Raw genomic sequence first — 144,179 nt, forward strand, 5'->3', positions numbered from 1 at the left:
GAATTCAACAAAGCTAACAGTCTTTCTCGGCACTAGCAAATGGCAGAGGGGAGGCCAGCAGGAGCAGTTGGCCCATTCATACTACATTTTCCAATGTGTACATTTTTCCTTTAGATATAGCATGAAAATGATATTCGAATCTCTATATTCTAAAAAATTAAATTTGTCCATGCGTTTCATTTTCTGATTTCTCGGACTAATAGAATCGAGCCATTTGTAAACAGAAATTTACAAATCTTGCAGTAGCAAGGGTAGGATAACTACCTTTGGAATGATCTGTGCAGTAACTACATCGAAGAAAGAAGCCTCCCTAGCATTCTTGGCAAATGCGACACCAACGTTGGACTTGAGACCAGAAAATTCTGCCACTTCCAGCTTCTAAATAACCACAAAAAGTTTAAACCAATTCACATCTACTCCACATACTAAATAGTATCAAACAAAACCAACCAAATTTTATCCATATTTTTCAACCAAGAACATGCATCAAACATCAAATTTACCAAAGGGAAGGAAACGTGACCTTAGAGAAGCATTGAGCAGGGAAAGAATGGGGGGCCTCAGAGTGAAGCCTGGAGCTTGATGGTATTCTTGATGGAGCCAAATTTGAGTGGCAAGCCATGGCTGCAACTTGTTAAAAATTGGATAAAATAATTTACTTATAATATGGTTTCAAAACATAAATTTTTAGAAATTATTGATTTATTTGTCGAAATTTTCTCTCACAACTTATGTTTGGAATTGGGTCAGGAGTATATGAATGGCGAGGATGGCGTTTGAAGATTGATATCAGATAAGATGATGTTTTTTCTTGTTCGGAGACAAAATATGAGCCACGTATTGAGATTGCTCTTCAATTATTCAATGGTTTATATTACTTCTCGTGACATCATATATATTAGTAGCATAACATTACACGTCATAACGAATTTGAGTGCAATATTCGTTATAAATTTTCAAATCAATGTCGACGTATAATTTTTCCACATAATTTGAGTGCATAATGAATATTAGTTATAAATTTTCAAATCAATGTCGACGTATAATTTTTCCACATAATTTGAGTGCATTATGAATATTAGTTATACATTTTCAAATCAATGTAGACATATAATTTTTTCACAAATTATTCAATAACAAATATTATCCTCATATCTGATTTTCATGTTTTTTAATCATCGAATTTGATTTTATTACGCTGAGTGCACTATAAATATTGATTGTAAATTTCCTTATCATCAGCGAACGTAGGTAACGAACCTGAGTGCACTATGAATATTGATCGTAAATTTTTAAATGAATTTTAGAAACATAATTTTTTCACAAATTATTCAATAAAAATATTATTTCACAACCTATCTATCAAACAACCATGATTTAGTTTCTATGTCCTTTTTTGTTTGATAATATATTTATTTTACATTATAAATATAATTAAGTGTATGAATTAATTGTTAATGAAAAAAATATACGCCTGAATTTTGCAGTATAATGAATAGAAAATATGAGAAAAAATGAAGTGATTAAAAATTTATATATTAATTTCAAAATTATTGATATTATTACTTGATATAAAAATTAGGAAAAACTACATGAAATTCAAGAGCGGATAATAGATTAGAAAAAAATCTCTCGAGCTAAGGGGTGTAAATATATATTTTATTGGGGGAGACAAAAAATTCAAAATAATTCATTATCGGAAAAGTCCAAAATAATAATGTATTTTCTTCCTTTACAAAAAAAAAAAAAAAAAAAACAGACACCTCCTAATCTTTAAGTATAAATATTAATATTTCAAAACTTACTAAAATTTCTTTTTAGATTTAAGTCATAACAACATAAAAACATGATAAAAATATGCATATATTAACGTAATTCAAAAACTAATTTAGAATATATACACACAAGATATGTAATGATTAAAAAATAATATATAGTGAAACAATATTTTGAATAATATCAAATATTACAAAACAATTAAGTTGTTATCACTATATTTTTAATTAATTAAAAGTCCATACAATAGTTAAAATTATCCGAAGATATATAAAAACACTTTTAAAATAGTTAATAATGTTAGATATCACAAAAACAATTAAGAGTTTACAGAGAAAAATGACAAGATATTTCGAATTTTTCAATTATAATTCAGAATTTATGATTCATGATTTAAAAAAAATTAAAAACAAAATAAAATGATTTATTTTGTTTAATGAATCAATTTGTCAATGAAAGTTTTCAAGAAAGAATTTTTTTCTTAAATAATTTCTATCAATTGTTTGACTTAATTTATTTAAAGAAATTTTCATATTCAAACTTTATTCATTTAGTTAAATTAATGTAATATCAATTGATTCATGATAGAAACAAATATTGTAGAATATAGCGTTTGTTATTTTACCAAAAATTATAGCTTGTGGTAACAGTGTTTAAATGTTAACTCAAAGCTTTCAAAATCGTAAAATAACTCAAGCTTCATGTTTCTATTGCTCTATCCAACATTGACAATTATTGTAACTCAACAATCTTTCTCTCAACAATTGCACTCTTTGTAATCAATAAAAAATTGAACTGATGATCTTGGTTCTGATACCAATTGTAGAACTAAACATTTGTCGCTTACTACAAGTTATATATGATGGTAACTCTGCATATCAAGTATTTATAGTAGAATAGTCCATTCGTCATGGTTCGATCGATGTATCATGCATGGACAATTATTGCACTCCAACAATCTCACTCTCAATAATTACACTCATTGCAATCTAATGAAATCAAACTCGTGATTTTGGCTCTGATATATACCAATTGTAGGATCATGCGCTTGCTAATTTACCGAAAGTTATAGACGGTGGTAACGACGAAACGTTAACAAAAATCTTTTAAAACAATTGAGTAAATTAGATAGAGCTTTACATCCATACATGACACTATGTTGTCTATCCCGCGCAATGAGAGGTACAAGTAGCAAAATCACAATTAAAGAATAATTGAATAAAAATCAATTTGTGGAAATTATTGCAAAACCGCAATCACTGAACAATTCAATTAATATTTTACGTTAAAAATTCTTATAAATAATCTTTAATATATTTCAAAATCTACACCATGTATGATACTTTTTAGTTCATATTTAAAAATCAATTTGTTAAAAAATTAAATAATAAATGTAAATAAATAAATAAATATTTATGCATAAAATTTAGAAAAGAAAAATTAAAAGCAATCGTTTGGTTGAAGACTCTTATCAATAACTTGTTGCTTTAAATAGATAAGAGTATACAGAAAAATCACAAATAAAAGTGATGTATTTATATGTAAATAAAAGATAAGATAAGATAGAAACATTAAATAGTCATCAGCAACTATAAAATGAAGAAATCCACTCATTTTAGTGATCAATTTTAATAGTAACAATGAAAAATCATTGGTAAATTGATGAATTCATTGTGTTAATATTTAGAGTCCGATTAAAAAAAACTATTGACTTAATTTGCTAGCTTACATGAACAAAAATATATTAGAAAATTCACGATTAGAAGTCATATATGAAATCAATGAGAACTCCGCCTCAAGGCATTTTCCTAGATATATAGGGCCTAATTTTTTTATTATACATATTGAGTTGGCAGTGCACTGAATTTTTTTCCTTCTAAAACGAGGTCCGATATTAAATGAAAAGTTGGTTGTTTATAATTGATTAAATTTGATCAATCTTCTATTTAAGTGGGTTTGAATAATTTAAACAATATCATGTGACTTTTGACCATTTATTGAGTTTGAATAAATTAAAAAATGAACATTTAACTAGTTTGACGAAGTCTTGTATCAAATTTAAATCATTTTTTAGTTATGATGGACATTTAGACTTTAATGGTTATGAGTTGTGTCCGAAGTAGATGAACGAGAGATGCTATTTAACAAATGAAAAAGAATAATTGATAGGCTAGCCTATAAGATTTTGTTAACCATACAAGTAAAAGTTATAAAGGAAAAAAAAACATATTGAAATTGAAGTTAATAAAAACTTATTTTCGATCAACAATGTCACAATATATACTAAATAGGCTAGCTATATTTTCGATTGACAAAAAAATTGTCCGAAAACTGAATTATGTTAATTTGATAAATATTTTCGACTCTAACACAACTAGACAAGTAGTGTTTATGTAATTATTTTAAGTATTTGTTGACTTACTGGTAATACAATATATTGTTTTATTGTATTTATGTATTGTTTATTGTACGTCTCATGTCGAATACGGATACAACTATACTCATATATATAAAGCTGCTATGAATAGACATGTCAAAACGGGTTGGCGGGGCGGGCAACCGCCGCAACCCGCCATTAGGCGGGGCGGGGCGGGGCGGGCCTCTAAATGGTCAACCCAACCCAATCCACCTTGGACCGCGGGTTAGACGAGCCGACCTGCTTATTTTCCGCCTAACTCGCTTATTTTTTTTTAAGAAAAAAAATGCTAAACAATATCACAGTAAACATAGAAAAAATATATATTTCAGTCAAATAATTTCATAAAATACTTAAAAATATTGAAATAAGAAATTAAGAAAGCATACAACATAATCCATAAAAAATAAAGTGTTTTTTAAACCAAACATGAAGATTGAGACATGGAAGAGAACATAAACTCGAGGAAAAATACGGTTGTAAATTTTAAAAAATATTATGTTTTCAACAATACACATAATTAGTAAACCTCCGCCGGGTCCACAAAATTTCACTGCAACTCGTCGGACTTCAAACGAAACAGCTCTCGGGTTAACAAACAACTGCTATGCTTAAAAATTATTTTAAGATTCATGAATAAAATTTTCAGGAATTTCTTCCCTTTTGTTATCTTTATGTATATTTGTAAATTTCTCTTTTTTTTTTCTTTATGTATATTTATTTTAAAAGTAAATTATCAATATATTTGTTCTAAGATATGAAGGCTCATGAAACTTATTATCATTTTTATATAAAACTTAAAAATATAAAATTTTATCCTAATTTGGCGGGCCAACCCGCCTGTTTGGGCCAGACCCGTCTTGGCCCGCAGCCCAAACGGGCTCAGCCCATTTGGCCCGCCTCCAATCGCGCTGCTATTTTATCAACTCAATCCGTTCAATTTTTATAGCGGGACGGGTCGGCCCGACGGACCTAACCCAATTTAACAAGTCTAGCTATGAAGCAGGAACAATAGTAAAGCATCAAGGTAAATAAACATTACAAGTTTAAACATATTTGCTTAGATTTAAGTATATGGAAATGTTTGTAATTTTCTTTGATAATCCTAAGCTAACAATAGATAAATTAATATATAAATTTGAGATTAAATGCATAAAATTACTTCTCAAAAACCCAAAAATCTCATATTCAAAAATCACGATAATTCATTAATGGCGAAGTCTGACAAAGTATTTGCATGATAAAAAAAAATTAAAAAATGTATTTAGAACCAAGAAGCCCGTACGAAATTTTTAATATTTTATTTTACTAAATAATATATTAAAATAAATAATCTCAATACGGTAACTAAAAAGTGTAATTGCTGACAGGCTAAATGCGGTTAATACTTAATAACAAGCTAAACATTTTTTTTTCTCGTTGCATTTTATTTTTACCCACACTTTAATCCTGCTTACACGTGGCCCAAACTTATTGTTTAAACATTGGTTGAGAGATCCTAGTGCGCCATATCATGTCACTAGCGACTTGTCTGATGTATATTAGTTCATTAGGCGTTACGAATTTGTACAATTTTTTTATAATTAATTTTAAATAAGGATAATATCCTAAATAGTAAAAATTAATGAAAAATTATAATGTAATTTGAAATAAGTATATTCCAATAAGAATCATGTCTAATGGTAAATATTAATGAGGGATTACATTGAAATTTGAATGTGAAAAAAAATTGACCCAACAAGTTACAGCTAACTTTATTTTATAAGCTCATGTTCTGAAAACAAGATGGAATCTATTAGAGGTTGAATGAAGTGGGTCAACCTCTTTTTGGCTTATGCGCGAATTTCTTGAAAAATGATGTCATAGACATGTAGGGTTATTTTTTCGCATGAACCCAAGAAAAACGAAGTCATAGACATGTAAGATTATTTTTTCGCATGACCTCTCATGTAATATCAGGACTGTGATTCCGGCTTCATGCAGTCGAGTTGCAACCAGGAAAGTTACTGATATTGTTTCTTTTGAAATGTCTTCATTATTCATTTCCGACACACATAAAGGTGACACTATCGCTGAGTTATATCTCGTTGTGGATTTTTAGATCCACCATCTTATTTTCGATTTATCGAGGAAATACATAAATCTAAGAAATACCCAGACGTACACCTTTTGCCTCTCAAACTGCAGCAACGAGGAGAGAGGAATTAAGGCCTGATAAAAGTTAAGCAGCTCTTTTAAATGTTAGGAGAAGGTATGGATTCGATTGATAGGTATATCGTGTGTGTGTGAGAGAGAGAGAGAGAGAGAGAGTCAAATTCGAGTGCGACATGCATGGCCAGGGATAAGGGCATCCACAATGGTGGATATAATACATGCTACGTCATCCAAATATCCTCTCCATCTAAATATTCACCACTGCACACCATTGATTTTTGTGTCACAGCAATACCCGGTTACAATTTTGTAACCGGGTATTGCAATTTTTTTTTCATTTCCTCAAGCCAGCGTGAGTTTCACGCTGATTTGAGACACGTGCGTGCATTGCACTCGCGCATCAAAACCTATAGTGGACAATTAAATGGAATCTGGGATCGACCAATCTTGGGTCGACGAAAACATTGGTCGACCAAAACAAAACAATGTTTTTGGTTGACCAACAATTGGTCGATCCAATTGGTCCAACAGTTGGTCGACCAATTGTTAAACCAATTGTTTTAACAATTGGTCGACCAATTGTTTTGGTCGACCATTTAAAACATTGGTCGATTATTTGGTCAATTGTTTTTTCTGCACAACTTTATTTTCTCTGATCAATTAAGAACGTTAGGTTTTGAACGTTGGGTAACGTTCAAATTTTAGTCCATAAATACATAAGTTTTTAAGAAATTAAAATTCATATTTTCAATATCCTACATACATATTTCTCTCACAAAAAAATTTTGGAATGGATAATAGTTCCAATAATTTTTTTAGTGATCTTTTGAACTCTCCAAATATCGATGAAAATTTAAGTGGAGAAAATTCTCGAGTTCGTCCGAGTGTCCAACATCCTCCATTTCCATTTCTTACACAACAACCACAGAATTTGCAACATATTTCATATCCACCACCATATTTTTTTAACGTCCCTCTACCTCTGTGGAATACATGCCCCCCAGAATATTGGCAGAGTAGCCAATATTTTGTGCAAGCTCCATCCCATGGAATTAATCCTGTTCAATCATCGGGGCTTCAATCAACTGAATCGAGAAAGGCTAGTGTTGATGCAAGTGATAGTGATAAAGGGGTAGAAGCACCTTACGAATTTCGAAATTCACAATTTTCTCCTTTCTCGTCTCAAATAGGACTTGAAAATATTACTCTCAATCAGGCAAGCGAGACGGGCCAAGATTCAGATGGAGATCATGGCAAGCGGACAGCGTGGACAATAGCAGATGATAAGCTCCTTGCAGCAGCATACACAATGATGAGCGAAGACCCAACCGTTGGTAATGCCCAGAAGAGTGAGTCTTTTTGGAAACGGGTTGTAGAATACTATAATACCAATCGAGAGAAGAAAGCTAAAAAAAGGACCGCAGAGAAAGCCAAAGCACATTGGGCTGCGATGAAAAGGATCGTGAATAGATATAATGGAATTTACAAAAAATGGTACACTGATCGACCAAGTGGATGCAGTGACGAGGATTTGATGATGCGAGCTCATGAAGAATACAAGAGTACCTTCAAATCTACTTTTCAATATGAACACGTGTGGAGGATTGTTAAAGATAGTCCTATGTATGCTCCTCAATCTTCAGGACACCGGTCTGCAAAGAAGGCAAGGACATTTAAATCATTGGGTGCACATACTGACTCATCTAATGCTACACAAAGTGTTGATACAGAGTACAATGAAGCCCGATCTCGTCCTATGGGACATAAGGCCGCAAAAAAGAAAGGCAAAGAAAGAGTGACCCATGTTGATCAAATTACCGAGGCTATGCAACAATCAGTAACACAGATGGAGGAATATAATAACAACAAAAAAGTGGATCAACTCATTCAAGCTCATAAACTACTCGTAATGGACACACGAGGTATGACAGATGAACAACTTCATAACCATCTAGCGATATGTGAGCAGCTCAAAAAAAGATTGAACATGTAATGTGGTTTGTAATTTGTATTTGATGTCATGTTTTTATTATGTGTGTGGTTTGCAATTTAGGTTTTAAAATCATGTATTTTAGTGTGATTTTATTTTGTGTGTGGTTTACAATTTATGTTTTTAAAAAGATTGAACATGTAATGTGGTTTGAAATTTATATGTTTAAATCATGTATTAATTTGTGACAATGATCTATAATATATATTAGCCGTTACAAAATAGCCGTTACGAAAATGTATATAAGTAGGAAATGAAGCATTAATTATTCTTCACAATACATCCAGTCTACATTCTCTCTTATACTCAACTATTCATTTGTTCCAAAATGTCTCAAGATCCTACTCAAAATAACAGAGAAAACATTCCAGAAGATACAACATCTGATCCCGGTGAAGAATTATTCATGACGATGGTGCACAATCAACATAAAACGGCTGAATTTATTCAAACTTCTTATGGAAATGCACAAAGAAGACGATCAATGAACAGAAAGCGTGTAGCTGGGCACATTCAACTTGTTAATGATTATTTCTCTACTGAGCCGGTTTATAGCGATGACATGTTCCGACGGAGATTCCGAATGAGAAAGGAGCTGTTTTTGCGCATAGTCACTGATTTGCAAAATCATCCAGATGGATATTTTAAATGGAGAGAAGATGCTGCGAGAAGAAAAGGCTTATGGAGAGAAGATGCTGCGAGAAGAAAAGGCTTATCCCCACTTCAGAAATGCACGGCAGCTATCCGCCAACTAGTTTACGGAGGCCCAGCCGACCAATTGGACGAGTATCTAAGGATGGGTGAAACAACCGCACTTGAATGCTTGTCCAAATTTTTTCAATGTGTTATGCAAATATATGGGCGTGTCTACTTAAGAAAACCCCATGCAACCGACATCGCTCGTTTGCTTGAAATGCATGAGCAAAGACATGGTTTTCCTGGCATGTTAGGAAGCCTTGATTGCATGCATTGGGCTTGGAAAAATTGTTCGGTCGCGTGGAGAGCCCAGTACACTCGAGGCGATCATGGCTACCCAACAATTGTGCTTGAGGCAGTTGCATCAGCCCACTAGTGGATATGACACGTCTTTTTTGGAGTGGCTGGGTCTCGTAATGACATCAATGTCCTTAACGAGTCATCTCTTTTTAATGACGTCTTGAAAGGAAATGCATCAGATGTTAATTTTCTTGTGAATGGTACACAGTATACTAAAGGATACTACTTAACAGATGGTATATACCCGGAATGGGCCACTTTCGTGTAGAGTTTCTCATGCCCACAGGATCCCAAAAGAATGAAATTCAAAGAAAGACAATAGGCTGCAAGAAAAGATGTTGAACGAGAATTTGGAGTTCTCCAAGCTCGTTGGGCAATTATAAGAGGCCCAGGGAGACATTGGTTTATGGATAAATGCAAAGAAATCATCTATACATGCATTATCTTACACAACATGATTGTTGAGGACGAGGGTCATGCAATATCAATGTGGGATTTTGAAGAACGAGATAATTTCATAGCCAATCAAGGTTCAACCACAGAATTTGGCGAATACCTTCGAAGAAATACAGAGTTACGTGATAGTCATATGCATCATCAGCTTCATCACGATTTGGTTGAACACATTTGGGAGACATGCCGTCGTGATGAGTGAACGACTGGTGTATTTGACTATATGTGTGATTTGTAATTTCTGTTTTCATGTATTTTTTTTAGTATCTTCGTGAATTACTAATTTTCAATTATTATTATTATAAATGTTGTTTTATGGTTTGTAATTTTTTATTATTAATGTTATAAATATTGTTTTGTGGTAAATTAGTCTGGTATAATACGTTATAAATGTTTTAATTTTATTAATATTTATTTTATTACAAATTAATTATTCAAAAATAATCGTTATAAACTTTTTAGTTTTATATTTCAATAAAAATATAATACTAAATAATATATGAAAGTAATTAAAGTGATTAAATGATTTTATTTAAATGAAAATAAAATATTAGATCCATAAATATTTATTTGTGGAATATTTGATTGTGAAATATAAAATATTTGAGTAGAGAAATATTTGATTAATGATGTGGATTATGAGGTCCACGAATATTTGAAGGAAATATTTTTCTTATTGTGGATGGCCTAACAAAACATGAAGGAAAAAAACATAAAAATGCGACACCATATGGCCAACATAACGTATTATTTCTGTAAATTGTATCAACTTTGACACGAAGCGTTACATGGGAAAAAGAAATCAAAGTATCGGCATTTATCAATGGAATGGATAGCAAGTAGAAAGTTGCAAACAGTGGCATCTCCAGGTAAAACAGTCGCCCTCCAAAGAAAAGGTGCGTTTAGGTAACAGCATGAAAAACATAGCCTTAGATAATAGCTTCGATGTCATCTGAACTCACTACGGATCCATTCGGCGGTTCGTCAGATCGTAACTGATTGGATACATTATCTATAGCAGAATTGAGCTGTTCGATCTTCTCAGCCAGTTTCTTGCGTTGTTTCTGTGGAGAGGAATAGCGCGTGAGTCAATGGTGGAATAATACAAGTAAGCATCTTCACACAATCAATTGGTAAATCAGTGTTACGGCTTATATATGACTCAGAAGCAGTTTAGTGACATAATATCGAGCTCTAGAAAGAAAACAAAAATGAAATTCTCATTTCTATCCAACAGTTTTTTCTCGATATCTCTTCCAGGCTGCACGCATACTGGCAGGTAACAAGAATAAATGATACATCAATCTCAGTAATTACAAAAGGTTTTATTAGAATGCAGTTAGTCATGTTCATCGCTCAACTCTTTCTTGTTTAGGGGTTTGAAGAGCAATCACTTTTGAATGATACTACTACAGGATTATGTTATAAGATTTGAACGAGATATTACACCTCCAAACAACACATTTTTGGGTCAAAATGTCCGATCGAAGTATATGGTCAGCATGGTTACTGGCAACATATAATTGATATAGAAGCTATGTGATTCATTTGCATTCATAACGAAGCATTTCAGGAAACTTGCTTTCTGCAAACCTCATAAAATCAAGTTATGAAGAAGTGAACAGAAAAAAAATTGTTTCTAGAACTTTTTTAACCAAAAAATTTCTACACAAACAGGGTTTACTCTGGAGATAAGAAAGCTGCTCACCTCCAAAGCTTTTTCTTCGTCATATATAAATTTGGGCAACTTTTTCATGAGATCCTTTTTATCAGTACCAGTAAAAGCCTTGCTGATCTGTGAAAGGGAAAAGGGCCAGTTGCATCAAAACGTAGTTATGTTACACCTTCAAGTTGGAACAATCATGCATTTACGTAACAAAGTCTCAATGCAACAACAAAGAACATAGCTTCTAAGGTCATGATCGTTATGAATAATAAAATGAACATGAATGGCTCATAGAGAAAGCAGCTGGATGTAAAATAATAGTCATTACTGTTTGAGAATCATCACCTGAGGTGCGTAGACACAAACCAAGAGTGCCAACAATTAATCCCCCTAAAACAAATCCACCAACAAAGGCGCTTGCACCACTTTGCCTTCCACCATCACTGAGTCGAAAAAATCCGACAAACTGTTAGAAACATCTCTTGAAATATAATAAAAATGTTTAGTATTATTCTTGCTACTCATTAGCATTTTGACTTAAACCCCTGAATCAGTTTGAGACTGATCATCTCGTTAAAAATAAGTGTGGTCCTTCATCATTCATTGATAAGAACCTCATAAAGACAACAGTGTATACATTTACATTATCAACACTCTTGGCTTCCCTGGAGTGCTCCAGGGTCCAAAACATGTCAAATAAGAGATGCTCCACATTAAACTCAAAACAAATTGAGAGGTGAATATTAAAATAGCTGAAACTTTAGGACAAATTAGGGCAGTCCCAAGTGCTAACAAATATGCACAAAATTTATTTATCCATATAAATAACTGTAAAGCTAGTTTGTGAGAAGAGGACAATCTCAACTAACAACCACAATTAGAAGTTTAAATCAACTTTAATTCAGCCAGAGGCTAACAGCAATAACCATCGAAACTTAAGACAATACCCATAACTTGCTTGAACAGTGAGCATCCTTTTCTGGGATAATGATTTGCTAATGCCCTTCAAACTAAAAGCCAAGTAGTTGTGGCCTGCACATTGGTCTCGTGACTTCAGAGAAGAACCTAACAAGGCAAACAATGTTGCATATACTTAATGATCATATAGTTATCATGTCAGCCAACATACTGCAGAGACTTTCAAGGTAAATGGTCAGCAAAAAAATGAAAAATTGACATTATTTGATGGAACTATATTTTTCTGCATTTGTACTGTCATCAACTATTTTGTTCTCAAGCATCTCCACATGAAAAATTGGAAGGGCCTGGCAGAGAAGATAATTCAGACTCAAGCTTTTTGCAAGTAAGCAGTTTAGCACAAAAGAAGTGATCGAATTTCAACTCATACAACTCAAGCCATGTCCTCATACTTTGCTTTCAACGACATTATTACCCAAGATACAGTGTAATATTTCTTAAGCGTGAACAAAAGATAATAATAATGTGATGAGGTTCCCAGTGGAGCTTATATAATGGTTTCCTGGTCATAGTATCCAACCATTAGGCAAATTTAATGAAGTAATGCTTCGCTTCCTCCAAAACAAGCCATTAAGGCATGCCCAAGGAGAGGAAAAAAAATACAATATTGACAAAAGCTTTTTCGAGCAGTTAACAAAAGGATGTACAAACAAGATGATTTATGATTTACACAATCTTTATCTAAAACATTCTTGAGTTATACTACTTTAATACATCATAATGAGGTGTAAATTTTGGTTATTCGTCTACTGGAAACTCATACATCTGCTAAAAGATGAAAGAAATATTTGTGAACCACCATAATTTGAAGAATTTTATGTGGTATTACATAATGAAATCAGATTTCTTGGAAACCATTCCCAGAAGATTCACCTTGTTCTCGTGGCACTTCCCCTTTCACACACACACCGCTAGTGAGGGATTAGAAATCCAAGCAATTACGGTATCATCCAATATTTTTTACAACATCCAGAGCAACGAAACACATGTACAAGCTCAACCTTACAAGATGCATAAATGAGCTCGAAAAGGGAAACAGTTTTAAACGTGACAAAAAACTGACTGCACCTATCTTGCTAGCAGCACTCTTGACACTTCAGAAGCTAACACTAAACCATCCACTATACTGTTCGAATTCTGCACTCACGCCACATAGAGAGATCTAAGTCATACAACTCCACTCATTACCTCTCACTTACTTCACCGGGACGCCCTTCGAATAATTTTATCGATGTAATTAATCTTTCAGATAAAAGATTGTGAAAACGGTACCTTAATCAGTTGCAATTCTGAAACAAGTCGACCAATTTTGGCCCATGCTATAAAACATTTAATGCCAATACAACTCAACATTTCATCTTTAACCAGCTCAACAACCACCAATAAACTCTCTTCAAATATATAATATGACTGACGAACGTCAAAACAATAACCAGGGGAAAAACGCAAGCATAAAAAAAATTGAAGTTAATTCACTTCCAAAAAAAAATTCACCAATCAAAAGCATCGAAGAACACAACCAAGCCTAAAAATGAAAGGAATCAGTAGATTTACCGGACGATAAACGCAGAGCATCACGAGTATTAGAAATCACGAACGGGTTGGACAGAGCAGCCATTGTTGCAGCAAAAATCTCAGCGAAGAAACCGTCCGAATGTAAGCGAATAAATCGTAGTGAAGAAAAATAGGGAGCGGAGCTCGACGGTTAGTGAAATGGCGTAATCCTCTTGTCCTTTTATCCGTCGGTGAAATCGAAGCTGCATCGTAAATGCAACGTGGCATGAAAATGGAGTCTGTATCCGACCCCGGAAACCCAGACCCAAATATAGTATTTGGATCGGATCCGATTATCCAAATTGATTCGTCTAGGATTTTCGCTTTTTGAATATCATATATTTTGATCCATTTAAAATGTAATGCAAAAAATTTGATCTAATGATTATTAAAAAAAATTAATTTAATCATAGATATTAAAATATATGTGGTGTATATAATATTCTAAGTTTATCGTTTAAAAAGATAAATTTTCGACTCTTTTTCTACTACTATATTTTTTAACGATCGATTCGATTTGGTTTCGATTTTTATATAAACCTTAAGTTGAATAGATATTTTTTCTAATTCGATTGATTTTTAAAACATATTCAAATCATGATCGAGTAAAAAATACATTACTTATTGCCTAAAAAACAAAAAATAATCAATTGTTTTAAAAATAAAAATATATTATATATATGCATATAATATTCATATATATACATATATATTAGTCCAGCTTCCTTTAATAATCGTTTGGTATAATTATAGAATTACAGATTTACTTAATATACCTTTAAGTAAAATGTATTTGGTTAATTTATTAAATTAACACTGTTTTTCATTAATGAGATTATATTTTGATTCTGTATTGTCACACAATTTGTGACAAAAATATAATATTTTAAAAATATCTATATTTTTATAATGGAACCAAAAATTTAATTGTTCCCTCGATTTTTTTTATTAATTAGCAGTTTAGATTTTGCCAAATTTATCATAGATCTTTACCATGATTAATGAGATAAAACTTATGGTAAAAAGCCATGTCTTTATCAAACTGAATTATATTTTTCGAGATGTCAAAACGAATTAACAAGATGGATCGACTTACAATACATCGCAACCCGTTATTAGACGAGAAGGGACAGATCGACCTGTCTATTTGGCAGGTTGTGAAAATATCAACTAACTAGTATGTGTGGGCGTCGAGTCAGGTACCCGAAAAATCGGGTAGCATTTTCGTTGCTCGAATCTGGCCCTCGAAATACACACAACTTTCGGGTATCCAAAAAAAAACCGGGTAGTATCGGGCTTGTCTATTGGTTGCATACTCCCACCATGAAATCATATTTAAATTTCACAATAAAATTATAATGCCTAAAGTAAATATCAAAATACGTTGATTTAGTAACGTGATATTACTAAATAACCAATGGTTTTTAAAGAGTTAAATATGACATATCTTGGTTATAAGAAGACCAAATGATTTGAAATTTGGAGATGACGTAGAAAACCCAAAGATATAGAAGTTTGGTGTTTTGAGTTTTGAAAAATTTGATCGTTTGACTGGTCCAAATGATATATCAGTGTTAAAAATGTTAAATATTATATATTATTTTATTTTATTTTATTAATATAATATAATATTTAAAAAAAATACGAAAAATTACCGAATGAATCAGAATTTATTCGAAAGGGTTTATAACAGAGGAGAGAAAAGAAGAAAATAAGAACAGAGCTTTGAATTTCTTTTCGATCTTGCGACTTATCAATTTATCTAATCTACTTTAGTTTTGGGATCGTTGACACGAGGTTTTCGATTTGAAATATAAATTTTATATTTTTAGTGATGTTTGAAATTCGTCGATTTCTTGAATAAATCCGATAAATTGTTAAATCATACAGAAATTGAATATTGTTGAATTTTATACGATTTTAACGAAGTAGAAAAGATTATAAATGTGTTATTTTGAATTATTCTCAATTTATTATAATTAGAGATTTTAATCGTTGAATTGAAACTGATGAGTTGTTTGTCAGTTGTTATTAATTCTGATTATATATTCGGGATCTACGAAGTATATGTTATCTGTTGATATGAAACTTTTGTAGTTTAGCGGGTGTTTTTATATAGCCTATTAATTGAAGTTAATTTATTATGGTGTATTTGATGTTAGTATTGGTAACTAAATACACCAGAATATTAATTGTTGAACGATGAAGATGTATAATCGAGTTTTATATTTTGTTGAAATAATTGTTGTTGGGCTATTTAACGTTAAATATTGAGGCTGTTTGATTTTGTTGATACAGTGAAAATAATCTGATAATTGTTGTTGAATTATTTAGATATGCTACAAGCTTCGGGATCAAAGAAATAACCAGATTATATATATACTCAATTATCATGTACGTTGTAAGGACCGTGTATCGTATTATCGTAAATCCTATATGATTATCGATAATTCATGAATTTGATATGTGATTATACATTTGATGTATATTATGACAATGAAATTGAGAAATGAATATTGAATATGAATTGACGTTGTAAGAGCTCGAGTGGAGAGGCCGGACGCCAATATAGTACAAAAAATAAATTTTTGTACAGAATGTGTGGCGCCCGGGCGGTAGAAAATGACCGCCCGGGCGCCAGGGTATCTTAAATGAGTATGCGGGCAGAACATGCCGCGCCCGAGCGGTAGTTTGTGACCGCCCGAGCGCGGTACAAGTGAAAGCCGGGGGCAGAATGTCTTGCGCTCGGGCGCGAGAATTCTACCGCCCGAGCGCGAGAGGGATGAGGATAAGAATGAGAATTTTGTTCTTTCTTTCTTCATTTCTTATACGATAACTTCGAGGGAATTCGAGAGATTTCGAAATTCTTTCTTCCAAATCGACTTCGAAACGCTGTCTAAACGCGAAACAAATTATATATTTGTAATCGTCGCGTCGAGAGCTTCTGACTGAGGTAAATTTCTTCTAGTTCCAGCAGCTCGAAATATCAAAGTGCTGGAATAGCATGTATTTGAAGTTGAATTTATGATATGTGATAGAATAACTGACAAGAAACTCATATTCGAAGTCGGAATTGAATTATGATATGAATTTGATTTGATATGAATTTTTGAAGTTTCAAATGATATTTGAAACTCATATCAATGATTTTGGAGTATGTTATTGATTGGAATGAGTATGTTATTGATGTAGATAAAGTGTAATATCAATATCTTCAGGCTACATCAACTGGAAACGAAGAATTGAGGTATGTTGCGACCGGATAACATACGACAGGTATCTGTATTATATGATATATGTCGGATTGATTTGATTGATTGGAATGAGATTATGTGTCTATATGCCTTATTTGTTGATTTATGTGGCATACATGACATTGAGATTGAGATATCGATGTATAAAATAAATATTTTGTTAACACACATCATTTTATGCATACATCGATACATGACATGCACGTTGAGCTATGATCCTTGGATACCCTGATATGATTTGATTGGATTCCAGGGTTTGTGAACACAATCGCTATGCCGGTATTATATGACCCGTAAAGCATAGACAATTGTGGCCCCATATGATTGGATATGAGATTTGGGACTTGATGGCGCTTTGCCGACGCTATCATACGAGTATCCCATATTGGCCGGTGTGCCAGCTCGAGCATTGATTTGATAGCGATTCGATTGATTCTTACATGTGCTCAGTGGATGGGCATTTGACCCGATATCTCCACGACATACATGCATTGCATACCATATATCATTGCTTAGATATCTGTGGTATATATGATTGGTTGTTCCATACGGAGCTTTGCTCACCCCCAAGGGAGGGCTGTTGTTGTCTTTGTGTGTGGACAATGGCAGGTACTCCAGGATATCAGGAGACCGGAGAGGATACTTCTGGAGGGAGCCACAGCTTGGGCTGAGGTTTTATGTTTTGTCTTGTTCCCAGTATATATGTATATGTATCTATATACCGGGGCATGTCCCGAGAATGTGAGTTGTTTGTATATGATAGATTTTGATTTCGTGTGGGCATGTTTATGATGTGAGATTAAATACTATTTTTAGTATTCAAATAAAATGATTTGGGCTCATTGTAAAGAAAATTTAAACTCGTTTTCCGCTGTAATTAATTAACCCTAATCAGATTGCATTGTAATAACGATTAGGAGCTAAGGACCCCACACATAGTGGTATCAGAGCATAGCTGGGAATGCTCGATTGAGTTTTGTGTACACTTGAATAGGCACAAATGAATTGTGCGCTTGTGTTTGAATTATTTGTATTACTTGCTCCTACTTGATTTGATTTGAGTAAGTATCTGATGAGATTGATGATATGAGATGATGAGATTATGAAATTGATATGATATTGTGATATTCATCTTTTGATTTGTAGATGGATCACACAAATGAAACTGCGAGTAGCAGTACTGAGAGGATTGTTGGGAAATTTGAAGGATTGTCCATGGATGTAGTGATGGCTCGATTCCAGGATCTGAAACCACCGAGGTTCTTTGGCACTGAGAGTGCTGAAAGAGCTGAGGCCTGGCTAAAGGATATCGAGCACCTGTTTAATATTGTTGAGTATTCTAAGGCTCGGAGACTGAAACTTGCTTTGTATCAGCTGAAAGACCGAGCTAAATCTTGGTGGAAAGCCGCTGAGATTGGACTGAAGGAAGCCGGGATTGAAGTCACATGGGATGTCTTCAAGGCCCAATTTTTGGAGCAGTATTCTCCTCCATCTTATTATACTGCACAGGAGAATGAATTTAATAATCTGCAGCAGGGAACGATGTCTGTTACAGAGTATGCTTCGAAGTTTTCTACTTTACTGAAGTATGCACCTCACGTAGCTGGGAATGCGAGGGCAAAATATAACAGGTTTGTAAATGGTTTACATCCTGATTTGTATACATATGTTGTTTCTGGATTGCCTACCAGCTACGCAGAGGCAGTTGAACGAGCTAAGGCAGCCGAGGCTGGACTTAGGCGGGGAGGTCCACAGTATACTCCTCCACCACCGGTGTCAGCTCAGCAGCCTACTTTGCGACCGAGAGGTAAGAAGTTCAAGAAGACGGGTTCTGGTTCTTCGTCTTCTTCGAGCTCGAGTGGATCACAGAGAGGGAGTCCTGTGATTGCTCCCTATTGTAGCCATTGTGGAGGCAAACATACTATCGAGCAGTGTCGAGGTATGTTTGGTACTTGTTATCAGTGTGGACAGGAAGGCCATTTCTCTCGAGTATGTCCGAACAGGGGTACGACTTCTGCTCAACCCCAGCCAGGATTTAGAGGTGGCCCTGGTATGACGAGACCTACTGTTCCTGTTCCATCATTTCAGCAGTCGAGTGTCCCACGATATCGAGGACCGGGTGGTCAGAGTACCCAAGTTCCTCCTCAAGTGAGAGTGTATGCCATGACTGAGGATCAGGCGAGAGAAGCTCCTGGAGGCGTGATTGCAGGTATTTGCACGCTTTGCGATTATCCTGCACGTGTTTTATTTGATACAGGAGCATCTCATTCATTCATATCTCATGCATTTGTTGCATCTCACGATATTGAGTGTACCCCGTTGTATGACACTTTGTCGATAGCCACGCCAGCAGGGAAGATTATTTTGTCTGAAAAAGTTGTGCATAATTGTGTATTAATATATGAGGATAATGTGATGTTCTTGAATTTGATTGTCCTCTCAATGCACGACTTTGATTGTATTGTTGGCATGGATATCTTGATGACGAATCGAGCTACTGTTGATTGTTGTCATGGAGTGGTTCGATTTCGACCGATTGATGGACCCAAGTGGAATTTTTATGGCAAGGGTTCCCAAGCCAAAATTCCATTGGTATCTTCCTTGAAAATGTCCCGATTGTTGACTAGCGGAGATGAAGAATATCTTATCTACGCTATTGATATTTCGAAGAAGGAGTCTTCTTTATCTGAGATTCCTGTTGCGAAAGAATTCCCAGATGTATTTCCCGATGAGATTCCTGATTTTCCTCCTCATCGAGAAGTTGAGTTTAGTATTGATCTTGTGCCGGGGACTGCGCCTATTTCTAAAGCTCCTTATCGCATGGCATCATTGGAATTGAAAGAATTGAAAGAACAATTACATGATCTTCTCGATAAGGGATATATTCGACCGAGTGTATCACCTTGGGGAGCTCCAGTTTTATTTGTTCGAAAGAAAGATGGTACGATGCGAATGTGTATTGATTATAGGCAATTGAATCGGGCTACTGTGAAAAACAAGTACCCACTTCCTCGTATTGATGATTTGTTTGATCAGCTTCAAGGTACTTCTGTATACTCGAAGATTGATCTTCGTTCTGGGTATCATCAAGTACGAGTTCGAGACGAAGATGTGCCCAAAACTGCTTTTCGTACGAGGTATGGCCACTATGAATTTCTGGTTATGCCTTTTGGTCTTACGAATGCTCCTGCTATTTTTATGGACTTAATGAATCGTGTCTTCCGAGATTATCTGGACCGATTCGTTATTGTATTTATCGATGATATTCTTGTATATTCGAAATCGAAAAAGGAGCATGCTGAACATTTGAGACTGGTACTTCAAACTCTTCGTACTAGTCATTTATATGCCAAATTGTCCAAATGTGAATTTTGGATGGACAGGGTTGTATTTTTGGGCCACGTCATTTCAAGACATGGCATATCTGTTGATCCTGCTAAGGTCGAAGCTGTATTGAATTGGCCGAGACCTACGAATGTTCCTGAGATCCGTAGCTTCATGGGTTTGGCTGGATATTATCGTCGTTTTATTGAAGGATTTTCGAAAATAGCTAAACCTATTACTCAACTGACACAGAAGAATCAGCGATTCATTTGGTCAGATGAATGTGAAGCTAGTTTTCTTGAATTGAAGACGAGATTGACCACAGCACCTGTGCTTACTATTCCCTCAGGTACCGGAGGATTTGTGATATGTACAGATGCGTCTGGTAAAGGTTTGGGATGTGTTTTGATGCAACATGGAAAAGTGGTTGCTTATGCATCTCGTCAATTGAAATCTCATGAAACACGTTATCCTGTTCATGATCTCGAATTGGCCGCCATTGTGTTTGCTCTGAAAATTTGGCGTCATTATTTGTACGGAGAAAAGTTTGTTATATATTCGGACCATAAGAGTCTGATATATCTATTTTCTCAATCTGATTTGAATATGAGGCAACGCAGGTGGATGGATCTCTTGAAGGACTTTGATTGTGAGATTCAATATCACCCTGGATCGGTGAATGTTACTGCGGATGCCCTTAGTCGGAAAGTTTATGATTCTGTTTTAACTTCTGTTTGTGTCGCCAAGGTACATGAGGATATTTGTACTTCTGGCTGGACTTTTCACTCGAATTGGAATTTTGTTACTGTCTCAGCATTGCAAATTGAGCCGAATTTGATATCGAAGATACGAAAGGCCCAACGAAGCGATGCTCAGATCCAAAAGTCGAAAGAACTGGTATCGGCAGGACATCAATCTGGATTCCAGATTTCTTCTGATGGTTCTTTACGACTTAATGGTCGGCTGTTAGTTCCTGATGATTCTGATTTGAAATCTGCCCTTCTTCGTGAAGTACATTGTAGCAAATACAGTATTCACCCTGGAGGTCGGAAGATGTATTTGACATTGAGACCTCAATTCTGGTGGAAACGTATGAAGAAGGACATTGCTGAGTTTATTTCGAAATGTCTTGTCTGCCAGCAAGTAAAAGCCGAGAGAATGAAACCTGGAGGATTACTCCATAGTCTTGAAATCCCGAAATGGAATTGGGAACATATTGCTATGGATTTTGTGACTTATTTACCTCGTTCGCCCAAGGGCTGTGATGCTATTTGGGTGATTATTGATTGGCTTTCGAAATCTGCGCATTTTATTCCGTATGAACGGACTTATCCTTATAAGAGAATGGCCCGTTTATACATTGAGAATGTTGTGAGACTGCACGGTGTGCCAGTCTCGATTGTATCTGATCGTGATCCCAGATTTGCTTCTAAATTCTGGGGTAGTTTTCAGGAAGCGATGGGTACGCGTTTGGCTATGAGTACTGCTTATCATCCTCAAACTGATGGCCAGACCGAGCGTACGATTCAGACTCTAGAGGATATGTTGCGTGCGATTGTGATGGACTTCAGAATGGGATGGCAAGATGCCTTACCATTGGTCGAATTTTCTTATAATAATAGCTTTCAGACGAGTATCGGTATGGCACCGTTTGAAGCTCTATATGGGAGACGATGTAGATCACCATTATTCTGGGATGAGATTGGTGAGAGACAATTGACTGGACCTGAAATGATACAGGAAATGAACGATAAGGTTCAGTTGATTCGGCAGCGGATGAAAGCTGCTCAGGATCGTCAAACGAGTTATGCGAATAAACGAAGACGACCCTTGGAATTCCAGAAAGGTGACAGAGTATTTTTGAAAATATCTCCCTTTAGAGGCACTGTTCGATTTGGCATGCGAGGGAAATTATCTCCTCGTTATGTTGGTCCATACGAGATTCTGGATCGAGTTGGTGATCTTGCGTATTGATTGGCATTGCCACCAGCTCTATCTACTATTCATGATGTGTTTCATGTTTCTATGCTGAGGAAATATGAACCCGATCCATCACATGTACTTGCACCTGATGAGGTGGAACTTGATCCTTCTCTTTCCTATGTCGAACAACCTGTTCGTATTATGGATCGAAAGGAAAAGATATTGAGAAATAAATCGATTCCCCTAGTACGAGTGCAATGGACACGACATGGTGTTGAAGAGTCGACGTGGGAATTGGAGAGCAAAATGCGAGATTCATATCCGCATTTATTTGATGCTAATCCATCTGTTCCATTGTATTCGATGTATTCTGATCCTTTTACTGATTTTAGTTTTGATATGTACTATAACTGGTGACATATGTATGTTTGCCAATGTTATGTATATAGAGATGTTTGAAATTTCGAGGACGAAATCTTTTAAGATGGGGAGAAATGTAAGGACCGTGTATCGTATTATCGTAAATCCTATATGATTATCGATAATTCATGAATTTGATATGTGATTATACATTTGATGTATATTATGACAATGAAATTGAGAAATGAATATTGAATATGAATTGACGTTGTAAGAGCTCGAGTAGAGAGGCCGAACGCCAATATAGTACAAAAAATAAATATTTGTACAGAATGTGTGGCGCCCGGGCGGTAGAAAATGACCGCCCGAGCGCCAGGGTATGTTAAATGAGTATGCGGGCAGAACATGCCGCGCCCGAGCGGTAGTTTGTGACCGCCCGAGCGCGGTACAAGTGAAAGCCGGGGGCAGAATGTCTTGCGCTCGGGCGCGAGAATTCTACCGCCCGAGCGCGAGAGGGATGAGGATAAGAATGAGAATTTTGTTCTTTCTTTCTTCATTTCTTATACGATAACTTCGAGGGAATTCGAGAGATTTCGAAATTCTTTCTTCCAAATCGACTTTGAAACGCTGTCTAAACGCGAAACAAATTATATATTTGTAATCGTCGCGTCGAGAGCTTCTGACTGAGGTAAATTTCTTCTAGTTCCAGCAGCTCGAAATATCAAAGTGCTGGAATAGCATGTATTTGAAGTTGAATTTATGATATGTGATAGAATAATCGACAAGAAACTCATATTCGAAGTCGGAATTGAATTATGATATGAATTTGATTTGATATGAATTTTTGAAGTTTCAAATGATATTTGAAACTCATATCAATGATTTTGGAGTATGTTATTGATTGGAATGAGTATGTTATTGATGTAGATAAAGTGTAATATCAATATCTTCAGGCTACATCAACTGGAAACGAAGAATTGAGGTATGTTGCGACCGGGTAACATACGACATGTATCTGTATTATATGATATATGTCGGATTGATTTGATTGATTGGAATGAGATTATGTGTCTATATGCCTTATTTGTTGATTTATGTGGCATACATGACATTGAGATTGAGATATCGATGTATAAAATAAATGTTTTGTTAACACACATCATTTTATGCATACATCGATACATGACATGCACGTTGAGCTATGATCCTTGGATACCCTGATATGATTTGATTGGATTCCCGGGTTTGTGAACACAATCGCTATGCCGGTATTATATGACCCGTAAAGCATAGACAATTGTGGCCCCATATGATTGGATATGAGATTTGGGACTTGATGGCGCTTTGCCGACGCTATCATACGAGTATCCCATATTGGCCGGTGTGCCAGCTCGAGCATTGATTTGATAGCGATTCGATTGATTCTGACATGTGCTCAGTGGATGGGCATTTGACCCGATATCTCCACGACATACATGCATTGCATACCATATATCATTGCTTAGATATCTGTGGTATATATGATTGGTTGTTCCATACGGAGCTTTGCTCACCCCCAAGGGGGGGCTGTTGTTGTCTTTGTGTGTGGACAATGGCAGGTACTCCAGGATATCAGGAGACCGGAGAGGGTACTTCTGGAGGGAGCCACAGCTTGGGCTGAGGTTTTATGTTTTGTCTTGTTCCCAGTATATATGTATATGTATCTATATACCGGGGCATGTCCCGAGAATGTGAGTTGTTTGTATATGATAGATTTTGATTTCGTGTGGGCATGTTTATGACGTGAGATTAAATACTATTTTTAGTATTCAAATAAAATGATTTGGGCTCATTGTAAAGAAAATTTAAACTCGTTTTCCGCTGTAATTAATTAACCCTAATCAGATTGCATTGTAATAACTATTAGGAGCTAAGGGCCCCACATACGTGTTGACGTATGAGCATACGTTGTTATTATTTAGTATTGATGAATATTATTGTGTTGAACGATGGTAAATCATCGGAAATGAGTGATTTGATATTATATCTGTTGTTTATTATTGTTGATGGTGTTGGCTGTCGTTATCAGGAGACGTATCATTGTTATTGTTCGATCGACGATATTGTTGTCGTCGGAGTAGGGGTGCGACGTATCATTGATGTTGTTCGATCGACGATATTGCTGTCACCGGAGTAGAGATGCGACGTATCGTTGATGTTGTTGTTGTAGTAGTATGGTAGTGATGTTGATATTGTTGGTGGTTTAATTGTCCAGAAACAACAAATAGAGTATTTATGTTATTATTTCAGTTATATTTTATGTTGTTGTTAATATAATTGTTATGTATTACGATGATGACTGTTGTGTATGCTCAACATTCGGAGGCTATTTCCGTTGGACATGTTACATGACTATGTCGTGAGACATGAGAGAGGTGAATGACTAGATGTGTCTAGTCAAACAGTCATACAGTTGATAATGTATAGAGACAGTATAGCTCATTGTCATATTTGAGTTATATGTGTGTATTTATTATACTATTTCTGCTACACTGATGTTGATAGTGTGATGATTGAACTATTTTGTCGTATATGCATTATATTATTACGTCGCTGAAATGAAATATTTTTATGCATATGACGTCACATGTTGTATGATTATATGATGGGGTCTAGGGTGCCACAAAAATTATTCCATTGTATAAAAACAACAAAAAATAAAAAGAAAATACTCTCACTTCCCATAGTGGAACAAAATAAACCAATGGGATGAAGTAAACAAGGAAACACATCGCAAATTTGACAAGAAAAAGGGAGGCGGCGAGAGTCGAGAGAACCAGTGTTCGAAGAAGCCCAGTCTTCCTCTAGTGGACTCAAAGTCGAGAAAGATAAAGCTGAGAGTGATGGATTGTGTAAGGGAATGGCCAAGAGTCAAGGTCCAGCCGTGGAATGGGATGTTTGAAACCCTAGCCACCATAAAAATGATTGAAGAGTTCAGAAAATAGAAATTTGGGTTCAGGTAAAAACCCAAACCCGACATTTTGGAAAATTAACCAGGCCGATCGGGTCAATTCGGGTTCGGTACCCAAAACCAAATGCCCACCCCTATCAATCAGGCATGTTACCGGACCGGTTTCGAATAAGATTAAATCGGTTCTGGATTTTCGAGTATGAAACCAAACAAAACATGTATGATATCGGATTGAAAGTGTAACTCAATCCAAATCAAAATCAAATTAATCCGGATTGAAATCAAATTTGCCTTTTAAAAAACAATCAGTTGGATTGTGACAAAATTTAACTCACTCGTTTAGGTGGTAGGACGATCCTAGTAAAATCTTTGTATCATTTAGTAGGTTGAGGTGGGTCAGGCCGCAATCCGTCTCAACCCCATTAGTAGACATGGTGGATGTCTACCGGAAGAGATGTGGCACCTCGAAGTTCCAAACAGAACAAGAGCTTTCATATGGTTTGTGAAACATGACAAGATAATATGTAATTAAGAGCGAGTTTGCGGGGACTTCTCGACTAATGAAGATTGCTTTTGTTGCGTGGATACTGAAAAAAATAATCTTTTTAAAAATAATGGTTGATCGGAGTTATATAACAAAATATCACGTTTATATTCGGGATAGACTCGATCTATTTGATCAACAAAAGTAGCCATCAATTAAATTAATATGAAAATCTAAGATGTTCATTTATTAAATTTATGACCAACATTTATTGGGATGGTTGTAATGGTTTATTGCGAAACATTAGGTCAAATGACCATAATGATTTTTGAGTCAATTTATGATGATATTTTTTAAAAAAAAAAAAAATAATCAGAAATGTATCTAATTACAATCATTTGACATTGTTATCTAACTAATTAGCATAATTTACTTCTGAATTTGCAATCAATCGTGATGACTTTGCATTACTATTTTGACCGAATTGAAAGTGAAATAATATCCATATGTTTGAAACACTATATTAAATTATGAGTAGGTCTTTCGTGAGACGGTCTCACTAATTTTTATATGTGATAACGGTCAATCCTACCGATATTCACAATAAAAAATAATATTCTTAGCATAAAAAATAATATTTTTTCATGGATGACCTAAATAAGATATATGTATCACAAAATACGATCCGTGAAACCGTCTCACACAAGTTATTGACTTAAGTTATAGATTATATGAAATGTTTCCAAATCAGTGTGATGTTTTAGAGAAGGAAAATTTTGTGTTAATCTTACAATTTTCATGATAAATTACAAAATTATTATTAAATTTAATGAGATTTCTTTTATTTTATTTCATTTCTCTATTTTTTTTAAAAAAAGAAATGTCATATTGTGTCAATTTAAATGTGCATCTATGAAGTCTTGTAACAAAAAACGATAACCTTTGGAAAAATTTTATTATTATTATTATTTTTTTTAGAATAAACATGATATAATTTATTTATTATATGTAAACGGATTCGAAGGAGTTCGATGCTTTTGCGAGAAAGAGAATGGTAGGTCAAACAATAGAATGTAAATAAGAAAACAAAAAATCGGAATTTCGAAATTAATTTTTCAAAAATTTATATTTAATTTAAATTATTAAAGTGGAGAATACAACTATATATATTTTACTTTGGGAAAAAAAATTCTACATGAATAACTAATGATAAAAACTTGTGTGAGACGGTTTCACTGGTCGTATTTTGTGAGACGGATCTCTTATTTGGGTCATCCATAAAAAAATATTACTTTTTATGCTAAGAGTGTTACTTTTTATTGTGAATATCGATAGAATTGACCCGTTTCACAGATAAAAATTAATGAAACCATATAACAAGAGGGCGGTTCATATATAATTGTGCCAATATCATCGTAAATATTTCAAAATTTGAAATGACAATGCACTGATTTTCGTGAAAATAATATGTAAGCATGGAGTAATATAATAATAATATAATAATAATTCTAAAAGGCCAAAAGTTAAATTTAAAAAAATCGGTACATTAACAAAATTTCCTAATATTTTTATTATTTTAATATGAATTAATTAAATAATTGATAATGATTATATTTATAAATTATTAATTAAACAATAAATGCAGGAGCACTCAAAGGCTACGGATTCACTAAGTCAGCAGCTTCACTGTAACCCTGAAAACAAGTTCCGTCTACTCTTTTCTTCTTCTTCAACTCAGCTCGTTTTGATCGGCAAATCGAAATGTAGGAACCCTAAAACCAAGAACATTTGTTGGGTCTTCACAGATTTGGTTCTTAGCGTCTGGGTCAGCGTTGGATTCTCTAGAACTACTCCATTATCCTTTGTAGGTTCGGTAGTCGTGCGTATGATGGAGACAAAAATCGAGAACTCTGTTATTTTTACGTGAATAGTTCCCCGCTTGTTCATTTTGAAGACATTTTCATGTTTTTCTGCTGGAGATTGGCCAGATTTTGTGTTTTGAAGTGTGAATGGTGTTGACTTGTTCTGGGTTTTACATTAATCGATGGCTAGGCGACATGGATGGCAGCTGCCTGCTCACTCGTTTCAGGTTTGAATTATTTCATCATGTTTTCTGCTGTGATATGTTAAATTTCTTACAATGTATGCATCTTGATTGTTGTTTGGCTCATGAAATTTGGTTTCTTCTCATGGACGACCCGGGTGTCACCGGAGGTCAGAGACATTTGATTATTTATTAGCAAAACTTACGTAAAATTTGGATTTTAAAGGCGAAACTTACATAGAACTTGAATTTTTTAGGACAGGTGAGGGCCGATGCTCGCTCAATGGGTCGCCCTTGTCTTGTGGACTTTTATTCTGATAGCCAGTGATAGACGCTCCGTCGTTTGTTTGTCCCTAATCTTTAATGTCTGTCTTTTGCGACAGCGATCGTTTAATAATAGATTTTCGTGAATACAACGAACAAATAAAAGAATCCTGCGAAGATAGATACCTTCTTTTTGAATTTATTATATCTTCATATGGAATGTACATATTTATTAATTATTTTTAATTTGAGCTGGGGCTGGGGTTTTATATGGACATGTTTTCGGATTGTGTGATAAGTACAAGAAAAGCTGCATCACTTTCGTCTTCGATATTTTTGCTTTACAGTCTCCTTAAGTCAATACATAGGCACATATAGACTTAGATTGGATTTTTCCCATTGGTTATATTTCTCAATAAGTAATAATTTGTTGCTTTCGTATCTGGATTCTAGAGCACAGTTTCTTCGGTTTGTAAAACTTTATAACATTTTACTATTTACTTTTTATTGACATTGTGAGACTGTTCAGTATAAAGATAATATATCATTTTTTATTTAAAATTTTCACCCATTTCTTCACGATTTTCCTTTTCAATTCAGGTTGTGGCTATAACAGTATTTTTCCTGTTATCTGTTGCATTCTTTGCATTCTTTGCTCCTTTTTTAGGAAAGGACATCTACGAGTACTTAGCCGCAGGAATTTATTCCTTCCTGGTAAGTGTATTGGAGCTCTTATGTTGTTCGTTGATTAAAATCTGACACTAAATGCTTCTTATCATGCTTAATTGTTATTCGTAGGCACTTTGTGTATTTACACTTTATGCAAGGTGCACGGCTATTGATCCTGCTGATCCTGGAATTCTTATCGATGGCGACGATACATCAGCTTATGGATCACATAATGGAACAGAGTTGACTGGTAAGTGATTACTGCTGAAGTCATCTTAGTGGAACTTATCCTGAGACGTGTCAAAACCCACCATCAAAACATGTGATCAAAGTCCGATGAATGCACCATCCATTGGCTCATTTGATCTTATTTAATTAGTCTATGGCCCTTGAAGGATGACTTATTTACGACACACTTTTTCTTGACAAAGTAATTTTGGGTCTACCTCATTTCTCAACATTTGCTCTCTTCTCAACCACCAGGTTGTTATTATGTGTGTATGTCCTGCTACAAGATCAACAATTCCATAAGCTTGGGCTTCTGTTTGGTGATGGTTTTATATTGATTAGGTAATTTTTCTACGACTGAGGATCTGGGTAAAGTAGGACATAAGAATGAAGGAAAATCTTACACAAAAGATAAAGGTTGCTGTTCAATACTTGGAGGTTGCCTCTGTGGTTGTCTTGTGAAGGAGGACTGTCGCAAGGATGAAGGTTATCTACAGGAAGAAAACGATGACGAGGATGCTTTGTTCTGCACGTTGTGCAATGCTGAGGTCTCTATACATTTTAAAAAAAGATTACCTGTATGCAGAAGTTCATTCTGGAGCCCAATGTAGAAATCAATTTCCGACCTGTGTTAAGATTTTGCAATACAATTGGATAGTGTGACCCCTGTGCATGCCCATGGAGGAAACCAATCACCCCCTGTTTAACACTTAAGGACAACATGAAATTGTCAGTTACTCCCCAGTTCCCCCTAATACCTGAACCCTCACTCCACAATCTTTTCTTTGGCTTTACAAGTAACACTAAAATAATCCATTGCATTAAAATATTTGCTTCAATTTCTTTGATAGATTTTAGTAGATAGCTGCTGCACACACGAAATGGTGCAACACTTAACATCCATTTAAAATATCATTTAGTTTGGGTTAGATTATCAATGTTATATTTAACCAACCTGTAATAAACGTTTAATCTGTTTCAATGTTACTCCATCTGAATTCACCTTTGCTTTTGCATTTATGCTCAGATAGCCTGGCTGTATGCTCAAAATTTTCAACACTGGTATCCACAAAGTGAACACACAAAAATAAAAATAAAATCAGAGGAAGGGAACTTGTTTGTTTTACATGAATATGTTATGTGATAAAAGCTTACTATCCAAAGTATGAAGTTTTAAGAGTAAGGAATCCTCAGCTTTTATAATGATATCTTTATAGATTAAAAGATGGACGGCCAGATTATCGAGTTGCATGTTTTTATGTCCTACTATAATCCTCAACAAGATGGTTCATATTACTTAACTGTAACTAGTGGAGTTCTGGAGATTTTAATGTACAATTTCGAATATTTTTGAACATATTCTGAGTTGTAGTAGTCACCGTTGTCTATCTTCCGCTCTTAAAAAAATAATTGTGTATTCCGAGCAATATTATGTGTGGCAATAATACCTTCTGGGTGAAACTAAATTGAACTCAAACTCTCAGTGACTCAGGACACCCACTAGACCTTCACTTTGACCTCCAATCTTTCCATTTTCCTTAAAGATGTTCTGAAGCAGTTAAAAAATTTTAGTGGACAATTTTTCCAATCCTGTTATCACCGTTTATCTAGTTGTTCTTTGTTTGCCATTTCCCTCCATGTATGTTGTTTTTATCTGTAGTTTGAATGAAATAATGAAATGCTTAACTAGTTGACGGATCTGATAGCTTTCGGTTTCTTTTCATTCCTAGGTGCGCAAGTTCAGCAAACACTGCAGAAGCTGTGACAAATGTGTTGATGGATTTGATCATCATTGCCGTGTAAGTCTGAACTTCAATCGAAAATTAGACATTAATGAACACAGATACATGTGCAGTTGTGCACCAGGTAAATTCGGACATCAGAGAAATCTTCCTATCATGGAAGATTTTTTGCTTGAATGGGCATTATTTTCTTGCGCCAATTTATAGTAACTGTCACCTTGGCATTTGGCATGGTTGATTGATTTTAGGATATTCTTTTTCTTGCAGTGGATGAATAATTGCGTGGGTAGAAAGAACTATTTCACATTTGTATGTCTGATGGCTGCAAGCCTTGTCTGGGTAAGCTTTTTACTGGATTCTAGTTGGTTGACTTGCTTAGGCATCAGTGTGCTGACTGACCCTTCTCTATGTCTTGTCTGATGGTCGCGTACTTTTGGTCCAGCTTGTGTTTGAATGTGCTGTGGGCGTCACTGTCCTTGTCCGCTGTTTTGTTAATCAGAAAGCTACTGAAAATCAAATTATCAACAGGCTTGGGGATGGATTTTCTCGCCCACCATTTGCTACTGTAGTGGTATACCATTTTACTTTTGTGGCCTCTGTAGGTAGAATGTTTACCTAGAATGGTTGTAACATGATCTTGAAGATAGAAATTCATGTTTGAAAATTAATAATAATTGGATTTATGTATTGAATTAAATTAGGAAATATGTTAATCTTAGAATTTTATAAAAGTGTCGGTTGTCTAGGAATATGTATCTAATGCGCTTCCTAGACTCACTGTTTCTCATATTTTTGCTTTCAGGAGAAGGCTCATTGTGTGGTTTCAAAATTATGACATCTCTTCTTCAAAACCAAAAAAAAATCACGATATCGCTAGTTTACGGTGTTTTTATTTTCTGTGCCCGATAAAATGCATTTCATTCCAACTGGATTTTGTTTGACATTTAACTAATAGATTTATATTTTTCTGCTTCAGGCTATATGTACAACTCTTTCTTTTCTTGCCACTGTGCCTTTGGGAGAATTATTTTTTTTCCACGTCATTCTTATTCGAAAGGTGTGCTTTTAAGTTTACTCGCTTTTTTTCTCCTTTTGTTTTCCCATGATTGTCTTCTTCTATGAGTGTGTTTACGTATAGATACAATCATTTGTGAAACCAAAACAGAAATTTCTAGAGCTATAACCATATTTGTGCTTCAGGGCCTCACGACATATGAGTATGTCGTTGCTATGAGGACGCAAAGTGAACCTCCTGAACCTTCCCAAGATGGAGGAGATCAACAAAGTCTTCCTTCTTCACCAACTAGTTCTGCCGTGACTGCTATTAGTGGAAGAAGCTCGGTTGGAAAGGGCTTGCAGTATAGAGGTGCTTGGTGTACACCACCTAGAATATTTATGGATCATCAGGTATTGATGGCTATTCCTTCCTTTTAACTGCATGCTTATTATGTCTTGTCTATAAAGAAGTTTAATTTGAAATTTACGGTGTATTCATATGGTATTTTAATCGAAGGCATTCGGTCCAGGTCATGTTCAGTAAGCATGAAATTCAACCATTGCCGACTGAAAAATATTTATTTTGTACCATTGGTTGCCATAGTTTCAGCTTTTTGAATCGAACTGTTTGTTCAAGCTCGGTAAGTGTGTATTTGAACATTAATGTCTCAAAAACCTATGCATGGATTGATAAAATACACTTCTCCATTTGCATCAATATTAAAACACTCGCTGAGATATTGTACTTTTTATCTTGTACTTTAGAATACTTGTTTTCTGACAAATTGTTTAACAATTTAAAAGCATGTTAGTCCTGATAAAAAAAGGTGGTTGTCGAAATGATCTGTATTTTAAACTCACAAGTTAATTGGGTAATGCTAATGATAGGAATTGGTAATGAGGAATCTGGCATTGATGCGTCTTATATTAAATTTCTTGCCTCTAGTTCTTGTTCTCCACTCGATGTTACGCCTGAGATTTCTGTTAGCTCGTTGCCTTCGAAATTTCAACATCATATTTCTTGGATTCTACTTTCCAGGATGAAATTATTCATCATCTTGAGCCTGGACGGTTACCTTCCACAGTTGATCCTGATGCTCCACTGTCAGACAGGGGTAAAAGAAGTTTGCATCGTCCCATCAGAATCAGTGCATGGAAACTAGCAAAACTGGACTCGAACGAGGCGCTTAAAGCCGGTGCTAAGGCCAGAGCTTCATCATCTATTTTACGCCCAGTAAACTCAAAACATCATCGGTATGATGCTGATCATTTATCTAGTGCCACGGTGAGTGGTAAAAGCAGCCCAACTAGCACAAGGCAAGGATATTACGAGGCAAGTAGTAAAGCCGGGATGTCTAGGTTATCATCATCCAAGGGCTCTTATCCCCCAAGTCGAGCCAGCAGGGATGATATGGATACATATGGTCCTAGTGTCAGTAACTTGAGCAGCCCCCTTGCCTCGAATCTTACTCCATCTCCACTGGTCGAGCGTGCTTCAAACCTAGACCGTTTTAACCCGATCTATCAATCTTCCACTGCTCAGTCCCCTCTGTCAGCTACAACTATTCAAGAAAACGTACCACGAGCTCCTCTGAGGAAAAGCAACACAAATCTTGCGGAAAACTCGAAATCCTCAGTATACTGGGATCCAGAAGTGGGGCGTTTCGTCTCTGCTGCAACACGTAATGTTGGTTCTTCCTCCCAAGGTCCCACGACAGAGCTTACATACACAGGTCAGTCTATATTCTTTGGTGGTCCGCTGGTGAATGAAGCATTGAATCGAGGGACGAGGACAGAAAATTCAGCTTCGACTTCTGCCCCACAAAGAGGTACTATGTCGAGTTACTATCAGCAGGGTAGATCTCAGCGGGGAGGCCAGCTTCCTGTATTTGTCCCGAGTGATTCTCAGCAAAACAAATTTTCTTCTTGATTTGGTTTCCATGAGTTTTTTGAGATAGATTTTCAATAACAATCTCTCTTTTTTTTTTTTTTGACCTTTACTTTTCTTTGTGTTAAATTGCTTCACCTTGTGCTGTCTGAATATTTCACTCTTTAAAAAATAAAAATTAACCAACATTTAACGTCATGGGACCTAGTCGAATTTGTTGCTTTCCAAAAAATCCGAACATTATTCATAATATCTATAATACTAGGCAAGATCACCTCAATTCTTGAGGTGTTTACCCGGTTTGTGGTTCAACTTATGATTGTTTCTATTTTTTTTAAAGAAATTAAACATGTGTTTATATTTGCATGTCTTATTTTATACTTTAATTTATTACCGTATAAAAAATATTTAAATCTAAACTAAAATAAAACAATATTGAGTCCTACCTAATTAATTGGTATGGTTAACAATACATACTTCGAGTTTTTAAGATATTAATAAAAAATAATTTGTTCGAGTTCAAATGTTAAGAAAATGAAAAATATGAAATAACTTTTGTCAATGTTAAATATGGGGGAAATAGAAGAAGTTAGTATTGTAATCTATAAAAAAATGGAGTAAATGAGTTTGCACGTGTTAACATGATTGGGTGTAAGATGATATGTTGTTAAATATAGAAATTTATAAATTTAAGAATTCCTAAGCTTTCGAAGTTTAATCTTGTTAGAGTAGTATATTATAATTTGCAAAAAGCTTATTGATCATCTTATTTAAAAACTTATTTAGCTAACCAGATTGAATGATTTGAATCCTTATCTTTTGGTTGAAGCCATATGTGTTTTGATTACATTGGTTTTTATTTTCTTTTATATTTGTAGTTACATAATTATTATTTCATGTTAGAATTGTGCTTAAAAAATTAAGAATTGTGAAAGTGGAAGAAGCGTATAGAATCGGAAATAACAAGGAAAAAGTTGAGTAGGGGTTAAAGTAGAAGAAGTTCAACTAGTTAATTTTAAAACCTAAGTAGAAGACAACTCTATAAACAAGTTATTAGACATTTGAAAATAGAGTACCCATATTGAATGCATGGCAACGACTCTAAGGTCTTTATGCTTAATAACATTACTGATGTTGATTGATTTATGAACTTGGTAACATCAATTTATATATTAACTGTAATTTGATCCGTTAAACAATCACTAAGAACACCAAAGCTCGAGATTAATAAAATAAATTTGAAAACCTATTAATATGGAAATGATAGCAACGGCTATAATGTTATTAGATTTAAGAATCAAATTGATAGATTTATGAAATTGGAAACTTTATTTTTTTAAGAGATGAAAAAATTAACTTTAATTTAATTCGTAAATGAGGGACTAATAAAAGAAATTAAAGTATATGAAGAGAGTTTATTCGAACTTCGTGATGAGAAGAAAGTAAAGTCCAATATAATATAAGTAGAAAAAACTTACAGAAAAATGGTTGATGTACCAGAAGAAAAAAGAAGCAAATACATAGAATTAAATGAAAAGCAATTTTCATATACGTAGGTTTGATATAGTACAATCTAAAGCTCTTAATAGATTTATATATATGTTTTACAACTAAGCATGTTCTATACTACAAGATAACTGGTTGTTTATTATTCATTTAAGGTATATATTGGTTTTAATGAATATCAATTATATCTAATTCTGTTTCAATAACAGTTGCACGGTCTAGTAGGAGAGAAAGCTTGGATTCCATCTTAAATATTTTTAGTAAGATGACGGCTCATACTAGATTAGAGCAAAATCTTCTTATTATGTGTTCGACCTCTTTCTGAAATAGACAGGTGTAGCGACATTGCCCGCAGTCGATACAAGTACAATAAAGATTGTTCTCCATTGGATTTGATTTACAAACTGAACTTGTAGTTAGCAAAGGAAAATTAGTAAGTTGTTTGCAAATTCAGAAAAATTAGTTCAGTTCAGATTAGCCTACTAAAAAATTACTGAAGCTGTGGCTTACTCTAGTGCAAAGGTCCTTGCACTCATAAAGAATGTTTGCTTCACTAAAGTAGCTCTTGTTTGTTGTCGCCGGGGATAAAAGAATGTAAACACGCCGAAACACCGACCTCAAAAAATTAGATCCACCTCATGTACTGATTTGTGCACTGAATGAAATTTATTGTGAACAAGACACACTAAAGAAAAAACAGTTCTTATGATGATTATTTTTAGTGAACTGTATGTTTCTTTCATTTGGCCATGTTTAAATTCCTATTTTCTTGTATAATTCAATCGCAAAGTACCTTCGCAATCATATTGGTATCCTGATAACAAATTGTCATATTCTGTTTCATCATTATTGCTTAAAAGTAAATTAAAAAACATTTTTGGAAAAACCAAGATAGATCATATTTTACAAGGAAAAATCCATGTAAGCTAGGGGTATAAGGTAATTAGACAACAAGAAGTACCAGGAAATGCTGACCCATTAGCTTACACAACTGCTCAGAAGCCTAGAAACACAAATAATCATAAATCAAAATATGGCAGAAAATTAATATTTGGGAAAAAATACCATCATGACTGGTTTCAGTTATCAGGGTCAAGATTATTTGGTTGGAATTGCCTTGAAGTATATAAATGAAAACCTAACAAATAAAGGAAAATGTGAATCACTATTTTTATCTATTTCAGTAAGGCCCGAGAAACATAGAAAGTTACTGTAATTCTTACCGCTCTGCTTTCGTTGCCAACAGCTAAGGTCAAGGTGATAGAAGAAAAGACCAATGATGATACTGCTGAACTTGCACCAGAAACTTGAATTCCTTCTAGCTGCTAGTAAATGGTGTGGTTGTTGTTAACAAGTATAATACTGTAAACTCGATCAATGAATTTTCTATCAATATATAATGATGATAGATGCTGAGCCAATACCATTTAGAAAGCATTGCGCTAACCTTCAATCGTAAAACATAAACAAGTGAAAGAACTGGAGAAGTGGCATCCCATGTTCGAACATATCCATCTTGATATCCTCCTATATACATCCTCTGAAGCTTATTTGCAGCAGTAGACAGATGACAAGGAAACGCCACCAGTAAGAGGCCACCGCGAATCCCTCCCGGTCAACATGTCACCCTCTTGTAGCATGGCAGGGGGAAACTGTCTAATGGAACAATAAATGGTCATTTAAACGAAATGAATAAATAAATCGAATGTACAACATAAGATGGATTTCAGTACCTCTGAAAGTTCACAGAAGAAACTCCTATCTCTACCCATCAAATAAAGCTTTCCCACAGTCATATGGTTCCAAAGTGGGCATTGCTGAATGATACTGAGATGCATGGACTGAATGATTATGTCCTGTCCCAGGCTTGAAGATAGACAAAGAAGCAAAATCGTACAAATGCAGTTGTCCTAGATTGGTCAATATAAATAATGAAGTTGAGCTATAGTTGTCAGGTTCATGGGCCTTTGGTGTTATAATTACATCAGCAAATGATCCATGGGGAGTAAAGTCAGCACGTTCCACACACTTCAGTTGTGCTAACCCAGCAGACCATTCAATATTGAGGATCTGCATAACGAGAAAGTTTCATAAAAAAGACATTATGTGACTACGAAGCTTCGACACTCAACGAGAAAGCACCAAGATATTAATAATAAATTTAACCCATATAAAAATAAGTTTCTGGCTTTAAGTTGAAGTCAAAACCAGTGTGAAATTATTTTTCAGAAACACTGGCAAACATCTCTATTAGAACCAGTATGAGTTGTGCCGTTTCTTGAACCTCTTCAATTATGTGAGATATTTCATAATCTTAAAACAGAGCATCGAATCCAAATTAAGTATAAATGTACTTATTATTGATATATACTAAAATCAGGATTATTATTGATATACAATCTCACACGGTCATCAAATGAATCCAAATTAAGTATAAATGTACAACACCCCTATTGCATTGATATGTGTAACAGATGCGAGTGAAAAAAAAAAGGTCAAACTGTGCAACTCATGACTCATTCTAGTGACAACCCCTCCTAACTTGAAGAAGGAAACAAGATGCAGCTATAGTATTGCAAACATAGATTAGCTGGTCGATACCAAGTACCCTTTTCCTTCGTATAAAAAGAATAAGCAATTACGCTCGCAAAAGAAGCCAAATATCGGTACAAATGAACAACATACAGTCAAGGATTCTTCAGATCCTATGTCTTCACCACCATATGCAAAAGGTAGGCCGATCAAACTGAAGATAAAACACCGAGAATGTAACAAAGTAAATAAAAAAACGAAACAAAAGCAAGAGAAGAAAAATAACCAGACGAAGCTTTCCAATCCCAAGAAGAGGGAACACCGCGAAGAAGGATCGAAGCCAAAGAAATCACAAACAGGTGGAAAAGGTGCAAGGAATGAGAAGAAAAAAGTAGACCGATCAAACTGAAGAGAAAACACCGAGAATGTAACAAAGTAAATAAAAAAACGAAACAAAAACAAGAGAAGAAAAATAACCAGTCGAAGCTTTCCAATCCCAAGAAGAGGGGACCACCGCGAAGAAGGATCGAAGCCGAAGAAATTGCAAGCAGGCGGAAAAGGTGCGAGGAACGAGAAGAAAAGAAGAACGGAAGAGAAGGTAATGCTACATCAGTCCCGTTTTGATGTCCTTACTGTTGTAGCGGTGGAGAGAAAAGCTTACTACACGTGTGATGTTGTTTACCGGCAACCGCACAAAAACAGGCCCTTCTAAACTTTTTCATATACGTAGATTTATATTATATTATAAAGTTTGAGATATTAAAATAATTAATTTTTGATGTCATGGTTTATTTTATTGTATACGGAGCCTCCGGTGTATAGTAAGTTACAAGTTCAAATGCTTGAGTCTTTAATTTCTTTCCTTTTTTCTATTTATTTTTTAAATTTATATATCAAAATTAGAGTGCTGTCTGTCACTATTTTTTTTAATTACATTTGATTTTCTTTTAAATATAAATCAAATGAATTATAAAAAATATTGTACAAACACGTAATGTATGTGTTGGTGTAATAGTATTTATTAAATGTATGCGGTAAGACAGTTATAAATGTCATTTTTTTCATTATTCTTGTAAAATTATATATATTAATGTATACTATTTAAAAATGATATAATATTGCATCGGATGAAAGGATTTTATTTTAAGAAACTTGAACGAGTGAATTTAAAATAATATAATCATATATGTAAAAATTATCACAATTATTATCACATCTATATAATAAACAGAATGGTGGATTTGAAATTAAGTCGATATATATTCATTTATTACTAATGTACAAATAAGTAATGTGCGAATTTAAAATTTGATATATTGTATCATTATAAACATTAAAACTATAATCGAAATACATGGATTTCGATTCATCTCCCCGAGTATAACCTTATATAATCAATCTGATTTATCTCGATCGAAAGGTACTTTGAGATTATATTTGGATCCGAGAATTTGGATTTGAATTAAGAATTTGAAAAAATGGATTTAAATTCAACTGCAATGACTCAAAATGTCTTAAATTAATAAAGGATTTCAAATTCAAGGTAAAATGAGTTTGTCCAAATAAATAAGTGGTTTCAAATTCTTAACTTTAGGGGTCTATTTGAAGTGAGAGATAAGTTAACAACACGGTAATGAATAATTTATTTAATAAAAAATAAACAAATAGTGTTAGTTGATTTAATTTTTAATTTGATTGATTAAATTTTAGATAAAATAATATTATCATTTTTTTTAAAATATTAATAAAATATTAATAATATTATTTATTAAGGATACTATTATAATTTAAATTCAATAATTTGATTGATATAAGATAAATAATTAATGATTTGATTGATGTGTGATAAATAATTAGTAGATGGATAAATAATATGACAAACCAAACGTGAGATTGAATAAGACAATAATATGGAAATAAATTATACATCAATCCAAATGTTACCTAAATATATTAACTCAAACATAGATTAAGCCCGATTTTTTGTCCAAGTATATTAGTTAAAGATGATCTTTATGTTAAATTTAAAGTTTTATTTTAAAGTTATGCATCATCTATTTTATTAATTAGCTCCATTCCATATTATCGAAAGAAAAAAATAAATCATATTATAAATTATTTAACTATCTTTATTACAAATATTTAGTATTTATATAAATTACAATTTATAATATGGTACTAACTAGCATATAACAACCAGTGATGTGTATGTGTATACTAATATACATATACATCTATTATTATATTGTTCAATTTTTTTAATAATTCAAAATTACCTTTTAATAACATACTTTTATATTTCTCAATACATTTTATATTTTCTCCCGCTATTTTAATTTTAAAATTTGAAGACTTTCATTTTAAATAAGTAAATTACTATTTTCTTTATTTTTCACGGACCACACACATCGTGTATGTCATGATATACTAGTATTAAGAATGAGCACGCCTTGCCCTCCAAGGAGTGTACGATTTGGTGAAGTGTGTGAGCGTTTGACTATTAATCAGGAGTTTGATTCTCAGTTCTCACTGTTAACACATTATGTCGCACAAGACTTTCAAGTACGATTTACTTGAGTAGCTTGGTTTGCAAACCATAGCATTTAGTCTAGGGATTTATCTAACATACATTGAAAAGTAACAATTACGGGTTCTCTTGATATAAAAAAATTGATCATGCCTCAATTGTCCATTTTGGCTTGGTTTTAAATATTTTTTTTTAATCATGCTCTTTATATTTTAAAATAATTATAAATTAATAACATAAACTTATGAAATATCAATATAAAATTTACAACTTAATTTCTATATATTTAAAATAGTTTATAAAGTTAAAAAAAAATGATTGCATGCATATCGGGAGTTCATTAAAATATATATGACTCTCCATCATTTTAATTGAATTAAAAAAAAAAACGACTTTTTTAATTGAGTCAAATATAGTGGACTTAAAAACATTTTAGTCATTTTCACTCTTAATTTTGTTTTAAAAAAAATTGACATCAACTTGTTTGAAATGGATGAGATCAAACTCATACACAATTTTACGTAAACTCATCTTACCACAAAGTCAATCTATCAATATTTAATCTTTTATGCGATAAATATATAAAACCATGAGAATTTTTGGGTTGAGTTTGAGTTTAGTTTTTTCATTGAGTCGAGTTTGAGTCTAATTTTTCATCACCGAGTCGATATTCGGGGTCGAGTTTTTATCACTGAATCGAGTTCGACTCTAATTTTTCATCACTGGTCGAGTTTGAGTTGAATATTTCATTTGAGTGAAGTTTGGGTGGAGTTTTTATACTTGCTTCGAGTTTTTCATTTGGGTAGAGTTTGAGTTGAGTTTTTATATTTGAATTGGGGTCGAGTTTGTCATCGTCGGATCAAGTTAGAGTTGAGTTTTCCATTTAGATAGAGTTAGAGTTGAGTTTTTTTATTTAGGTAGAGTTTAGATTAAGTTTTTTGTATTAGGATTGAATTTTTTATTTGATGGAGTATGAGTTGAATTTTTATATTTAAATTGAATTTTTATTTTAAGTTGAATTTTAAGAAAGACAAAATTATCTTTTTCCCTTTTATTAAATTAGAACAAACACCTCTCTCATTATGCCTGGGAAATGTAAAATGGCAACTGTATTTAAAACTTAAAAACCCTTCCCTCCCCCGTTCACCCCAAAATCTAGGGTTTCTTAAACCCACTCCAATTCACATAATTCCGGGGCGTCAACAATCACCATGTACCTGTACAGCCTAACACTTCAACAAGCCACAGGCATCATCTGTGCCATCAATGGAAGCTTCTCTGGCGGGAAATCGCAGGAAATTGTGGTGGCGCGTGGGAAAGTACTCGACCTCCTGCGACCCGACGACAATGGTAAGCTACAGTCTCTTCTATCTGTCGAAATTTTTGGCGCTATTCGCTCTTTATCTCAATTTCGCCTCACTGGAGCGCAAAAAGATTACATTGTTGTTGGCTCTGATTCTGGGCGCATCGTAATCCTTGAATACAACAAAGAGAAGAACGCATTTGATAAAATTCATCAGGAAACTTTTGGGAAATCTGGGTGCCGTAGAATTGTCCCTGGTCAGTATTCGGCCATTGACCCTAAGGGTAGAGCTGTGATGATTGGTGCTTGCGAGAAGCAGAAGCTTGTTTATGTTTTGAATAGGGATACAGTAGCTAGATTGACTATTTCATCACCTCTAGAGGCGCATAAGAGCCACACTATTTGTTATTCCATTTGCGGGGTGGATTGTGGGTTTGAAAACCCAGTCTTTGCAGCTATAGAATTGGATTATGCTGAGGCTGACCAGGACCCCACTGGTCAAGCGGCCAACGAGGCGCAGAAGCATTTGACTTTTTATGAGTTGGATTTGGGTCTTAACCATGTTTCAAGGAAATGGTCCGAACAGGTCGATAATGGTGCTAATATGCTTGTCACAGTGCCTGGTGGTGGGGATGGTCCAAGTGGTGTTCTTGTGTGTGCAGAGAATTTTGTCATATATAAGAATCAAGGGCATCCAGATGTCAGAGCGGTGATTCCGAGGCGTGAGGACTTACCAGCTGAGCGTGGGGTTTTGATCGTCTCAGCTGCTATGCATAAGCAGAAATCCATGTTTTTCTTCCTGTTGCAAACTGAGTATGGAGATATGTTTAAAGTGACGTTGGACCATGAGAATGACAGAGTAAAAGAGTTGAAGATAAAATATTTTGATACTATTCCTGTCACATCATCTTTGTGCGTCTTGAAGTCAGGGTTTCTATTTGCTGCATCTGAGTTTGGGAACCATGCTTTGTATCAATTTCAGGCGATAGGAGATGATCCTGATGTGGAGGCATCATCAGCTACACTGATGGAAACAGAAGAAGGTTTTCAGCCTGTGTTTTTCCAGCCTAGAAAACTGAAGAATCTACTTAGGATAGACCAAATTGAGAGTCTGATGCCAATGATGGATATGAAAGTCACTAATCTATTTGAGGAAGAAACTCCTCAGATATTCTCACTTTGTGGGCGGGGTCCTCGTTCATCACTCCGTGTTTTGAGACCTGGTTTGGCTATTAGTGAAATGGCAGTATCACAGTTGCCTGGTGTTCCAAGTGCTGTGTGGACTGTCAAAAAGAATGTCAATGATGAATTTGATGCCTATATTGTTGTTTCTTTTGCAAACGCCACTCTCGTGCTTTCCATTGGTGAGACTGTTGAAGAAGTAAGCGACAGTGGGTTTCTAGATACTACACCTTCTCTTGCTGTTTCTTTGATTGGCGACGATTCTTTGATGCAAGTGCATCCCAGTGGTATTAGGCATATCAGGGAAGATGGGCGTATTAATGAGTGGAGAACTCCAGGAAAGAGAACAATTGTTAAGGTTGGGTCTAACAGACTTCAAGTTGTCATTGCATTGAGTGGAGGGGAAATTATATATTTTGAAGTTGACATGACTGGTCAGTTGATGGAGGTTGAGAAGCATGAAATGTCAGGAGATGTTGCCTGTTTGGATATTTCTCCTATCCCTGAAGGAAGACAGAGATCACGGTTTCTTGCTGTTGGATCTTATGATAACACCATTCGCATTTTGTCTTTGGATCCTGACGACTGTATGCAGATACTAAGTTTGCAAAGTGTTTCATCACCTCCGGAATCTCTCCTATTTCTTGAAGTTCAGGCTTCTACTGGAGGTGATGATGGGGCTGACCACCCTGCAAGCCTCTTTTTGAATGCTGGTCTACAAAATGGAGTTTTATTCAGGACAGTAGTTGATATGGTGACTGGACAGCTGTCAGATGCCCGATCTCGTTTCTTAGGACTTAGAGCACCAAAGCTGTTTTCTATAATTGTGAGAGGACGGAGAGCTATGCTTTGCTTGTCAAGTAGACCTTGGCTAGGTTATATACACCAAGGACATTTCCTTCTCACACCATTGTCATATGAGACTCTCGAATATTCTGCTTCATTTTCATCGGATCAGTGTGCAGAAGGTGTTGTTGCTGTCGCTGGGGATGCATTAAGGATTTTTACTATTGAAAGACTTGGAGAATCTTTTAATGAAACAGCCATACCTTTGAGGTATACTCCTAGGAAATTTTTAGTTCAACCCAAAAGGAAGCTGTTGGTAATAATTGAGAGCGATCAGGGAGCATTCACTGCAGAAGAGCGTGAAGCTGCAAAAAAGGAGTCCTTCGAGTCTTCTGGAGTGGGGGAAAACGGAAACATAGAGCAGATGGAGAATGGTGATGATGAGGAAAACAATGATCCACTTTCTGATGAGCAGTATGGATATCCGAAGGCGGAAGCCGGAAAGTGGGTTTCTTGCATTAGAGTTCTGGATCCTAGGTCAGCTTTGACAACCTGTCTGCTAGAGCTTCAGGATAATGAAGCTGCGTTCAGCATGTGCTCTGTGAATTTCCACGATAAGGAATATGGAACACTTTTGGCTGTTGGAACGGCAAAAGGTCTTCAGTTTTGGCCCAAAAGATCCTTCGAGGCTGGATATATTCATGTATATAGGCTTAAAGAAGATGGAAAAGTCCTTGAGCTTTTGCACAAGACACAAGTGGACGGTATACCTCTCGCATTATGCCAATTCCAAGGAAGATTGCTCGCTGGGATTGGTCCTGTACTTAGATTGTATGATTTGGGGAAAAGGAGGTTGCTTAGAAAGTGTGAGAATAAATTATTCCCCAACACAATCACTTCCATCCAAACCTATCGCGACCGAATTTATGTGGGGGACATGCAAGAGGTATTTTCCTTGATTGCATAACTTCAAGCTAACATTTTGAATGCCACGAATGATCTTCTGATGCTGAATCTATTGTTTCTTCGTTTTGAGTAGTGACTGTATTTATATATGAGCTTGTAGTCTTTTTATTTTTTTGAGAAGTTCAATGACAGATGAACAGTTATTAGCTTAGGATGAAAAGAACTCTAGAACTTGCCGGTTAACAAAATATATTAACACAATTCAAATTTCTTGCAACTGCTCTGTTTTTAGTAAGATCTTCTCATATGAAATTTGGTGACTAATTGTTAATGTGGCATCATCCGCTGAATTATAGTTGAAACAGAATTTTTTGAAAGACGTTAATAAATGATAATATGATGCAGATACAATTCTGAAAACGAACATTTTGGTTTACCTTATCATTTGGTTAGTTTTTGGTTGGAGGGTTAGAGATGCTCTAGTACAAATAATTTATATATTTAGTATTTTAAAGATGAATCAAAGAACTGTAAAGGTAAATCCAATTCTATCATTACAAAACGATATCTTGCCTTATATTGTCAAATCGAGATTCAATACTAATCAAGTTGAATAAAAGAACCGATGGAAAGCAAAGAATTCTGATAGTTCATGGAATAAGAATCCACTGTACAAGTGTTATACTGTTCTTTTCTTTATTTTGTGGGCATTGATGTATAGTGCACTAATTTCCTACATAATTTATTTATCTTACCAATTTTTTTAAGATCACCCAGTAGCTTAAACCTTTTTTCACCAAATAGAAGCTCTTTGTGTGGGTCTGCGTTCGAGGTTGGGGGTGGAAGGTATAGTTTTCATTTTGATCTTTTGAGTTGTTCAACTGAGAATACCTATTAATGAGAAACTGTTTTAAGAAATGCTGTCCTAAATTTTTTCACTGTGTAGTTTGTGACAATGTCTACCCTCATGTCGGGCATGATTTTGAGCCTTTACATCTGGTAACCTGGTTCTGATTCCAAATCTAATAGTTCACAATATGCTAAGTTTGATCAGTGTCATCAATGTTATTTTTTTCCAACCTCTTATTCTAATTTCTAAGTGTTTATGATCTGATCCGGTTCAATTGTTTCAGTCGTTTCACTACTGCAAGTACAGACGTGATGAGAATCAGTTATATATATTTGCTGATGACTCTGTTCCAAGATGGCTTACTGCTGCTCAGCATATCGACTTCGACACCGTGGCTGGTGCAGACAAATTTGGAAATATCTACTTTGTCCGATTGCCACAGGATGTGTCTGATGAGATTGAAGAAGACCCCACTGGTGGTAAGATAAAGTGGGAACAGGGGAAGTTGAATGGAGCACCGAATAAAGTAGAGGAAATAGTTCAATTTCACATTGGTGATGTGGTAACTTGCTTGCAGAAAGCATCTCTGATTCCCGGAGGTGGAGAGTGCATCATATATGGGACTGTAATGGGTGGTTTGGGGGCATTCCTTCCATTTACATCACGTGATGATGTTGACTTCTTCTCTCATCTGGAGATGCACATGCGGCAGGAGCACCCACCTTTGTGTGGCAGAGACCATATTGCTTACAGATCATCCTATTTTCCCGTGAAGGTGGGGGTTCTTAATAGTGATTATCCATGAAAATGTGCTATGACTATACCCATGTTTCCAATTATTCTAATTTTCATTGATTTCTTTCCAATCCACACAAAATGTACCCAAATGTTTTTTGTTTCTGGGAAATGGTTGGTGGTCTGAGGGAAATTGGTATTAGGCACATGTGTATGCGGAGATGAACTGTTTGATCTTAGAGCTATAGATGGAGCTGATCGACTAGAATAGGGCCATACTGAGGAAGTTATAATTCGAAGTCTGGAGTCCTCGATTTCGGTTTTTAGGGCTCATTTATGAAATGAGTCGCACTAGGCTATGAGCTATGCAGTTAGTTATCCACATCAGTGACATGCATTTAGCTATATGACTGTTTGTCGAGTAACGAAACGTATCTGAAGTTGCATTCCAATCATTTAGCTAGTTGCAGTATCTGAAGTGTTTTGTTCTTTACTTCGTCTGCATTTGTTTTTTTCCTATTATATCTCCGCCAGTTGATAAGAGGAACATACGCCGCTCCACAGGGTTGCATAATTGCATTTTTTTTCAATATTATGTCTCAGTTGTTGACAGAATAAAGATGTGCAATTGCAGGATGTTATAGACGGAGATTTGTGTGAACAATTCCCAACCTTGCCCATGGATATGCAACGTAAAATTGCTGATGAGCTGGATAGAACTCCGGGGGAGATTTTAAAGAAACTGGAAGAAATAAGAAATAAGATCATTTAAGACGGTGCATTTCAGCAGTAAAATTCTGGATCCCTTTTGATACAATTATTGCCTTGATAATATTTTACACGTATGTTTTGCGAAACCCTGTATCTTTCCTGGTTCATTTACTCAGTTTTAACAGGATTATGGCCATCTCTTGTTCGTGTTCTGGTTCGTTGATTCGAAATGTTTTAATGACACGGTTTTGTTGATAAGTGATTTGATTTTAATGTACACAGGTCAATGTCTGTCTCTTCACTCGAATGCAACGGTTGGATGCAATCACTAGTCGCACTTCTCATCACGAGGCAACATGAGAGCAGTTGACCACCATTAAAATGGTCTCTCGTGGCTCAAATGTATGGTTAAAGTTTATCAGATGAAACAAACATGAATTTTGTGCTTCAGATTTCCAATTCCTGCCCCGTAAATTCTGAGAATCTGTTGTAGTTATCATGTAGGTGAAATAGTGGGTTCTATAATTATACTTATATCTATTGAATTTAGTTTGTCAAAAGTGTAGCTTGAAATTTTCTGTTTATCATGGATTATATCTTTTAGTTTTTCTCTCTTTTTTTCTTGGAATCTTGCTTCATTTTACAGCATACCTCATTTGGTAATCCGCTTGTTATGTAGTAATTTCAACAGATACGAAAATTCTATACCATTTAAATAGAAAGCATATCCGAGTATACATATTTTTACAGACAAAGAGGTATAACATCCAGGGAATGTATATTAGTTTTGCTTATCATATGTCAACGAGCTAATACATCCGCAACTCGATTTATTTTATGTACTCGATTTGTAATATCCTGGGAATTTATTGAAATCACAGTGGTAGTATTTTTCCTTCGTATAAGATAATTCATTTAATAGGACATCCGTATTCGTTATCGTTATAACACTCACTAACTCATAAAAATCATGGGATCTATATGTCACATACACATTATATTAAAACATCTATTCTCTCACATTTATTTTAACATTAATGTTCATTATTTGTAAGTTTCGATATACACTCATTCATCTTATTCTTATTTTATATTAAATAAATGCAAATCAAATTATTTACAAAATTTATATAACCGTTAAAATAATTTTCTAATTTTTTTTATTTTAGTATTTTTAAAAATAAATAATCTTTATTTTAATTATTTAAATAAATTACTAAATTAAATAATATACAAATATATAATATATGTAATTAATGGGGTGCACCAGCTTTTAATAAAAAAATAAAGAAGTATTTGAACGACCAAATTACGTGGCACAAGTGGATGGATGATTAACCACTCACATTGGTATTAACACAATACCAATGTAGGTGCCCTTATACATTTTTATATAGTAGTAAGATATGACACAATTTGATTATATACTGCTCTAATTTTCTAACCCATGTACAAACATTTGGATAACTTATAAAATCTATTATGAAACTTTTGTTTAATAAATTACATGTAAGCCGATATGAAGAAGTTTCATTCCCAAGCTTTTGGAAGTGAAAAATTCCAAGCGTCTTTCGACTATAACGTTATGCATGTTCTTGATTATTGATATCTCATAATTGGGCCCATCATGATTAGCCCAAACTAGATTTTGGACCCATATGCATGACCCATCCCTAGCCAAGGTGGAAGGCTCATGACAGACCATGTATCTTCCTATAAATACAAAGTTTGAGCGTCCAATTCAGGCATTCACTATATTGATTTTAACAGTACCCTTAGCTGCTCTTTCACTCTATTCGCAATATCCGACTTGAGCATCGGATGCCTACGCTGGGACACCCTCCCGGCCCCTTTATAGCGGTCTTTCGTGATTTCAGGCTTATAGCAATTCCCGAGGCCTGCATTCGGACTAGTATCATATGCTGGAATCGAGCCTTAAATTTTCAGTGAGCATCACTTGGCGCCGTCTGTGGGAAGTTTGAGTTGAGACGTAGAGATGGTTGGCCAGATAGGAAGCAGAAGAACTAACTCAGTATCGTCACGTCCTATGATGAGACCCGAACAATTTTGTCCTGAGACGAGACATGAACAACTTCCTCCTGAGATGAGAGCTGAACAACCTCGTTGTAATGCCCGAGAATTTTATCCTAGTAATCCGTAATTATTGATTTATAATTTGATGTGATTATGAGAGGATTAACCGAGACACGATTTGAGGTAACGTGTGATAATTTATGCTGCGAGGACAGTGCCTCTCGCGCACGTGCGCGACGTGATGCGCGCCCATGCGCCAAATGGGTAGAAGACCCCGCGCATATGCGCGACATGAGGGCACGCATATGCGCGAGCTGCACAGGTCGAGTCCAGAGAGCCTCGCGCATATGTGCGGAATTGAAGGCGCGCATATGCGCGAGCGGCTGGGAAGACACGCGCCGAGACATACTGTCTCGCGTATATGCGCGAGACGTGTTGCATGTAGGATGAGCCATTTGCTTTACATGCGTGAATGTATATATATATATATATATATATACATACACACAAAACGTACGAAAATCCTTCAGAATCAGAAAAGAATCGAGAAAAAATCTCTGTGAAGTTATAGAAAATCCTTACGCCTTTTGTGAGAAATTCGTCCGTCCGATTTTGAATCCGACTTCGATACTGTGTTCCTATCGACGCAGGCTACAACTGGACGTAAGTTTTACTACGTTTTGATATGTTTCGAAATTATGCTATTGTCAGAATTGAATGGAATTCATATATGATGTTCTTGACATGTTAGACATCATAGAGTCGAAGTCAGATTAAGAAACAGACTGATTATTGAATTTTTATGATTTTCTGAGTATATTGATTTGAAATCGGACAAATTTAGATTATGAATGAATTACAGATTATATCGGATATGAGTTATGATTTGTAATTGATGTCTATTGATATGGTATCGATGGGGATACTGAGATTATGCCGTTATGCCGTTGATTTGAATTAAATCCAGATTAATCAGATTCGGTGTGGAATTAAGAATATAACATTGATATTATGATTCTCGATATGTCGTTTCAGATTTACAGAGACAGTCTTGAGTTCAGAACTGATATTGCTGCAGACCGAGACTACAAACGAAAGGTATAAGTCAATGTGGTATTGGGAGATCGACTTGAGTCGGTCCAGACTTGAGTTTCCCTAAATCACATACTTTACTTTATTGCATTGATATTTGCATTGATTTGATTGATGTACTTGTTCTCTTGAATTATAGATAGCAGGTATTAGACGAGTAATCTTGTAACAGACGTGCCTGATAGTGGCGGGATCGCCACGGGCACATTGCACGATGTCACAAGATAGTATAAAAATCTTGGGACAGATGTACCTGACAGTGGCGGGATCGCCACGGGCACATTGCACGATGTCACAAGATAGGATATTGGCGATAAGGCCACAGTCCATGACGGTTAGGTCAGGACACTGGATGTTTGGTTATATCGACGTGGATAGAACTGTAGTCTTTCTATTACTGTTGGTCGATATAGGAATACCCACATCTGGAAAACGGGATCCCTAGACTAGATTGAGTCTAGTCTGAGTCGTGGAGTCACGAGCATTGTCGACAGTTTGATATTGATTATGTTTCAGCTTTTGATATATATATTGCTGTTATCTATCCATGCTTTTATGTTTATCATATGATTGCATGTTTCGTTGATTTATACTGGGATTATATTCTCACCGGAATTATCCGGCTGTTGTCTTGTTTGTATGTGTACATGACAACAGGTGGGACAAGATCAGGGTCCAGGAGATGAGGAGAGATCGTGATAGAGTGGAGACTTCGGACTTTGATGTATATAGGGTTTTGGCACTTGATAATTAGATGTTGAACCTTAGTCTTTACTGATTTGTAGACAGTACAGGACTTGTAATTTATTTTATATTGAGTTGTATATTAGTTTGATCTCACTACTTTCCCCATTAATAAGGAAAAAAATTTTATGACCCTAATTACTTGATTAGTAAATTGATCCTGATGACGATTAAGAAGTGATTCGCGTCCGGGTCCCCACACTCGTCCTGAGACGAGAGCCGAGCAACCTCGTCCCAATGAGAATGTGGGGAAACTGACCTTTGAACAGTTAGGCCAATTATTAACAAGACATTAGACGAGGCCATGAAGAGGAATCAAGAGTCTATGTTTGCCGAAGAATAGGCCACTCGTCAGGAATGAGAGGAGAATGCTGAGGGTCATCAAAGCAGGGTCGAAGAGACGCGATCCCCTCTCAAGTGGGGAGAATCCGGAGATGGAGGAGATGGAGAGAGATAAGAATGTTGAGGCAAATATTGGGAAACAGAACTCCAGCACCCAAGAAAGAGAGTCATTTTTCCCCCGTCATTTTGGAGGAAGAACTCCCTCCAAGTTTTTGACAGTCAAGCGCGGGAGACTATGATGGACGTACTGACCCAAAAGAACACTTGAGAAGATTTGAGAATGCGGTTTTGTTACATCAATACTCAGATGTTGTTAGGTACAGGGTGTTTCTGGGCACGTTGGTGAAATCAGCCCAACAATGGTTCAATACGCAACAGCCCAACTGTATACGGTCTTTCGAGGATTTTTCCACTGCTTTCTTGCATCGATTTGCTAGCAGCAAAATGCAGCAGAAAATTTATCTGAGCATGTTCGTGATTAGGGGTGGGTACGATACGGTATACCGTACCGAACTACGGTACCATATACCGTACCGAAAATATCGGTATTGAATTTTTCCATACCGATACCGATATCGGAAATTCGGTATACCACACATTCGGTATGAAAAAAGTTCATACCGGTACCTTACCGACACCGAAAATTTTGTCGGTATACCGAAAAATTGTCGGTATATACCGAACTTAAATTTAAAAAAAATAATAATAATAAAATTATTTTCGGTATATACCGAAATACCGAAAAAAAAAATATTATGTACCGATACCGATACCGAAAATTTCGGTACGATATGATACCGAAAATTTCGTACCGTACCGAAATTTTCGGTATACCAATTTTTTCGGTAAGTTCGGTATTTTTTCGGTACGGTTTTTCGGTATTTCGGTATTTTTTCCCACCCCTATTCGTGATGAAGCAGCAATAAACTGAAACTTTGCAAGAATTCATCCAACACTTAAACCATGCCGCGCTATAGATAACAGTGGCTGCCCCTGACATCATGATAACTGCCTTTACCCAAGGGCTGAGAGGAGGGGAATTCTTCAAATCGCTAGTCAAGAAACCTCTATTGAGCTATGATGATCTGTTAGCTCGGGCGAAAAAGTATGTAAATCTAGAAGATGCCCAATGGTACAAGAGGATGGAGGGGAAGTAGAGTCGAGGGAACAGAAAGAGGAGGTAGAAAGAGAGGCGCGAGTGAGAGAGAGAAGGATAAATATAGAGGTAGAGGAAAATTCTCATCCCATATTCCTCTGAATAGGAATTGTGACAAGGTGATGGGAGTGAGAGATCAGATGGGAGGTGGGAGAAGTCGCAGATGGTTGAGAGCGGATCTAGATTGCCTCCACTGGACAAACAAGAAAGATCCTATTCGGGAGTCGACCAAGGCCTCGCCCAAATCCTAAGCGAGGTCGAGGCTCTCCATGGATCAATAAGAGGTTTGGAGAGCAGAGAAGAGAAGAGCGGGGTCAAGATGTCTCTCGGGAGCCTGTCGATCCGAGGATGAGAATGATTGAGGACAACCTTCCTACGAGAGTAATGATTCATATGATCTCGGGGGAGGGGGGTGCTACTGATAGAGACTCCAGGCGAGCTCGAAAGGCGCACGACAGAAGGCTGTAGAACTTTGAGATATCTAGGGGTGCGGACTTACCCTAAGATCCTCTCATTAGCTTCGGGCCGGAAGACCTCTGAGGCGTTGTGGCTCCACATAATGATGCATTGGTTGTGACAACCACCATTGCTAATTACGATGTGGCAATGATCTTTAATGATAATGGAAGCTCTGTGAATATCTTGTTCAAAAGCACGTTGGATCAAATGAAGGTGGAAAGATTTGAGTTTGAGCCGGTCTCTACCCCCTGTATGGGTTTGTAGGACATGTCATCCTGCCGTTAGGTCAGATTGTTCTTGCCCTATCATTGGGGAGTGATCCTCGATGGGTAACGAAGATGATAACCTTCACCATGGTGGACATCCCATCATCGTATAATGAAATTCTGGGACGGTCAGCCCTAAAGGATTTTAGAGTTGTACCTTCCACTTATCATCAGAAGCTTAAGTTTCATGTGAGAAAAGAATTGGGATCTTGTGTGGGTACCAGAAAGTTGTGTGTCAGTGTTATGAAGGGGTAGTGAAGGAAGAAGGAAAGAGAGTGTGGGTGGAGGTTAACATGAACAGGAGAGGAAGAAGCGAGTTACCCATAGTGAAGAAGGAGGTTCAAAAGGTGGTGGATGAAGAGCCTGAGATTATAGCGTTGGGGTTCGAGAAGAAGACACGCAGAATAGCCTCTGATCTTGACCCAAGGGTTAAGGAAGAACTCATTACTTATTTGCAGGCTAATTTCAACGTCTTATCCTTGTCAGCTCAAGAGCTTACAGGGACGACCCCGAATGTTGAAGAGCATCAGTTGATTATCTTGCTGAATGCTCGCCTGGTGAAACAGAAGAAGAGACACTTCGGGCCCGATAAAGATAAAGTTATAAAAAAAAGTGGGAGAGTTGCTTAGTGCTGGGCATATTTCAGAAGTGCAATTTCCTGCTTGGCTATCGAATGTCGTCCTAGTGCCGAAGAGTTCGAGAAAGTGGAGGATGTGTGTGGACTTCAGAGATCTTAATAAGGCGTGCCCTTAAGATTTTTATCCTTTGGCCACTGATAGATCAGTTGATAGATTCCATGGATGGTCATCAATATTCGTGTATGTTAGATGCTTATCACGGGTACCACCAAATCCCTTGACCGTGGATGATCAAGATAAATTGAGTTTTATTATCTCTGAAGGAACCTTCTGTTACGTGGTCATGCCTTTCGGACTCAAAAATATCGGAGCCACGTATCAGCGATTAATGTATAAAGTATTTTTTTGAGCAGGTGGGGAGGAATGTCGAAGTATACGTGGATGATATCATGGTGAAATCAAGGGACTCAACCCAGCTCATACCTGACTTATTGAAGACGTTTTCCACCCTCAGGTCCTATGGGTTGAAGTTGAACTCTCAGAAGTGTATCTTTGGGGTTAGGAGTGGGAAGTTTCTAGGTTATATCATGACAGAGAGGGGGATTGAGGCTAACCCGAGAAGGTCCGAGATATCCAAGATATGGTTTCCCACCAAGGATGTTCAATAGCTGACAGGAAGGTTTGCCGCGCTGGCGTGGTTTATCTTGAGGTTCGGTCATCAAAGCTTACCATTCTTCCGAGTTTTACGTATGGCGAAAAAATTTGAATGGGTCCGGATTGTGAGAAGACTTTTGAAGAGTTGAAAAAGTACTTGTTGAGCTCCCTGTCCTGGCCAAATCGGTAGCGGATGAGCCTTTGTGGATATATTTATCCGCGACCGAAAGAGCTGTGAGTTCGGTTCTTGTCAAACAAGAGGGATCAACTCAACAGCATGTCTATTATGTTTCACATGCACTCAAAAGGGCAGAGACAAGGTAATCAGGGTTGGAGAAGTTGGCTTTGACTTTGGTAATGACGGTGAGACGCTTGAAACCATATTTTCTATCTCATCCAATTGTGGTGCTCACCAACAGTCCATTAGGTAGGATCCTAACTCATTCAGATATGTCTGATCATTTGGTTAAATGGACTACTGAGCTGATAGAGTATGATATCCAGTATGAACTAAGAACAGCTATCAAAACAAAAGCCTTAGCCGATTTCCTGGCGGAAACTGTACATCACGAGGATGAGCACCCTTGGAAGGTGTACGCGGACGGTTCCTCTTCAAAGGATGGAAGTGGGGTGGGGTTGGTACTGATTTCGCCAGCTGGAGATAAAGTGAAGTTGATTGTAAGGTTGGATTTTCGGGCATCTAATAATGAGGCAGAGTATGAGGCTGTGTTGGCATGGCTCCGGGCAGCCAGGAACATAGGAGCTACCCAGATGCTTGTTTTTTTTGACTCACAACTGTTATCGCAGCAGATGAAGAGAGTATATGATGTGAAATATGAAAAAATTATCGAGTATGCTCGAGAGGTGGACATGGTTAGAGAGAAGTTCATAGGGGTCATGTTTGGGCAGATTTCCAGGAAAGAAAACAAAAACGTGGACACTCTAGCCAAAATGGCCGGGACAATGAGAAGTTGGAATACTAGGGATGTGGTATTTCAGGTCGAACTCACACCCCACACGAGTTCACCTACAGTCGAATAAGAAGAAGAGGATTGGAGAACTGTCATAACTAGTTATTTGAAGGTGACAAAGCTTCTCGATGACTCTAGGGAAGCTCGTAAATTTAAGATAAAGTGTCCGCTCCTTCGATGCTTGAGTTATCAAGAAGCTGATTATGTGCTCCGATAAGTTCACGACGTATGTTATGGAAATCATTTGGGAGTTTATGCTTTGGCAAGAAAAGTGCAACTCAGAGGTTATTGTTGCTCCTTAGTGCTGCATGATGCCCAGGAGTTAGTGATGTTCTGTGATAGTTGTCAACGTCATGCTCGGTTGCATCACCAGCCGACCACGCTGATGAAAACTATCACTAGCTGCTTGTCCTTTTGACCAGTGAGAAATTGAAGAGTATAGTGTGCAAATATGGGGTGCATAGAAGACTGATATCAGATAAGAGAAGACAGTTCCAGGGAGCTAAGATCCAAGCATGGTGTAAAGAGACGAAGATCCAACAAGTCTTTACCTCCGTAGCTTACCTGCAGAGTAATGGGCAGGTCGAGGTGACTAATCGAACACTAGTGCAAAGTTTAAAGGTTCGGCTTGGCAACGCTAAGGGCAATTAGGTGGATGAACTACCAAGTGTCTTGTGGGCATATCGAACCACTCAGTTTAGTCTATGCTAATGAGGCATTGCTCCCAGTCGAAATTGGATTGGAATCTGCAAGGGTGATGTTCTATGACGAATATAATGGTATGAGATGGGCCACCGACCTTGATCTGTTGGAAGAGAAGAAAGAGGCCACAAGCATTCGCATGGAAGCTTATAAAAATCGTGTAGCTCAGTCCTACAATCGTAAGGTCATTCAGATAAGCTTCCAAGTGGGTGACTTGGTCTTGAGGAAGATACAAGAAGAGCACATAGGAAAGTTGGACCCCAAGTGAGAGGGTCATTTCAAAGTGATCGAGAAACTTAGTTCTGGGGTGTATTAATTGGAGAGTGCGCAAAGCATGGCTTTGAAGAGGCCCTAGAATTCTTATTACCTTAGAAAATACCACTCTTGATTTAAGCATTGATGTATTTCGTTTTTGAATTTTTCATATGTAATCAGTTGAAATTCATTAAAACCAAATTATTCTTTTCAATTCATGGACGTTGTTTTAGGAGGATGACATGAATTAAATTTAACCTACTTGAGCTGCGCCTAATAGTGGAGAAGAGTCGGGGAGAGAAAAAAATTAAATTTTACCTACTTGGGTTGCGCCTAGTAGAGGAGAAGAGTTGGGGAGAGCACAAATTAAATTTTACCTACTTAGGCTGCGCCTAGTAGAGGAGAAGAGTCGAGGGAAAAAAATTAAATTTTACCGACTTCGGCTGCCTAGTAGAGGAGACTAAAAAATAATTTTACCTACTGAGGCTGAGTCTAGTAGAGGAGAAGATCTGAGGAGACTGAAAATTAAATTTTACCTACTAAGGTTGAGCCTAGTAAAGGAGAAGAGATGGGGAGAAGAAAAATTAAATCTTACCTACTTGGGTTGCGCCTAGTAGAAGAGAAAAGTTGGGGAGAGGAAAAATTAAATTTTACCTACTTGAGCTGCGCCTAGTAGAGGAGAAGAGTTGAGGATAGAAAAAATTAATGGTAGATGAGATTGGAAGATGGAAAATTAAATTTTACATACTTAGGTTGCGCTTGGTAGAATAGAAGAGTTGAGGGGAAGTAAAATTAAATTTTACATACTTCGGCTGTGCTTGGTAGAATAGAAGAGTTGAGGAGACTGAAAATTAAATTTTACCTATTGAGGCTGAGCCTAATAGAGGAGAAGAGGTGAGGAGATTGAAAATTTTATTTTCCTGTTAATGCATCGCCTAGTAGATGAGTCAGAGGGTGAAGAGGTGAAACTTTTATTTTCCTGTCAAAGCATCGCCTTGAGTTAGTGTGAGGAAGTAAACATTTTGTTTTTTGTTAAGACATCGCCAAGTACATGAGTCAGAGGGTGAGGAGGTGAAACTTTTATTTTCCTGCTAAGACATCGCCTAGAAGAGAAGTCATATGTGAGGATGTGAAACTTTTATTATATGGGCTGCGTCTAGTAGATGAGAAGTGGTGAGAGATTGAAAATTATATTTTACCTACTTAGCATATGTCGCTTTCGCCTCGTCAATAGTCGTCTGGAGCTGGTCGCGAAGAGCCTTACCCTCGCGTAAATCGTAGCAGGCGTTAGACCTGATAATGTCGGCGAGCTCAACCAACTCCCTTAGATACATGATGCCCTAAATAAAGAAGACGAAAATGAGAGAACGAGAAGAAAATCAATCATATTGAACTTTGAGTTAATTTTTAAAGGGAGAAATATACCCCAGTGGGCAAGATCAAATCATCCCAGTGAACTCAAGAAAGCTGCATTTGCATGGGAAAGAAGCTGATATAATAGCTTTTGAGCTATGTGAATGGGAACTCGTCCAACAATAACTGATTCCGGGGTATACAAAGGATATAACCTCGGCCCAGAAGAATGTTCATCATCTGATCCGGACACCTCTTGAGAAGAAGCCGATGTGATTGGAGATCTCATAAATTTTCGCTTACCCTTCTGTTGGACTCATAGGCAGGATCAGTGGATGTCTTCTTTTTGCCAGACTGCGGAGGGGACTCGGCCTGAGGAGGTGGGGAGGAGGCTCGCTTTTGGGTGGAGGAGGATGAGCCTGCCTTTTTCTTCGCGGCGTCAGGTGAGCTAGTAGGTTTCTTCGCAGCCAGCCTTCCCATTCTTCGCAAGCTCTCGGAGAAATATGGCATTCGTGACTCTAGCACCTGCGATTAAAAACAATGAATCAGATGAGGATGTTATCAAAGATCATAATAAGTAGTGTTGGGAAAAAGTATACCAATCTTTGAGGGCTCGATAGGGCCGGTCTTCGGGGTATTAATGATGATTTTGTGGGAAGAGAGAATGTGTCACGAAGCCCTAAGTTTTGATTCGCTAGTAGGAGGGATGTGGGACGATAGGTGGCCATACCATAGATTATCGGCGTTGGATATGTTCATCTGTTGGCTCACATGACAAATTTCCTTACCAGGACGACTATGGGTGACGACTTCCTCCTAATGGAAATCGAGGGTAAATTCAGGATCCTCTAATGAAGTCCTACTCTCGTCAGACTATCTAGACTTCTCGGAATCACTCGAGGAATTAAACTCGGAATCAGATGAAGACATGTGTGCTAAGGATAATTAAACAAATAAGGGAGAAAACTTACCCGAAAAAAGTGTGGGAAAATAATCGAGGAATAAAACCAAGGGAACGAGCAGGTGGTGGGAGGAGCGATTGGACGTTCGAGGCTGTTGATTCAGGGTGAGCATGCGAGGCGTGCAGGCAAGCGCTCGAGGTGGCAGGGTATAGTGTGTGGCGAGCGCGTGGGGCGTGTGGGCGCTGGGCGAGGGCAAGTGGCGCGCGGGCAGGGAGATGCAAGGATGGGCGAGGAGCTCAAGGCACGGCGAGCGCTCAAAGGGAGAAGGGCTGTCACGAGGTTGTAGGCGAAGATGAGAGGCGAGGCGGAGGAGGCATGGGCGAGGACGTGGAGAGGGCGAGGATGTGCGGTGATGGGCGAGATTCAGCAGTGATGTGCTAGGATCTCTAGCAAGGGTCGGTGGCAAGGCTGTGCGCTGCGCAGGCTGGCAAGGGGCAGATAAGAGGGAGATGATGGGCGAGGGTCAGCTATGAGGCGGTGCGTTGCGTAGCATGGCGAGAAAAGGGCGTGCTTGGGCAGGGAGGTGCTATCGTGGGCGAGGACGAGGTGGTGGCTGAGGCGGGGCGAGGGCTAGCGCTTGCGCCCGAGGATGGGGCGACGCGGGCATGGGCTAACAGGCGATGGTGAAGACTCGAGTATAAACGTGAGCGGGAGCGTGGGTGAGGTGCTGAGGGGAGGAAGGAAATATTGTGGGTTGAGAGAAATTAAGTGGGAAGCATAGAATGAATTGCAGAAACAGGCACCTATTTATAGGAGATCCTCACACAGATCTGACCTTCAAGATGGGAATGTTGTTTCATTTGTTTCCAAATTTCTGGAGATTAATGAGCAGCATGGGAAGAATGCACAACTCACATATTGTAAACCAAGAACAACACAAATAATCGAACTTCGAACCTGCGATTTAGTTCGATTTGGGAGGGGGAGATTGGTGATACCCCATGATTGGGCCCTTCAAAATTAGGCACAAACCAGATTTTGGACCCCTGGCCCAAATCAGCCAAGGTGAAAGGCCCATGTCAGGCCCATGTATCTATCCTCCTATAAATAACAGGTATGAGCGTCCAATTTAGACATTCACTATATTGATTTCAGCAGCACCCTTAGCTGCTCTTTCACTCTATTCGCAGTATCTGACTTGAGCGTCGGAGGGGCTACGCCGGGACACTCTCCCGGCCCTCTTCCAACGGTTTCCTTCGTGAGTTCAGGTTTAGAGCAAATTCGAGGCCTGCATTCGGGACTAGTATCACTTGCTGGAACCGAACCCTAAATTTTCAGTGAATATCAATTATATTCTAGCTATTCTTATACGAGGCTTTCAATTTTTAGCACTAGGTCGGATGATGTTTTGGCATTAATCTTATAATCTCCAAAAAAATATATATAATTATCATGAAAAACTGTCCCAATGAAAAAAGTCTCTAACAAGTCTTAGATGTTTGACTCACGTCCCGATCACTCGTAAATATAATTTCTGCATCGAGATGGGAATGACAACTTTTGATTCCAGCCTAAAATTTCATATTTTTCGGGGGAGTTGGTTGTTGTTGAAATTGACATTTAATTCACGTGATTTAACATTAATTTTAACTCAAAAAACTGAGGGTACTAAATTGAGACATTCAAAACATTTAGATACATGAGTCAAACCACTTAATTGAGACTTAACTTTATGAATATCAAATTATTTGGAACTTCCAGCTGGGCTAAGCAGCAAAATCATTCTTGAATATGTTGCTAAAACAATTTTAAATGAAGCATAAATGAAATATTTGGGAAAAATGAAGAAGATTCAAAATCAAGTTGGTTTTGCTCAGGAAATCTTGTTCTAATTGATTTGAAATTGTCAATATATTTAGCCAAAATCTGCTCATCTTTTATCTGAATTTTGAAGAATATTAGGAGTATTCCAAATTTGGAAAATAATCTTCTATTTCAAAATGTGGATATTTTGAGACTGAATATTTTTTGGGAAAACAAATTAAAGGTGGATAAACACAATCATTCATTAGAATTTTGCCCAAAACACGCGTAACTCGCGAAGTCGTGTTTATTTCTGCAGCGACCTATCGAGCTGCAATGTGACATGCATCCTAAAACCTCACCAAAGTCATCAGTCCCAGATCTCCTCCGTTCGCTACTTGCTCGTGACTGAAATTATTTCTGCGGCCGACCCAAAAATGAAGCGATTTCGATTTGATCTGTCGTTGTTCATACTTCTTGGATTCTGCCTTCTTTTCTCACCTGCCGTCTCCAGCCTTGTCATCTCCCAGCTCGATCGCAAGGTAAAAATCTGATTCTAAAGATTTGTTTTTGGGATTTTTGTCGGGTTTTTAGATTGGGATACATTTGTGTTCATTTGCGTTGCTTGTTATCCTTTTCTCTTTAATTATATTTTCCGTGTTGAATCGTGTGTATTTATGTGAAAGTTTTCCTGTTGAAGCCCATATATGAACAAGCCTCAGAATATGATCATTTTGTCTGTGGCCTGGATGGTGAATCAACTTTGTGGTTTTTGTTTAAAACTGAAAATTCTATGTTCATTTTTTTTTTCTGAGGTCATTTAGATTTTTAGCGTTATGATATACTGTAACGTGGTTTTCGAATTTTGTCCATGCTGTATGGCTAACTTTGAGTGATCTTCTGGTGCAGATTGATTTATCATCACATATTGTAAGGAGCACTATATCGCTGAAGGTTGTTTTTTCACCTCAAGTTTCTGTATTGTGAGATAGGTTGTTGGTTTTAGTGATCAATTGAAGCTGCATTTAGCTCATTTAAGCACCTATCAATGTTTATTTTGTTGGCTTGCTGTTATATTGTCTGCAGGTAGAAAATAAGGGTGATGACTCAGTATCAGAGGTTTTATTACCTTTCACTGAAAAACAAGCAAAAAGCTTGGCATTTTTGACAGCGTCCATTGGTGAAGGGAAAGGAAAAGCAAAAGCCTCTTTTGATAGCGTTCCTCTTAAACCTGTAAATCCTGAGGGAATGAATCCAAAATTGACTTGGTACTCTGTCTCATTACCCAAGGAACTGCTGAAGGGAGGAAGCTTAACTTTGGAGGTCAAAGCTGTATATACTCAAATACTGAGACCATTTCCTGAAAAAATAACACAGGCTGATGTTCAGCTTGTTTCCTTTGAGGAGAGTGCATGTTACCTCTCTCCTTATGCGGTTGATGTTCAGTTACTTACTGTTAAATTACCAGAACCAAAAGTTGAATCTTATACTAAGTTGGATATTTCCAAGTTTTCTGGTTCAGAAATAAAATATGGTCCTTATGAGAATATTGCTCCTTTCTCAAGCATACCAATAACCGTTCACTATGTCAACAACCACCCATTTTCTGTTGCTCGAGAGTTGGTACGTGAGATAGAGATTTCCCATTGGGGAAATGTACAAGTCACTGAAAGCTATAACCTTGTTCATGCTGGTGCTGAGATCACTGGGGAGTTTTCAAGGTAGAACTATCTCACTTTTCGGAACAATCCTGTTTCTTCTATTTTAATTGACACCAAGTTTTTATTCTATGGTTCCTTAAATTGCAGACTCGACTATCAGGCCAGGCCCCATGTAAGAGGTGCATCAGCGTTCCGAAATCTTGTTGCCAAGTTACCGCCAAGAGCCCATTCCATTTACTTTAGGGATGAGATAGGAAATATTTCCACATCTAATGTATGGAGTGATTCAACAAAGGTGCGTCTTGATTCTCTTGGTATAAGCTTTTGCATTTTATTTCCTTCTATGGTTAGTCGTTTTTTCAACGATTGCAGACACTATTGGAAATTGAACCTAGGTATCCGATGTTTGGTGGTTGGAGATCTTCTTTCACTGTTGGATATGGCTTGCCGCTTCAAGATTTCTTGTTTCTGTCTGAGGGAAAACGCGTCCTTGACATCTCCTTTGGTTGTCCGATGAATGAAGTGGTTATTGAAAATCTCACTGTAAAGGTAAAGTTTCTATGGGTACTCTCAATTTGTATTAAAACTTTTGGATATGGCTCAGTTACCTAGGCTTTGTATTGTCTTGGAAATGAAGAAGTCCAAATTTTTTCACCGATTAGAGTGTCATGTTGTTTATCATGTCTTCTGGTTGTCCTGATTTTGGTGCAAGTGCATATTCATTTGTTTGTGCTTGTCCAACTTTATTTGGATGAAGAGCGATGGTGGATTAGGTACTGTATCTCCATTTTGAGTTGTCAAAATGGGTGGTCGGGCCAGCCAGCCCCGCTCCGCCATGAAAAATAGGCAGGATGGGTTATGGTTTTAATGGCCCATCTGGGTGCGGGTTGTGGCGGGCCAGCCCCGCTAGCTTTTAAAAAAAATAAATTTTCTAATTTTCCATTATTTTTTTGTGAATTGTTGCATCAAGACACTTATTTTTAGAGATGTATTTTGGAATTTAAAACTAGCATTTGATGTGTTTTTAATGTCTTGCATTTTTTTTATAACTAAGTTTCTATTTATGTTATTCATATTGTTTGAATATGTGACTTTTTTATTTAAAATATAATCAGACATTGAAATCTTATATGATTTGTTTGTCATGACATCTAATACTTGTTATTGTGTAACATTGCTAATATTTTTGTTTTAAAGCTCAAATATTAGTGTTGCTTTCATATTTTTTATTGATTTCTGGTGGGTTTGAGGCTTTTCTGCCCCGCCCCATTTGATGGCGGGCCGGTCCGTTTGACAGCTCTATTTCCATTTAACTGTTATCATATATCCATTCTTTAATTTCAGATTGTTTTGCCAGAGGGGTCAAATGATATTTCTGCATCTGTTCCGTTTCCAATCGAACAACAGTCTCAAGAGGTGACAGAACTGTGGTTATGTTCTTAACATATTGTCCTCTAAGTGGGTAGTTACGTCCCTAATGCTATTTATTATTTTGTGAGGTGGTGCAGACAAAGTTCTCCCATCTGGATATGGTTGGCAGACCAGTTGTTGTATTAGAAAAGAAAAATGTCGTGCCTGAGCACAATCAACATTTTCAGGTATGTTGCAGTTATATGTCATTTTTCAATTTTGTTCGTAAAATGATTTTTTTTGGGAAAATGATTTTTTGATCCTTTATGTTTTGCCTCTTGCGATTTTGATCTTTTATGTTGTCTGATTTCAGTTTTAATCCGCTATCTTTGTTTTTTAGTTGTTATTTTAATCTTTTTCCCGAAGTGACACTGGTGTGACACCAATGTAGTGTTGATGTGACGTTGAGGTGTGTAGTGTCACATCAGCTCTCCAGATGAAAAATGACTAAAATCGCCAACAATTAGAAGATGTAGGACTAAAACTGAAATTTGAAAATCACAAAAAGACTGACATATATGACCAAAAAAGTAATTTTCCCTATTTTTTTACTGTTATTAATTTGCTTTAATTACAAGAAAACAAGGCACAACTAGAATTCTTGAAACTGTTGTTATGAAGAAAAGATATCAAATGGTAAAGAAATGTTATTTTCATCTTATGGATTGTACTCTTTGCGTATTACGGCAACACTTGGTTCGTAGGATGTGTTTATTGAATGATTAGTAATTTGGGTGATAACAAAATTATAAGTAAAAATATATAACATATTGGGATAAAATATATTTTGTTTGGTATGATTTTTGTGAAAATGATAATATTTATTTAATGTGTTAATAACAAGACACCCACTTACACTACTTACTGACGATTTCTGTTGGGAATTCTAGCAAGTGTATTGGGTCAAGTTATAATAAATTAGATGAAGTCCAAGTCGTTCACACATAGATTATTATCTAATTACTATGATTTAAATTATTTAATCTAATCAAGATTAAATCAATGAAATGATTATTATGATTATTTAAACTAATTGAAAAGCACTGAATTATTCTAAAGTGAAATTGCAACTAAACTAATTGACGGTCGGATTGAGATTAGGTAGATTCAAATTTTAAATAAATGACCGAGAAGACACAACGGTACCAAACTATCAATTATCGCCACATATTGGATTTAATCAAATAAGAATTATTCAAAGTCACGGTGAAATTCTTTTTGGCAATTATTAATTTATTTGTAGAATTAATAATCTTATTTTTATTTAACAGTTCAATTATTTCTAACTGAATCTAATTAAACAAAAACGCATTCAACAATTATGTAATCTCTGCTTTTGCTTAATATCGCACATTGAAATCGAATATTATTTCTAGTCAGCTTAATCATGTGTTAATCGATATTTGTGAAGATATTTTAAATCTATTCACTTTCAATTCAAGGTCAAACAACACACATGAAGAAATAATTGGCTAGATTAAATGCAAGAAATTTAAGTGAATATCAATCAATTACGTAAAATAAATCAAAATATAAATCAATCCAACACGCAACCGAATGCCCACTGCAGAAAACCATATTAATACAAATAAGAAACACAAACTTTCGTGTGCCTAAAAACCCTATACAAGGAAAATAAAAATGAAAAAAGAAGACCTCCTGGAAGAAAGACAAGAAATGAGTTCAACACACAACCGATAATTACTGAATGTTGCTCTCTAAATCTCAAAATCTCCATTTCCCCTTTGATATTGAGTCTCCATACTTCAATGGGAGATGATTCTTTCCATGTGAAGCTATCGGCAGGGTATGAAAGAGGGGATGAAGTGATTTGATTAGGTAAGGGAAATGAGCATTTTTGTAATTTCCATGTGTTATCACAGGTACTGTTCAATAATTGTTGCCCTATCAATGGAAATGGGGTGAGAAGGGATTTGTTTTCTGGCCACTAAGGTTTTATTATCACTAGTTGAAGGATTGATGGGCCAGGAAATAAACGAGACAAACGTAGGTTAAGGAGCTAATCCTAAGCCTATCGCCCGTACCAAACATATTCTAAGAGTTTTTATCGTTAATGAAATACACGTAGGCTGAGGGGGTACTTTTGCAATTCGTGATTATTAGATTAACCTTGTTAGCTATGGATAGTAAAAGAACAATTTATGAAATCTAGTGGCAAGAGCCCGCCAACAAAAGGAAGGCAATGATTATTCTATTGGTGATGCTCAACTCATTCCAGGCTTGTAAAATCAATTGTCCCTGTTGTTTTTTAGAAATCATTATCATGCTATTTCTCATTTTTCTTGCATCAGGTTGTTGCATATCCTAATTTATGCATCCTAATTTATGCTTAGAAGTTAATAATTGAAGATAACTTTCACAGATTGAATTATATTACGAACAGAGCATGAAGCACCAGAAATGGAAAAGAATTCTTCTCTGTTGTATATCACGGAAGTGGTCAATCATACATATATACACATGAGTTGCATACAGCTGTCAACAACTACCTAAACCAACTTAAACTAACTCAATGCACTTAAAGCTTAGCTAAGCTAACAAATAGAAGAAATAAGTACACGAGTTTAAAACTCCCCCTCAAGGTGGCTTGTAAAGGTCCTTTAGAGCCATCTTGGACAGTAGCGGTGCTAAGCGAGCAATGGGTAAGGGCTTAGTAAAGATGTCCGCTAGCTGATGTTGTGAGCGTATCGGCAAAAGTTTAATAATCCCTTCATGTACTTTGTCTCGAACGAAATGACAATCGATTTCAATGTGTTTGGTGCGTTCATGGAAAGTTGGAATGGAAGCTATATGCACAGCAGCTTGATTATCACAGTAAATGGTTGCGGAATCATTCATAGTAATAGAAAAATCTGAGAGTAAGTGAGTCATCCAAACAATCTCACTTGCTGTTGTAGCAAGGGCGCGATATTTTCTGCCTCTGCTGATGAGCGAGAGACGGTTGTTTGCTTCTTGGCTTTCCATGACACAAGGGAATGACCAAGAAGATACAAAAACCGGTAACCGATTTCGAGATTCCGCACATGCAGCCCAATCAGCGTCACAGAATGCTTTCAGCTGTAGGGGAGATGATGCTGAGAAGAAAAGTCCCTGTCTTGGATTCCCTTTGATGTATCGAAGGAGATGATGAACAGCTTGTAAATGGGATGTGCGGGATTGAGACACAAACTGACTGAGTTTGTGAACAGCAAATGAAAGATCTGGCCTTGAAAGAGTGAGATATAATAAGCGACCCACAATGCGCCTGTACTAAGTGATATCCTCGAGGGGATCGCCATCATTGGAATTCAGGCGAACCTTAGGATCCATGGGTGTCATAACTGGCTTGCTGGCCAGAAAACCTGTGTCAGCAAGAAGTTGCAAAGCATATTGGCGTTGAGATAATACAATACCCGTGGAAGATCGAGCAATTTCAACTCCCAAGAAGTATTTCAGGCAGCCCAGATCACGAAGCTTGAAATGGCAATGTAAGAACTACTTTAAGGATGCAATGAGCACAGGAGACGGCCCAGTGATAATAATGTCATCCACATATACTAAGAGAGCTACAAATGAGGAACCCGATCCCTTAGTGAATAAAGAATAATCAGATTTGGATTGAGCAAGACCAAACTCGAGCACAACTTGAGAAAACTTGGAGTTCCATTGTCTCGAGGCTTGACGCAGTCCATATATAGACTTGTGAAGCTTGCACACCATATGGTTCTTGGAATTAACCGGCTCCCCCTGAAACCGATACCCCTGTGGAATGTCCATATATACCTCTTCACATAGATCCCCATTTAAGAATGCATTACTAACATCTAACTGAACCAAATGCCAATTCTGACATGCTGCCAAAGCAAGAAGGACTTTGACAGTGACTAATTTTGCCACAGGAAAAAATGTGTCTAAGAAATCAATCCCTTCTTGTTGGTTAAAGCCTTTAGCAACAAGCCTAGCTTTATGTCTTTCAATCGAGCCATCAGCATGAAGTTTGAGTTTATATACCCACTTGCAACCAATCGAATGTTTGCCAACTGGAGGAGGAACAATCGACTAAGTGTTATTACTCTCCAAAGCAGCTAATTCAGCAGTCATTGCTTGCTGCCACTCGGGTATTTATTAGCTTGATGATAGGATTTGGGTTCAAATGCAGAGGACACATTAAGGACAAAGGCTTCGTATGCATGTGTTAATTGATCATAAGAGATGTAGTTGGATGATGGATATGGGGTATCATGCATTGAGGGAGAAATGGGATCAGAGCATGAAGCACCAGAAATGGAAGAGAATTCTTCTCTGTTGTATATCACGGAAGTGGTCAATCATACATATATACACATGAGTTGCATACAGTTGTCAATAACTACCTAAACCAACTTAAACTAACTCAATGCACTTAAAGCTTACTAAGCTAACAAATAGAAAGAAATAAGTACACGAGTTTAAAAAATTATGACCTTTTCCACTAAATGGTATTTAGCATCAAAGATGCCTAAAATAGGTATAAAATGTAATGATTACTTCACTAGTTTTTGTATAGGATCGTTAAATGCTATATCATTGTCAAACCTAGCTCTAGTATTAAATTAGATGGGGCCAATACTATGAATTTCAAAGGATAACTTAAATGCATAGTAGAAAAAACTTTGTTATTATATATTCCATATTGAAATTTCTGAACCAAGTCTAGTCGCAATTCGCAAATTAGAAGGGGATGAATTTGAAATCCATGAGGTTTGGATAAAGTATTTTTGAAGTTTTGCTTTTTGTCTTTTGGAAAATTTTCAATCGCATTATTTCATATTTCAAAATTCAAATTATCGTATTATAAATAATGAAACAGTTTTCTTTTTTAAGCAATCATTTTGTTATTTCACTTTTCTCTCCATTATCGTTTCAAATCAACTATCAAAGACAATTATGTCACATATGTTCTCCATTTTTAGTTGGTCGTTGTATTATTTCACCTTTTTACGTTTACTTCACATCATTTGTAACTTATCACATAGTAATAAAAATATGCAAGATGCATTAAAACGCTCAGGTGTCCTTGGGCTTAAAGCTCAAGCGCAAACCGAAGCGCGCACTTACAGAAATATAGCACAGTAAATAAAATATTCTAAAAAGTAAAAATACAATCTATTTATTTCAAAAAATATGAAACATGAGATATCAAATATTAATTCATTATCATTTTCATCTTCCAAGTATCAAATATTAAAATGTCTGGGTAGAGGGCAGAGAGCCTGATATCATGGTTTCCTTTGCTCTATTTTTTAATAAATAGTGGAGAAATCACACTTATAATGGGCGATTTCTCCTTTGTTAGATATTTTAACAAAAAGCTGTTTCTTCTCCTAAGCGCGCTTAAAGTGCAAAAAGCGCGTGCTTCGTACGTATTTGACAACTATGACCTATCACATATGTTTTCAGACCTATTTCTGGAAAACTTTCAATACCTGAGTGCGATGAGCCACGAGGCAATGCAAGAACTAAATTAATGGTTTTAAGTTTATTTATTTATTTATGTGTTTTATCGTTTATTTTTGCATTTTATTTGTTTATTAATGAATGTATTATATAAACATAGGATGAGGATAGATCAGAGAAGTAGAGAAGTAATTTTTTATCTTTAAGATTTAAGTTTATCTTAGACTAAAGTAGTAGTGTTGGAAAAAGACTCCTGTACAGGGTGTTCTTGGAAAAGGACAATCTAAATGCCATTTCAAAATCATCATCCACCTCACTCAAGCATGTTTTAGAAATATATATCAAGTAATGTGTGGAACAACTATAACCTAGATTTTCAGTAGTTCTTTTTTTAAGTGTATGCAATACCTTAATTGATAAGCATTAAATAACTCATAAAGGTCATCTTTCATCTATTCTTTTGTAACCACATTTTTTCCAATATTGTTATACATTATGTCAAACAAAAACTCTATAAACTCTTTGTCAATACAAAAAACTCTATGACTCCAATTTATGACGCAGATCAAGTATCACGACATAATACAAAATCATAATTAGTTTTTCATTTGACCCCCATTCTTAGCATATTAATACTTTTCAATTGACCCACAATACTTGAAAAATGAATACGATTTTATATTATGTTATATCCTTGATTGATGCCTTAATGATGGAGTTCATAGAATTTCTTTTGATAAAATGTGTGCCGATATTGGAAAAAATGAGGTTATGAAATAAAAAATGAAAGTTATTTAATGATTATAACTTAAGAATTAAGATATTGTCATACACTTCAAAGAACTTCCGAAAGTTTATGTTCTTTGTAAGTTGTTCCAGAATTTACTTAAAAGATACTTCTTAGAAATGTTTGAGTGAGTGGTTGATGATTTTGAAATGGTTCTAAGATTGTAGCTAAAATAAGAGTTCAATATGTGCAAGAGTGGGGGATGAAGTAATAAAATTTGAGTTAGAAATATGTAGTAGGTGAGGAGGGGAAAGAGAATTTTGATACATTAAGTTGGTGGAAATAAATTTCACCAAGTTTCCAATTCTTTCTCGAATTATCTAGATATATTGGTAGTTTCAATCTCCACCGTTGTTTCAGAGGCTGCATTTAGTATGGGAGGACATGTATTTGATGCATTTAGGAGTTCTTTATCTCCAAGATAGTTCAGTCTTATTTGTTCTCAACATTGGCTTTGATCCAAAACAAATTAACTTGGAGGAAGATTTGTGTGACATTGAAGTGATTGAGAAAATTACTTTTAATTTAAGCTTTTTTTACTTTAATTCAAATGATTGTGTGACATGTACTTGAGGAAGATTTGTGTGACATTGAAATGATTGAGAAATACTAACACCAATCTTAATTTATTTTTTAAAATTGACGATTCAAGACTGGGAATCGGAAAAATATGTAATCACCGTGCTGATTCAAGATGTTGAGTCATGTGGACGTCGTGTTATGGATTTTGTTTGATTATTTACTGGAAAACAAGAAATTGACACACACTCTTTTAATATGTTATCAACTTGTCATGGAAAACTTTTGCATTTTTGGTTTATTTATTTGGGCTTGTTATTTTACTTACTTTGAAGAAGAATAATTCAATTTATAGTTTGTTAATGATGCTCTAGGATTGAAATTCAAACCACAGTAAATAAACGTGGTAAAGACTAGAGAGTGTTGGTAAATATTCAGGTACCTGACTTGGTCGGGTATGGATGTTAAAAAATTTTACTATCCAAACAATCTGATCCGAAGAACCAGAATTGTCAAAAAAAAAAAAACCAGCCCGTGCCCACCCTTATCCCTAGGAGAAAAAAAACTCAATTTGTGAAGAAATTGAGCAACTCAGAAATGTAAGAACGAAGGATAAAATGGCTGTGCTACAATTGCAATGGGTCTGCAGGCCAAGGCATCGGCGCAAGGAACTATTTTGGTTGGAGGGATTGGAGAAATAACACCAGTCGATGGAAGGGAGGATGTGACCGTGGTGGCATAACATTACCCGTCATTCGTATTTGAGGACAAACGCGAGTCTCAAGGGGTTGATGATGTGATGAGTAACGACACTATGCAAGCACAAGATAAACGGACTTTAGTTTATTTATTTATTTGCGGTTTATTATTTATTTCTAATTTACCTTGTACTTTATAAACATGGGATAAGGATAGAAGTAAGGCTTACTTCTACTCCTGTCTTGTTGTGGACTTAGTGGGTGAAGCTTTGCTGCGGAGGCAGCGGCAGGCCACCAGGAAGCTTTGCTTCTAGAAAGTGAATAATTTTTATCTTTATGATTTAAGTGTATTTTAGTTGGAAAGGGACTCTTGTATAAGACGTGCATGGAGAATAAAAGAAGTAATCTGAAATTGCCCCCCCAAAAAAATTGTGCCTCATACATCGATAGCTTCTTTCATAATGAGCCTCAAATCCAATTATCAAAATGGATTGAAAAGACCGTAAATCTAACGATGTGTATAGCATTATGCATCTCAATGATTATTCATTTAATAGTCTCATAACGCAATACTGACTTAAAAGTTGCAGCTATTTTTCTTCTGGAGCAAGCTAATATGTATAATTTTTTGCCTCAGGTCTCTTACCAATTCAGCAATCTTTCCTTGCTTAGGGAGCCAATGATGCTGGTTTTTGGGTTTTTCCTCTTCTTTGTGGCGTGTATAGCATATGCACATGCAGACTTGACAATCTCTAAGTCATCTTCATCTTATCTTTCAAAGCTGCAGTGGGATGAGGTATGTCATCGCTATTTCCTTTTCTGTCTCTGGTTGGATGGAAAAATATTGAATTATATCAATCATATAAAAGAAGAGCATTAGTTAATCTGAAAAGTTGTACAGGTCCAAACTGCAATTCAGCAGTTCCAGAATGTTATGAACAGATGTCTGATTATTCATGACAAGCTAGAAGCATCATTGCGTGATCTTTCGAGGACTGGCGATGTTCAGACTTGCAAAGCAGCACGCAAAGCAGCTGATAGTACACTTAAGGAGCTATCGAAGGAGTTGAAACCATTGTTGTCGTTTTTGCAGTCTTCTTCGCAGGCTACTCAGATACTTCCAAAGGTTCTTCCTTTCACTTCATTTACTTGAATTTACTGATTAGTTCTTGTCTTCTTGAAACTTAAGAAAACAAAAACCCAAATTGTAGGAGGGAAATCCAAGTATATAATTGTTGTTTATGTTGAATAACAAAAGAAACGAGACCACCAGTAGTCATGTATAGGCTTAAGCAGATCTACGTGGCTGCTTGTATTCTTCTCACTGAAGGGTTCCATAAATATTGCCACCTGTGGTTGCAGGTTAATAAAAGTGCCATATCGGTAATTTTTCCTTTTATTTGCTTGCCAAATTATTTCTTATTTGGAGAAAAACCAAGTTCCTGCAATTCTGTGGGGTAAAAAGAAAAAGTAACAGTCCTTTTCACGAGTTCAAAAAATTATGTTTTCACAACCTTCTGCTCAATAGTGAGCATGGCGTTCCTCAATCGGGAAGTAAGCTTATAGTAGCTTCGGAGATTATAGATTAGTGGGTGACTCGTGTTTTCAGGTTTCACCAATTACTGCCATCTTGACTTATCATCCAAATATCTGGTTGGAAAGTGTTACGAGCAAGGTGTTTCTGGTTTCAAAGTCTCATATTTTACCTGTTAATATATAAGGTGGACGAGCTTGTGTCCAAAGAGAAGGAATTGCAAGAGAAGCTGATGTTGAAACACTCCACCGTAACAGACTCTTACGAGAAAAAATCTGGGGGCCGAGAAATCGAAAACCGTGTCGCCTCGATCCAGCAGAAGATTTCAGTCTTCAGACAGGAAGTCGATGATCTTCTTGAAGTTATGGATATATAGCAGAGGTCGGAAAAAGATTTACCTTATTAGAATTTCACTCTGTGACCACTTTGTATCTGCTGGGCTAAAAAAATTTGTTAGACAAAGCAACTTTATTTTTAATTTAATGTGTTAGACTTGGTAAACTATCATTAGGCACCGTATTCTTTTTCATTCCTTCATCCAACATCAACTTAAGTTATATAAAGAATTGAAATTATAAATGATCATTGTATCTATATACACATATATATGTAGGCTGTGTTTGGTTGGTGTGATTAAATAATAAAATGATTAAGATAGAAATGATAAAAAGAATGATTGAAGTAAATAAGGATAAAAAAATATTATGTTTGGTATGATTTTTAAAGATGAGATAAATAAAAATCTTATGATGAATTGACAAAATTGCCCTTCAAGTTATGTGGCGGCGGTCGTCGATGGTGGCTGGCCGGAAGCGGCGGCCGGCCTACAGTCGACGGGGGTGGGCGATGGCGGTGGCTGCGGTGGTCGGCGATGGCGACGACGGCGGTCGATGGGCGTCGGTGGGCCGGCGGCGGTCGGTGTAGGGAAGTGGTGGTGAGATTGGAATTATGAGAAGGTAAAATTGGAAAAATATGATGGATTAAGAGTGAGATAAATAATCCTATGGGTGAGGAATGATTATTTTATCATACTTAATATAACCTAATCATTCATAGGAGGGATAGACTTGATTAAATAATCACCCCTACCAAACATGTGATTAGATTGGTTAAAAAAAATAAATCCACTTAATCACCCGTACCAAACGCTCCCATAGTGTATAATTTATCATTCGATCTTATTCCAAAAGTCAAACAATATCATGGTGCATTTACATTAACATTGATAATTTTTTATTGTTTTTGTATTTTTTTAATAATTTTTCTATATCAGATTTTAAAATCAGAACAGTGGGCGTTGCTTAACGCCTAAACGTCGCTTTGGCAGTCCTACACTGCATTTTTTAGAATACTGCATAATACTACAGTTTTATATAATAACATTTGAACATAATTTTAAAATTCTAAATTTGATTTTCTAAATTATCAAATCTACCATCAAATATTATAATCAGTATTCGAAAGAGCGGTTTAGGGACGATGAAGCTTGAAGCGTAGGGAAAAAGCTTCGCTTCGCATAAAAGCTTGAAAAACTCCTTTTAATTGACTATATTAAGTGTGGAAAACCGGAAAAAGTGAAACAATTTTAAAGTAAGATCTAACTATTTAATTTTATTTTAAATAATAAATATTTAATAATACAATTTTTTTTAAAAAAAATAAACTTTTAAAGACATCAGAATAAAAAAATTTGTCCCATACAATTTTTTCTTTGCTAATTATATATAATCAAGTTTAGAACATTGGATTGCAACGAAAACCCTTTGCTTAGAACTACAAATTTAATTTAATATATTAAAACTTCGATAAAATAGGAATTATATAAATTTTTTATTTTATTTTTATTTTTTTGATTTCAGGAATTATATAATTTGAAACCATGCTAATGAAATTTGAACCCTCTACTGTATATGTTCTAGGGTTTCTAATCAGAACTCATTTGGTGGATTGAGGATTTGGATAAGTTGGAAGAAGATGGAGACGTCGTTTAGGTATGGCGGAGATTCCAAATCACTCAGATTCCACGCCAAGGAAAAGTTCCCCATCGCCTCCAACATTTACTGCCAAGTATTATCCAATTCTTTTCCTTTTTGTATGTGTGCGTGTGTCGGGTTTTTTTTTTTTTTTTTTGGTTTTTTTTTTGGGCTACTTTTATTTAGTTTATGTTTGATATCTCTGTTTATTTCTCGTTGAGTGAAATTAGGATGTCAGAATAATTTCAGCTTTCATCTGTGTTGTATACATTGAGAAATTCTCATGTTTCAGCATCGATTTTTCTATTTCTTGCTTTGCATATTTGGTGGGATTCTTCTTGTATTGATTTATTCTCCACTGACATTATTTGAACTTCCAATGCATGGGGGGGATTTCGAATTGAAAGCTTAATGGGGAGCTAGACACGAGGATTGGAACTCCTACTTACCTACGTACAATGATTAGACATTTCTCTCCTGATGTACGTCTTCTTCTTTTTCGTGTGATTTGAATAACTCCAAGTCGTAACTCCTCCTCCACATCTCAAGAACCCCGGAAATGAATTGGAGAAGTGGTATTGAATGTTTTCTTGTGGAAGAGTTGCAGATTGACATATCGCTGACTTGTGTAGTTATCAGCCAGCCTTGGTGTGGGAGTTCAATACAATAGGAATAAGAAGCTATACTTTAATTTACGTGGAAAGAAGGAATATCCCGTAACTGCTAATGGGTTGCTGACCTTTATTATTAAGGCTCGATGTGATACTGACGAGGAGTTTAGAGAGGTCAGTCGTTTTGCTCTCCCAACTCGTGATGATACAGCGTCTTAACAATTATTTGTGTGATGCCGTGATGGAATTTAATTTCCAAATTTCAAACAGATAAATTCCAGTGGAGCAGCTGAATTTTGTTGGAATATCTTCAATATTAAAAAAGACCAAGATTTGCGACTCAAGTTTGGATGTGATGCTGTTGACAAGGTATGTTTAGATTTACATTGAAGTCCCCTAGCCAATCGACCTGCCATTTCTTGATGAAGTGGAGCGAACTGAATCTTCTAACTTAGAGTTGGTCCGAATGACACTTTGCCATTTTTGAGTTTTATGCATGCAACTGAGATTCTGTTTGCTCGAGGGGTTGATTTAGTTGGAGCCAAATATTCCTGAGGAAAATCTCTCTCTCACACAAACACACACCCTGCTCCCCCTGCCCCCACAAAAATCAGTCCTCTCCCAAAAAAATAAGCATTTAAAAGTCCAAATTTTCCAACTTCGATGCATTGTACTTGCAAATTGCAATATGATTTCTGGGTACCTAAACCTCATTCAAGTTCTCGGAGATTTCTCTAATTTTTCAAGTAATTTGGTTATATGTGCTCTTAACAATGCTCATTGTTTCTTGTGCAGTTAGATTTATTGATTGACCCCCACCCTCTCTGCATTATTTCAATTTCAAGTATCGCGATAGCTTTAGATGAGAGTTGAAAGTTGACTATTGATAGAACATTGCTCTTTCGTGCATTGATAGTGATGATAAACTTTGAGTTTAGGTCAGATGACTACATATAATGATACTTTGGGAAAGTTAATTCTGATATGGTAATGGAGCATGTTTTGGATTTTTGTTGTGGGCAGAATGAGGAATTTACTTTCTTCCTTCCCGTGAACTGAAGATGTATTATGTGCAATGTTTACTTTCAGCTCTTGAAATTGTTGTCTATTTGCATTTCTTGACTGATTTGGTCTTTCTCAGATTCCATACTTGCAGATTAGAGAAAATAATTGGACCTTCAATGCTGATGGGAACGGAAAATGGAATGTGAGATATGACTTGTGAGAGACAGAGAGTCAGATTTTCCAATCATATGATGGTAATGCTTGGTAGCTCCGATTAGGATCGTGTAGTTCACCTTTTACGTGGTCGAAGTATGTAACTGCAAGTTATATATGAAGTCATTTTTTTACGACAAAACACGCTGACCTGAATTTAATGATATCATATTTGTTGCATGCTTCACTAATCATGTTATTCCTTTGTCACATTTTCTCAACCGATGCTGCTATTGTTCTAAGGTTTTAGTCCAACTTTTGTTTATGTTAGATTAGCATTTACACGAAAATTATAGAAATATTTTCAACATCAACCTTAATGGGGTTTCAAAAGGAAGGCTAAATTCCTAGCCCCTTTCTATATAAGCTTGTTTTAAGAGTGTTCTCTTATTCTCTTGCGTCCGCTCGTACAAGCCAAGGTCATTCGATTGGAAGAACTGATATTTCGAGGTACTGTGCTTTTTCATTTGTAGGCCATGTCGGTATTTCTTGGGAAAAATTGTACTATTTTATGTTCACGACTTGTTTCGGCTGCTATATTCTTACATTGTTTCCTATATCTTTAATGATCAACAAAAGAAGTAGTGAAGTAATTAACCTCTTATAATCTCCTCTTTTTAATTCATTTTACCCATTTAAAACAACTTTTCTTTAAACACATATCTACAAATGATATTAATTATTCACTTTAATTTGTCTCTTGTATCTGAATTCTTAAATACATGCATCATCGTTTATAAACATTTAATCTATATTACATGCGATTAATGAATAATTAATAATTTTCTTGGCCGGAAAAATAGATTGTCAAAAACAATAAATAGTAGAGACAGAAAATAGAAAAAAAGATGAACATGAATCAAAGAGAGGAAGGATTTTGACTGATTATTCGTTCCTCAGAGTTTTGAAGTCGATCTTATATTGACCAAACGAGAATGCACGCTCATATGATCTTGATCTTGATCTTTGGGCTCTCTTTCCCTTCCTTTTACGCCTATGGTTCTTGCACGAACTAGGATTAGGTCTCTGACGGTCTCACGAATCTTTATCTGTGAGACGGGTCAATCTTACCAAAATTCACAATAAAAAGTAATGATCTTAGCATAAAAAGCAATATTTATTAATGGATGACCCAAATAAGATATTTGTCTCACAAAATACGATCAGTGAAATCGTCTCACACAAAGTTTTGTCACGAACTAGTCTGATGATTGGGACATGTGACAGATACTAGCAATACGAGGAGAAGACTTTGATAAATGAGAGAATCAAGGAGAATGATTAAATAATTTTAATACAAAGGATAAGATAGAATAGTTGGAAGAAAAGAAAGCAGGGTTAGTGGACTGAAGATTAAGGTAAATAGGGTCAAAAATCAAAAGAAACTGGGAAAGAAGGTTGAGTGGGTATTTGATACACTCCCTTTCGGCGGGTTGAACCTGATATAAAATATATTCATGAGAATAGGCATATCGAAAAGCCAATTATTTGCCGAGGAGTTGAGAGACGAACGTATGGTTGTTGGAAAATATGTAATTTTAAATACTTTTACACAGCAAAATCGAGAGATATACACGAGTAGTTAGGTGTCAACGAGTCGAGCTGTTGTTATGCCTTAGAACTGTTAGTTTCTTTGCTCAAATATTCCAAACAAATTTATGGGCATAAGTTGTAATTACGGAAATAGATCGAGTAATCTGTTATTTTATGTAATTAGAAGTGAAAAATTCCATTAATTAATATTTCTTTTTAAATTACACAAATTATTATTTTCTCAAACCAGAAGATTGTGGGTAAATTAGTTAAAAAAAAAAAACCTGACAGAGACTAAGATACATGTGTGCGTCGAATCGCATTGTATAAAAGACACGTATACTGTAATGATATATACGGCTTGAAATTTTGGCTTTAAGACTATTTAATAATTTTGCATGTATTTTATTGTAATATTTTATTTCTTTCGGCATTTATTTTTGTTAACTTTATTACAACTAAAATGTGCAAAAAGGTTGTCGGTTAAATCCTGAAAATAGAAAAGGAAGAACTACTTCCCACCGTCTAATGGATAAACATGAAATAGATAAGCTTCACTTGCTGATTGATTTTATTTTTGAATCATCAGCCAAACAAGAATATTTAAATTTTAGTGTATATTTCAAGAATTTGTTTTCTTGTTTTCAGAAGAAGAAAAAATATTTATACAAAAGCACATTCGAGTTTCTTTTATAAAAAAAATTTAAAAACTCGAGATAGTCTCGTAGGTTAATTTTGTGAGACGAATATCTAATTCTACTCAACTCATGAAAAATATTATTTTTATGACAAAAATATTATTTTTTATGTTATGTATGAGTCGGACTCGTGAGGTTATCTCACAAATTGCATACAAAAAATACACACATAAGAAATCGGAGCAATCTCTCTGAAAAGCTCGAGTTAGGTATTGAAATTTTTGGAGAGATTCTATAGTTTACTAAGTAGAAACAATTAAACTCGAACTCGATTCCAATCAAGAGTCGAGCTACACGACCTCGACTCGAGTTTGATCGAATTAAACTCGAATCGAATTTTATTTGAGCCGTTCATAAATAGCTTGATTCGCTTGCACTCATGCTTCCAATATTCCTTGCAGAGATGGATCCAGAGGGGGGCGGAGCCACCTCTCCTTCTCTCCATCCCCTCAACTTTTTTAAAAAATGTGAGAATGTAATTATATTATTTTCATTTTTCTCTCTAAAATTTATTTTTTCTTTTCTCTGATATTTTTAATATATTTTTTTCGTCTTCCAACTTTATTTTTCTTGTTCCGTCCCTAAATTAATTCCTTGAGTATGTTAAACATGAAAAATTTGGTCCTAACCTCAGGTATCAGCGGGCTACATATATTTGGCATGTTATCCGTTGAATTTGAGCATGAGGAATTATCCATAAAATACCAAATCGAGACATCATGTCTTTGTTAAATTGATCTGTGAAAACAGTCGAGAGTTGGACGCAAATAGTTTTTTGCTGATGTATACCAATTGAAGGGACATTGTGGATATCCAATGTACCAAACTTAAAGAGTGGTCCAGTGTACGAAAATTACGGTACAAGAAAATTCATATCGATACCGTACCGAAAATTTCGATACATGTAACTAGCTTATCAATTATATCAAAATTGTAGGGTATACCGAAATTTCGGTACGTTATCAGTATATATCGTTTTATACCGAAAAAAACTTTACATTTTAATTTTTTTATAAATTTATTGTTTTAAAATATTATACATTTTAAAAATTTTGTATATTTTTTTGTATTTCGGTATATACCAAAATTTTCAAATTGCATACCGTTATCATACAGAAAAATTCGGTATTGTTACCGTACCATACCAAAATCTTCTATATACCGAAAATTCGATAAATTCGGCATTTTTTTGGTACGATAATCTTTGTATATCGAAAATTCGGTATTTTTTCTCACCCCTAACCAAACTTTTGTTTAAAATATATATTGAATTTGGTATACATATATATTTTTTTATCTATATTTATAATAAAAAATAATATTTTTATGAATTAAATCGAGTTAAAAATTTGTCGTATTAAAATTTTTGTTAATATAAATTGTGAAATTAATCTCCAATCAATCAATGTAACTATGTAAGTTGCTTCGTTTCTTTCTCAATCTAGATGCAACCAAAAAAATTATATATTGTTTTTTTTAAATAATTTTTATTCTCTGATTTATTCGATCAGCTCCGACTAAAACATCTCGAATTTGCGGATAAAATGGTGTTTATTAGTTTTAGCCTTTAGGATATATTTGAAACATGTTGTGGATACATCAATACCATAATTTTGGGATAAAATATCAGATTCAAGATTGATGTGTAAAGAAACTCCAATTTTTTAAAAAGACATATTGCAAATAATTTTGCTCTTACCGGAAATTATACTTATAATCTCCAATGCTTTTTTCCCCAATACTTTAAACTGGCTAAATTGATTTTTGCACATAAGATTGCAAGATAAAAATGTACTCAAATGAGTTCTCACGGTGATACACCAGTTCATCATACTTTATAATAATTTTTAAATCAATTTTATATTTTTTTTCTGGTCCAATTATTGGTGGATCAATTAAAGTTTCGATATTAAACAAATTTTAAGGTTAAACTGAAATAAACAAATCCACGAACTAACCTGAATTAATTAGACTCGACTAAGTCAAGACTAAACTAAAATTTATCGGTTTACAAAATTCGTCGGTTGAGGAAATGTTCATACATTCTCAAAGACGTCAGTTTATGTCTAGGAGAGCTAAATTGATGTTTAGATAAGTTTTTCTGTACGAAACTGACTGTAGCAGTGTACGATTGTCAGATTATATTGATGTGGACAAAAGACAAGCCAACGTATATTTTTTAAAACGGATCTTTTTTCAAAATCGAGACCGCGTGATTCAGACTAAATTAAATGTGGACATGCAATTTATATCTAGTGTTTATTCAATCGATTTCCAAACATTAGAACAGATCATATCGTTAGAATAAAGAATGATAAATTTTAATACAATATAAAGTAATTTTAATTAGTTTGTCTAGAAATTAAAAAGAAATAAATAAAAATTGATGTTTTTTTTAAAAAAAATTAAACAAATAAAATTAGTAAATAAATTTTTTTTGATTAAAAATTAGTAAATAATTGATACTGAAAATACATCTCCACCTCCACAGTTGAAGCTCAGCAGAAGACATCCATACCACACATTCCCTTTTCTCTCTCTTCTCCTCCTCTCTCCCGACATGACTGCCCGTTCACGTCTCCTCAGCGGCGTGAATTCTCCGCCGCCGCCGTCGTCTCAAGACACATCTCCGTCGTCCGAACCGCTCGACGCCGACTTCGTGGTGATACTCGCCGCTCTCCTCTGCGCGCTCATCTGCGTGTTAGGCTTGGTCGCCGTCGCTCGCTGCACCTGGATCCGGCGCCTCTCCGGCGGAGACTCCTCAGCTCCTGCATCGGCTTCTCCAGCACCTGCGGCGGCTAACAAAGGCTTGAAGAAGAAGGTTCTGAAGGCGTTGCCGAAGCACACCTACGGCGAGGACGAGGAGCAGTCGGAGAAGCTCTCCGACTGCGCCATTTGCCTCGCGGAGTTCGCGGCGGGGGAGGAGATCCGCGTGCTGCCGCAGTGTGGCCACGGATTCCACGTCGCGTGCATTGACACGTGGCTTGGATCTCATTCGTCGTGTCCGTCTTGCCGCCAGATACTGTTGTCCTCACGGTGTCAGAAGTGCGGTGGCGTGCCGGCCGCCTCATTCTCCGGCGGCGGAGCTCAATCTGAACCCAGGGAATGCCGTGCGAATAGGTATTTACCTTAATATCAATTTGAATTTGATCCAAAAAATGGAAAAAAACTGTGAGGTTAGAAAAATCAAAGGCTGTATAAGTTCTGTAATATATATTATATACTACCGTGTAGCATCCAAGAATCCAAGCCATTCAAATTATTTATTTATTTTATTGCTGCAAATCGGAAGAAATTGGTCTTTTTTATTCTTTTGTTAATTTAAAATATTAATAGTTTTAATTAAATTTATGTGAGATGTCTTACATGTCGTATTTTGTGAGACATGTCTCTTATTTGAGTCATCAATGAAAAAGTATTATTTTTTATACTAAGAGTGGTACTTTTTATTCTAAATATCGGTAGTATTGACCTGTCTTTCAGATAAAAATGTGTGAAATCGTCTCACAATAGATCTAATCAATAGCTAAAATGTCAAATTTTTACGATACCCCACAAAATTATGTCAATAACCTGTACAAAATTAAGCCATAACATATAGTTCATATGATATCAAATTCCAAAACTCGATATCCTTATATTTTAACTAATTAAAAATATTTATATTATAACTACATACAAATATTCTTCTTTATTTTAATATAACTTTTGAATGATTTAATTCCAAATAATATTTATATAAAATGATCATAGATTAAGAAGTGCGTTTTTTAAAGAGTAAAGCCTTGAAATTCATGTGTTGAAAATGAGATTTGTGTTGTGTGTAGAATTCACGCGACATAGGGCAAAACTTGTGTTAAAATTGATTCGTCATTTTAGTCGAACATGACCTCAAGCATAAACGTTCGATATATATGTAGTATTCTTACAAGTCGTGTAGCATACATCGGACGGTCTTCACTGGCTATGTCTACGTTCTCTTTGGGTAATTGCAAAAACTAGTGCTCTGGTACAAAGGAAGACCAAGGGATCCTTTCATTTTCCCTTTGATTTTTTTATAAGTGATATCTTATGATTGGGATTCCAATTTATATGCTTATGCTTTCAGCTCTCTTTTACCTTTAGCCACAAAAAAATATCATAATTCGGTCAAAATCTATTAATTTTTTAATTCTTAATTTATTACCATTGATTAATATGCCCGGAAATGACCCATTTTTTTTAAAAATAATGTTGATAAGATTAAATCATCTTTTGATTTATATTTTATCATAAAAATACTGTGAAGATGTTTTCATATAATTTATAAACCTAATTGATTATCATCATTAGTTTGTAATTTAAATTAATTATTTCTTTAAATTTTCATTAAAATTAATTAATTTAAAGAGGTTGATGCACTCTTGTATGTTGTTTGAAGTAATTTACGGAATTTTCTCCCATCATCCGAAAAATTACGTGGTGGTGACATTTCTCGTACCCTAATTCTAGACTCGTAATTTATCACATGAGACGGATCAATCATGTTCTAGACTCGTAATTTATCACATGAGACGGATCAATCATGTCGTAATATATAAACTTTCAAATGCAGCAGCACGGAGTTTTTTTAAATTAGATTATTGTACTTCTTAAAAAAACTTTTACCAAAATATGGTAGTTTCTCAAGATTTATCAAATTATTTTAAAAATAAAATGAAAATTTTCAAAAAAATTGTGTCACGCGACACAACATCTGCAAGAGACAGAGCAGTATATATAATTTATATATATATTAGGCGCATATATTTAATAACTTTAATATATGGACACATATATAATTTTTATATTTTTTTATAATATATAGATACATGCGTATTTATAAATAGGTATTTGAATTTAAAGAATTTCAATAGTATGTCAACATAAAAGAAGTGTTTAAAAAAAAAAACCATAAAATAAAAAATCAAACATCTCTTTATAAATAGATGACTTCAAATTAAGGCAGATAAAAATTATTTATTTTCAAATATGAATTTAAATTTAACTTTATCAAAAAAATTAAATTCAAACTCAATCATTAAAGTAAAATAAAAACTTAATCTATTAAATTTATTTGAATTTTATATAACATGATCATAAAATATTTAATATAATAATATTAGATGGACAATCGATCATGTATTCATGTGTTTTTCATTAATTAAGATGATTATATAAATTTAATATTTTCAATTAAAATTTGAAAATTTAAAAAAAATTAATAAAAGTGTGATTTTTTTTTTTCCTTTGAATGAAGTCTAATTAAACAAACGAAATATAATAATAAATTGTTGATCAATGATTTAAATTTTTTATATCTCAATTACTAGAAATTTGTGGATGATTGTTTCACCATGACCAAACATCTAATTTTTCATCAAATTTATCGATGAAAAAAAATAGAAATGATTTGTATAAAAAATATTTTTGAGTTACTTGTAATTTAACAAAAATAATTCATAATATATATTCTAAAAATATTTATAATCATTGATTAACATTTTTTTATATTTTGTTTGATTAACATTAGATCAATTCAAAAAAAAATCACACATTTATTTATTTAGTTGTATAGTATTTCTAAATTTTAATTGAAAATGTTAAATTTATAAAGTCGCCTTAATTAATGAAAAAAACATTAATTGCTATCTAGTTTTTCTATATTAAATATTTTATGCTCATGTTATAATGAATTAATTAAATAAATTTAATAGATTAAATTTTCATTTTGCTTTAATGATTGAGTTTGAATTTTTTTTTTTTAATAAAGTAGAGTTTGAAGTCATATCTAAAAATGAATTATTTTCATCAGCTTAAATTTGAATTATCTATATAACAATAGATGTTTGATTTTTTTTTTTCATTTTATATTAACTTACTATTTAATTCTTTTATTTTCAATAACCTATTTATAAATATACATATATTACGAAACATATAAATTATCATATTATATATTATTTAGATAGCATATATTAAATTATTAAATATATGTGCCTAATATATATTTACAGCAAATCCTCCTCACCTGTACAAGAGACGGGTTGAATTTATTAATTTCCACTCCCTCCCCTATTGTACAGGCAGGAGGGTGGAAAATTATTTTAAAAAAAATTGTTGTCCCGCTTTTTGTAGGTAGGGGTGTTCAAGCTTCGGATAAAACTGAAAGAATCGAAAATCCAAACCGAAAAAACCGAACATTGAATCGAACCGAAAGCCGAATTTTATAATTCGGACATAAATGTTAAGACCGAAATTTATTTGGTTCGGTTTCAGATTATATATAGCAAAACCGAACTGACTGAAAAAACTGAAATTTCATTAAACTAATAATTTATTTTTATTATATATTTTTTGAGATAATATCAGTAAATGACGAATATTTTGAATAATATTTAGTTGATTGTTTTTTTTATCTAATTCATTTAAACTTTGCATTTAAATATTTTACTAAGAAATTATGTAAAAAGATAACATATTATATTTACAATATATTTATCTTATTAATTTAAATAATTATATCAAAACCGAAATAACCGACCGAAATAACCGAACCATTTCAGTAGAAAACCGAACCAAACCGAAGAAAATTGTTCAAATATCGGATTATCTATTTGTAAAACCGAAAACCGAAAAAACCGAAATAAAAAACAGAAAACCAAACCGAACTAAACCGACCGATGAACACCCTTATTTTTAAGGGAAGGGCGGCGTGACGCGATTTTTTTAAAAAATTTAGTTTTATTTTTACAATAATTTGATAAACTTTGTGAAATCGGGATATTTTAATAATAATAAAATTTTAAAAATATTATAATCTAATAAAAAAATCCCATTGCGGATAATAAGCTTTTTCCTAAGGATGTAATCGAGTCGAGTCGAGCCGAATTTTTGAATGTTTGAGCTTGACTTGTTTATAATCGAGCCGAGCTCAAGCTTTATTTAACAAATATATTCATGGCTCACGAGCTTATTCAAGCTTTTATCGAACCTAAACGAGATCAATAAATATGAATTTTACATTTAAATATTCATTAAATTCATTAAAAGATAAATTATACATTTAGAAAAAAATATAATATTTTTATTAAAATTTGTCAATTTATTATAATAAATAAATTTAATAGATTTTTCTATATATTTCATAATTAATGTGTTAAATCAATAAATTAAATATCAAAATTATTATTTTTCATCTAAGATATTACTTATAAATTTACTAACGAACATGTTCACGAGCTAACGAGCCGAATATTGTAGAGCTTGAACTTGGTTCGTTTATTTTAACGAGCCTCGTTAAACGAGCTCAAAAGAGTTTTTATCGAATCGAGCTTCGAGTTTGTATATCGAAATGAAAAAAAAAGAAGTTATTTATATATATTTTTAGAAAGGGCGGTGCCAAACAAAGAAATGTCGGTTGACTACCTAGAGAACTGGAAACAAATGGTAAGCAAATTATGGTATATTTTGGACTTCTCCCAAAGTTTCCATCTCACCAAGTTTATCTTCTAGTACCATACCTTATTTGATCCAAAGCAATGATAAATAATGATTAAAAAATTGTAATAACAAAATATTATTTTAGATATATAACCGTTATTCTACGCAACGCGTGTGTATCGATTGCTGGTCGTAAAATAAATATGAAATATGCCCAAATAATAATAATTATTTAAACGTAAACGAATGATGTTTTCGCATTAATGAATTGAATGGTACTTTGCACACCATTTAATGTTCTTTTGATATAAGCCGTCCAACTAACAAAGATGGAGGGTCCTATAAAGTGCCACTAATGCCCCCATTAAGTGGCCACCATGTTTGGTGTCTAATTTTCTACTCCATGATTTGTTTTAACTATATATATATATATATATATATATATATATATATATATATATATATAGTTATATATGTGCTCCCAACAATCGTTGAGTATATGTCTTGTGAGACGGTCTCACGAATCTTTATCTGTGAGACAGGTCAACCCTACCGATATTCACAATAAAAAGTAATACTCATAGCATAAAAAGTAATACTTTCTCATGGATGACCCAAGTAATATATTCGTTTCACAAAATACGACTCGTGAGATCATCTCACACAATTTTTTGCCACAATCATTTTACATATATGTACTCATCACTGAGATGACACTTATCTATTACCGTTTTACATATCTGTACTAATCATTGATTTGATATTTATCTATATAAAGAGTGAAAAAGAAAATTCAATTACAAAACGAGAAACTACATTTTAAAATCTAAGAATAAATTTCATAAAAGAAATATAGAATGAAGAACCTCACTTACAAACAAAATTAAACAATTTCGGATTGAAATCTATACTATATTATTAAGAGAAACCGACTATCATGATTTCTTGGCGTAACGATTCTCTGTATTTTCTATTATATTCTTTACGATAAGAACCACTTTAAAAAATTTTGTTCGTTTTTCTGGTTTTTTCTGTACTCTTACCATATTTTTCTTTCTAGGATCCATGATATAGCACATCAATACTTTGATACTCAAGATTAATCGATACATGAAACATATTGCAAAAAATATGTATGGTGAGTTGTCAGTTTGTAGAATTAACAAATACCTCTTTTGGCAAAAACCTAACGCATTGAAGGAAGTCAAAAGTGTCCACTGACATGCAATTGAGATGAACTTGGGTGGCTACGATCACGTCGGCCATGTGACTAAAGCATCCCTCCATTGTTTGGCGGAAAAACAGACGCATATATTACAAGGATTTTCGGATTTTAACATGAAACAGAACATTTGAATACGAACATTGATAAATTATTGACTATAAAAACTAAAAAAACACATAGTATACGTATGTTTTTGAGATCGAGTGACTGATCGAGAAGCGTGGCTAAAAACTTTGAATCAGATAGATGAGTTTTGTTTCGATTTTTTTTTTTTTTTGTCGCCCTTTTTTAGTATCACTTTTGTTGATTCTTCGACAAATAGTGATCAGTTGACTAGAAAATAGCTTACTCATTATTTCATTTTCATCCGGATATTTCTAACACACATAAATGACAGAACGGTCTTACAAAATATTCAACCTGAGAATTGATTAAAAATACAATGAACACTCACATTTAAAATACACATTCAGATTTTGGCAAACAAAATCATTCCTCTAAAATATTAACATGAACTATTAAAAAGCAATTTAAGATATATATGGATCATATTACAAATTATGGGCTGAGCAATTAAACAAATTTTTCCCAAAATCCAACAATCCATCTTTACACACACACACACACACACACCTGCCCTCAAGACTATCCACATTCATATCTTTTCTATGCATCAAAATGTAAACACCAACTTACAAACATTGTTACACAATGAACATGTTGCTAGCCAGTTCGAGAGACGGTCTCACGAGTCTTTATCTGTGAGACGGGTCAACCCTATCGATATTCACGATAAAAAATAGTAATCTTAGCATAAAAAGCGATAATTTTTCATGGATGACCCAAATAAAAGATCCGTCTCACAAAATACGACCCGTGAGGCCGTCTCACACAAATTTTTGCCCCAGTTCAATGCCTCTCGAATCTTGAGAACCATATGAGTTTCGAGTTTTCATGACCATGTTGGTTAGTTTTGCCCAGTCAAGAGGGATCCGTAAAGAACCTGGTTGATTAGTACTCATGCGCTAAAAAAGGTCGAGCTTTTATAGTCATGATCAGAAAAACTGGCAATGGCTTCAGGGAAAACTCAGTTCACTTCAATTTTCGAGTAAATCTATCAGGCGTACACTGATTTTAATACAATCAACCGTCGTCTAGATCGTTTTTCATATTTGGTCATGCTGTTATGTTTCACTCGGAGCTCTCCCTAAGACACTCTCATCACATAGGCTAGAACTCTGATTTTTTTATTTTTATTTAAAAAAAAAAAAACAATTTTGGGCTTTTGGCCCAATGCCCAGAGTAGACATTAAGCCCATCATCATTCAGTTGTATATCTGACCCCAAATTCAGCTCAATTTTCCCCCAAAATTCCCCAATTCGTCGCAATGATTCCCCATTTCTCTATCCAGCAGTAGCAACAAAGCAACAATGGCCTCAATTTGGACCATTCATCTTCATGCGTCGTCTTCTTTTCCTGTAAGTGAATGTTTGGAACCCAATTTACCTTCAGTCTTCTGTGATTCTTTCAATAATTTTTTAAAAAATTTCTGTTTCGAGTAAAGCTTCGTACTTGGTCCAATGAACTGCAATGTCCTACGGAATCAGGGCGTGATTTTGTGTGCACGAAACGGAATCGAAGAATCAAGCGCGGGAGGTTTGTAGTGGGAGCAGTTAGGTCAGATGGAGACATGCGCCACGAAAACGATGCCGTTATTGTCGAGAAGTCTCGGAAAGATGTTGCGGAGAAGCATCAACAAAACCCAGCGAATAAGTTGCAAGAGACAATTAGCTCTATCCCTCTATTTACGGCCACGGTAATTTCTTGCTTCGTTCGCTTGCTTTATCGTGCTTTTTTATCCGATGTTTTATGTCCTGACGTTGTCTTCTGCATGGGAATAATTTATCGTTCGTGTTTCGTATATAGCCTCATTTTGCTTTTCAAGGTTGGATGTGAGAGGTTATTTATTGAACTTGCAAGGATGGCAGATTGTTTCTCCGAGTTAAAAGAAATTTGACGCGAATCTAGCTGCCGATGCCTGCTGGTGAACGTAATCTTGTTATGTTTATGCCTGGATTTAAAGGAAGAAGGGAATTGAACTTCTCAATAGGAATACTGATTAGACCATTGGCCGTCTAGTAATTTGTTTGAATCTCTGATGACTGATCAAAGTTGAAAAGTTTCAATAAATACAAGTACCAAATAAAATCAAGCGTTGACATTGCTTTATGAGTGGTGGTGAACTCAGAGGCTGCTAGGTCCCAGGGAACAGAGAAGACTATGTTTCCAAATGATGGTTTGGATTTGTCCCATATAATTGAAAAATGAGTGACATTCTTCTGCTTTTCATCCTTGTATTTTTAGTTGAGTGACATTCTTTTGCTTTTCATTCTATTATTTTCAGTTGAGAGCCTGAGGAAGTAAACTTAAGATGGTGTTTTGGTGCGGCATTATTCATTGACACTTGAGAGAATAAAATTTCAATTCCAGAATTTTTATATTGCTGTCTTTCTATGAAATGCATGTTTGCATGTTGAATTGTTCACTAGGTGGCACTACCACAGGAGATAAGTTTGATTGTTAAAAAGTAATTGAATCAAGTGATTCACTTGAAAATAGTGCTTCTCCTGTAGTTGACCATCGGCTCTTTGAGATGAGCTTGGGCTGAAACACTTTTCTGAGGTATGCGGCTGCTTTATATTAATTCTCTTTTTTATCTTTTTTTCAGACTGGGAAATTCACTGGTACGAATATTACAATTGGATTATGTATTGTTGCGACTATGTTAATTGTCGTGGTGAGAGGTTATACAGCAAGGAAGTCCAGAAACAGTCGTTCTGGCTCTTTAGCTGATCTTGTGCGCCGTGGACAGCTCAAATCTGATAGAAGAGGCATGTATGATTCCCACTTTAACTTCACCATTGAGTCATGCACATGCTCAAGCTTGTGAGCTATAATAATTAAAATTTGAACTTATCTGATCACAGTTCAGCAAATATTTTTTGATGGTATCTAGCATAAGATTGAATTTTGTTTTCTAAGTTAAATGTATTTGTTCACTACTTCATTTTTTCTATGGTATTGTTTTGAAAGACTGTCTATGACTATGATGATATAGATTTTTTGAATTGTAGAGTCCTTTCAGACAATCGTAGAGTCCTTTCCTTTCAGATTGAACGTCTGATTGTCTGCTGACATTTAAGTCTTTTATTATTCCTTGTTCATTTCATAATTTGATTCTTCTTGTCATTTCTCTTCGCAGTTCAACTCCTCTCAAGTATGATGATCCATTCAATAATCCTATGATTAAGGTCAGCAAAAACAATTCAACAGTTGAGATGTGCGGGAAAGTGTATCGTTTAGCTCCGGTGACTCTTACAGGTGAGCAACAAACAATCCATCAGAAACGAAGATCCCGGGCATACCAGTGGAAGAGACCAACGATATTTCTGAGAGAAGGAGAGTCAGTTCCTCCTGATGTCGACCCTGATACCATCAGATGGATTCCCGCAAATCATCCCTTTGCAACTACTTCAAGTGATATTGACGAAGATTTGGCTCAAAATAATGTGTACCAGAAGAATGGTGTCCCCTTCCGTATCCAGGCAGAACACGAGGGATTGCAGAGAAAGCTTGAACTGCTACAAAATGTAAGCTCTCACTTTTATAATCTGATAAAAAAACCCCTGAACCATTTCATGTAAAAAGCAAATTATATATACTTGCTTTTTTTAGAGGACGAGTTAATAATTTTGTTTGTGTTGCAGGAGCAAAAACTCAGCAAACTGATGATAGATCCTGCTGCAGCCAGAGATTTTGAGAGGCCATATAAGTCAAGTATGAAGTCAGAAAATCAGATAGAGCACAACACTGCAAATTCTAAACTGGGCTCTAATCCTTCTGCATCTGACCGGGTTCAGAGTTCTGGGAACAAACCGCCATCCGAAGAGACACGGAACCCTCAAGTTTCATAGTCAGTTCACTGTTTCTGGCATCAAGATGCGAAATGCCGCAAATGCGCTCGTTCTTTCCACTTGCATGGAGCGTTACTGGGCTAATTCTGAAGTGACCTTGCGTAGTTTTGTAAATATTTCCTAGTTTTTTTTTCTGTTCATGAATGCGCACTCGAATCTGGGACTTGCTGTATATTTGGCCTCTGTTTCAACACCTGTCTGCTGGTGTTTTCGAACACTATATGTTTATGGTTTGTCCACCAATATTTATATAGGAAATTTAATCCTTTCATAATTAAATGCTATTTAAGGTTCCCAATCTTGGGTAGTCTGGGGCGACCAGGAAAGTGAATTTCAAATGAAAATAATTACCAATTTATTTTTATAATTCTTAGAAACATAATTATCTCGCTTGTCGTTCGACAAATGGATTAAATGAAGAAAGTTTAACACATTATATATGGAAAAGATAATTATAGAAAAAGATAAGCGTCTCTAATACGCAGAAATTCCTTAGGAAACATGGCAACAAAGCTAACTTTTAGCACCATAGAGTATCAACTTAATTGACGTCAAGATCTCTCATTGCTCCGGTTTTGCAGCCTGTTTGGCTCCAACTGCAAAGAACTCCGTGATCACTTCCAATGGCATACCCTTCGTTTCCGGAACCTTCAAGAATATGAAAACAAACGAGATCACGCAGACAATAGCATAAATGCCAAAAACGCCAGCTAAACCGATGGAGCTAAGCAGCACGGGGAGTGAGTAGGTAACTATGACATCACATATCCAGAAAACCAGGGAGCAAATAGCAATGCATATGCCGCGAACCATTGTGGGGAAGATTTCCGAGCAGAGAATGTTAGGGATCGGTCCGTAGCCCATAACAAAGGTGCAAAAGTAGAGCACAACACAAATTGTTGAGATCACAGCATGAGCCACAGTGCCAAGATCAATCACGTTTCCGATAACTAGGACGACCAGTGATATTACCAAAACTGGAATGGTTCTCAGTAAAAGGTACCTAAACAAGCACAATGAATGGTAAGAGGAGAAAGATGCACAGAACGATGTCTAAACAACCATCAGAGGAGAATTCAACCGTCACAACTAGCACATTAAACGGGTTTTACATGGTTGTCATTAAGTCCACATTCCGCCCCACATATTAGGCATATACGATCACTTTTTACCACTGAAAACACAAAATTATCGGTCTACACTCCTGTTTCAAAATTGTTCATGTGTTCAGTTGAGTGCCAAGTGTAATTGAACCACTATCTGAAATAGGAAGCTGGAAGTGACAAGGAATCACCAATAAAGAAAATTAATTGGAAATAATATGGACGGCAACATAGTTCAAGATTCACTAATCAATGGGTTGGATCACACTTTCAAGAGTTAAGCTGGTTAAATCTAGTCATAAATCGTACAAGTATCATGAGAAAGTTTTCGAGGCTGGGGCTGCTAGATAGTCATAAATGTGATGTTAAACTCCTAGGCAATTTTCATACAAATTCCAAGATGAACAACGATAAACTCATAAATATAACCTCTCTCTTAAATAAAAATCATATGCAAAGCGGAAAAACATGAGGCGAGAGAAGAGGCAAAAGGGATGAAATTTACCTTCTACCAGCTATGTCCATGAACCTCATAGCAATGGCAATACAAGGGAGCATCAAAAAATTAGTGAAGGCACTGATAAGGAAAGAAGCAGAGTCGGAGCCAAGGCCAAGGTTGGATAGCAGAAATCCAACGCCTGCCTGTTGAAGAATTTGAGGAGTGTAGTACAAAACTCCGTTGATACCAGAAAACTGCAAAGATAAATGTAAGAAAAAATGAAGTTTTGAGTAAAAAATATTTATATATAGTAATCGTAGAACTAATGCTGCGAGTCAGCATTGATGAAAGGCATGTACACATAAGCAAGATGCATATCCACACCACACTCCACAAGAAGAAACCAGAAAAAAGTTGACAACCACCACTTAGAGATGAATAGTTTCAAAGATGGTTAACTTTCGGAATGGTAAAACACGAGCCTATTTCAACTAACAAGTCAATGAACCAAATCATTCACTATAGCACTTGGTGTGATTCGAACTAAATCCTAATTCCTTCAAAATCAACAACTCTACTATTGGGCTGCTTGATTGGTCACATAATCTGTTTATCTCATGATCGAACAGCCTCTAGTATAAACGGAAGAGGTGACAAGTTAAAACTCATTTTTCAGATGAGAAAGGTTACACTTGTACAAGAAAATAGAAAGATGCGTACTCAAACAATCCTAAACGAAATTAAGGGTAGACCCATGGGAGAGTAAATTGTCCAAATCACATGAAAATAATCAAATTTCATGCACAATTTTTCAAAACTATGAAGTTCAATACCAAAATACGATTAATCATCCCCCTCAACCATATTCTTAGGTCCACAGATGAAGGAATGTTAAGAGATCTCAAAGAACACACAATGTCATACATTGATGGAAATTGAAGTTATGTTGCTCTTCACTCCAAGGAATAGTCAGTCTAATAGGATATAAATAAAGAGAGATTAAGGATACGATGGTTATATCATCTAGGACAACTATGAATTTCTTTAACATAATTATAACATAAGAAGTTAAGCAATACCTGCTGCAGTATTTGGATACCAATCCCGACCATCAATGCTCTTTTAACACCTGGTTCAAGAAGAGCAGCTAAGCGTGGTGCTTTTGAAGCGGCTTCTGATGGGTGCACCATTGCAGGTCCAATTGGACGCTGATCCATAAGTTCCTTCGAATAAAGAGCTGGCTGGCTGACTAGAGCAGCAGCTTGGATAAACTCACCGTCTACAGGACCATCCCCACCAGGGATTGAAACAAGAGAGCCACGTCTTGAGCCATGGCCATGGGTACCTTCTTGGTGTAGATAAATCCTTTTAAACCCGCCTTCTTTTGTTCCATCTTCACCTTCTCTTTCAGACCATTTCCATGCTAATTGCCAACCACCACCAATGCCCATGCTACCGATTGCTTCTCCCGCATTTAGAGTACTATGACGCCTCATGCTTAAGATGCTGCCATGGGACTGAGGATTGACCATGTCCTTCTCCATGCTCGTATTTTGACGTGAGATCAATGGACTCTGCAAATTGTCATCCGAATCTCCATCACCGATCTCAGATGTGTAACCCTCACCTTCTCTTTGCAAACTCTCTTCATCCCACTCTCCATTTTTAATGTGAGGCTCAGCAGTGCTGAACATGCTACCAAAATTTGGGAATAACATGCTTCTCATACTTCCAGTCTCAGGGAGTTTCTCATGAACACTGCCGAATAGCGTCACAAGTGGATCCATTAGCGGGATGCTTTGATTTACCATGCTTCCTTGGCGGGAGACTAGGCTAATACGACTCTGACCCGTGACTGGACGGGCAACCCATGAGAGGCCTTCCTCGGGGCCATACAATTTGATACGGTCTTTATCGACTGATGGGTCTTGATTCTCGTCAAGTTCATCTGCTGGACCAATGATATACTCTTCTATGGAAGTTTCACCACCAACAACCAAACCTTCAACTAGTAAAGCCATCTCACCTGTATATGAAAGTAACGTCAGCTCAAGCCGTGTTATGAACTTGAAATTTAACAAACTTGGTCAGAATAATTTATAGACTGTAAATGTTTTGGAAAGTATAAGTAAGTACCAAGTACAAGTATAAGTATAAGTATAAACATGTTTCAACAACGAGCATGTGTTTGCACATAAAAGCTCAAAATGAAAGATGCATATCAAGTGTTACCATTCAAAGAGAGTGGAAATAATTGTTCCACCATGACCAGTTTGAAAGATTCTATTCATTAACATCACAAATTTATTACAAGTTTTCGATGTCTAATATTGCATGGTCAAAGAATGGGTTCATAAGTTGGTAATTAGTGATACAAGGGAATGAGAAAATACTAACATTGACAAGAAAAAATAATCCAAATATAAGAATTTCAGCCAGTAGAAGTCCCAAAACATGGATTTAATAAATTTGTGACCAAAGCTGCCTGCATTAATAAATTAAGAAAGAAAGCACAAGTCTGGTCCTTACTGGGTCTTTTGGATCAAGCTTTCAACAATCCCTCAAACAGCAGAGACAAGATGTCAAATTAATTATTGCACAAGACACATAAACTCAATGATATTATCACTCGTTTCAGATAATAAAACCGAGAGATTGATATGCACATGCACGATGGATATAATAATCACTGATGCGTGCTTTCCTATCTTTTAGTAAATGCTGAGCCATATTCAGTGCCAAAATATCAAGATCCAATTGACATTCAACGAATTTAAATCCTAGATATTCTGGGCAAAATATTTGAATTTATTAGGATTGACATAAAGGTTAAAAAGTTGTCAAGTAACCAATTTATGGTCCTGTAAATTGCACAAGTGTTACATGGAAACTGAAAATAAATATTTCTGCCTGGACACATCAAATTGTCTTTGAACCATCACTCACACCTCATTATCAAATGGAATGAAAGGGATAAAATCCTATTGTTAACAGAGAACAACATTAAATACTTGGGAATCATTCCGAATTCACATTCTGACTAGTGTTCCAATCTTATTTTTCTTGAATCTAAATAATTATCCGTGTTTTACTTTTTCCGCAAATGTTGATGAAGCAGAAGTGCTTTTAATGGATATATGTATTTTCCAAATTAAAAGAAGACGAGATCAGATCTCGACTTGTTGAGCTGGGGCCGGAGCAAAGTACACTTGTCGAGTGATTCTTTTAAGGCAATAAACTAAAAAATACTGTTAAACATCATTACACACGATATTAAATGTATAATTTATCCACTTGGATCCTCTCCACACCCTAAACGATAAAATAACTTTTCAGCCTCCATCACAGCGCATCAATCATAACGACAATGGAAAATAAGGATGAACAATGATTAAACTTCTATATAATATTTCATCACATAGCTATACTTTTAATTGGTCAAGTTAACAAACCTTTTTAGAAATTTAATAATCTCAATCAAATAACATCCTCTACAAAACTTTCTTATATAGACGTAACAAATATTTTTTTCATCATGATAGCTGGTGACAAGACTTGGGACTGTAATAGCGTGAAACACACCAAAACAAAATGAAAAGGCAAAAACACCCAACTACTCCATTCCTCCATCCCCACCTGGAACAAAAGCAATAGAGAAAGTAAGGTAGTTTTATTTGTGTCATTAATTTGTGATGTATTACATGTAAAGATGTCCCAGCATCCGGAAAAGACAATTAAAAAAAAACCAAGTAATAAATCGAAGTCCTTGCTAGATAGGTAAGTACTTTTTGATGTCCATATGCCGTTATGGCACTTGTTAAGATAAATGCGAACTAAGAATAACCGTTTATTGAACAAATCAAAAAAGACTTTGGAGTGTAGTGTTGTTGACGGAACTAGTGAGTTTGACAAGGCACCGACCTCTTAAAGAAGCCACCAGATTATGTAAACATTAAACGGTAGAACTTAAACCTCATTATTAGATCATACACATCCAATCCATTGATCACAACAAACATTGCGACCTAACACAAACCATCATGATTTTCACATGAAATTCATAAACTACTAACCATAGTTCAGTAATTTCAAGAGAATGTAAAGTAACTGCTTGGGACCGCTCTTACATCTGGATTTTCTCCTCCACTTAATTTCAAGTTTATTGCTTGTCATAACAAACTAAATCTCACCACAAGACGCTTCGTGCAATTTTTCCTTAGGTCATCAAAAATGAAAAATCACTAAATAAACAGATCATGATGTAAAATAAATTCTTGGCTTTTCAGAAACTACCGCCGCATATAATTTTCAACCTTTACAAAATTAACATGAGATTAATTAAGACTATCTGCAAACCACCAAAAAAATGTTGTTTGGTAGCTCACCCTCGAGATGGTAGTGAAGATCAACCGCCGCATATAATTTTCAACCTTTACAAAATTAACATGAGATTAATTAAGACTATCTGCAAACCACCAAAAAAATGTTGTTTGGTAGCTCACCCTCGAGATGGTAGTGAAGATCACTGCTTCAAATCTGGATGCAATTAGGAACTTTTGAGTTCAGCATAGTTTGGATATCTATGCTAAACTAGATTAGGTAAGCATTTATAACTTCATCATAGTCATGCAATCCGTTAATCACAAGACACGGTTTATCTTAGATTAATGACATGCGGGCGATTATTGCTAACATCAAACAATTTGGTAACCATTAGCTTGGCAAAAAAATGTACGTAACACGTGGAACTACAGACAGAAATGTACCAGATACGTCCTCTCTGCCACGCAGTTTCTGCAGAACACTTTTAGCCTCAAGCATTTTTCCTTTACTTACCAGCCATCGAGGAGATTCAGGCAAAAACAATACGGTCAACACAAAATATAAAAGAGAGGGAATAGAAAGAACTCCAAGCATCAGTCGCCAGCTAGGTGATGGAGTCAAGGACATTCCAAAAATCATACAATAAGCCAGAAACATTCCACCAGAGCCTGTGAACTGAGGAAGAGTATTTAACAAGCCTCGTATCTCGGATGGAGCCGTCTCAGATATATAGAGAGGAACTAGAGTAACAGCAAGTCCAATACCAAACCCATCCAACAGCCTTGCCAGAAGAAGAACATATACGTTTGGTGACCATAGCATTATCAGGCCGCTGAGAAAATAGAACAAGGATGACAAAATAAGCATCGGACGACGACCAATCCAGTCAGATATCGTCCCAGAGCAAGTCGTGATGACCGTGGCCCCAATGAGTGACATTGCCACGATAAGACCTTCTACCGCAGCTCCCAATTGAAGCTCTTTCTTGATATAAACAACAGCCCCTAAAAAACATCAGAAACGCAAAAAATTCAGAAAATGCTGCAGAGCAGACACATTAATAATTAGAATTCTGACAGAAATTCCATAACGGTGTCCGAGAAAATATCTTGAAGACGGCCCAAGTGGTATAACGAGATAGATATTTTCACACCAACCATATACAAAAACTAAACATTCAATATATTAGCTTGGAGTTTCAAAACCATGAATTCATCTCAATACATTGAGGAGAAGAGGATGCACAGTTACCTGCAATGGTGGCATTATCCCAACCCTGCAAAAAGTTGCCAATTGTAGCAGCAATGGCTACCAGTGTTGCCCCCTTCATCTTTTTTCACCGATAAATTATAATTCAATTTCTTCAACCGACTGCTCACAAAAAGAAACTAAAACCCCTGCAACACTAATACACAACAAACTATTCAAAGACAACAAAAACAAAAAGCGTCAACGATTAGAAAAAAATTAACACCAAAAGAAAGTTAAAAAGGTAGAACATTCGGAGATCTAAAGGTGGAAAACATTTACGTACCTTTTGAGAAGCAGAATGTGAGGGCACAAAAAGAGTGGTGAATATACCCAGTATATATACCCAGTATATGTTCACACAGAAAGAGAGAGAAGCGAAGCGTAAAACACAGCCGTTAAAGTACAGCTAGGAGTACGAAACAATTTCCTGAATTCAACATTTGGCAAATTTGCCAACGAAATTAAATCATTGCAAATCTGACTTAAATCTCTCGAATTAAATTTGAACCGCTCAAGGACCAATTAATGCCTTAAAAACCGAAGCCTCGACAAACTCAATCAACTAAGTGAAAAGTAAGAAAACACAAACCAACCACGCTGTTCAGTTCAAGAAACTCTTTCCTACCGACTATTTTCAATAAATATCGAACATAGTCACACAGATTCAAAACAGTAGCGAGAATTCTCATATACCCACAAGCTTAAAACCAACAAAGAATCATAATTGGTAACAAAGATCGAATCTTTAGAGCCTAAGAGCTGAATTTTGTGAATGGAAATCAAGGGATGACAGAAAAAAGAGAGATCTTGAGAATTAAAAACGGCGTTACATTCACGAGAGGTAGTGAGTATATAGGAAGGAGACAAGAACAAAAACTATAGGTGGACCTTTTCAAGTTCAATTTCCTCCAGAACCATCTCTTAGAAGGATGGAGATGTCAGTTTGACAACCAAGTCAAGATTCACTCTACCCTTTCTATATATAAAATATATTACTCAAAACTAAAGAAATAAGAGTGGGTTTCACATTTTGTTTTGCTTTATCTTTCATATAATATAAAATAATAGAAATTTTAAAAGATCATGTTGGCCTAAGGAAGTGATTTATGTTCATATATTCTAATGCATTTGATTTTGCTAGTTGGTTCTTGGGTAATCAGACCACCGCAGTTGAGAAGTAGACAACCACAAAAGTTAATCGAGTGGGCGTGGGGTGGGGAGTGGGGAATATATGTTCAAATTCATAGATATGATTGGTCGTATAGACAAAACTTTAATTAATTGAATGAAGGGTACAACTTCCTAATATTTGTCCATACATTTTAACAATAATAAATTTTGTAAATATTCAGATAATATAGAATGTGATGTAATGGATGTTGCTTGCTCCAGCGTATTTGAAAATAACTTTGATCTTCAAAAAATATATTTTTTCCAAAAATAAATAAAATGTCTTTATGAAAATTAAGTCAGGCTTGAACTTGGTTCATTTAAGATTGATAAAAGCTCGAGTTTGAATCGAGCTTGATTCGAACTTTTATCATCAGACTCGAGCTCGACTTATCTTAAATTACTAAGCTCTTGAAAAGCTCAAGTTCGACTCGTTAAAAGCTCGTTTATCATGGTAATCAAACCGAGCTCAATCTTGGTTCATTAATAGATTGTTTATCATGTTTAACGAGTCTGGTTTGAGCTCTGCTCGTTTTCGAGCTCGTAAAACATATAACTGAGCTCGAGTTTAAGCTTGATTCAAGCTTGTTAAAAATTAAATATATATACGTTCAATTCCTTCTATTGGGATTAGTATTAGTATTTTTATTTATCAATCAACTCAACAAATGAGCCAAGCTCGAGATTACGAGCCACCTAAACAAGACGAGCTCGAGATCGCGATCCTATTAACAAACACATTTGTGAGTTCACGATCCAAATATCCTTAAGCCTGAGTTTGGTTTGATTAAATTTTCGAGTTCGAAATATATATATATATATATATATATATATATATATATATATATATATATATATATATATTGTTGAGTCACAATGACATGTCAAGATAGTCATTAATTAGTTTAATATGATTCTTGTTGGCCCCCTTTGTCTTGATGATGTCAAACTTTTCAAATATATTAAAATCATTTTTTCAACAAAAAAAATTCAAGAACGTTATACTTCTCCTCATAAAGACAGAAACCTTTATGCTATTATTCAAACGAAGAGCCTAATAAGTCATTCTTCTTTTTCTTCCCAAAATAGTATGGAAAAATAACTGAAGTATAATAAAAAAGATATCATTAACTCTATGTTTTTTGTGATAATTTTAAAATTAATAAAATATACAGCAACTTCTCATATAAAGTAATATATTTTATTTAGATTAAATAACATGCAGTTTGCCCAAATATCCAAATTCTTTTAAAAGAAAACGCACGTTTTCCATGGTACAAGAGTATAATTATTAAAAGTGTTAATTACACTCCGAAAAATATTAATAACACTACATCTTATTTAATTAATTTATTACTTTAAAAAAACTAAAAATTTAATATTTTTAAAATTTTTTACAATAATTATCATGGATAAATAAAATAAAAATAATGAAAAATATTTATTTTGGTCTTAAATGTATTTGTGTTGTTATGATAGGGTGATTGTGTAATAGCCCAATATTTTATCATGTTAATCTTTATGGTTTATTATTGTTATGATCATGTTTTATGCTTTACTGGTTGAGATTATGCTGAATGTTTACTGGTTATGGATATGTTTATTGGAATGGTTATTATATGGTCATTGTTTATGGTTATTGTTTTGGTATTATGTTCATAGTTGGTGATGATTATGGAAATGAATGGGTAGAATAGAAAGTTGATCTTGAGCCAAAAAGGAAATGGAAGTGCAGAAACGGTATGACAAATGTTGCAGTAGTTGTTGTTTTTAGTATAATATTTTGTATATTGATCCAATTGATGTGAAGCAACTTCCATTAGAAAGATAAGATATAAGGTTATAACTTTCATGTTTTGAGTTTTGTTCAAATCATCAGGAAAGACGAGCCAAAAGTGGCCCGAAGTGTGTCGTGTGTTTCGTTGTTCCAGCACTGACATATGTTGGGAGAATGAACATAAATTTTTACTCAAACTTTCAAATGACATGAGGCCAATTGAAGATGCAAGAAAAGACATAGGGCTACAACTTTCATGTTTACCACTTTGGCTAATTCGGAAGAAAAAATGCAGTTTGGCCCTTGGCAGTGGGTACACGAATCCCTACACGGGGTTCGGGTCTTGCCATGAAAAATGAGTGATTTCCAGCGTGTACACGGACCCATACACGGAGAGGGGCACGGGTCCGTGTCTATGGCTTAGAAAACACGCTTTTGGGGGAAATGAAGGCTTTATAGTCACATTTCTAGACTCTTCTCTTCATTTCTCATTTCTTCCTCTCCCTTGCAACGTTCCTAGCTTTTCTCCTCATAGATTTCCTCTCCATTTCTTCACTCCAAATTTAAGGATTATAGTATACTTCTTAGTTGCTCCTACCTAAATCTTCGAGCTTCGAGGTAAGAACTTACTATTCTTGGAGTTTATAAGGGTTTGGAGTATTGAGAGTTAAGTTGGGTTCATGATTCATTGGATTATTGGAGACGATTTTTTATGATTATGATTGTGATTATTGTTGTAGGATTTCCTTCAAAAACATCTAAGCATTCATTTGGTTTGGTAGTAAGTGAAAGCTTTTTCTTTGTGCTCACATGATTTATATATGTATCAAGCCATGTTACTGTCAATTAGCTCGTTCCATTGGCATTTAATTGATATGTATATTGTTATATATATTCATTGTTTAAATATTACCATTGAATTCGTTGACAAAGGAGCTATTAATTCCTTGTTCATACCAAGTGTTTGTCAAAATGCCTCAATGAGATTTCCCATGATCAAAGCCAAGGAATGATAGTTATTACATGCATGTCATTGGCCAATCACATGATTATGAAGTATCTCTCACAGTTTTGATATTTATATCAAAGAGATACTTGCCACATGTCACAGGTAACAGGACTGTCATTTCCTTCCTTTAATTCATGATATGATACCTTTTACATTGATTTGAGATTTATGATTCATTTTTTATCGCCATTGCCATAGCCATGTTCTAAGCCAAAGCTATGTATATGTAATTGTTATATACAGCTTCTTACTTACTGAGTTTTATTCTCATTCCAGTTAATGTCACGTGATGCAGGTGATAAGAAGAACTGAAATGGATTGTTTGAGGCGGGAGAAGTCATATAAGATGCCAAGGAAAAGAATTTTTGGTTTTGTCATGTTGAATTGTGGTGGAGTGAACATATGTAAAGTTTTAAAAATGTCATGTAGTTTAGTAAATGAATGAAAAGAAATGTTTGTGTTGGCTTTTGGTTATGTTATGGATAATACATTGTGAATGATCATGTACATTAGTTATTAAAAATGCTTATGATGTAATGGTATATGGTATTTTCCCTTTGAAATGCTAAGGCTTCCGCGTATGCTATTTATTTAATTTAAATGCCATGGGAGTAAGGGTTGTTTCAGATTGTTTAGAAGAGGTTGAATAAAAAAATCATATTATTTTGTCCGAAATTCAATTAGGTTAATAAATATAATTATAATTCTAACTAAGTCAATGTCAGTCGATTAATCAAATAATTTATATGCGGAAGAAAACTAGAGTAACAGATTGATCACTCTAAAATGACTAAGTAAAAAAAAACTGAGTTATCAAGAATCGGCTGACTAAAATGTAAATAACACAAAGATGCTTTTGAACGTTCGGATATTTGAACAACTCCTACGTCACTCATTCTTCATGTGTGAATGATGTTCACTAGAAGATTTTGACAATTACAACTTTTGTAACAATCTGATTCAGTTAGGCTTTCTTACTACCTAACTGAAACTTTTAGTTTAGATCACTTACTAAAACAAGACTGAACAGTAGACTGACTACCGGTTTACAAATATTTTTGAAATAAAATACTAAACACATGTTGATCTTTAATGATCTGATGTAACACTTAAGCGTGTGCTAAGAAGTCTTTAGATAAGTTGGGCTCTTGAAGGCATGGATGTTTTTGTTTTCTTATACAATAATCTCCGAGCAAGAGAGAAAGATTGACCAACTTACAAGCTTCTCTATTTATCTATTTATAGACTTGGATCCAATGGTATGTAAAATCAAATGTTATATATGTTCCAAATATGATAGTCGTTAATCTCGTCTTTTTCATGTCACTGTCTTTTCTGACTAATCGTACATTATAAGTTGTGCTCGCAAATAATAGATAATTGAATTCTAATGTCTTTTATTCTTCTTTCTCTTCGATTTTCTTCTTTTTTTTGTCTAATTCTCTATTACGTTTAAAACAATTATAGATTTATGATATCGATATTACTCTTTATTTTTTTGGGACCTTCAAAAGAAAAAAAATGTTTCAAAGTTGGAAATATTACTTAATTTTTATGCTAATTCAAAATTAGCACACATCTGCAATTCTAAACTTTGATCATGATAAGTTGCAAATTATTAAATTCAATTCATTAAAGTAAATTATAATATTTGCGTCTTTTATGGTGTTTGTGTTGGTAGAGTATGTGAATGTTTGACTAATAGTCAATAATTTGATTGCCTCCTACCAACACTTTTTACGGACCGATTTATCACACATGACTTATCCAGTGCGGCTTACCTGACTAACGTGGTTTGCAAAATATTGCATTAGCCCGGAGTTTCCCAATACATACCAAAGAATAACGACTGTGAGTTTTCACGTCGTCAAAAAAAAAAAACATGTTTGCGCAAATCGAAACCTAATGTGTGTGACTTTTAATGATTTTGATATATGCTAACCATGGTATAACAACTCTTTTGGATTTGAAAACCAAATTTGTTTGGTCTAACTGATGTATAGCCTAAATATCTCAATCGATCGATAAACTCATTCAATTATGGATTCCCAAGTTTATTTCAACTCAACCTATGATTATGTGATTGATATCTAGTTTTTTTTCCCTTAAGATCCACTAGATACAAGATGATTATTGATGTCCAGAAGTTCCTTTAGTTGTTTGCATGCAATATGATCTTTTTTGCGCGAACGTGGGTAGCAAATTGTGATAGGGTATAGTCCAATTTATTACTCCGACACTGTTAAAGCCCAAATTGCTTACAAAGACTCAAACTCATTAGGCACTCTTAAAAAATCTATAAATTGAATAAGACTCTCACTATTCGAAGTACACTCTCCTAGTTTTACACTTAAGCTCGCTATCTTGTAAAGAACATCTTTAAATTATTTTTTGACTTAAGTGTTGTAGTGTCTACGTCGGACTAATCTCCGATGCCTTTGACGTGTTATCGTGACGTAGATGATAACTCACAAAAATTTGCTCTCTACCAACTACTTGGACTCATTTACGAGCTAGCTAGAGTATCGATCTTCAATTACTTGAATCCGTTTACGAGCTTGCTGGATAATCCGAACAATTATATTTTTTTGGCTACATAAATTTGGAAATCTGTTAGCATGAATAGCATACTTGTAGATGTGAAGTTTTTTGTATATATAATTATTTGGGAAAATTAATATTATATATGTGTATTTATATAAACAAATTTATTTTTAAAATAAATAAATTTTAAATACTATTACTAGAAGAAAGATTTGTCCACTTGTCCAATTCAGGCATGCTGTGATGCCGATGTCATGTCCTAGTTAACATACAAATAAGATTCAATCAATAACTTGGTATGTTCATACGACAATTTGCTAAATCATTAATGTTAATTTGGATAATTATCATAATACCAATTATGAGTTACAAAACTATTCGTATTCCACAAAGAGAGAGCTTACAAAGACAAAGTAAAAATAATAATTGTCAAAATGGTCAGATAATTTGCTCATTTTGTTTGATCGGATAAGTATTCAATTTTGGATTTTGATTAGGTAATTTTTGTCATGTTTTGGTTTTAAGCCATTTTTTCATTGAGTGTTGACGTAGCGTCAGACACGTCAACATTTTCATATGTTATATCAACATTTTTATATCACGTCGTCACTATTTTCAATGTCATGTTAGAATACAAGAAAAATGACTAATAATCAAAAAATAACATAACTTACAAAACCAAAACTAAAAAATAAATAGTCATAGGACTAAAACACAAAATGAGCCAACTTACATGACCAATTTATCTATTTTTCCAACAATAAAAAAAACACTACTCAAGTATGCAATTCATGGACTAGTTAGTCTATCTTTCATCCGGCGTAATTCTCCTTACATCTCAATACTATTAGATCATGCGAGTCTTCACATTTTAATGAAAATTGACATATTATGTCGATGATTTAAGTGAGAAAATTACACTATATCAAACTATGCATTCACCAAGTGCGCTAGTTATCACTGTATTAAACACGAACCTACTAGATGTACAATATTAATAGGTTAATTGATATGACTTAACAGATTTAATAATTACAAGAAACACATGAAAGTTTTGATAATTACCATATCACCATCTTTTTAAAAATAATAAATAATTATATTAACAATATTCTACAAACTAATTATGAATTTACCCATATTTGACAAAATATTAACAAGCTACAATAAGAAAATGACAATTATGTAAGGTTTGAATATAAAAATTGATCATTTTTTTTAATAAAATAAAATAAAATAAACGATTGCACAAGCATGTGAAGAGAAAATACCAGTTACAAAGCATGATAATTTAAAATAACTAATTGTGTTTTCTCGGCATGGTGACAAAATCAAATGGTCATATTACCATTCATTCACAAAGTAATTACAAAACCTTACTTTTAAAACAAATCATCCTACCTCATTTCAGTAGTTATTCAAACTAATCACTGGATCTAGTCTAAGTAAGAGTAGTAGGTCTCTTGCGAGACGTACTTACGAATCTTTATCTGTGAGATTGGTCAATCCTACCGATATTTACAATAAAAAGTAATTTTCTTAGCATAACAAGTAATACCCCTACCGATATTCACAATAAAAAGTAATGCTCTTAGCATAAAAGTAATATTTTTTCATGGATTACCCAAATAAGAGATATGTCTCACAAAATATGACCTGTAAAACCGTTTCACACGGTTTTTGCATCTAAATAATTATAATAAATCTAAATAAATAGCACCAATTACTAAAATAATTACAAATTGCCATAAAAAATATCACTGAAAACAATTTTTCAAAAAAAAATTATATTGTTTGGTTACATAAATTGTTTTTTTTTAAAAAAAAAAAAAAACTTAAAAATCGACTTTTTAATAAGTTAGAATCCATACCCCTGTTCGCATGCATGACTGCTCGGCGAATCCAACTTCCCCCGCAGCTGCGAAGCCTCCTTACTTCTCCATTACATAGCACAATAATTGGAGAACGATATCTCAAGACTCTCAATTTATGTGATAATTTCATGTTATGCCATCTACAGAGGCTCCCATCATGGCGTCTCATGATCCCATCCTCCATCTCTCGCTTTATCTCAAAACAACAAAAATTTGCTGTTCAACACAACCCAGTTTTCCAAGATTTCTATATGAACATATCGCAGCAGTACTGCGATGCCTTGAAAGCCTCCGCTCATCAGCAATCCACGTCTACGATCCAAAGAATCCACGCCAACCTCATTTCGTCTGGCCTCTACACTTCTACGTTTTTGCGGAATCATCTAATGAATGCATATTCCAGCTGCGGGTTGAGTAATGAGGCTTTCAGGGTGTTCTTGGAGATTGAGTGTCCAAATGTGTTTAGTTGGAACACGATGATTAATGGGTTTGCGGATTCAGGTTTGATGTCTGAGGCGGATAATTTGTTTGATGAAATGCCGGAAAGAGATATCGTGTCTTGGAACTCGATGATGTCGGGTTATTTTAAGAATGGGAGAGCTGAAGATGTGGTAAGAGTGTTTGTTATGATGTTTTGGGATTGTTATGGTGTTCCTGATTTATTTTCTTTTTCTCGCGTGATGAAGGCTGTTGCCACGCTAGGTTATCTGAAGATTGCTTTACAATTGCATGGTTTAGTTCAGAAATTTGAATATTTAGGAGATACTGATATCGGTTCTTCATTAGTTGATCTGTATATAAAGTGCGGTGCACTAAACTATGCTGAGAAAGTATTCTTAAGGATAACTAGACCTAGTTTGTTTTGCTGTAATAGCATGGTTTATGGGTATTCAAAATTGTATGGAGTTGATAGGGCTCTTAATTTATTTTATCAAATTCCTGAGCGTGATGTTGTTTCTTGGAACACGATGATTTCGATTCTATCTCAGCATGGGATAGTGGATCGGGCACTCGATCTATTTTCTGAGATGTTTCAAGAACGTTTTATACCAAACTCCACGACTTATGCTTCTATTATAAGTGTGTGCGCAAGCATTGGTGATTTGTCATGGGGTACTCATCTACATGCTCGAATCATTAGGATGACGCCATATCTTGATGAATATATGGGCAGTGGTTTGGTCAATTTGTATGCCAAATGTGGCTGGCTGGAGTATCCAAAGAGGGTTTTTAATATGTTGAAAGAGAAGAATGAGGTTGCGTGGACTTCTTTGATTTGGGGTGTTGCTCAATCTGGTTCCCCTATGGAAGCTATTGAGGCATTCAAAAGAATGAGGGAGGTATCTGTACCATCAGACGAATATACTCTTGCTACTGTTCTTGGAGTTTGTTGTAGTTTGGAGGACAAATCCATGGGGGAACTACTACATGCATATGCCTTTCGAATTGGAGTGGATTCTTCTGTACCCGTGGGGAATGCAATCATCACAATGTATGACAAGTGTGGTAACATTCAAGGTGCAGATCATGCCTTTGATTTGATGCTGATAAAAGATATAATATCATGGACAGCGATAATAACCGCACTTTCTCGAGTGGGAAATGTGAAAAAAGCGAGAGAATATTTCAACGAAATGCCCGAGCGGAATGTAATCACGTGGAACTCAATGTTAGCCACAAATATACAAAATGGTTTTTGGGAGGACGGGCTCAAACTCTATGTTCAGATGTTTAGACTTGGGAGTAAACCAGATCGTATTACTTTTTTAACTTCACTGACTGCATGCGCTTGTTTAGCTTTGTTGAAACTTGGAGAACAAATTATATCCGTAGCTGAAAAATGTGGCTTTGGCTTCACACATCTCTGTGGTGAATAGTATTGTCACTATGTATTCAAGGTGTGGAAGAATCGGAGATGCACAAAAAATGTTTGATTCAATAGTCACAAAAAATACCATATCCTGGAATGCTATGATGTCTGGATATGCTCTGAGTGGTTATGGTAGAAAAGTGATTGAAGTTTTTGAATCGATGTTACAATTGGGATATAAACCAGACCACATAAGCTACTTGTCAGTTCTATCAGGCTGTAGCCATTCTGGACTTTTATCTGAGGGTCAACATTATTTTAGTTTGATGACTGAAATCCATGGTATCTCCCCAACATCTGATCATTTCACCTGTATGGTAGATCTGTTTGGTCGGGCAGGTTTACTGGAAAAGGCTGAAAATTTGATAGATGAAATGCCACTGGAACCAAATGCCTCTGTTTGGGGTGCTCTTCTTGGTGCTTGCCGTATTCATGGAAACACAGAATTGGCGGAAGTAGCGATGTCCCGTTTGATAAATTTGGGAGTGGCAAACTCTGGGAGCTATGCACTTATGTCCAACATGTACTCTGATTCTGGAAAGTTAGAAGGTCTTTCAGATGTGAGAATATCAATGAGACAGAAACAAATAAGAAAAAACCCTGGCTGCAGTTGGATTGAGGTCAACAACAGGGTTCATGTGTTCACCGTAGATGATACTTGTCATCCACAAAGAAAGGAAATTTACGAAAAATTGGATAAACTAATGGAAAAGATAGAGGATACTGGGAATTATGTCTATAAATTGGGTTTTTCTGGGCCAAAAAGTTGTCATAGTGAGAAACTTGCTGTGGCCTTTGGCTTGATAAGTTTGCCCTCTTGGATGACCGTTTATCATGAAGAGTCTACGAATTTGTCAGGACTGTCATTTGGTGATGAAGTTGATATCTGAAGCTACATCTAGAGAATTAGTTATTAGGGATGCACGTCGCTTTCATCACTTCAGAGATGGTTCTTGTTCTTGTGGGGATTACTGGTAGGTCGGGGTGTGAAGTACGCTTTTAAGACCATCTTAGCAGTGTCTATCACTTTTTACTGGAGGATTTTTCAAATAGCCTATTAACCTAAGATTAACTCGATATGTGCATAGACCAGCAAAAAAATTTATTGGATTCTAAATACAAATGGTAAGTCAAAAATGAATTGTTATTCTTGTCAATGCAGAGATGCGAAACACAAATGTCTGAATTATACTTAATTTATCTCCCTCGATAATAGCACCACACCTCTTGTTCTCTACGCAGTTCACCCTTCACTACTTTCATTTTCCCTCTAATTTTCTGTGTTTATTCATAACATTCTGTGTCTGTTCTTGACTTTAAAGACCTTTATAGTAGTTTTTTGCTATAGTCATCTAAATATTTTTGGCTTCTGTATTCAATTGTTTTTTCCATGTCTTTTCCTTTTTGTTGATCATTGTTTCTTTCTCGTTTTTCTTTTTAAAATCTTTAACTCGTATGGCAGTTGTCTTGGACTACCTTGAATTTTCTTGTTTAGCCAATAAGATGATGCTCGTTGCTTTCTATTTTCTTATTGAGTTTCATAAAACCTTGATCACATTAACCCGTGATACAACTACTGAACTATCAGCTATCCCACTAGAGTTCGAAAAGGTATTGAAGGTTCTTTTTCATGAGAAGAAAGGATGCTAATTTGTACACATCCTTCTAAGACAAAAAATCATCCGTATTTCTCTTAATCACCATTACCTCCATTCATTCTATTGATTTTTCTTCATGGAACTGAGTTCCAGCATCCATACATAGCCCGGTTCTAGCCTCTTATGCCTTTTATCAGTCTGCAACATATGTCATATCAAATGCTAGGTTACGTATTGGCAGAAAAAAATAGCATAACAGTTATCTGTCATTTGAGTTACATACCATTCCATGAATGGCTGCTCTTCTACAATTGGCCTCCTCTGTAATTGGACCATGTTTGGCCAATAACTTAACTGATGTGTAATTTAATTTGCGATCCCTTTACCGATACTATTTGTTGATGTTTAACCTACATATTTACTCTATAATGTCTTGGGGTGTTGTGATTGATGAGTTTGATAAGAGGAATTCATTTGTGAGCCCTCAAAAGTGCTTAGTAGAAAATGCATACTCATAACAGCAGCAAAACATAAATGGTCAAGCTTCTTAGCGTTCACATGATTGATGTATTTCATTTAACGTTTTATTCTCCGTTATTCAGTTGTGTCTGTTCCTTGTGTATGTTTCTTGTTCTTCTATTTTTTCCCTCTTTATTCATTTTCTTTTGATAAGTATGATGTTCTTTTTGTAACATTATTTCTTGTCACTGCATTCCAGCACATTCTGTGGTTCAAATGTTCAATACTGCTTAAACTGTGAATGAATTTTTGGGTTCCATTTTTATGAGAAACTCATCAGTGTTTGGTTTTTTTCCGGATATTTTGTAAATGTAGTTTGAGAAATTGTATTGGAAAACACGGTGTATGTTTGATTTCGTTTTTTAAAACAGATTTTTTTTATATTTATATTTCCATTTTAAATGATATATCCGTATATGAGATAGCTTAAAATTTGAATATGGTGCACTAAGTTACTATATAATATAATGATAAAGCATTTTGGAATGAAATGAAAAGTTGAACGAAGTGAAGTATTATGTTGGTGTAACAATGAGATGAGAATATATTTTGAGGGAAATAAAACCAAACGTAGCAATTAAGTCCTGGAACTGTGGCCACCAATATTTACTTCTGTAATAATTGTGTGCTTGTATAGAACATTAGTAGGTCATGATGGTATTGTTGCACCTTCATTTTAACTTGTATTCCTCCTGTTATACTCGAACTTTTGTTTATTCCGGCTTTAATCACTTTTACATGTATCAAGAGATATGGTAAATAGCAAAGGATGTCACTTGAACCGACCACAGGTTCTATTTTAGTCTTTCTAATTTGATTTCTATATGCCTGAAAACTTGATTGTTAGTTTGTTCAGGTTTACCTTTGGCCACTATCATTCATTTATTTTAGACTGTTATGCTCTTCATAGACACAATAAGTAGCAGTGTTATCCTATTGTTTTATGTGTTAAATGTTAGAGCTACTTGGTCCTGGGAGTTGCATAGCGTCCATTCTTCTTGTTTAACAAGTCAAATCAACATAAAACTTAGCTTTTGCTGTTAAAGTAAAACTATGATATTTATATCACCAAGCCGCACGATCCACCAAAAACTCTGTTGTACAATGACATTTATTGAAGTTTCTAATGAAAATTTGGGTTGCAAACGTGATAAAACACAGAATATGTCCTCGTTTATATTCTGCTCAATGAAAAGAATCTACGTACATGCACGAGTTAAATCACTTGAGGATTGATACAACTCTGACAATCACTTTACTTGGTGAATTTGACATCAGGGTTTCTTATTGGTTTGAGCCACATATCAGCCATCACACGTGACGAAATGCTCCACAGAAGATCTGGTCCCTTTGATGCAAATGATTTTGCCTTCTTTCCTGCCTTTCCCAAACCATATGCTACAAACCACTGCAGTGAAGTAAGCCTTTGCTTCTCAGTATCCCACATATTTTTGTTTCCTGATGTTCTTATTTTTATGCCTCCAACTTGCAAACTCGTCGCTTTGTACTTGTTCTCCTCGTAATTGTAAGATGGTTTGCTGGATATACATGGTGCATGAATCAGTGCTATCATAGGAGCTCCTACTGCCTCATACTGCCTCATTGGGTCCCGTAGTTGGACTGCTACGGACATAGTTATGGTCGCTGCATCATCATCAGAACCTTTTGCATTTTTCTGTTCTATCCAGTCCTCAATGGGAATTGCAGAATCCAACAAGTGATTGAACACTTTGCCATCAGCTGCAGTGGTTTTCGCATCAAGCGGGGAGACATCAAATGGAGCATCTTCTTCAGCAATATCTGCCTGAATTTTTAGACCTTCTACTGTCATATTATCAATCTTCTGCATTGAAAAGGCCAAAATATCATTGACCGTTAATGATTCTTCACTGACAGACCATATTCCAGTTGAAAATCTTTCTTTTCTGCCGCTATTCAATGCTGTTCTGATGGATTTGAGAGCAGCAATGCTTCGAGCAGCGCTTGAACTGGCACCTTCTTTGTCCCTTCCTTGTATAATTTGTGAAGCAATGCCTTCAAAAGCTATCTGCTCTGCTGTTTTACCTTTGAGCTCATCCAAAGGCATCAATGATAAGATTTCAGAGGTCAATTCTTCAAGACCAATTGCTGCCATCTTCTGAAATAACTCGAATCCACTCTTGTTTGATTGAAGAATCAGTGGCTTTGATATCTGCATTGCGAGTTTTGGTGCGTCTTTTCTTGCCACTGCTGTATCTAAAGGATTCGTCGCTGCCAAGTAGCCTCCGTTCCTTGTTTGAACCACACATCCCAATCCCTTCCCAAGATCAGGTAGAAAAGCCTCAGAATCCATCTCTTCTGTATTTTCATACTTTTCGAGCTTCAGCAAATGGGTTTCGTCACGATTAACCTTCATATCATCATCTGCATCCTCGAGCATTTGAAGAAACTCTCTTGTTACTTTATCTTCATCTGCATCTAACACTTCTATCATGGTTTCTTCATCTGTTTTGATTGGTTTCTCTCCCCCCATCAGAGATTCAAGAGCCTTTATTTGCTGAGCAATCGAATCTAGTTCCGTCAACCGTGTGATGTGAGATTGATCCTGAACTTGCACTTCTTCCTTCACAACCTCACTTGAGAATGATACTTTGTTCGAATTTTCTTCAGATTGCTCTTCTTCCTCTCTGTCTTTGTCTTGAATTTCTACTCCTTTATCCTCAACATCAAAGTCAATTAGGTCATTATCATCCATCTTCGTCTCTTGTACCTCGGGCTTTTTCACCGGAAGAGAAATTGAAGGAGGCGGCGGAGGCAGAGGAGCTGGTTCGTCGAGATTCAGTTCATCAATCCCTTTTAGATCTTCAGCCTCTCTAGTCTGTGATGGTGTCCATGCTTCATCTCGACTCGACATTCTTGGACTCGGAATACTAAATGATGACTTCGACTGTTTCCGGGCGATAGAGGGTGAATATATTCTGCTTTTTCCAGTCTTCTGCCCCTGCCCCTCCGGCTGACTATATATCCCAAGGCCTCCATCTTTCTCCATGATCTGGAATCCCAGTTTCAGAACGAGTGCACCTCCCTTAGCTTTACCAGACAGATTAAGAGTACTATCCCATTGCCGAATCCGATTCTTTACGGATTCTTGAACCATATTACTCAAATCCACTGTGCTTTTCCCGAAATCAAGCTCGTCAGCATCAACAGCCACTACATAAATAAGAAATGGTCGTGGCTCGAATTTCATCTGCGTTCCGCTACCAGGGGTGAAGTAAATATGGCACCTCATGAATAGAGTCTCTTCAAAATCAGCAGCTCCCTGTGCCACCCTGGATGGCATGGTCTGCACGGCTCCCTCGTTGCTTTCCTTCTTTCTGACACAAACTGCCATTCGAAGACCATTCATGGAAGCTGGAAGGCCCTGAACAGCGACAACTTCGACAGAGAACAAGCAGCTAAGCTTCTGCATGCCAATGTGTGACAGGGCACGCATCGGCTTCCAGTTCCAAATCCCTTTCTTTTCTGATGTTGCAGCTGGTTGGTCATCAGTCCACTTGCTCTTGCCTTCTTTTGGAGCTGACCTTTCGCTTTGTTTTGTCTGCTCGGTTTCTTCGTCGATCTTCTGCCTAGACCTCCATGGAGACAAGGACATGCGCCTTGTTCTCGGTTTCTGGTCGATCTTCATCTCGTTTTTCTCAGCCCCGGTAAAATCAGTGGTGGGAATTGCAGTTCTTGGGATAGCAAGAGAGCCAGTTCTTCGGGCAGTATTTGAAGAATGTGATTGGTACATCGTCTCACTAAGTTCCTCGAGTTCTTGTAGAATTTGTGTGTTTGAATTTCTTCTTGCTGAGTAATCAGCTGCCATAATTCAGGATTTTGCCACTATAACTACAAAGAACAAAGCGTCGAAGCGATATTGCAAGGATTTTCGGACTTGGAAAGAGAATTAAAGTGGAGAATGATGATTGTAAATGGCTTCTTGAAGTCAGGAAACTTGCACAAGTAAGAGGAAACTGGCGGTGCTTTGTGAACCAAGAGTTGGGTTTTGGTTGTTTTTGTGAAGGATAGACAATAACGTGGATTTCTTGGGGGGAAAAAAGACAAGATGATGATAAGCGAATGATAGGAAATCATGTAGTGACAGTTGGAATATGATTTCGGGCATTAATTTGGGAACCCACAAAATAGAAGAAGACAACCAAATCACGAAAAGAGTTTGTTGGTCGGTTTTATCCTTATTTTGCTTAAGTTTTCATTATTAGCGCAATTAAGAAATAATAAAACTGAAAACAAAAATAAGAACACAGACAATTTTAACGTGGTTCGATCTAATCGACTTACTTATAAGGAGTCGCGTTCAGCTATCAAGCAAGTTCGCTAAATATGAGTGTGTATAAAATACAAGGACTTATTCAAATAAAAACTCATTTTCTATTAACGGTTTAATGATGATCACGTTCAATAGACTTTACTTGACGAGCATCACTCGTCTTCAATATTCGTCAACTCGAACTCCCTTCGAAACTGCGGATTGTTCTCTCCCAAGAACGTCACATTTCTCTCCCGAGTAATGAATCAGAAGTCCTTGAGTATTTGTGTATCATCAGCAAGTTGAATCTCAAAATCAGAATGAATAAGGTGGAACTGATTGAACTTTGTCTCACGACTTGGCGCAACTTTGAATGCAACACAGAATGAAAATCAACATTTTTCTCCTCCAAAAATCCGAGCAATCCAACTCTTAAATATTTTAAACTAAAAGCGCATTAGTATCCCTCGACTACACGTGGTCACCCTTGACGATCTTCAAAATGAATGAACACTCATTTCTTGCATCATATCTAGAGTCGTCAATTTAGGTTAGGTCTGTTGGGTCGGTCTGTCCTACCGCACAATTTAAGTGAGTCGGGTTGAAAATTTTCAACTAATTTATAGGCGGCGCTAGATGGGCCAACCTGCGTGGGTCGCGTGCCTAGGTGGGCAAACCTGAGGCAAGCTTGGGTTAGTCTGTTTGACTGCTCTAAACATATATGCTCATATCAATCAAGATAATATTTTTCTAAATCTTCAACAATCACAAGATATACACAACAAAATATTTTCTTCAATTATCTTCTTATCTCTAAAATTTTCAAATCAATATTTTAAATTTTCTTAAGAAGATAATCTCAAAAATAAATTCAACCAAAAATAAGATCTAGCAATCTTTCATTTTGGCTTATTTTTGGAAAAAAAATCATAAAGCAATCAATAAAATTAAAATATAATAACTATCTACCTTTTTTGACAAAAATAAACACAAGTTCATAAATCAAACAGAGAGATTCCAATCAGTTCTCCCCTATCTTCGTGATGGATATTGTGCTCTTCCTGAAATGTTAAATTGTGTATATCACTGTCTTAAAAAACAGAACTCTATGATCAATATCATAAAAATAATAAATTCGCTCTGATATCACTTGTTGATCTGATTTTCTCTTATTTTACTTAGTTTTAATGATTAGACTAATTAATAAATATTAAAATTGATAGCAAAAATAAGAATACGTAGAATTTTAAGTTTTATCATTTAAGTTTTTATCACGATAGTATATTTTGGATACCAGGATTTATCTCATTTGAGGATGTGAGATTTGTAAGATTTTACCAAGATTGAGTGAATAATAATATCAGTGTATATTATTATTTGAAATTTCGCAGATAAATGCCTAAGATTTGAGTTGATATGGAGATACCGGGATAAAAATCAGGCAAAGGATAATAAAATCCCTAGAATTCGAATTACAGTATATATTTGAGAATTTCGAAAATTGAGAGATAAAAGATTTAGAGTTCGAATTTATATCACGGATAGATCACGATTCTCGATAAAGATTTGATTCAGATTCAAACGCGATATCACTCGATCACGATAGCAGCCAATCCCTATAAATAGGAGGGCCCTGTAGACTCGAAAATCACGCCACATATCACACCAAATTTTCGAAAATTTGTGCTCTAGTCTCCTTAGGAATTTTCGAGCGCAGCGAAGCCCTGAGGCCGTCCAACCAGTGAAGTAGGAATTTCGAAGAACCCTAGCCTTTTTACGTTTTTCATCAAGAATTTAAGGTAAGTGGGCTTGTTTTAAATTATTGAATTTCGATGCATATATTTTCGGTTTTATAAAAATTCGGGCGAGTACAATTCTTCTTCTACACCCTTCTGGTTACGATATTTTGCATGAATAAATGTTTTGACACTGTGAGAATTCAACTTGATATGGGTGGGAATCCCAACCATACGTACCCTTACGCGGTGGGGGAGATAACCGATATACGGCCTCGTCCCCTTAGAGGAGTAAAAATTAGGGACTGATATCAATAAACCATTGAAAGTGGATGAATCTCAGTGTCGGGTCAATGATGCGCACGTGATAAGAATTATGTTTGCATGGTATGTATATTTCGAAATTGCATGTTGTTTTGTTGTACTCGAACGGCCCCCACTTGCTGAGTATTTCCCAAAATACTCACCCCTTACAACCTTCCCAGATAAATCCGAAGAGCAGATCGAAGAAGAAGAATCGGAACAATTTTGGGGCTGGTGAGTTGTTTTAATCTCGAGAGTTGCTAGTAAAGAGGTTTCTGAATTTTGGTACTCAAGTTTTATGTAAAAACGTTTCCGCATTTATTTCATTAGTTATTTCAGTTGTAAAGACTTTGGTTTTTGAGATTATGATTAATAAACTGGTATTTCGGTTTATACTATGCTACGAGGCTGGTTGTTTCAATTATGTGATTGTTAAACGACGTCGGTGTCAAATCTCGAGTTTCGGGGCGTGACATTTTAGTGGTATCAGAGCCGCCATGTTCATAATCCGAGTGGGAAAAATCGAGTTTCAAAAAAAAATCAAATTTCGAAAAAAAAAAAATTCGGCCAAACAGCCCCTACGTGCGCCGCCGTGTTTTTTGCCAATTCCGGCCGCTTCCGGTAGTGTTTCTTTGATCGGAGACCAGATCTAGAACCGTCTCGATGAGACGAACAAAAGCCCTCAAACAATTTCATATTTCGCGTTCGGATGAAACGGGAATTTCAGATCTACGAATTTGGCGTATGAACCCTAACCCGAAAATTATTTTGTCCAATTGCCCTACCAATCCTACTCCGATTTTCAATTCCTTATATCCAACCAATCTATGATCCATGGGTAACTTTTACCAACAATCAATTTTGAGTTCGGATCACCCAATCGAAAACGCCCAACTTCATTGAGTTAACCGAGTTGCGCGAGTTCCCCGCCAAATTAGGTAGTTTTCCTACCGATTCCTGCCGTGCCACCACCGGTTCTGTGATCCTGACCCCTTCGCCGTCATAAGCATTTGCTCCGACCATACTCCGACGAGTCAACCCGGCCGAGTGAGCGAGTCAACCCGCCAGCATACGTCCTTCGATTTTTTTTTTGTAGAAAACTCCGAATTCGGTTCTGTCAACTGTTCTGAAACCCTCTCGACGAATTCTTTCAATCCATATGTTTATCTCTAGACTTTCCATTTTTGGAAAATATCTCGAAAAATCTCGTTAAACGCGTTTCTTGTAGTGCTTATCGGATTTTTATGAAATTTTATTAAGGAAACAATTAATATTGACCTATATTGTTGGGATTGTACTTATCTGAGATAAGTTGACTTAAGCTTCTGATTTAAGGTGAAATATTTGATTTGGGGACAATAAATTATTTATGGGAAGAAAAAAAAAACTAGTATGTGAAAATCTGAGATAAGAGTTATAATAAGTTTTGGATATTCCAATATGGAAGTTGATTTTGGACAATAGTTAAATGTGTAAACATTAATTTGGGTTCTTAAAGAATGCTAAGGCGTTAACTTTAAATATGTATAATTTTGGGTTACCTTGTCTAAAAGGAAGTTGGGAAACAATATCTTAAGGTTTAAGTAATTTATATTATTTTGGGATAACTCATAGATTACGATCTTATATGAATAAAATAAGTTATGAGATTATTGCTGGATATTGAGGAAAGTAAGGTTTAGTGCAAGTAAGATTTAACAAAAGCATTAATTGATGATTAATTTCATTTATACAAGGTTGAATAAGATTTTATTTTCTGACGACTGAGTTATAATTTTTGGGATTTAAATCAATAGGGTATAGATTGATATTGAATTAAGTTCCAAGATTTTATATGGGTTTTTAGTTTTGAGATAGTAATCGTGACAATTTCAAGATAGAATAAAATCATCATCTATTCGTATATATTCAGTGCCAACTTGATTCAAAGCATTTTGGTAATATTTCGACGTCATCATATGGATGGATTGGTTATCTAAGAGCAGTGCAATAGCAGATTGCCGGAGTAAAAAAAAAATTTTCAAACTCCGAAACGCGAACCAAGAAGAAATAAGATATCATGGCAATGCCAAGAGACAGAAATACATTCTTTCTGCTTCCCAGACTTGGAAAGCCATTAAATCAGGCAAAAAAAAAAAAGTTTACCTAGCAATGGTGAATGAAGTGCAGGAAAAAAAATTGAGCTCAAGCTGGAAGATACCCTAATAATGCGAGAATTTCCTAACGTTTTTCTAGAAGAACTCCCAGGGATAGTCCCGGACCGCGAAGTTGAGTTCGAAATTAATCTGGTCCCTGGTGCAGCACCAATTTCGAAAGCACCTTACCGAATGACGCCAACTGAACTCCAAGAGCCAAAGGAACAACTCCAAGAATTGCCAGACAAGAAGCAATTTCAACTGGGTACGTCTCCAAAAGGAACTCCAGTACTGATTGTGAATAAGGAAGACAGAAGTATGAGATTGTGTATAGATTATAGAGAACTCAATAAGATCACAATCGAGAATAAATATCTTCTTCCAATGATAGACGATTCTTTTCGATCAACTTAAAGAAGTTACAACATTTTCCAAGCTTGACCTGAGAAGATGCTACTACCAATGGAAGGTCAGGGCTGAAGATATTCTCAAAACAGCTTTTCGGACAAGATATGGACATTATGAGTTCATAGTGATGCCTTTTGGACTGACCAACGTGCCTGCAGTCTTCATGGACCTAATGAACAGAGTTTTCAAGCCATTTCTGGATCAGTTCATAGTAGTATTTATTGACGACATCCTCGTCTATTCTTCCAACGAACATGATCACGAAGAGCATCTCCGCATTGCACTTCAGACCTTGAGAGAGAAGGAACTCTACGCTAAGTTTAAGAAATGTGAGTTCTGGTTAAAGAGTGTATCCTTTTTAGGACACGTAATCTCTGAAGCAGGAGTATCAGTGGATCCCAAGAAAGTCGAGCCAATTACAGAGTGGCCAAAACCTAAGAACGCCACAGACATCAGGAGCTTTCTTGGACTGGCAGGTTATTACAGAAAGTTTGTCGAAGGTTTTTCCTCAATCGCCATACCACTGAATAAACTCATTCAGAAGAACTCCAAGTTCGTCTGGGACGAAGGTTGTGAGAAAAGTTTTCAGACGTTAAAAGAAAAGCTCGCATCCACGCCAGTACTAATCTTACCCACTGAAGATAAGGAATTCACCATCTACAGCAACGCATCTAAGGAAGGTTTGGGATGCGTACTCATGCAAGAGGGAAGAGTAATAGCCTACGCATCAAGGCAGTTGAAACCGCACGAGCAGAACTACCCTACGCATGATCTGGAGCTAGCAGCAGTTGTATTTGCCTTGAAAATTTGGATGCGCTATCTCTATGGCGCCAAGTGCGAAATTTTCACAGATCACCAGAGCCTCAAATACCTGTTCACCCAAAAGGAACTTAACATGAGGCAAAGACGGTGGATCGAACTCCTGAAGGATTACGACCTGACAATCAGTTACCACCCGGGTAAAGCGAACAAGGTGGCCGATGCTCTGAGTCGGAAAAATGAGAGCAAAATTACTCTGGCTTCACTCTCCGCGAGACCATGTCTGCAAGTGACCGTCAAGTTAAACCAGGATCGAGACCCTGAGCTAAAGAAACTTAGGGGACAAGTCGAAAGCGGGAAGTCTCAAGATCTACAAACTGATGACAAAGGAGTCATGTGGATGAAAGGGCGACTGTGTGTACCAGAATGCGATAACCTTCGCCAATAAATACTGTCAGAAGCACACAAATCCAAGTTTTCAGTCCATCCAGGGAGTACGAAGATGTACAGAGATCTTAAAAGCAATATTTTGTGGAATGGAATGAAAAGAGACGTGACAGAATTTGTGTCTAAATGCCAAGTGTGTCAACAGGTCAAAGCAGAGCACCAACAACCTGGAGGATTATTGCAACCGTTGGAGATACCTGAGTGGAAGTGGGAACACATCTCCATGGACTTTGTGGTGGGGTTACCAAAGTCGAGGCAAGGTCAAGACGGAATATGGGTAATTGTAGATAGACTTACAAAATCTGCACACTTCCTACCCGTCCGTATGAACTATAATCTGGACAAGTTGGCTACACTGTATATGGATAATATTGTGCGAATTCATGGAGTACCAGTGAGCATCCTGTCTGACAGAGACCCAAGATTCGTCTCACGTTTTTGGAAGAGCTTTCAGGGGCCATGGGAACTAAAGTGACTCTTAGTACGGCCTATCACCCACAAACTGATGGCCAAACCGAGAGAACAATTCAAACCCTGGAAGACATGCTGCGAGCCTGCGCTCTAGAATTCAGTAGCAATTGGAGCAATCATCTACCATTGATCGAGTTTGCTTATAATAACAACTATCACAGCAGTATTGGGATGGCTCCATACGAAGCCCTGTATGGGAGAAAATGCCGATCACCCTTATATTGGGATGAAGTGGGAGAAAAAGAAATAGTAGGACCCGAACTCGTACAGATAACAATAGGCAAGGTTACAATAGTCCGAGAGAAACTCAAGGCAGCTCAAGATCGACAAAAGAGTTGGGCAGATCTGAAAAGAAGGCTAGTGGAATTCAATATCGGCGAGAAGGCCTACGTAAAAGTCTCGCCTATGAAAGGAGTGGTCCGATTCAGTAAAGCCGGGAAGCTGAACCCTCGTTATGTGGGACCCTTTGAGATTTTGGAAAAAGTGGGCACATTAGCATACAGATTGGCGCTGCCACCAAACATGCCTAGAATTCACAACGTTTTCCACGTGTCCTAACTACGGAAATACATCTCGGACCCAAGCCACGTGTTGGAAGCAGAACCGCTCATGATCGAAAGTAACTTGAGAGAAGAGCTGAAGTACGAAGAAGTTCCCATCAGAATTGTGGACACCAAGGACAAGTACTAAGGCGACGTATCATTCCCTACGTCAAGGTACAATGGTCTAACCACACGGAAAGAGAAACCACGTCGGGGCTAGAAGAAAGGATGAGGGACCAATACCCGTACCATCTTCGGAGACCAAGCCAACCCAAGTTTCGAGGACGAAACTTCCCATAAGGAGGGAGGGATGTAAAATCCAAGAATTTTAAGTTTTATCATTTAAGTTTTTATCACGATAGTATATTTTAGATACCAGGATTTATCTCATTTGAGGATGTGAGATTTGTAAGATTTTACCAAGATTGAGTGAATAATAATATCGTGTATATTATTATTTGAAATTTCGCAGATAAATGCCTAAGATTTGAGTTGATATGGAGATACCGAAATAAAAATCAGGCAAAGGATAATAAAATCCCTAGAATTCGAAATTTACAGTGTATATATTTGAGAATTTCGAAAATTGAGAGATTAAAGATTTAGAGTTTGAATTTATATCACGGATAGATCACGATTCTCGATAAAGATTTGATTCAGATTCAAACGCGATATCACTCGATCACGATAGCAGCCAACCCCTATAAATAGGAGGGCCCTGTAGACTCGAAAATCACACCACATATCACACCAAATTTTCGAAAATTTGTGCTCTAGTCTCCTTAGGAATTTTCGAGCGCAGCGAAGCCCTGCCGCCGTCCAACCAGTGAAGTAGGAATTTCGAAGAACCCTAGCCTTTTTACGTTTTTCATCAAGAATTTAAGGTAAGTGGGCTTGTTTTAAATTATTGAATTTCGATGCATATATTTTCGGTTTTATAAAAATTCGGGCGAGTACAATTCTTCTTCTACACCCTTCTGGTTACGATATTTTGCATGAATAAATGTTTTGACACTGTGAGAATTCAACTTGATATGGGTGGGAATCCCAACCATACGTACCCTTACGCGGTGGGGGAGATAACCGCTATACGGCCTCGTCCCCTTAGAGGAGTAAAAATTAAGGACTGATATCAGTAAACCATTGAAAGTGGATGAATCTCAGTGTCGGGTTAATGATGCGCACGTGATAAGAATTATGTTTGCATGGTATGTATATTTCGAAATTGCATGTTGTTTTACTCGAACGGCCCCCACTTGCTGAGTATTTCCCAAAATACTCACCCCTTACAACCTTCCCAGATAAATCCGAAGAGCAGATTGAAGAAGAAGAATCGGAACAATTTTGGGGCTGGTGAATTGTTTTAATCTCGAGAGTTGCTAGTAAAGAGGTTTCTGAATTTTGGTACTCAAGTTTTATGTAAAAACGTTTCCGCATTTATTTCATTAGTTATTTCAGTTGTAAAGACTTTGGTTTTTGAGATTATGATTAATAAACTGGTATTTCGGTTTATACTATGCTACGAGGCTGGTTGTTTCAATTGTGTGATTGTTAAACGACGCCGGTGTCAAATCCCGAGTTTCGGGGCGTGACAGATTCCAATCAGTTCTCCCCTATCTTCGTGATGGATATTGTGTTCTTCCTGAAATGTTAAATTGTGTATATCACTGTCTTAAAAAACAGAACTCTATGATCAATATCATAAAAATAATAAATTCGCTCTGATATCACTTGTTGATCTGATTTTCTCTTATTTTACTTAGTTTTAATGATTAGACTAATTAATAAATATTAAAATTGATAGCAAAAATAAGAATACATAGAATTTTAATGTGGTTTGTTCTAACCGACCTATATCTAAAGGACCACGCCCAACTATCAAGCAAATCTGCTAAATATAGGCATTTACAATCAGACAAAGCCTTATCAAATAAAAGACTTCTTCTTTTCTAATAGTGTCTCTATGACGAACACGTTCAGTAGACTTCATTTGGTAAGCACCACTCATCTTCAATATCTGTCAGCTCGAACTAATTTCGAAATTGCGGATTGTTCTCTTCCGAGGAATGAATCACAAGTCTTTGAGTATGTGAGTTTTTTATTACTGAAAAAAACATACGTTGAGCAGCACATTAAGATTTTTATTACTGAAAAAAACTAATTTTCTTATCGATACAAAGAAGAAGTGATAAAAATTAGAAAAATAAATAAAAAAAATCATTTGTTGGGGCCTAATCTATAATACAACATATGCATAATTGAAATTTGGAAAACAGAGTGAGAGATTTCCAATCAGTTCTCTTGCTGGTTACACCATGTTTTAGATTATTAATTTTTATTTTATTTTTTGGTATTATTTTATCGTTATTTGTAGGTCAAATTATTGATTTTAGCTGAAATGATTGATTTTATTGTTATTTTGTATAACACTTCATGTTTCAATAAAACATATGCACATACTTTCTTGTTTATTGGTTTCTTCAAACTGAAACAACATTCAAATTTCAGACGCTCTAGGCCCAAATTGATCTACATTCATATCATTGCCACAATCCTAAAAATAGGAAAATGGTTGGTATTCTTCACTTGTTCATAAAGATATCATCGTTGGCAATTGGAAGGGCAAGATTTTTTTTTTATCAAAGAGCTTAATTGTTTTTAGGTTATGATAATTTAGGTGTGGTAGATACCAATCTTAACACACCAAATATTGAGGTGAACGGATGTGGTCGTAACTTTCGATTATAATATATAACCATAAGAGCTTTTAGTACTTCTCACGATCCCGGGGGTAGGATGTCTTAACCATACGGGTCAGAGTCGCCGTCTTGGTCTGAGCGCCCGAACTGCATTAAAAAATGAAGCAAGGAGTTTTTTCTCTTGAGCAAAGTAGTCTAGCCCTAACCACCGGATTATTCTTAAATGAAAAATCATTTGAAATCTCCTCTCTCCTTGCCTCGTCCAATAGGTTGTTTCTAGGATAGGCTTACGACAGCACGTGCAAACTATATTCCATCGAAGTACCTGAAATTGTCAATATATACTCTTGTAACAAAGTGTGCCTGTGAGTTGAAATAAGATCGATTTTATTGTAAAACCCTAAATTTGGATCTACTCATTTGATCACATTATGTAGATATAATATGTAATTAGGAATAATATTATCAAATTAGACCTGGCTATGATTTAAAAGTTGTGATTGGCATATGAAATGGATGAAACTCGTAGACTCTTGCTAGCCAATGTGAAAAGGAATCAAGCTTCGAGTTCATCATTTAGGGCTTGCCTCCAGCTGCTCCATGGACTAATAGAAACCGATAACATCTATGATTGATTGGGAAAAGGAAATTTTTGCTTATTTTAAGTAAATCGTTATTTATTTTTTGCGGTCGGTTCCTTGTTACGGATATCATGTCAATTTTCCAAAAAAATCCCCATACTCATCATCGTGCAGCTGAGCACATCGGTGTCCATGCAGAATGTTTCTAATTATTTCTTCTGGCTGAATTTTTTTCATGATTCTCATTAACAATCAATGATTTCCCACCTAGTCAGATTGCGAAACAATAATCAAATCCACTGAACAACATCAACCTTGTAAATTTTCATAACTTTTCGTAGCTTAATTAGCTGATCGCAAAACTTGAAGAACAGTTAGTCATCTATCACGACTAGTCCACGCGAGATCAAAAACATGTTCAATATTTGATCAATAGTAATTGATACTCCATAGATATGCCCACTATCCATGGCTCATCCCTAGTCCAAATGGAAGACAGGTTCAGCACGGGCCCAAGTATTCTCCTATAAATATCAGGTTTGGATGTATAACTGATATATTCACTATATTATTTTTCAGCCGCACCTTAGCTGCTCTCCTTATATGTCCGCAGCACTCTTTCGATACTGGAGTTATTCGATGCTACTGTTAGGACATATAACATAAGATTTTCGATTTTGGTGATACGATTGGTCACATGCATGGATGACTTGGATAACTTCATCCTTTGACATTTTTGTTTGTTTATTTTTTGGTCAGCATTCTGGCTTTGAGGTCTCTCCCCTTGTGCATGTATTGTCAATTGTTATGAGTCAACTTCTTTGACCTTTTTTTTGCTTACACGAGTTTAATTCCTTCCATTTTCTTTTTAAAATACTTTAATTATTTATTCAAATATAGCCTATAGTTAAATTTTATTATTATTACCCTTATCCAAGTAGAATAAAAATTAAATAAACATGCACTGTTTTAATATAAAATGTGAACAATTCTTTATATAAAAATTGGGGTAGGTGGGCATTTTAATTTTTTTAAAAAAAAATTAAAATACTGTTGTTGACTAGTGTCGTGTTTTGAGTTGACAAAAATGTTGAAATAATTAATTTGTGGGATTTTGAATTGTAAATTATAAATAAAAAAAATTATGTAAGAGTCATATTATTACTTTTGGGACAAAAAAAAATGCTTTTTTGAATATATTATCGATTTTCAGAGGGGCTTCTAGTAAAAATCATAGAAACTTAGATTTAGTCAAAAGGGAATATGACCAAAATTATAAATAAAAGTAAGAGTAATAGCGCTAATGATAATGATATTATAATTCAAAATAGAGAAGAAATTTAAATTAAAGAATCGGTCAAAGACTCAAATCAAATATTAGACCTCAAAAATTGTTTATAATATCCAAAACAAAAAACGATTACTAATAATAAATCTTAATCTTTGAGTCCTACAAATCTAAGCATCACATCTCCAACGTCAGGTCATATAAAATACGATAGCAAACATTTGTTGGTACTTATACAATACATACTAGTGATCTAAAACAGATATATATTCGTGAGACGGGTCGATCTGATTTATATTCTGAGTACAAAGTAATAAATTTGATATAAAAATAATATTTTTTCATGAGTCGATCGGATATGAGATTCATATAACAAAATTTACTAATATGACGATCTCATAAGAGTTTTGTTGATAATGATAATGTTTATGTTGGTAATTCAGCAGTTGCATTATGATCGCTGTGATATGCTGGGAGAGACACAAATCTACTATATAGACAAAGGTGGGTATTTGTTTGAGATTTTTTTAAATCGTATGATTTTTTATTTGTAGTAAATAAATTTGAATTGAAAATAATAAAACTACTGTATTTCCCATAATGGAAAACGATTTAATTTTTTTTCCTGCAGCAAGAAATTTTTAAATTTGTGTAATTTTATTTTTAAAAAAATTATTTTGCAGCACAACGATCACAAAGACATAATAAAATCATATAATTTTTTTTACTTGTAGTAAATAAATTTGAAATTGAAAATAGTAAAACTACTGTATTTCTCATAATGGAAAATGATTTTTTTTTTGCCTGCTGCAAGAACTTTTTTAGATTGTGTAATTTTTTTTTTTTGCAGTACAACGATAAAAAATATTTAATAACATTATATATTTTTTACTTGTAGTAAATAAATTTGAAATTGAAAATAATAAAACTACTGTATTTCTCATAATGGAAAATGATTTTTTTTTTCCTGCTGCAATAAATTTTTTAAATTGTGTAATTTTATTTATAATTTTTTTTATTTTGCAGCACAACAATCAAAAAGATATAATAAAATCATATATATTTTATTTGTAGTAAATAAATTTTGAAACTGAAAAAAATAAAACTACTGTATTTCTCATTATGGAAAAGGATTTTATTTTTTTGCCTGCTGCAAGAAATTTTTAAAATTGTGTAATTTTATTTATAATTTTTTTTTATTTTGTAGCACAACGATCACAAAGATATAATAATATGATATATTTTGTATACTAAAAAATATTATTTAAATTTTTGCCCACCTTATTATGAAATCCCTGATTGTGGACCTTATATATATATATATATATATATATATTTTAGATATATTGTACATCTATCGTATATTTATTTGAGCATTATTATGTGACACTTAATTATTAAATGTATTGAATTATAGAAAAATTATACACTAGATAAATAAATATTATATCATCAATACTTATATAAATATAGATGAAAAATAATAATTTTGATATTTAATTTATTGATTTAACACATTAATTATGAAATATATAGAAAAATCTATTAAATTTATTTATTATAATAAATTGACAAATTTTAATAAGAATATTATATTTTTTTCTAAATGTATAATTTATTTTTTTAAAATGAATTTAATGAATATTTAAATATACAATTCATATTTATTGAGCTCGTTTAGGTTCGATAAAAGCTTGAATAAGCTCGTGAATGACGCTCCACGTGTCTGTTTACTTATCAATGACCATCTTATTATCATTTTCTAAATTTTCGAACTATACACTAAATTTTTTTAATTATCATTTATATTTTCAAATATATGAAAATGTTGGATAAATTATGTTTAATTTATGTTGTGCTTGATTTTATAAAAATATAAATAATATTTAATTAGTCTATAATTCGGTAACTACTCCTGATTTTGGGTCGATATTATTATTTAATGAAAAAAGATGTGTAAGTCCGTCGAATGCGATATTTCTTGCTAATTTCCATTAAATGTGACAAGTTATTATAATAAATTTAAGAATAAAATATCCAGTTGGCTTTTTGTTTTTATTTTCGTCTGTAATAACTTAATAGCCCAATCCCAGCTGGCTTCTTAAATGAAAAATCAAATTCAAATACAATAAATTGTTTTTAAACATTTTAAATAAAAACGACTCTTATTTTATATGAAAAAGACTTGTAACTCATCTGATATTTAGGTTTCAAGTTTAGGACGAGATCTCATATTCGAAACTCGATTGTAACAAAAAAATATATTTAAAATTGGTCCATATTTTAAATATAAACAAAATAATATTTGAACCAAAATAAGAAATTTGGGAAAACCGACTCGATATATTTGTACAATAAAATATCTGTAAATTAAAGACTATATATTATAACAGGTATTGACTAGTTAGAGACATATGTTGCCAGTATATAATGGTGAGTAGGTCTTTTGTGAGCGGTATCACGAATCTTTATCTGTGATACATGTCAACACTACCGATATTTACAATAAAAATTAATACTCTTAACATAAAAAGTAATATTTTTTCATTAGTGACCCAAATAAGAGTTCTGTTTGACAAAATACGATATGTGAGATCGTCTCACACAAGTTTTTGTCTATAATATAATACATAATGTATTTATTTAGTATATTTTTTGGTTTTAAGATACTATACTTTATTTATTTAAATATTTTATAGAATTAATAAATACAAGATTAAAATTTTTCTATTTATCCAATAATCGATTAGCTACCATGAAGTTTAGTTATAGAATAATAAAAATAATAAATGAGTGAACATTACGCATCAAAGTCATTGCTAATTTATCAATTTATAAAGCAATTTAAATTTTAAACATATAAAATAAATAAATTAGAAATTAAAATGAGGACAAACAACGAGGAAAAATTATCTTGAAAAGTCAAAAACTTTTGTGTTGCTCTGCTTTGATTGATTCAATGAAATTTCTCCGTAATATTCATGATCTTTCATGGATTTTAATTGTTATATTTCAATTCATTTTTCAGAAATAATTTTCATATTTGATTGTTAATCTAAACTTTTATCGATCTATTTGCATTTTCTTCTCAACAATGTGATATACGTTTATTCTTTTGAAATTTTGTTTGTGTTTTTGTTTTTGTACGTCTCTTTTGGATTTTAGTCTTGAATTGTTTCAAATTCCAGTGTTAGTCCGATACTTTTGTATTTTTCAATTTTCGTCATTTTAACGTGAAGCTGATGTAGCATAAATGCATAATGATGTGGTGTTGATATGTGTAATATCGAATCAGCACTTCAGATGAAAAAACGATTAAAATTGTCAAAAAATCGGAAAATATAAGACTAAAATATAATTTTGAGTAATAAATGTTCAAAATCGTAAGAGAAAAATATGCATGACCAGAAATACAGTTTTTTTGAGGGGTCAACTTCCTTCTGTCTGCACAAAAAAATGTTACTTTTAATTTAAATTTTCATATATATTCCAAAAAATTATTTTATCAATAGTATATAAACGACTTTTTAATAAAATATAGCAAACGGCATTGAAAAAAACAACGGCTTACGGTATGAAAATCATCTGTCAAGCGTTTGTGCACGTTTTTTTGGATATCTAAAGTTGGGTTTTTATGAATAAATATTTTCGAAATTAAATAAACTTATGTATAATATATGAGAAATTAAATTGAAAATACTTCATTATAATTGTTCTGTAGTAAATAGTAATGTGTGATTCATTTGTAAGTATTATTCGGATAATGCATATAAAAATTTTAACAATTATATTATATTAAATATTCGTGTAACCTATTTGATGAGATATTGATAGCCTAATTTGAAATTTAACTTGTTTAGTGAGATACGGACAGTATCATAATTTGAAAAAATATCATATATATCAAAATATAAATTGTGAGCACTTAAATCGTAATTTTATTTTATTATACTCGTGATAATGCAGAGTGTGACATGTTTCGATTGTCCTACCAAACATGGATGATTATTGTACACAACAATATTATTCTCAATAATTTCACGTATTGTAATCAATGAGAGTCGAACTTGTGAATTTGACTATGATACCAATTGTAAGATATAGATAATTTTTTTTTTCCAAAATTTATAACTGATGATCATGACATTGTTTTATATAACATAGACAATTATTACACCTCAATTAAATCAAATCAAACGGTTGTTATTAAAATTATAATATTAAAAATTTACATCTTTATTTTATTTATATTAATTAATTATTGGAAATTGACAAAATTATAATTTATCATATTATCATGAATTCAATCAATTAGATTACAGATAATATTATTTATTAATATTATTTAACATCCTACTCAAATATTTTAATAATCACAATATTATTTATCTATATAATCACATCAATCCAACTAAACTATATGGGACTAAAAAATAAAATAAAAAAAAATATTCAATTAAAAACTTGAACTAAACATGTATTTTATCCTTTAATTAATTTCAAAGGCCCAAGTAAACGACTCGCAAAACTTTTCATGTAAGTTTCGAAAAACATCCCATGATAATCAAGAATAGTATTCTTAATTTGAAAAAAATAAATAAAAATAGTATTATTAGTAAATATAAAATTTTAAAAATATTAATAAAAATTGTGGGGTCGAGACATAAACGAGTGGACACGTATATGTAAAGAAGAGGAACATTATTTTAATGGGCCCGCGTTTGTGTTAAACTGGCCACATATTCGTTGCATGTGTTTTTCCCACTTCCTATTTGTCATGTTTTTGTAACTTCGTTCACACGCTAGCATTTACACATCTAAATTCATAAATATAGATTTAAAGATTCACATTTATCGTTTTATTAAAAATTATATCTGACGAAACGTAATTTTAATCTTTTAAACTGTATAGCATCACGTGAAAACGTCTTTGTAACATGAACGGTTATGGCACTCCAACATTGATAATCACAGATATTTGATGATATTGATTGTAATTAAAAGCAGCACATGCATGATTTTGATGATGCATCTAAAAACTCTAGGGATTTATGTGTTTAAGTCGTCTAGATTTTAAATGTAGAAATCAATTACAAAAATTTGTGTGAGATGGTCTCACGAGTCGTATTTTGTGACTAAGAATATTACTTTCTATTGTGAATATCGGTAGGGATTAACATGTCTCACATGTAAAGATTCGTGAGATCGTCTCATAAGAGACCTACTCGAAATCAATGGTCCTTCGAAATGAAATGAATTGTCTTGTAATTAAAAGGGTATATGTTTTTCTTCTCCTTGCTGATAATATCGAGTTAGAATGGACAAAATTTTCGAGAAAATTATGTTTTTGTTCATTCATAGTTGAGTATTTACTATTTTGGTTTTCCAAGTTGTAAAATCACAGTCTTAATACGTTTTTTTTTTTTTTGTCCTTTTTGACTTTTTCAGACGTGTTGCTGACGTGACACCAATGTGACGCTGATATGTAAAAGTCACATCAGCATTCAGAAAAATAACAAAAAAATTGTTAAAAATAAAGATATACACGAGTAAAACTGAAATTCGATAATACAAATAATAAAAAAATACGATTTTCCCAACTTTTCGAAAATATGATATTTTTTAAAAAAATGTTTAATAAGAAATTGTCCACCAGAAATTGAAAGTCGATGCATGCAATGAGCTCACTACATGCATATTATGACAATTTTAGTTGAACAAAAATTCACTTTTTGATTGGTAAAAAACTGATGCCTAGACAGGTAACGAAGCTAGTTTGGATTTCAACCGAATATAAATAAAATTATTTAATTCGAGACTCAAAAAACACGTTAGAGAAGAAAATTAGTCAAGTTAGAATAAGTCCACCTTATAAAATACTAATAATATTATTATTATTAATTAATTTACATGTATATCTATTGTAATCCACTATATAATAAGATGAAATTATTAAATATGAAGCAATAGAGTTTCTCTTTTTTCTGGGTGCCCACGCCCCCACCATTTTCCTCTGCTCTTTCTCCTCTCCTTCCCAGAAACCTCACATTTTGCTACGAATTTCTCGCAGATTTTTCTGTAATATTTTATATTAAACTTCCAATAGATAGATAGTGAAGCAGATTTTTGCAGGGGGGAAAAAATGGGAAACTGCTGGCCGAAGCCTATCGATAATCAACCCAGCACCGTCACGCCATCTACTCCAGGTGTGTGTTTTTCTGTGTCAGTGTGTGTGTAATCTTTATCTACTATTGGGAAGTTTTTTTTAAAAAAAAAAGAATATGGTTTTTGTTTTGATTTCATTTGATTTGATCTTGCAGTACGTAATAATGATGGGAAGGCGAAGAAGAACCGGAGTCAGAAGACTCACGTGTCCCCGCCCCGTGGCGATCGCGGAGGCGGTGTGCAGCTGCCGGCGAGCGGGAAGATCAACACGACTCCGAACTTGAAGATGTTCACGTTCGCGCAACTGAAGAGCGCGACGAGAAATTTCCGGCCAGATACTGTGCTGGGGGAGGGCGGATTCGGTACGGTCTTCAAAGGGTGGGTGGACGAGAAAACCTACACGCCGTCGCGGGTCGGGGTTGGGATTCCTGTTGCTGTAAAAAAGTCCAACCCTGATAGCGAGCAAGGTCTCAAGGAATGGCAGGTAATATTATATATATATATATATATATATATATATACATACATACATTTCTCTTATTTTATTAATGGCAAAAACTTATGTGAGACGGTCTCACGGGTCGTATTTTGTGAGACGGATCTCTTATTTGGGTCATCCATGAAAAAATATTACTTTTTATGCTAAAAATATTACTTTTATTGTGAATATTGGTAGGGTTGACCCGTCTCACGTATAAAGATTCGTGAGACCGTCTCACAAGAGACTTACTCAATTGATTATGTTACATAGGTAAAAATGAGTTTAATACACTACTGTGCTAGTAGACTAAAGAATGTGTTAAGAGGTGCACACCAGTCGAGTTGGGTATAAGCTCGATTAATATTATTTATGATCGAACTCCATCGACTAATCAATTTTAAGTTCGAGCTCAACTCGTGTATACATGTCGAGGTATTCGAACTCGTGTTTGAAAATCTCAAAAATATCCCTAGCATACTAACAAAACTCAGGTTTCGAATATGATCAGCTAAACTCTAACTACTTGGCATAACCAACTGAAACTCGAACTCGATTCAATTTCTGTCAAATTGAACTATAGTAAAGTTTTGATTGAGCCGCTTACAAGTAGTTTGACTCACTTGCACCTCTAATCGACACTATATTAAAAGTTATTAGCAATTGATTATTATTAATTTGTTTTTACAAAATATTTATGTTTTTGAATATGTTCACGTTCAATTATATTATACTAGTATGTCATGGATCATTGTGGGAGTATTTTTTCTGTTTTTGTTTTTGTTTTTATTTTTGTTTTTTTACATAAATTTGTTTTTTGTTTTGGAGACAAAATTATTTTTTATTGGAATCAAGAATAGGTATCTATTTAAAAGATATAGTTAAGAATAAAAACTGTTTTCGACTTTCAAAACTAAATGAAATAATTGATAGCTCGTTTAATATTAAATAAATGGTAAAACTCATATTTAAGTATTTATCCAGAAATATACAAATATATAATTAAAAATAATGATTATAATATATTTAAAAAATTAATTAAATGTAGCAAAATACAACTGTATTCAGAAAATCAGATAAATTATCATATTCTGAATTAATAAACCACCTTTGGGTGGACAAATACCTAACACTTGTGTGGGAGCCCATGTGAAGACTTGTTGCCCCATTATCTTGAGCTTAGATATATATTTTTTATTTGACGAGGTGGTTTGTTGCAACAAGTATCAAACTCGAAATATCATCTCAAATTTGAAATCTTAATTCAAAATAATTTATAAATCATATCGTTGTAATTTTTATTAATAATAATTACTAATGTTTCTCGACGGACACAACTTTATAAAACTTTTATAATCTTGTTATTATGTCATTTATTATAGCTACAGTCACTCAGAATAAGGTAACGATGATAAAATTTCAGAACTAGATTGCATTGAACGGATCCAGTCCGAACATCGTCCAAAAACCGTTTTACCGATTAAATCGGAAAAGCCGATCAAAATTAGTCGAGAACCGGTTGGATAAAGTGGCAATTTTTTTAAAGAAAAAAACTCTGTCATTTATAAATGTTGTTTTTGGTCCATCGTGCTTATTATTTATCTTGTTTTCATTAATAAATATTTTATTTGAATATATTTCTATTTTTGAACTATTTTACTTAATAGTATTTATTAAATATATTTAAAACTTGATAATTTAGTAGAAATCAAATAAATCTTATCCAAAGTTATTTTAAATATTAAGATGAGCTCTGAAAAGTCAAAAACTTGTGTGAGACGATCTCACGGGTCGTATTTTATGAGGCATATCTCTTATTTGGATCTTCCATGAAAAAGTATTACTTTTTATGCTAAAATTATTACTTTTTATTGTGAATATCGGTAGAGTTGACTCGTCTAACAGATAAAGATTCGTAAGACCGTCTCACAAGATACCTACTCCTTTGAAAATATATGATTCTAGAATTTATTATTGCCCAAAAAATTAATATAATATCTATAATCCATCTGTATTCTCTAGACTAATGAAGACCGTAAAGTTTAATTAGCTGTGCATGGAAGTCAAAATGGTAAATTAGCACAAGAAGTCAATGTGAAATGAAATCATGTGCTTTCCTCCCCCTTTGCCGGCCAAGTTTTAATTGTACTTTTTAATTATGGAATATCTTCAAAAAGTCAAGCTGTATTAATTGAAAATTCCAAAGATATTTTGGATTTCTATAATTTCAATATTAATAAAAAAAACTATATGTATTGATTTAAATTTACAGGCGGAGGTGAAATTCTTGGGAAAATTTAGCCATCCAAATCTGGTTAAGTTAGTGGGTTATTGTTGGGAAGAGAAGCAATTCCTCCTAGTGTACGAGTACATGCAAAAAGGATGCTTGGCAAGTCACCTCTTCAGAAGTAAGCAAATAATTTCTAATATTTTTCAAATATATATATATATATATTAATTAATTATCTTATGTATATTATTGATCATTTGGTTTGAATTTAGAGGGAGGGGGTGAACCAATACCATGGGATACACGAATTAAAATAGCAATAGGAGCTGCTCGTGGGGCTGCTTTCCTACATACAACCGAGAAGCAAGTCATCTATCGCGACTTTAAGTCCGCGAATATTTTGCTCGACGAGGTTAGTTAGCTCGAACTAACTTTGAGTATTTGTATCTATCGGATTTGTCCCTAGATTTTATGAAGTAAACGAATCGTTTCGCAGGAGTTCAATGCAAAGCTTTCGGATTTTGGACTTGCTAAGTTGGGTCCGAGCGACGGAAACTCGCATATTACCACGGACATTGTTGGCACATTCGGCTATGCTGCTCCAGAGTATATGGCTACCGGTAGTTGTTTACCTTTAATGTCGGTACTCGATAAATAAAAATATTAAAAAATAAATAAATTCAATGATATTAATATCAAGTTTTGTGATATTAACTTGTTGTAGGTCACTTGTATGTGAAAAGTGATGTTTTTGGATTTGGGGTGGTGCTATTGGAGATCATCACGGGCCTTCAAGTGATAGATCTCAACCGGCCCAACGGGCGAGTGAATTTGGTGGACTGGGCTAAACCTATGTTGGGTAGCAAGAACAAGTTAAAGAAACTAATCGACCCTCGACTTAGTAACGAATACCCTTCGAAGGCCGCATTCCAGGTATCGGAACTTATTCTACAGTGTCTCGAGCCCGACCCAAAATGTAGGCCCGATATGAAGGAAGTCTTGGAGATGTTAGACCGGATCAGTACAATTCGAAGGAAGCCGAAGGAATCGAAACCCAAGCCGACGCAAAGCCAATGGGATGTAAAGGACCTCCCTCTCCCCCAATGGACTCCACAAAACTCCCACCACGGCAAAGGCGGCGCTAGAGGCGGTGCTGCCGGGACTCGGGTACGTCGAAGATCGAGTGAGCCCAAGAGTTACTAATATCTTCCACCAGATGTAAAAGCTTTTGGGCCCTTCTTTTTTATTTTGGTATTTGGCCCAATATATGTTCTTGTAGTTATATCCATGTAGAGGAAGTCAAAGATTTGATTTGACACTGTGACTTGGTAATGTGCGATATTCAATTATTTCCTGTATAATTTAATGATGGAATCCATATATTGTATTTCTCCTAATATTTAGTGATTGTATTAATTTATTAATTTATATAAATTTTATAATTTGGTATTTATACCATTTAGTGATAAATTCTAATTATAATCATAAGAAATTAGATATGTGAATTCAGGTGGATCAGGTTGATGTATGATGATATTAAGAAATATTCAACCCGAACCCGACTCGACCTGTTTTTGATTTTTTTAAAATATTAAATAATAATAATATTTTAATTTAAACACATAATAACAAAATCTCTCGTATATCATTTAAATTTGAAAATGTAATCGTAGAAAATTAAAAGTAGTTTTACTAAATCAATTAAAAAATTAAAAATAAAAAATATAAACAATAAATATTAAATAATGAAAATTTATTATATAAATATATAATACATTTTTTCAAACATATAATATATAAAAATGTAAACAATATTTATTATTACAAATTTTTAAACAAATTAAAATTTTCGGGTTAATCCGAGTTGACCTGAACCCGATTATTTATTTGGAGTCAGATATCAGGTCTATCTGACTTGAACCCAAAAAACCCCAACTGAAATATGATTTTTATGGATCGAATCAGGTCGGCTTATTGAATCGCGTCAGCTTTTTACACCGCTATAAATAATAATGGATATCATGCTATTAAAATATACCCAAATTATTTAATTCAATTTCCTTCCCAATCACGCAAACTTGATATTATGAATTCAAGTCACACTCCATATGATGCATTGCATGCGTTACCCAAATAATTCAAAAATATTTGTACTTAATAAAGTTGGCAATGGGTCCAATTAAGATCATCTCAATAATTTTAGACTCTAAAATTTTTCTACTCAAAATTATAGTTTGAATTTTTTATGTTGTTAATTATAGTATGATAAAAAACGTAGCTCGGGAGAGAAAATTTGTATGTTTCGTTCAAGTGGTATACCTATTTACATGTGATGTTTAATATTTTTTTTATGACGTGAGAATTTATATCGTTATTTTTCGATGTACTCCCGATAAATTATAGGACGTGATGCTTAATATTTACTTAAATTATTTGTGTATCATTTTAAATCATTGAATAAATAATGATTTTTTTTTATGTTTTAACAATATATAGAAATTAAAATACTTGATTTTATGGTGAATGTGCTTAATCTAAATTACATATAATTTTTTAACCTTTGGTGGCCTGGCAATCATATGACTCAAATCCCTAAACATTTTCAACAATCATTACACCAACTTTAAAACTCATGTTTTACTTGATTAATTATTCTTTTCGATTTAAATATTTAGATTATATTTATTTTTTTCGTCTTATTAAAATATATAGTCTAGTTTTCTTATTAATATTATTTTTTTTTATTTTTTATCGATCTATCTCTATTTAATTTGTTTTTTTAAATTACTAATTTGTTTATTTAATTACTAAAAAAATCGTTGGATAAAGGTTAAATGAATAACTTTTTGTGAATTTTGCTTTTTCAATAATTTCTTAAAATGTACAAAAAATACACAATCTTGAATGACAAAAACTTGTGTGAGACGGTCTCACGAGTCATATTTTATGAGACGGATCTCTTATTTGAGTCATCTATGAAAAAGTATTACTTTTTATGCTAAGAGTATTGTTTTTTATTATGAATATCGGTAGGGTTAACTCATCTCACAGATAAAGATTCGTGAGATCGTCTCACATGAGATCTACTCAAAAAATATTTCCATTTGACGAATCTTTACTCTAAAAACATAAATTATATTAAAAGAACTTTAATTAATATCACAATATAAAGAGTATATTAAAATTAATATTATACAAACCAGAAACTTTATGCTAAAAATGGAGGAATTTAAAACTAATGAACATGATTGAGCATGGTCCACGACGTGCGCCGCTGGGATTATTCCTTTTTCAGAGGCTTTTTTGTCCTTTTTAAATATATTATTTGAATATATATATATATATATATATATATATATATAGCAGGATCATGTAATTGGAGTGGAATTTACTTATTCCAAAAAAGTACATATATAATTTTATTTTTTTTAAAAAAAATTTAAACTTTAATGTTCTTGAAAGATTTTTCCATAGTAATGCAAATGTTTTTATCATCTGACTTTGATTCAAGTTTTACATAAAATTATAGATATAAAATATTAGATTGTTCGTATATATGAATTTATTATCTATATATTATGTATCAATAGTCACATCTTCCAAATCAATCGATGCATGAATATTAGAAGGATCGAGTGAAACTCACATAATCATCTATTCTATCAATGTTATTATATTATTAAATTTGAGGACATCATACTAACTAGTTTTGACATGTTAACGTAACACCAAAGTTTTCTTTACAGTTTTACTCTTCGTAATATTTGTTAGCTAACTTTGTTGATGTGAGTTTATTAGTAACTTTCGTAAATCTCTTTGTTTTTTTTTCGATTTTTTCTCCGACTTATCTCTAATTTATATAAAACCTCACTCAATAAATCTTATCTAATTATAAATATCTTTATCATAATAATCAAGTTCATCAATTGAGTATTCGAAGCATGATTCCCAAAGTTCGGACATAAGATTCATGAAATACTTATGCTAAAATTATTATGGTAATGAAAGTATTTATCGTGACGTAATAAATTTAAATAAATATATGAAATCCAATATATGCATTTATCACTTATTTTCGAATAAAATAATTCTTGCTCAAATATAATTATAAAATATACGAAATATGTTCCAATTAGTCACAAAATAAAATTATAATTGACTTTGATTTATTTACACCGATGCCCAATGTATATTTGTCCAAACGAAGTCATAAAAATTTTATTTTTTGGTTTCTTTATATTTAATTATATTATTTTAATTTTTATGGGTCACAGTGTCTTATCTGATAATATTAATTTTCCTTAGACAGGACAAGGAAATTTGATCAAGCACAGATCCCATGAAGCATACCTTAAATCATTGGATTAATAAAATCATTTTGTTGACAATTAAAATAAGGGTTAAAGTGGCACACAATAATAATAACAAATAATAATAATAAATAAGAAACATTTATGGAAAAAAAAAAGAGAGATATATATATTGGGTGGATTGTAGGAGCTTAGTATGGGAGAGTGGGAAAAATAAATCCATGTACTTTATTTTTGTGACTTTGTTATTTGATAAAAACTTGTGTGAGATAGTCTCACGGATCGTATTTTGTGATACGGATATTTTATTTAGGTCATCCATGAAAAAATATTACTTTTATGCTAAAGCTATTAATTTTAATTGTGATTATCGGTAAGGTTGATCTATCTCACAGATAAAGATTCGTGACACCGTCTCACAAGAGATCTACTCTTGTTATTTTGGTTATCAAATGGAAAAATAATTAGAATCGTGAAAAAAAAACTATTATAGTGGATTAATAAGGAAATTTTACAATATAGAATACTAAAACCATAAATAGATAAATATACATAACCAAATAACATAATTTTCCTTATTTGTAAAAACAAATTCGCTAAATTTTGACAACTTTCCCTTTTTCATACTTCTTTTTTTTTTCATAAACAGAAAATATTAAAATTAAATTTAAGAAAAACCAAATTATAATGTTATTCACACAATAAATCTCAATTTTTCCAGGAAATATCTCAGTATCTATGTAGTTGATATTTTATATGTTTTAAATATATAGATTTGTTCAATTCTTTGTATACATATTCGTAAAATTATTAGGAAAACAAATCTAATTTAAATACAAAAGTTTTATTTTATTTAATTATAAAAAAAAAAAGATCATACCATTTTTCCAAAAATTAGCTGACATTAATATACTAAAAAATGAAAAAAAAAAGTATTATTAAAAATAGAATCTAAACTATATCTTTTGAACCATCCAAGAAAAAAAAATCTGAACATATAATTTTACCAGAAGATAATTTTCAGACAAACCCAAGAAAATAAATGGGTTTGTTTCAACCTGCACAACGGCCCGATCACTTCATATGAGTGATCCGGCTCATCTCCATGTAAAAAAATAAAAAAATTGACTCGAAAAAATTCGAGCAGTTGGATCGAACTCGAAAAAATTCGAGCAGTTGGATCGAACTCTGCGGGCGGAGTGCGACCAAACCAAGAAAATGTGTGGTCTGACTTTGCTCAGAGCGAAATAAATTAAATGAAGGTCCACATAAGTCAAAATAGGCTGTCAACTTCAATTTGACTAATAATTATTTCCAATTTAAATATCCCACAACTGTGATTGCATGCATCAAAGTTATTCAACGAAAGCGTTTCTTACGCTGAGTTCGACTTTAAAATTAGAAAAAAATAATAATTTATAATATATTTTTGGTTAAGGTAAACAATTAAATTTATATTTTACATTTTATAATTTATAATTAAAAATTTTTGACCGAAAGCCATGAAATATATGAGTTACGGATTAAAAAATACAAATTCGTCGTAGCATGATCAAAAACGAAAAAAATGCAAGTTACAATTTTTTATAATAATGTGATATATAAACTCAGGATTACTGTTGCACTATATTTATAATATATATTATACTAGTGATCCGTAACATACACGATACGGATAGTCCGTAAAAAATGGAAGTATATTTTTTAAAAAAGGTTAATTAAAATTATCAATTTTTGAAATTGAAATAATAAGAGATAAGACAAGATGAAATTATAAAACAAGTAACCATAACACAAAAAATTTAGTTATTATACGATTTAAATTTAATCGATGCTATAAAAAAATAAACTTTGTTATGATTGGGTGATTGGTTAGACGATGAGTTGAATAAATAATCAAAATAGTTTGTCAAATAAATTGGTAGGATTAGCAACTTTGAATTTAGTGATTTTTGTCAAGTCAATGTCAGTTGATTAATCAGATATATTTTTCGCGGATAGATGGTAAACTGACAGATTGAATACTAAAAAATACTAATAAAAAACAGTTGGGTTAATGAAGATTACAAAGTAAGCCGACTGAAATGTATATAACACAAACATGTTTTCGGATGTTGGGAGATTTTAACAACTCATATGTCATTCATTTTTTATTGTAATAATGATGTTCACTGGAAGTTTTTGGAGATTATAAATTTTGTAACAATCCGATTCAAAGAGCTTTATCACTTCATAGCTGAAATTTCTCGTTTAACTTACTTAAACAATACTAAACAAACACTAAATGTGAGTTTACAATTATTTCGAAATGAAAATATTAATAATAAATTGATTCTCAATTATCTGATATAATACTTAACAATGCATTGAGAAATTTTGAAAGCAGTCAAGTTATTGAAATCTTAAATAATTGAATTTATGCGATGATTTCAGACAACCTAACTGATATACAAGTTTCTCTATTTATAGACTTCAATTCAACGATCAATAAAATCAAATATTATATTTGTTCCAATTATGATAATCATTAATCTCGTTTTTTTCATGTCACTGTCATTTCTAACAATTTATATACTGTAGGCAGTGCTCGCAAATTTCTGACAATTAAGACACTGTTGATACGAAATACTTTATATAATAATTTAACTCTGTAACTCTGAGTAATATAACATATTATTTTAAAAATATTTCTTTCATCAACTCAACTATTTTTTAGTTCAGTTGATCTTCAATTATCAGTTAGATAAACTTTTATATCGGTTAGTCTTCAAACAAATTTTATCTAATAATAATTTCAATTTAGATGTCAAAACTCAATTGTTCCAACAAAGTTATAATTAAAATCATATCGGGACCAAAAAAATAATGTTTAGAAACCGTACAAAATCGATCTGACTTTATTCTCTTCTTTTTTTGACTAATAAATATATATTCACACACACACACACACAGATATATATACATATATATATACATATATATCAACTTCACTAAGATTATTGTTATTTTATGGGCCAAACAATTAAAAATCTCAACCTTTTTGCATGATCGAGGCGTGGCTAAAAGTGATGATGAGGAATTGCAATCATATCCCCAAATGATGTTTTAAAGAGTGAAGATGAATAATTATACTTATAGGCCAATAATAATACTAGTGTATTTAATATTTTATAATAACAAAATTAATTTAAATGATTGAGTGTAAGCCCTTTTATATAGAAACTATATTTCTTTGATAATTGATAATTGTGAATCTGAATATTTGAAATTATATAATAACTCAAAAATTACGGGAGAACGACCATACAGTAATTTAAAAAATATAATACTTCTCCCGATAGAAGCAATCATCGCATAACATTATTTATGTTACTAAGGTATGATTATTTTTCAAAGGCAAAAACTCGTGTGATACGGTCTCACGGATCGTATTTTATGAGACAGATCTCTTATTTGAGTCATCCATGAAAAAATATTACTTTTTATGCTAAGAGTATCACTTTTTATTGTGAATATCGTTAGAATCGACCCGTCTCACAGATAAATATTCGTGATACTGTCTCACAAGAGACCTACCCTTTTTCAAAATATGGACGACACAAAATATAATGGAATATTGCAATATACATTAATATGATGTTTATATAAATAATACATATAACATCCACATATTATTAAATTTGTTAAATGTTGGGCTACTTATAAATTATTGCATTAATCGATTTGAAACAAATGTTCGATCAAACCATATGTAATCATTTAGTTTCTAGTGAATTTTTGTTTTTTTTGCTAAGAATTGGGATATGTGATGAAAAGGTTTTTCAGATAAAAAAATTTATTTCATAAATAAATAAATATTTTTTTTTTAAAAAATACTTTATTTAAAATATATTAATGACCAACTTGAGAAATTATAGCTCCTGGAGAGTGTTCCACACTGTCACACTCACAATCATTAATTCCACTTCCAACCCTCCCAACTGTCTTATTTCCATTTATTTATTAGGGTTGTCTTTTCCCCCTTTCAAACTACTATTCAATTTCATGCCAAATGAAATTATCTTATATATATATATATTTTTATAACAAATTTAATCATAAAATTTATTTTAAACCTACGTCTAAATAAAGAATAAATCTTTTGTGAGACGGTCTCATAAATTTTTATTTGTCAGATGGGTCAACCCTATCGATATTCACAATAAAGAGTAAAACTATTAGCAAAAAAAGTAATATTTTTTCATGGATGACCCAAATAAGATATCCGTCTCACAAATACAAACCATAAGACCATCTCACATAAATTTTTGCCCTAAATTATACTAGCAAAATTTGGTGGTTATCTAATTTTTCAAAATCATATTTTAGTGCAATAACTTAAATAGTTACATTGTTATTATTATTTATAATTTATGATAAATCGACGAGCGTTTCGTCAGAGTTTGTACTTGTTTGATTTTTTCAGATGCTTTTTATTTATTAAAATAATGTTTACAAGCGTTTTATAGGGTTATATTATATGTCATTATTCTTACTAATTTTTATAATGTTTTTATGTTCCATTTTAAATGATTTTCGTTGATTATTTAAATCAACAATTAATTAATTGAATTGAATTCCGAGTCTCAAATTTTATGGTAATTTGATTCCTTCTCGAATGAG

General features: G+C 34.5%; 14 protein-coding genes and 1 pseudogene across 20 annotated transcripts in view; 10 read left to right on the plus strand and 5 right to left on the minus strand.

Annotated features, from left to right (window-relative positions):
* The window catches only part of LOC142551385 (glyceraldehyde-3-phosphate dehydrogenase GAPB, chloroplastic-like), a 3,018-nt gene extending 2,217 nt beyond the window's left edge, over nucleotides 1-801 (minus strand). The window contains exons 1-2 of the mRNA XM_075660599.1: nucleotides 524-801; nucleotides 265-378 (exon numbers count right to left, since the gene is read on the minus strand). Coding sequence (XP_075516714.1) covers nucleotides 265-378; nucleotides 524-622 — 213 coding nt within the window. The 5' untranslated portion in view covers nucleotides 623-801. The remainder of the gene's footprint in view (nucleotides 1-264; nucleotides 379-523) is intronic.
* Nucleotides 802-10,516: 9,715 nt separating this feature from the next.
* On the minus strand, nucleotides 10,517-14,220 carry LOC142551386 (uncharacterized; annotated as a pseudogene).
* A 13,715-nt stretch (nucleotides 14,221-27,935) lies between these two features.
* On the plus strand, nucleotides 27,936-34,311 carry LOC142551387 (protein S-acyltransferase 21-like). 2 transcript variants are annotated; one of them, XM_075660600.1, is made up of 10 exons: nucleotides 27,936-28,367; nucleotides 29,187-29,300; nucleotides 29,385-29,505; nucleotides 29,826-30,031; nucleotides 31,214-31,282; nucleotides 31,493-31,564; nucleotides 31,668-31,796; nucleotides 32,202-32,282; nucleotides 32,426-32,632; nucleotides 33,261-34,311. In XM_075660600.1, exons 1-10 carry the CDS (start codon nucleotides 28,323-28,325, stop codon nucleotides 34,149-34,151), a joined length of 1,935 nt encoding a protein of 644 aa, XP_075516715.1. In that variant the 5' UTR covers nucleotides 27,936-28,322; the 3' UTR covers nucleotides 34,152-34,311. The 2 variants fall into 2 exon arrangements, with proteins under 2 accessions (XP_075516715.1, XP_075516716.1); XM_075660601.1 differs by having other exon boundaries at nucleotides 29,254-29,300.
* Nucleotides 34,312-36,365: 2,054 nt separating this feature from the next.
* LOC142550704 (uncharacterized) lies at nucleotides 36,366-38,869 on the minus strand. The gene is made up of 9 exons (XM_075659782.1): nucleotides 38,862-38,869; nucleotides 38,625-38,751; nucleotides 38,434-38,552; nucleotides 38,301-38,361; nucleotides 37,513-37,685; nucleotides 37,349-37,442; nucleotides 37,063-37,267; nucleotides 36,839-36,937; nucleotides 36,366-36,753 (listed from the first exon to the last, which is right to left on the minus strand). Exons 1-7 carry the CDS (start codon nucleotides 38,867-38,869, stop codon nucleotides 37,163-37,165), a joined length of 687 nt encoding a protein of 228 aa, XP_075515897.1. The 3' UTR covers nucleotides 36,366-36,753; nucleotides 36,839-36,937; nucleotides 37,063-37,162.
* A 2,876-nt stretch (nucleotides 38,870-41,745) lies between these two features.
* LOC142551389 (spliceosome-associated protein 130 A-like) lies at nucleotides 41,746-47,757 on the plus strand. 2 transcript variants are annotated; one of them, XR_012821570.1, is made up of 4 exons: nucleotides 41,746-44,891; nucleotides 45,985-46,476; nucleotides 47,071-47,278; nucleotides 47,430-47,757. XR_012821570.1 is itself a non-coding variant. In XM_075660605.1 (4 exons), exons 1-3 carry the CDS (start codon nucleotides 41,886-41,888, stop codon nucleotides 47,206-47,208), a joined length of 3,636 nt encoding a protein of 1,211 aa, XP_075516720.1. In that variant the 5' UTR covers nucleotides 41,747-41,885; the 3' UTR covers nucleotides 47,209-47,225; nucleotides 47,430-47,757. The 2 variants fall into 2 exon arrangements, 1 of the variants encoding a protein (XP_075516720.1); XM_075660605.1 differs by having other exon boundaries at nucleotides 41,747-44,891; nucleotides 47,071-47,225.
* Nucleotides 47,758-54,829: 7,072 nt separating this feature from the next.
* LOC142550705 (uncharacterized) lies at nucleotides 54,830-55,513 on the plus strand. Its single transcript, XM_075659783.1, has one exon. The coding sequence runs from the start codon at nucleotides 54,830-54,832 to the stop codon at nucleotides 55,511-55,513; it is 684 nt and encodes a 227-aa protein (XP_075515898.1).
* A 585-nt stretch (nucleotides 55,514-56,098) lies between these two features.
* Nucleotides 56,099-56,413, plus strand: LOC142550706 (uncharacterized). The gene has a single exon (XM_075659784.1). It carries the CDS (start codon nucleotides 56,099-56,101, stop codon nucleotides 56,411-56,413), a length of 315 nt encoding a protein of 104 aa, XP_075515899.1.
* A 4,397-nt stretch (nucleotides 56,414-60,810) lies between these two features.
* Nucleotides 60,811-73,085, plus strand: LOC142551390 (dolichyl-diphosphooligosaccharide--protein glycosyltransferase subunit 1A-like). Its single transcript, XM_075660606.1, has 10 exons — nucleotides 60,811-61,000; nucleotides 61,368-61,412; nucleotides 61,545-62,179; nucleotides 62,267-62,414; nucleotides 62,492-62,668; nucleotides 63,464-63,535; nucleotides 63,628-63,717; nucleotides 71,607-71,765; nucleotides 71,871-72,095; nucleotides 72,691-73,085. The coding sequence occupies exons 1-10, from the start codon at nucleotides 60,896-60,898 to the stop codon at nucleotides 72,877-72,879; spliced, it is 1,845 nt and encodes a 614-aa protein (XP_075516721.1). The 5' UTR covers nucleotides 60,811-60,895; the 3' UTR covers nucleotides 72,880-73,085.
* Nucleotides 73,086-74,341: 1,256 nt separating this feature from the next.
* On the plus strand, nucleotides 74,342-76,517 carry LOC142551391 (outer envelope pore protein 21B, chloroplastic-like). Its single transcript, XM_075660607.1, has 5 exons — nucleotides 74,342-74,570; nucleotides 74,884-74,958; nucleotides 75,109-75,261; nucleotides 75,358-75,456; nucleotides 76,229-76,517. Exons 1-5 carry the CDS (start codon nucleotides 74,478-74,480, stop codon nucleotides 76,310-76,312), a joined length of 504 nt encoding a protein of 167 aa, XP_075516722.1. The 5' UTR covers nucleotides 74,342-74,477; the 3' UTR covers nucleotides 76,313-76,517.
* Nucleotides 76,518-81,011: 4,494 nt separating this feature from the next.
* On the plus strand, nucleotides 81,012-81,811 carry LOC142550891 (RING-H2 finger protein ATL80-like). Its single transcript, XM_075659936.1, has one exon. It carries the CDS (start codon nucleotides 81,097-81,099, stop codon nucleotides 81,667-81,669), a length of 573 nt encoding a protein of 190 aa, XP_075516051.1. The 5' UTR covers nucleotides 81,012-81,096; the 3' UTR covers nucleotides 81,670-81,811.
* A 6,747-nt stretch (nucleotides 81,812-88,558) lies between these two features.
* Nucleotides 88,559-91,433, plus strand: LOC142551393 (protein MULTIPLE CHLOROPLAST DIVISION SITE 1). Of its 2 annotated transcripts, none has more exons than XM_075660613.1 (5): nucleotides 88,559-88,701; nucleotides 88,788-89,039; nucleotides 89,952-90,118; nucleotides 90,486-90,873; nucleotides 90,991-91,433. In XM_075660613.1, the coding sequence occupies exons 1-5, from the start codon at nucleotides 88,654-88,656 to the stop codon at nucleotides 91,195-91,197; spliced, it is 1,062 nt and encodes a 353-aa protein (XP_075516728.1). In that variant the 5' UTR covers nucleotides 88,559-88,653; the 3' UTR covers nucleotides 91,198-91,433. The 2 variants fall into 2 exon arrangements, with proteins under 2 accessions (XP_075516728.1, XP_075516729.1); XM_075660614.1 differs by having other exon boundaries at nucleotides 88,568-88,701; nucleotides 88,831-89,039.
* Nucleotides 91,434-91,662: 229 nt separating this feature from the next.
* LOC142551392 (monosaccharide-sensing protein 2-like) lies at nucleotides 91,663-99,444 on the minus strand. Of its 4 annotated transcripts, XM_075660612.1 has the most exons (7): nucleotides 99,202-99,444; nucleotides 98,597-98,740; nucleotides 98,314-98,467; nucleotides 97,506-98,066; nucleotides 93,819-94,765; nucleotides 92,806-92,993; nucleotides 91,663-92,200 (listed from the first exon to the last, which is right to left on the minus strand). In XM_075660612.1, the coding sequence occupies exons 3-7, from the start codon at nucleotides 98,390-98,392 to the stop codon at nucleotides 91,759-91,761; spliced, it is 2,217 nt and encodes a 738-aa protein (XP_075516727.1). In that variant the 5' UTR covers nucleotides 98,393-98,467; nucleotides 98,597-98,740; nucleotides 99,202-99,444; the 3' UTR covers nucleotides 91,663-91,758. The 4 variants fall into 4 exon arrangements, with proteins under 4 accessions (XP_075516727.1, XP_075516724.1, XP_075516723.1 ...); XM_075660609.1 differs by having other exon boundaries at nucleotides 98,314-98,459; nucleotides 98,597-99,444; XM_075660608.1 differs by having other exon boundaries at nucleotides 98,597-99,444.
* Nucleotides 99,445-106,685: 7,241 nt separating this feature from the next.
* On the plus strand, nucleotides 106,686-112,088 carry LOC142551395 (pentatricopeptide repeat-containing protein At2g13600-like). Its single transcript, XM_075660616.1, is given in 4 exon segments — nucleotides 106,686-108,552; nucleotides 108,554-109,385; nucleotides 109,387-111,465; nucleotides 111,953-112,088. Coding segments are annotated over 3 exon segments (2,835 nt in total). The 5' UTR covers nucleotides 106,686-106,698; the 3' UTR covers nucleotides 109,536-111,465; nucleotides 111,953-112,088.
* LOC142551394 (protein PLASTID MOVEMENT IMPAIRED 1-like) lies at nucleotides 111,717-114,845 on the minus strand. The gene has a single exon (XM_075660615.1). The coding sequence runs from the start codon at nucleotides 114,519-114,521 to the stop codon at nucleotides 111,930-111,932; it is 2,592 nt and encodes an 863-aa protein (XP_075516730.1). The 5' UTR covers nucleotides 114,522-114,845; the 3' UTR covers nucleotides 111,717-111,929.
* Nucleotides 114,846-132,293: 17,448 nt separating this feature from the next.
* LOC142551396 (putative serine/threonine-protein kinase PIX13) lies at nucleotides 132,294-136,660 on the plus strand. The gene is made up of 6 exons (XM_075660617.1): nucleotides 132,294-132,540; nucleotides 132,655-132,983; nucleotides 135,250-135,385; nucleotides 135,480-135,619; nucleotides 135,704-135,827; nucleotides 135,932-136,660. The coding sequence occupies exons 1-6, from the start codon at nucleotides 132,477-132,479 to the stop codon at nucleotides 136,408-136,410; spliced, it is 1,272 nt and encodes a 423-aa protein (XP_075516732.1). The 5' UTR covers nucleotides 132,294-132,476; the 3' UTR covers nucleotides 136,411-136,660.
* The last annotated feature ends 7,519 nt before the right edge of the window (nucleotides 136,661-144,179 follow it).

The sequence above is a fragment of the Primulina tabacum genome, chromosome 7 (assembly GCF_025594145.1).
Source record: "Primulina tabacum isolate GXHZ01 chromosome 7, ASM2559414v2, whole genome shotgun sequence".
NCBI classification, from domain to species: Eukaryota; Viridiplantae; Streptophyta; class Magnoliopsida; order Lamiales; family Gesneriaceae; genus Primulina; species Primulina tabacum.

Excerpts from the sequence above, each read along its gene's own strand:
- LOC142550706 (XM_075659784.1), top strand. The coding sequence starts at position 56,099 with ATGAACTACCAAGTGTCTTGTGGGCATATCGAACCACTCAGTTTAGTC.
- LOC142550705 (XM_075659783.1), top strand. The coding sequence starts at position 54,830 with ATGACGGTGAGACGCTTGAAACCATATTTTCTATCTCATCCAATTGTG.
- LOC142551389 (XM_075660605.1), top strand. The coding sequence starts at position 41,886 with ATGTACCTGTACAGCCTAACACTTCAACAAGCCACAGGCATCATCTGT. Across the intron at positions 44,892-45,984 it reads ATGTGGGGGACATGCAAGAG|TCGTTTCACTACTGCAAGTA; the intron begins GTATTTTCCTTG and ends CAATTGTTTCAG. Across the intron at positions 46,477-47,070 it reads CATCCTATTTTCCCGTGAAG|GATGTTATAGACGGAGATTT; the intron begins GTGGGGGTTCTT and ends GTGCAATTGCAG.
- LOC142551396 (XM_075660617.1), top strand. The coding sequence starts at position 132,477 with ATGGGAAACTGCTGGCCGAAGCCTATCGATAATCAACCCAGCACCGTC. Across the intron at positions 132,984-135,249 it reads AAGGTCTCAAGGAATGGCAG|GCGGAGGTGAAATTCTTGGG; the intron begins GTAATATTATAT and ends TTAAATTTACAG. Across the intron at positions 135,828-135,931 it reads TCCAGAGTATATGGCTACCG|GTCACTTGTATGTGAAAAGT; the intron begins GTAGTTGTTTAC and ends AACTTGTTGTAG.
- LOC142550704 (XM_075659782.1), bottom strand. Across the intron at positions 38,553-38,624 it reads GGATTGGAAAGCTTCGACTG|TTTGATCGGTCTACTTTTTT; the intron begins GTTATTTTTCTT and ends TTTTCTCTTCAG. Across the intron at positions 37,686-38,300 it reads GATCTGAAGAATCCTTGACT|ATCCTCAATATTGAATGGTC; the intron begins GTATGTTGTTCA and ends CTCGTTATGCAG.
- LOC142551390 (XM_075660606.1), top strand. The coding sequence starts at position 60,896 with ATGAAGCGATTTCGATTTGATCTGTCGTTGTTCATACTTCTTGGATTC. Across the intron at positions 62,180-62,266 it reads ATCACTGGGGAGTTTTCAAG|ACTCGACTATCAGGCCAGGC; the intron begins GTAGAACTATCT and ends CTTAAATTGCAG. Across the intron at positions 62,669-63,463 it reads TTGAAAATCTCACTGTAAAG|ATTGTTTTGCCAGAGGGGTC; the intron begins GTAAAGTTTCTA and ends CTTTAATTTCAG.
- LOC142550891 (XM_075659936.1), top strand. The coding sequence starts at position 81,097 with ATGACTGCCCGTTCACGTCTCCTCAGCGGCGTGAATTCTCCGCCGCCG.
- LOC142551387 (XM_075660600.1), top strand. The coding sequence starts at position 28,323 with ATGGCTAGGCGACATGGATGGCAGCTGCCTGCTCACTCGTTTCAG. Across the intron at positions 29,301-29,384 it reads CAGGAATTTATTCCTTCCTG|GCACTTTGTGTATTTACACT; the intron begins GTAAGTGTATTG and ends TGTTATTCGTAG. Across the intron at positions 32,283-32,425 it reads ACGTCATTCTTATTCGAAAG|GGCCTCACGACATATGAGTA; the intron begins GTGTGCTTTTAA and ends TTTGTGCTTCAG.
- LOC142551394 (XM_075660615.1), bottom strand. The coding sequence starts at position 114,521 with ATGGCAGCTGATTACTCAGCAAGAAGAAATTCAAACACACAAATTCTA.
- LOC142551391 (XM_075660607.1), top strand. The coding sequence starts at position 74,478 with ATGGAGACGTCGTTTAGGTATGGCGGAGATTCCAAATCACTCAGATTC. Across the intron at positions 74,959-75,108 it reads TTAGACATTTCTCTCCTGAT|TTATCAGCCAGCCTTGGTGT; the intron begins GTACGTCTTCTT and ends TGACTTGTGTAG. Across the intron at positions 75,262-75,357 it reads CTGACGAGGAGTTTAGAGAG|ATAAATTCCAGTGGAGCAGC; the intron begins GTCAGTCGTTTT and ends AATTTCAAACAG.
- LOC142551393 (XM_075660613.1), top strand. The coding sequence starts at position 88,654 with ATGGCCTCAATTTGGACCATTCATCTTCATGCGTCGTCTTCTTTTCCT. Across the intron at positions 88,702-88,787 it reads ATGCGTCGTCTTCTTTTCCT|CTTCGTACTTGGTCCAATGA; the intron begins GTAAGTGAATGT and ends TTTCGAGTAAAG. Across the intron at positions 90,119-90,485 it reads AAATCTGATAGAAGAGGCAT|TTCAACTCCTCTCAAGTATG; the intron begins GTATGATTCCCA and ends TTCTCTTCGCAG.
- LOC142551392 (XM_075660612.1), bottom strand. The coding sequence starts at position 98,392 with ATGAAGGGGGCAACACTGGTAGCCATTGCTGCTACAATTGGCAACTTT. Across the intron at positions 98,067-98,313 it reads GGATAATGCCACCATTGCAG|GGGCTGTTGTTTATATCAAG; the intron begins GTAACTGTGCAT and ends GATGTTTTTTAG. Across the intron at positions 94,766-97,505 it reads TGGCAGAGAGGACGTATCTG|GTGAGATGGCTTTACTAGTT; the intron begins GTACATTTCTGT and ends TTTCATATACAG.